This window comes from Rhinoraja longicauda, chromosome 32, assembly GCF_053455715.1.
Source record: "Rhinoraja longicauda isolate Sanriku21f chromosome 32, sRhiLon1.1, whole genome shotgun sequence".
Taxonomy (NCBI): domain Eukaryota; kingdom Metazoa; phylum Chordata; class Chondrichthyes; order Rajiformes; family Arhynchobatidae; genus Rhinoraja; species Rhinoraja longicauda.
Window position 1 is genome coordinate 1,679,735 of NC_135984.1, and position 144,179 is coordinate 1,823,913.

The 144,179-nt window shown below is 44.7% G+C and overlaps 3 protein-coding genes across 8 annotated transcripts; all 3 read right to left on the reverse strand.

The window, feature by feature from the left end:
• Positions 1 to 348: 348 nt before the first annotated feature.
• ube4a (ubiquitination factor E4A (UFD2 homolog, yeast)) lies at positions 349 to 41,714 on the reverse strand. Its single transcript, XM_078426513.1, has 20 exons — positions 41,503 to 41,714; positions 35,739 to 35,900; positions 32,744 to 32,932; positions 31,502 to 31,614; positions 25,662 to 25,814; positions 24,793 to 24,952; positions 22,378 to 22,580; positions 20,577 to 20,768; positions 18,097 to 18,430; positions 16,275 to 16,401; positions 14,058 to 14,365; positions 12,321 to 12,453; positions 9,595 to 9,782; positions 8,976 to 9,076; positions 7,989 to 8,102; positions 6,587 to 6,761; positions 5,248 to 5,428; positions 4,337 to 4,484; positions 3,629 to 3,786; positions 349 to 3,524 (listed from the first exon to the last, which is right to left on the reverse strand). The coding sequence occupies exons 2-20, from the start codon at positions 35,860 to 35,862 to the stop codon at positions 3,392 to 3,394; spliced, it is 3,234 nt and encodes a 1,077-aa protein (XP_078282639.1). The 5' UTR covers positions 35,863 to 35,900; positions 41,503 to 41,714; the 3' UTR covers positions 349 to 3,391.
• A 2,467-nt stretch (positions 41,715 to 44,181) lies between these two features.
• On the reverse strand, positions 44,182 to 81,852 carry LOC144608720 (Na(+)/H(+) exchange regulatory cofactor NHE-RF3-like). Its single transcript, XM_078426751.1, has 13 exons — positions 81,450 to 81,852; positions 79,887 to 80,045; positions 75,799 to 75,826; positions 72,162 to 72,226; positions 69,823 to 70,034; positions 66,627 to 66,819; positions 62,870 to 63,006; positions 59,423 to 59,627; positions 56,846 to 57,042; positions 54,139 to 54,375; positions 52,385 to 52,705; positions 48,919 to 48,958; positions 44,182 to 46,279 (listed from the first exon to the last, which is right to left on the reverse strand). The coding sequence occupies exons 2-12, from the start codon at positions 79,948 to 79,950 to the stop codon at positions 48,923 to 48,925; spliced, it is 1,695 nt and encodes a 564-aa protein (XP_078282877.1). The 5' UTR covers positions 79,951 to 80,045; positions 81,450 to 81,852; the 3' UTR covers positions 44,182 to 46,279; positions 48,919 to 48,922.
• Positions 81,853 to 100,759: 18,907 nt separating this feature from the next.
• Positions 100,760 to 136,758, reverse strand: nlrx1 (NLR family member X1). Of its 6 annotated transcripts, none has more exons than XM_078426788.1 (8): positions 136,712 to 136,758; positions 117,685 to 117,838; positions 116,391 to 116,475; positions 113,852 to 113,943; positions 108,963 to 110,973; positions 108,183 to 108,269; positions 106,215 to 106,466; positions 100,760 to 104,197 (listed from the first exon to the last, which is right to left on the reverse strand). In XM_078426788.1, the coding sequence occupies exons 2-8, from the start codon at positions 117,770 to 117,772 to the stop codon at positions 103,879 to 103,881; spliced, it is 2,934 nt and encodes a 977-aa protein (XP_078282914.1). In that variant the 5' UTR covers positions 117,773 to 117,838; positions 136,712 to 136,758; the 3' UTR covers positions 100,760 to 103,878. The 6 variants fall into 6 exon arrangements, with proteins under 6 accessions (XP_078282914.1, XP_078282913.1, XP_078282915.1 ...); XM_078426787.1 differs by lacking the exon at positions 136,712 to 136,758 and adding an exon at positions 134,366 to 134,442; XM_078426789.1 differs by lacking the exon at positions 136,712 to 136,758 and adding an exon at positions 133,099 to 133,266 and having other exon boundaries at positions 108,963 to 110,970.
• Positions 136,759 to 144,179: the final 7,421 nt, after the last annotated feature.

Sequence of the window (144,179 nt, forward strand, 5' to 3'; positions counted from 1 at the left end):
CATTTGAAATGGAACTTTCATTCTTTACTCATCTAATGGTCAGGTGCAGGCACTGTAGGGTGCCACAGCATACTGGTGGGATGGATTCCCAATTCCCATCCTGCAGAGAGCACAGTGCTGCTCCACACTTGGTCTGTTGGTGAACCATTCCACCCTCCCAGAGGCTCCAGCAGTGAAGCAGATCACTTATTCATAGCTACAATGGCAACAGAGACAAGAACACAACACCAACCCTACTGTCCTTCCACAGGATGAGTCATGCTTGAGGAGGTAGTGACGGGAAGCATAAATAATGCACAAAGTGTGAAAACAATATTGATCTACTTTGGCATTCTGATATTGAATCAAGTTTTTAATGTACAATGGCTTCAATTTATGAATTATTTCGTGACTTACATGTAAATTTAAAGCATTTCTGTGCGTATGCCCTAATTTTTCAAAGGAATTGGTGGGTTTTACTGAAATGACCAACAATAACCTGTTTATCTTATGAATAATTAATATAATGGTCTTCACATCAGCATGAAGATGATTAACAATGGTGATTCTTCAGCCCACAGTCTTCCTGTATCCCAACCTCAGTATCTGCAGTCTATAAGAAATTAGGGTATCAAAATTCCAAAACATAACAAGCAACTACATCTCTGAACTAACGCAGTCACGTCAGGAGTCTTAAACCCAGTCTTTCATTCAACATCCTGTCAACTCCAGAACAGTGAATGAGCTATTGAAAACAAGGATGCAGATGTGGAAAAGTTGTTGAAAAATAGCTCATCCATGTACAATTCAAATCTTAGAGGAAAGGAGCTTGTACACTATGAATAAACTTCCTGTGAAAACATCTCTATGATTGTTTAAATCTCACAAATTCAAATGAACAGATGTCACACTCTTCTCTATTCAAACAATGTTCGCAGGCAATTAGAAATATCCCAAAAGCAAAATACTGCAGACAGGAAACCAGGAACAAAATGGAAAATGCTGAAAGAACTCAGCCAGTCAGAAAGTACCTGTGGAGAGAGAGCCAAAGTTAACATTTCAGGTCAACGACCTTTTATCGGACACCATTGACCCAGCAAGATGCCTCTAGATGTATACAGCACAAATGCAGACATCACGGAAACAAAGGTTCATGCTCAGTTAACTGAAGTAGTGCAAATTTATTGCATTTGCTTTTTAACCAAATGAGGGTAAAACAAGATCAAGTTCTCTTTGACAATAAAGGCTACTTTAATCTTGCAGCAATCAAGAGTTCCTCTACAGATGAAAATAATGAATCAAGTAGTTGTATTTTGTGGTTTTTCCAATCTCCATCTCCACAAATCTCCATAGAAAAACGGAAAACTGTCAAACAATATGAGACGAAGAGAAAGGATAAAAAGCCTGATGGAAAATCTTCACAAATTTTCCTTCAAAGACCCCCAAAAATAGGGAGGTCAGTGTGCCCTACCTTATCAGAACATATGGACTGTGGCAGCCTGAAAGTGGCGTTTTAAGGCAATAATTGGGGCAGTGGGTTTTAAATTTGTGTGCGTAAATTAAGAATCAAGTAATCAAGGCAAGGCCAGTGTTTTGCAGCCTGTAGAATCAACATTCTTCAGCTCTGGCTCATAACTGCACACCACCACCCAAGTACCACTAAATACACAAAAACATTTGGAAAAAAACATTATTTTGTGTTACTCTCATGACAAATCTATAGCACTTTAAAATATAAAGAACACTAAATATATTAAATAACCTTAGCCATTCCTTTAGACCCACTGCTCAAGGTTTAGAATCATGTTGCTGTTTATTTGGGAAAAAAAAATTCAACAACCATAAACCTGACATTGACTGGTAACGTTTCCATAAAGTTGGGCATTCAATCCTCCGATGGCATTCTTTGCATTAACCCAGTATAATCTAGGTGATGTTCACTTATCCCAGTATAAACTTGCAGAACTAACTCCCTTCCTCATTGATGAAATGGGACAGAGTCAACTGACGACTTGGAGATAAGCAGTCAATGATAGCACAATCTTTCAGATCAATGAGCAGGAAGAGAAAGAGATAGCACAGAAATCTGCAAAGAAAAAAATCATCTTGCACATGAACTGCATTTTTGGTTAGAAAACTGTTGAAATTCACTAACAGACACAACAAGCCTTGAGCCTTCTTTATATTGTGGTCTTAGGGTGAGAAAGCATTGTAGAATGGAAACAGTATTATTAAGTGGACAAAGCCAATTCAGGAGCTGGAGGGTTTTTGTACAATACCTCACTTTTCAAAAGGGAATCCAATGGGGTGGGGCAGCTGAATTCCAGAAATTCAGTTATCATTGGGCTCATGTGTCTGGGAGCAGAGTTAGTTTAAACAAAATTATTGATCCTCTGCAAATTATATTAAGTATCTGTTGACTTGCAATTATAATTGATTTGTTTCTGTACACTTAACACATTGTTCCACAGGCGTTATGGGGTTGGGTTCCAGCGAGCAGTACTAACAGTTGCATTGGAACACGCCAATGTTTGGAGGGATTCAACCACACAAATGGACATCATAAAAAGGATTTTTAGATGTTCCTTAATGGAAACCCTGGCATGCAAGGTGCAGTACCAGTCGAGTTTTTTCAAACAATTTAAGCATCATGTCAGAAGTTATCCACGTTCAACTGTAGGTTAATTTTACAGAAAATGTACAATGGCATTAGTCTTGAGGCATGCAGATTATAAAGACCATGTTCACCAATGCTGGTGCATTATATTAGTTGCTTCCCACTTTACACCCCTATAAAGCTTTTCTAGCTGGATAAGTAAGCATCCAGTCAATGTCTTAAAAAATGTGATTCCGATAAATTAAGAGAAATAAAAACACAGGCCTGGGAATGATGTTATGCTGCAGTAACTATCAAACTCCTTTTTCTGCTATTTAAGTGGACTCTCCAACCCATAGAATAAGTTAACAGGCCCATTGAAACAGCTGGAAAAAGAATTTCATAGACGCATAAATAATGCTTGAAGATAAATACTGCACAGCATAATTTCAAGGTCACTAAATACATCAACTCAAACAGCCATTCTGTTAGCCATGAACTCCTCACTCTTTGACTTATGTTTCAGGCCTTCTCCAAGTACTGATTTCCAGTCAGCCAACTCAACAGGAAAACATCGAACACTACTTGCTAATGCTGGCAGTCGGCTGCTTAAGAGCAAAAGTGAAACTGTGCTGGGCCAGACTCTTGCACAGCTACAAGAACATTCCGTTAAATTGATTGGTACTGAACAAGAGTTGTGAAGATGGATTAAGATATGCCATTAAGTCCCTGGATAGTCCTTGTACACAGGCAGCTATAGACAGCAGTAAATGTTCCACAACTGCACACTTCATTTGTTTTATTTGCTTTATCATTCTATGTCTGCTCATTTTGATCCTTCTGTCGTTTTCTTTCCGTTAGCCATTGCTGAATTTTCTCTCTTATTTCCAAGTTTGCTTTGATCTGATCCATTGTGAGCGGGCTACGGTTGAAAGGGTCAGTTTGGTCACTAAAGCAAAAAATAAAAAAGGAAAATCAACAGTTATTGAAAATGAAATCCATTCTTTAAAATACAGTCATCAACTGTGGGCCGTGCAGATGAAAATGCCTTACCTGAGGAGGTGCCTGGCTATGGTTGACCTGTCCACTGTGACCCGGGAGGAGGGCAGTATAACTGGATCCGACATCAGTGTGCTCATTATAGGGTCGAGGAATTCATCTGGCGCATCGACAAATGTCTCCTCTTCTTGCTGCTGCAGGTCTGCAAGAGACTGATGAGCAGATCAAACGTCATTGCTGGTCAAGTTAGTACCACAGCAAACATCCCTCCATTTTATTTTCAATATTGGAGTGGCTGATTGAAGACAATGGAGCCAAGAGTGAAATAACAGAAAATGCTGTAAACATTTAGCAAGTCAGGCAGCATCTGTGGAAAGCTTTAGTTTACTTTAGAGTTACGGCGTGGAAACAGGGCCGAGTCTGCGCCGACCAGCGATCCCCACACACTAACACATTTATTAATGAGTACAATGAAACCACGCGGAATATAGTGTTACTTAGAATCCTACAGAAAACCATGTTCTGTTTCCTGTATCAGTAGTTAACGACGAATGCATGAGAGCCAATAAGTCTAAGACCTGACGTATTGCAGCATGGCATTTTCTATCGCTACTGCAATGTCATTCGAATGACGACGGGGATCCCTAAGGCTCTGCATCCACTAGACATATCATTATCGCCTTCAAGACTTTTAAAAATCTTTGTGATTCACTGTGAATGAAGCTATGTAAATACATGCCAAGTTGATAACAGTGCACCTACCTTTATTTTGTCCGCCAGTTCACTGAATGCCATGATCACGTTGCCGGGCTTATTGATCTTTTTCAATACCCTCACAGTCTGTGCAAATAACATCGGAGAATAGGAGCGCCCATCCTTCGGCACTGTGGCACAGAAAACCTCTTTCACTCTGATGGAGGAAGAGAAGTGGAGAGTCCTCAATTAAACATTAAGGCAACCAAATAAATTTACACCTCAAATATCAAGGGAAAGTTAAAAACGTATTGTAACTGCATGCTTGAGAAATAATGAAAACTAAATCCAGACATGGATTAAGACATGCAAACTAATGAATTTAAAAGCAGGACATCCCATCACACTCAAAATAAAGGTGGTAATTGCAAATCCCATCAGTGCCATGCATACCAGCTCTTGTTGAAGATTCTAATGATGATCATGTGTTTGAATAGTCATTCTGCTTTACTTCTACCTTTACCTCCCACTGGCTGGTTACAAATCACACTTCAGAGGTCAGATACCTGTGCAATTGCAGGTGTTTTTAGTGCTCTTTGTAACACTGGAATTTCTACACAAACTGAAATCCCTGCCCATCTAATTTAAAGTGACTGGAGTAAAGATTGTGTGTGTTAAAATAGTGCACAGAAAATCAAAACCAGCAATTGTCAAATATATGTAGAAATTTAAAGGGGGGAAAAAAGGAAAAGTAATATTATTTTCTATTTTTCTTGATCTTGAATCCTAATGACTAGCAAACTGAGGAGACTCGAGAAGATACTGTAACAGGATGTGCCATGTCTATTTCATGGGATTCCTTGCTATCATGAATCTGTCAGCCTTTTAGTAATCAAGTATCAAATTGGAATATTTGATTCTTGGTACCAGGTTCCAGGTATTCTCTGAGAATTACATTTCATTGAACTGTCACCACTTACCCCAAGTTCAAGTAGATGGTGCAAATGTCAGACACCAGTTGTTGAGGCTTAAAGTCAAATTCACTGAAATCCTTGACTTTGAGGGCACCCATTTTAGGTCCCACTAAGTGTTGAAGGAAGTAATTCAGCATCGAGATGATCCGCTCAGCAAGGATGGGATGCACACACAACGCCTTGATTTCTGCCAGAGAAAAGCATGGTCGGTCACTAAACCAATTTCAACTGAAGGAAGACAGGCACAATATGCTGGAGTAACTCAGCGGGAATGGCAGCATCTCTGGAGAGAAGGAATGGGTGACGTTTCGGGTCGAGACCTTCTCCAGACTGATAAACTGAGACCCTTCTTCAGACAAAATTCCTTCAATTGAATGAGGTTTTAAAAAAAGTTCCTTCATTTTTTGTCTCTTTCCATTCTTGTGGGAGTGGATTTCGAGAGGCACTAATCACCAATCTCAGCATACTGACCAGTTTTGTCCAACTGTCACAGACTGCTTGAGAACACTTCCACAGCCAAGTTCAGTCCCAATCTCATCCAACAAGGGTATCCAAACAGTGGGCAGGAACAGGTGGCTTTTTTTCCACCTGTCTACAGCTAAAGGATACAACAGCCATTTGCAACATCCTGCTGCCATGCCTGAATTCAGTTAATTCAATGCAGGCGGATAATCAAATTTGGGGATAATAATATTAGTAGACACAAAATGCTGAAGTAACTCAGCGGGACAGGCAGCATCTCTGGAGAGAAGGAATGGGTGATGTTTCGGTTCGAGACCCTTCTCCAGAGTCACCCATTCCTTCTTTCCAGAGATGCTGCCTGTCCCGCTGAGTTACTCCAGCATTTTGTGTCTACCTTTGATTTAAACCAGCATCTGCAGTTCTTTCCTACACATAGTATTGGTCGATCTATTTATATAGAATATGGGCATGAAATGAGATAGAGTTACAGCAGATGAAAGGAGTTCAGATACAGATTTTCCATAATCTAATTAAAAGGCAGAATAGGCTGAATGCTTTAAACTATTCTTATGTTCCTGCTGCAATGCTACTTCGAGGAAGACATACTGTTATGCAGTAGTTTAGAAATAGTACAAGTGAATTAACCCCATCTGGAATTCCCTAAAGTCCACAAGCAGCAGCTTTTAGAGCTATCAGACACCAATGCTTCATTGATTCTTCTTTTCATAAGTTCGTAAGTGATAGGAGCAGAATTAGGTCACACATCCCATCAATTCCACTCCACCATTCAATCGTGACTGATCTATCTTTCCCTCTCAGCCGCTCTCCTGCCTTCTCCCCATAACCCCCGACACCCTTTTACTGCACATGACATTTCACTGACCTGAAGTGAGAAAGGCCAAAGTTCCAATTGTTTCATTGGACATGATGTTGTGGAAGCGTGCCAACTGCCCAAACATCTGAAGGTTGCCCTCTTTCTCCCTCCGAGTTTCAGAAGCCAAATTATTCCAGTCCCCTCGGTCCTTCTCAATTTGTTGAATCTTAATCTTGCTCAAATACTATAAAATTGAATAAAAGATCTCAAATTACAATTTACAGATTTAAGTGGTCAAACCTAAAATGCTTAATGAGATAGAAACATCATTATTCCAGGCTTATCCTACCACCTGGTAGCTTTTGCAATTGCATGCAAGTTTCTAGTGAATAGTCAATTCAAAGGAAAAGTCTGCCAGTAATGCAAATATTTATAATCACCCCACTTGGTTATTGGATAAATCTATATTGGGCGGCACGGTAGCGCAGCGGTAGAGTTGCTGCTTTACAGCGAATGCAGCGCCGGAGACTCAGGTTCGATCCTGACTACGGGTGCTGCACTGTAAGGAGTTTGTACGTTCTCCCCGTGACCTGCGTGGGTTTTCTCCGAGATCTTCGGTTTCCTCCCACACTCCAAAGACGTACAGGTATGTAGGTTAATTGGCTGGGTAAATGTAAAAATTGTCCCTAGTGGGTGTAGGATAGTGTTAATGTACGGGGATCGCTGGGCGGCACGGACTTGGAGGGCCGAAAAAAGGCCTGTTTCCGGCTGTATATATATGATATGATATGATATATTATGCAGTATTACAGGAACAAAATGCACCAGATGCAACTCTTTGCTAATGCTCTTAGTTATTTGCAACTCCCCCCCCCCCCCCCCAAAACAAAAAAACAACCACTGCCCACAATGTCCCCGAGATAGGGAGAGGGGAGAATAAAATTAGCAAGGGTTCCCGCTCCTGATCACTGCTGAGGAGATCCTGGTTTGAAACTGCTGAGTGGATGTCTTGCTGAAATAGAGTTAGTCTCAGCAGTAATGTTCTTGTAAGACATTCAAACAAAGAACACCAAAAATGGACTTGAAATGCTGGATTAACTCAACGGGTCAGGCAGCATCTTTGGAGAATATATATAGGTGATATTTCAGATTCAACCCAAAATGTCACCTCCCCATGTTCTCCAGAGATGCAGCCTGACCCGCTGTTACCACAGCACTTTGTATCTTTTTTAGTAAACCAGCATCTGTGGTTCCTTGTTTCTTCAGGATATCAAGCCTGGAAACATCCCAGAAGTAAATCAGATCTTCTGGTACATGACAATGAGTCAGTATTTTCAGGAGTTGTGGGAAAACAAATATAAAACTAAATTAATTAATATATATTTTATAATTGACTTTTTTTTGAAGGAGACAACAGAAGAGTATGTTTAAAAACTAAAATGAAAACAAAAATAACTCTGCCACAAGATACCTGGATAGCTTCATCCAACAAAAAGATTGCATCATTGATGAGCAGATTGAGAAATCGGAGAAAAAGTGGAGGGTTCATTGCCTCCAAGTTGTCAAATGCGTAGTCAGCTAAATTCTGTAAGTCAAGAGAAAACAGCAGAAACACTTCAGTTTCAAAGTACCTGACAGCATGAAATTTCAAGTTTTTGAAAATTGCAAAATAATATATTTTCCTGGTTTGCCAGGTATTAAATTGTAAATTTACTTCAATACAACATTACCATCTAAAGAATCTCTGCTTCATCTGAAGTTGCACCTTATATAGATGGATGCATTTTGGGCACATTTTAGCATTCAAAGTTGGGAACGGCAGATCAGAGCACAGCTCACTCTCCAGGAACATCTACCCTCAGTTCCAGAATGCACCTAAACTGTGTCGCTGAGTTTTAAATCTCCGATACCATGCAGTCTTTCCCAAGGACTCCAAGCCAACAAACACAACTTTAAAGTGAAACTTGACAGGCTGTGTTTGTTGCATCACTGGCATAAAATCACCAAAGTGAAAAATCTTCATATATTTCCACTATTGCCATGTAAAGTTTCCACCCTCACTTCAACAGGAAGCCTCTGACCTGACATTTGCAAACAAAAGTTAGTAATCAGACCCAATGAGTCAAAATGATCATGACCACTTTGCTACCACCTCCCCCCATGCTCATTACTTCACTCTCATTCAACCTTTTTAAGCTTGCTGTATCCTGTTGACTATGGATCTGATTAAGACTGGGGAACTGGCTGGCCTGCAATGAATAACTATAAAATCATTTACTCATATGTTCGGATAATTACATTACCATCATTATATTAAAAGAAAATATTGTAGTTGAGTATAAAAGATACCTCTCTTAAAATACTTTCCATGGACTGGTTACAAAGTATATTTATTTATATAGAGTGAGGACGTGTAGAAAATAATACCTTAAAAATACTTGTTAAAAGTAAGACAAACCTTTATGCTTTCCCTGTAGTTTTCATATCCCCACATGTATTTTAGTATAGGATACATAGGTCGCCTGTAGTTAAATTTTTGTTCAAACTGATGTGGATCACCTGGAGGCAGAAAATGTCAGCAACAGTGGTCAATATAGAAATATATTCATATCAAGAAATTGGTTGTTATTTAGAAATTCCCTGGAATTTATGAATTCTCTGGACCTGCTGCCACACGCAGCGGCAGCCAACAGATAAGACCGGTGAGCACATGTGTACTGCCCTGCTGATATATGGTTTTTATGATGTTATCGGGTTGCATGCAAAACAAAGCATTTCACTGTACATGTGACAATAAAGTATCATAGAATCATTAAATGGTAGTCAGTCCATGGCAATTGCAAATTCCATGCTCTCTGGTGAAAAAAAAGATAAACAGGGACAATATTTTTCCCCTCGATAACTTTCTGGAAAGTAGAGGGAGGTGTGATATTCATACATCAAGATGTAAGTGAAAAAATATTTAGTAGCTAATGAAGTACTTTAAAGTATGTAGTCACGAAAGGTGTATATGACTATCACTATAGTTATATATACTGGTCCTTAAGCATTTACCTGTTACAACATTTCACGCATACCTGTGAATTCAATGTCCACAAACACTTTGATAAGTGCTTCAGCGAGATAGTATGCCTGTCGGAATGAGGCGAAGACCTGCTCTCGGTGAAACATGTTGCTCATCATTGGATTCTGCACCTGCTCCATGTGAGGCATCACAGCCTCAAGCACCTCGGCCAGCTTTGCTCGCAAGTGAGGGTTCTTCATCCTAAGGTATTGAAGGAAGCAGAGGAAAGAAGCTAGCCAGTCAGTCAGCACAAATCCCTCAACACGATTCAATGTTACAATTTTGTAAATGAAAAGAATTAATGATGTAAATGTGATGGGGGGAAGAAATTGGGCAAAATATGCCAGAGTCATCAATAGGTTTAAAGTCTGGTGATTTCAAATGCAATATTTTTTATATGGTATTCTTTCATCACTTAAAGCTGCTGTTATAATTTTCTGCTTCAAAAGTGTGTAACCCTGAGAAGCACTGATGGTTGGTTTTCCTAGTGCAAGAAGACAAAAAGATTTCAAACGCCTAAGCTTATACTTTATTGAATTCTTATGATGAAAATGACCAATACTCCAGATGAAAGAATCTTTGTGAAACTCTGCTCCAATCTTCGCAGCAGAAAATATCTTTTGCTTGCATGCTATATTAACTCAATAGTGGAATTTGTGGAATTCTTTGCCACAGATGGCTGTGGAGGCCGTCAGTGGATATATTTAAGGCAGAGATAGATAGATTCTTGATTAATACATGTGTCCGAGGTTATGGGGAGAAGGCAGGAGAGTGGGGTTAGGAGGGATAGATAGATCAGCCATGATTGAATGGCGGAGTAGACTTGATGGGCCGAATGGCCTAATTCTGCTCCTTTCACTTATGAATAGTGTCGTCGTCCCCACCCCCCCTCCTCCCCCGGACATGGAGCAGGTGTAGAATCAGTTTTCACCCAAACATTTTGTAAAATAAAATAGAACAGCGCCCAAGCCTCAGCTCCGCACAACAAGCTTGGGGAAATAAGTGTTGGATTTTCTACAGTGATCAACAATAAAAAATGTAAAAAGTCAAATCAGCAAATTTTGTTCTAAAAATTTGTGGAGCACAAATAGCTAATTGAAACAACTATGTTCAATGTTTCTTCTCTCACACTGCTTTTATTCAGCCAACCCACAGGTCTGGGAAGAGTGCACATCCATCGGGCACGCCAAGTTGTGGGAAGATGTACATTTCATCATGTAACTGTGGCAGGCAAGGGAACAACCTTATTGGCATGGCATTAACAAGATGAAAACTACAGTTCCCTCTAGTGGAAGGAGACCAATTCTGCAGTTTCATTGCTTTATCTTAATTTGGTACTGGTATATTATCACATGTACTGAGATATAATGTAAAACTTTTTGTGATTTCCAGTTAAATCATAACGTACACAAGTACAACAGATCATAAGTGATAGGAGTAGAATTAGGCCATTCGGCCCATCAAGTCTACTCCGCCATTCAATCATGGCTGATCTATCTCTCCCTCCTAACCCCATTCTCCTGCCTTCTCCCCATAACTTCTGACAGAGAAAAATAAACAGACTGCAGAATACCAGGTACAGAGAACTCAGAATAAAGATTTAAAAGAGTGGAATAATAGTAATCCTCTTCTGGACTACCATGTAAAGAGTCACCACGCACCAGCGTCATGGGCTCCAGGGATTTGCCACTCGCTGGGGAAGCAATGGTACCCATACACTGGAGTTATACAAGGGGGCATCACAGGATATCGTTCAGATCATCATACATGCACCAGCTCTAATAAAGCTAACATATGTCATCTTTGACCAATCATGGTTTCCAACTAGCAGAACAGGCAAGGGAAAACTAGTGGATGTGGGGCATCTGTACAGAGTTTGTACGTTCTCCCTGTGACCTCGTGGGTTTTCTCTGGGAGCTCCGGTATCCTCCCACACTCCAAAGATGTACAGGTTCGTAGATTAATATGGCTTGGATAATTGTAAATTGTCCCTAGTGTGTGTGTGTGTAGGATAGTAGTAGTGTGTGGGGATCGCTGGTTAGCGCGGACCCGGTAGGCTAAAGGGCCCGTTTCCACACTGTATCTCTAAACTAAACTAATTCTTAAGAGCTGTAAGAATTCTAATTCAAAATTATATCTCATACCCCATGCAGGACACTGTCACTGCACTGAGTAGCTCCTTCAGTGACAGACTCCTTCACCCCAAGTGCGTGAAGGAGATATAGGAGGTCCTTCCTTCCCGTTGCTGTGAGACTGCACAACCAGCACTGCTCCCAGCAGACGAGTCAACAATAACAGCTAAGAACACACAGAAAACTGATGACAATTTATGTATCTTTTATTTATAATGAATGATCTCTTGCTCTCTTGCTATCCACTTTGCTGCTGTAACACTGTAAATTTCCCCGGTGTGGGACGAATAATGAAATATATTATATTATTATTATTATTATTTGGACTATTAATGAGAGAAATGTAAACAATGCACTGTTAGACGGGAGTTGTTCCTCTGGAAATGACCAAGTATATATTTTTTGTGATGGAGGAGGAGGAACACAATTGATCATCCATCCATGCTCCAACTTCCCTGAAGGCTGTGCTACTGACACTAGGTGCATCAATGGGAGAGGGTAACACTGACATAAAAATTCCCAATGCAGAATCTACGTCTATCTAAGACCTGTACATTGCTGAAGGTGCAAAGCCTGCTAATAAATTCAAGAAGTTCCCAGCTTTTACCTCTCTACGTTCCCCATGAATACACTGACAAAGTTTAGAGCCTGTTCTAGGCAATCGCCTGCAGTTTCCAGAATGTCATCTGCAAATCTTCGTAAGAAGATGAAGAAATCTCCCAGATTTTCAGCAAAGAATTCTGTGACAAAGAAACGGAAACAGAATAGTGACATCAATAAGAATCAGTGCACATTATTAACTAGAAAGTATTTTACAATCTTGCTTATCAAATTAGGTTGAAATGGAAAAAAGTTTGCAGGCCTTTAGAACATTCCAAAATACTACACAATAATTTCATAGACTCTTTGAATACCATGTTACCCAGAGGATATGATAGCCCTGCTAATTGCAAGGAAAATAAATTCTGCTCAGTCAAAATTATAGTCTTGGACCACTGTAACCTACTAAGAAATATATTGCAGTAAACCACCTGACCATTTCCACCCACAAAGCTCCACAATTTTGTGGAATGGCCTTCTGGAAAATAATCAATATGGTTTGGAAAGAAGGCCTTTGCTGTTTTGGTACCCATTAACTTTAGTTTATCTTAGGAAAGTGTGTGAGATGCTAAGTAAGTCAATATTGAGGCCAACTGCATAATTAGGAATAGGAATACTTTATTGTCACATGTGTCTAGGCAGTGAGATTCTTTGCTTGCATACACAATGTATACAAATATCAGCCACCTACGGCGACAAAGTTACAAAGCATGCCGGCTCCCCTCCCCCAACAGTCCCCATTGTCCTTAGAATGTAGAAACAAGGAAATGCATCTGCAGGTTAATATACAAAAGGACACAGTGCTGGAAAAACTCAGCAGATCAGGCAGCATCTCTGGAGATCATGGACAGGTGATGTTTCAAGTCAAGTTCCTTCTTCAAACTGATGGCTGATGCTTCAGTTGATAAATAAATAGTTATTAGTCTGAAGTAGGTGTCTCAACGTGAAAAGTTACCTATCCATGTTCTCTAGAGATGCTGCCTGACCCCCTGAGTTACTCCAGAACTTTGTGTGCATATTTAGAATCCTGGAAATAGAAAGGAGCAAGGAATTTGACATGGTTGACAGGTCTGTAAATATTGATTTTACTCTGTAAAAGTGAGCTCAGGTTAACAAGACAATGGGAACAAGAGCAACCTATAATCACGTTGAACAATGTAACACATTAAAAGCTAGACCAGTGTTTCACTATCAATAAAAATTAGTCAATCCTTAGCCATGCTCACAAGTATTTGCAGTTAGAAACAGAAGAGACATAGGATGAACACTAATTTTAAGAGGTAAAAAAAGAAAACATAACAAAATGTCAAAAAGGTGGTGAGCAAAGGATATTAAATGCTCACATATTCAAGAGAGCCATGCAGGTCCAAGGTATCATTGGCCAACATAGACAAGTGAGCAATAACTGAAGCTCAATGAGTCATGTACACATTGAAAAGATTTTAAAAATAATAAAATGAACAATTAAACAAAACTACACTGGTGTCCTTTGTTTTGTAGCTCTCAAAGGTGAAGATGCCCTGAAGGCCCAGATAACGGCACAGGCCATTCAACTCCCAAGTCCTGACACAAGAAGATCATGGCCGGTTTTTTATTTCAACTCTATTAACCCAACAATATTTCATATCCTTCGATACTCCATCAAAAAAAAAGCCATGAATATCAACTTAAAAACGTAATTGATTGAGCATCCACAGGGATCATATCCTATGTGCTTAAATCTCTGTTAGGACATGCTATATACCTGGAATATGAGAAAGCATGCAGTATTCCACATCCAGAAGAGGGAATTTCACCTCCATGTATTCTGTTCCTTGATTGCCTAGAGCAAACTGGACCAATATTGTTGTGGTAGAGATCTGCAAGTTCATACAGTTCTGGAGCATCTGTGGCTCTGTGGCTGCTGCTTTGGTTGATAAGTAAATGGTCATCAGGCGTTCGAATTGCTCCCGCAGGTTGTCTGCCGCTGGGTTGGAAGACTGCTGTGCTTCCCTCCAGGCAACCTGTAACCGGTGCAAGCTCTGGTTCATCTTTATCATTTGATCGTGACATCTGTAAAAATAAAGAACCCAGCTGCATCTTTGAGAGGTCCATGCACTATGGGGGACATCCCGCTGAGGCAATGCAAAAGGAAGACATTGAGAGAAATCCTGCATGTAGATCACGATGGTAGGAAAGGCGATTTACAATGCTCAAAATTGAAACAGTAACTATTTTTAATACTCACATTGGTTGGTTTTTCAAGAAATATATTTGAAATTTCATTAAAACATCTTTTTGCAAGACCGCTGAGGGTACACTCGCTCACCACTTTTGGACTTGTCCAAAACTTCACAACTTTTGGTGTCTTTTATTTCAATGGTACTCTACTGTTTTAAACGTCACTTTAACTCCGGACCCTGAAACTGCTCTATTCGGGTATTCCACAACGCTTGAGAAGCTAGACCATAATGCTCGCACAATCTTGGTTTATGGTATGGTAATTGCCAACAGATGTATTTTGAAACTATGGAAATCAGACTCTGCTCCTCAGTTTGAGACTTGGTTAAGAGAATTACTGGGCATCTTACACGTAGAGAGGTTGAGATATGAATTGTCTGGCAACCCTCAAAAGTTCTTCAACATATGGAACCCAGTGCTGCAGCATATTAAGGACAAGTAAAACTAACCCCTCAATGCCGCATGCTTTTCTACCTTCTTTGAATCCAGCAGTGAAAATACTGAAATATTTGACTTGTGAAAATTACCTTGCCTCATGTTTTTGTGCTTTTGTCTTTTTTGTCACATTGTAGTTATGTTTTTTTTAAATTTATTTATTTATTTGTTTGTTTTTATTTGTTTGTTTTCATGATTATGTAGGGAAGGGGAGGGGTTTACTGTTGTTGTTATATGCACTGTAATTAATTAAATTAAATTAAAAAAAAATAAACATAAAAAAATAAAAATAAACTTTATAAAAAAAAAATGGGAATTGCCCCTAACTTTGAACAATTGGTAGGGTGAACAGATGATAGAAATAGGGAAACATTGAGGAAGATTTCTTCACCTCTTTTTTTACTGTCAACTATGTGGTCAAAGAGGGATCATATCACTGCAGATCACCCTTTAAAAAAGTCGATTCCTCTTATCTCCAAAGACACTACTCTTCGGAGATAATCAATGGATTTTCAGGGCATGGTCCTTCTCATTTGGGTCTCAGCATGGAACAGTTGGCTATGATACCCACTTTGCCTTCACCTTCAGTAATTATGCAGGATGCTACAAATACCTAACATGTCAGGCAGCTTTTGTGGAAGGAGAAAGCGAGTTAATGTTTTAAGTTCAAAATTCTTCAAGGGAAACATTGAGGAAGATTTCTTCACCTCCTTTTTGACTGTCAACTACGTGGTCAAAGAGGGATCAGATCACTGCAGATCACCCTTTAAAAAAGTCGCTAGGAAAGAGAGAAAGTAAGCTAGCTTTAAGTTATAGAAAGGATGTGGTGGAAGGGTACAACTAAGGCTTGTTGACCGGAGACGTTAACCTTGTTTCTCTTTCCACATATGCTGCCTGATCCGTTGAGTGATTTTCATTTACCTTTGTCGTTTAATATTCAGATTCATCGCAATATCTTATATTATAACTCTTGGCATGTGATGGTAAGCAGCTTGCCACCATACTCATAAACTTTCAATATCTTTACTGCCCTTATTGGCAGTATGAATGTTCATATCCCCATTTAAAATGACAAAACTCTCAGGCTTTACGGCTAGTGTATCGTTTACTCAATCAGTCAATGATTACCATCCAAGTTTTCCGCTTGGTTTCCCCAGAATAGGATTTAATCCCACCTCAGAGTGGTCAAAGTTCTCTTTCTACGGAGAGACCAGGAAAACTAAATGGCTCAAGATACAAGCCAGTTTTGAGATGCTTTCATCTTAACAATTTATTACATCTGGTTATTCATGCATTTTCTCAGTACCTGTGAAAACCCAAGCGCAAAGCAAACTGAGTCAGGACTAAATTCTCCGTGACTAGGTTATATGTTTCAGCGAATGATAACTCCAATCCCGATGGCATCGAAATTAAGCATGTCTCCTTGTCCAAGCCTAGGGCAAAGAAATAAAGAGCTTTCAGAAGAGAGATTTTCTTGCTTAAGCTTTCATATTTAATGTGATTCACAGAGAGAGAGAACAGACTTCCTGAAATATTTATTCACAAAATGCTGGAGTAACAGCAGGTCAGGCAGCATCTTGGGAGAGAAGGAATGGGTGACGTTTCGGGTCGAGACCCTTCTTCAGTCTGAAGAAGGGTCTCGACCCGAAACGTCGCCCATTCCTTCTCTCCCGAGATGCTGCCTGACCTGCTGAGTTACTCCAGCATTTTGTGAATAAATACCTTCGATTTGTACCAGCATCTGCAGTTATTTTCTTAGACTTCCTGAAATAAGTCATAATAATTTACATATACGTTATTATAGGCTCCAAATTCAAAGAGGTGGTACCCATTTGCAGGTGTTAAAACAGTTTCAAAATTCACAATGATGAAAAAGCCACATGGTAACTGAAGCAGAAATGTACTGCCCACTGCATGGCGAATGCATCAGCAGTGATGACCAGCACTATGTGTACAACATTTGCTGCCCCACTTCACATGCAAACAACAAGCTCCGAGCTCCTTTAATTTAACTGGGTTACCAAGAACAGGGAAGGATACTTATCCGAAGATGTAGCTAGTATTTCCACCACCTTCTCCCCTTAACTGCTGTCACAAGAGACTGCAGATGCTGAAATCTGGAGCAAAAACTGCTGGAACTCAGCAGGTCAGAAAGGAATTGATGACATCTTGATATGAAGCAATAACAATTCCTTTCTCTCGCCTCCCCCACCCCATAAATGTGGCCCACCTGCTGTTCCCCCAGCAATGTATTTATTGTTCCTTAACTGCTGCTTTGACCAGACTTCTGGTGACCATCCACTTTTCTTGCAACCAGCCTCTCCTTCACCCTGATACCCTCCTCAACTCACCACCTCCTCTTCCCTCTCTTGGTTACTTTCACCTCCAGCAAACACTGCCAGCAGGCCATTTCAAACTCGCATATTTCCAAGAGTGGATTGGGCAGAACTATACATCAGGCATCTTAATTGTCTGCTGTAAACAGCAGTTTGCAGCAGACTGATAACATAGCAGTTATTTGGCATGCAAAACCCATCTTACTGAAATCTATGATCATCCCATAGGGTACACCCATCTTAATGAAATCTATGATCATCCCATAGGGTGATTTTGACAATGAACTCCCAGTCTATTGGTTCCATAAACAAGGTTCCAGCAAGGTTCCAAGATGACATTTAGTTCATGCTTACTATGACTAAGTATAATATAGCCTGACTTGTCCTGATTACCTCTCCAACGGAATAGAAATCATGGCCAAGATCAGTAATAATCTGTGACTCCCGTCAATGGCATAATCAAATGCTACATCAAAGAGGCAATTGGTACAGAATTTTAATGAGTTATAGAAATCAAAACCAGCTGTGCATCTGTGCTAGTCTTGATTATGTAAATATGATGCTAAAACTAACTTACAAGTGAAGCAGAATAAAATGGCTTCCCTCAGTGAATTTTATTTAGCTTGACTAGAGTGTCAATCTGAGCCAAGATGACAGATACGTGCTTCATTTAACAACAAAGGAACTGTGGAAATTTAACAAAACAGAGTTGCACAAAGTGAAAGATTAATAACCCAACCAAAATAACTTCTAGCCAATGGGAAAATACACCATCTCCATTTCAATTCATACCTTTCATATGTACATTTCTACTTTTCTGCTCTTCTTCATTCAATTCCTTCATGGAACAATAAGTAGGGTTAAAAGTTAGAAGCTTCGGTGACTTTGGTTTGCAGAAGGGTTGGCACAGTTTCAGCAAAGCCGCACCAAGGTTCAGGAAGAAGGCATCCGATGCAAACATTTGGAAGAAGAGATCTGGCATCTGGTTAGCCCAGATTTTTGTCCGACCAGAATTGGCATTGAGACAGTTTCCGAGCCAGGAAAGGATTCTGTGCTTTGTATCAGGGGAAAGCTGGATTAGGTTCCGCAGAATCGGATGGAGTTTGTCATGAAATTGAACCATGAACTGCAAAATGAAAGTAAGAACATCTGAGAACTCTTCTCTAAACTAAGATGTTGAACAAACATAATGTCTAATGTACGCAGCAGGAAAACCAACAGGCAAATGAGGCAAAGCTGGCTACCAATCCAATCAGAATTAACAACAGATATGTGTGTGCCCTCAATGACAAAGGGATTCAAAATACAATTTAAAGACCAGGGTTTAGAACTATTAGAGCCACATGATCTCAATGAATAAATGCAGAGTCACCAACAACCCCATGTTTAATGGGAGTAATTCTAAAAATAATCTAAAATAGAGAAATATCACATCTCAACAGCTTCCAAAATTTGTCAAATGGATTACTTTTTACATCAGTGAAGAAGGCAGACAATTGGCAATAAATATTTCGATGAAGGGTTTCAGACCTGAAAAATTGGCCATGTCCCTTTCCACAGAAAGATTTTTCCAGCATTTTATTTCAGAATTTCAGCGTTTTTTAAACTTTCAGACTATTTATAATACCCTGTGTGTAATAAAGGCAACATTGTGTCAATGATGTTGGCCAGGACAACTCTTCAAATTGTGCCACAAGGTACACGACCTCTATCCGTGTAGACAATAGACAATTGGTGCAGGAGGAGGCCATTCGGCCCTTCGAGTCAGCACCGCCATTCAATGTGATCATGGCTGATCATTCTCAATCAGTAGCCCGTTCCTGCCTTCTCCCCATACCCCCTGACTCCGCTATCTTTAAGAGCTCTATCTAGCTCTCTCTTGAATGCATTCAGAGAATTGGCCTCCACTGCCTTCTGAGGCAGAGAATTCCACAGATTTACAACTCTCTGACTGAAAAAGTTTTTCCTCATCTCCGCTCTAAATGGCCTATCCCTTATTCTTAAACTGTGGCCCCTGGTTCTGGACTCCCCCAACATTGGGAAAAAGTTTCCTGCCTCTAACGTGTCCAACCCCTTAATAATCTTATATGTTTCAATAAGATCCCCTTTCATCCTTCTAAATTCCAGTGTATACAAGCCTAGCCGCTCCAGTCTTTCAACATATGACAGTCCCGCCATTCCGGGAATTAACTGGCTGTGGTTATGTTTAACCCTGAGTAATGCAGAAATCCATTCACACTGGTTGCAGCCTACTTAGGTGCTTTTGTATGCAGCAGAACCTCAACCCAGAGAAGTCCTGTACAAGTAAACCTACACCCAAAAAGCACCCAGTTGGTACTTACATAATTTGTTGGAAAATATGTTAAGACAATATCCTTTGAAACATTTCAGAGGACCTATAGGACTGGGGATAGGATAGTATCTGTCACACATCTTTAGGAATATCCTGGAGCTAAATGAGGCAAGAATCACCAGGCTGAGGAGCAGCAACTTTCAGACAACTATCAGGTTCTTGAACCAACCTGCACAATTTAAGGATAATTTGCTTTTGTGTGCTTCTGTGCATCCACGTGCCTGTGCATATGACAATAAACTCGACTTGAATAACATTCAAGTTGTCTTGATGTGAATATTATTTTGAACAACCTATGGAACAGGCTGCTGGATGGAATAATGGAGACCAAGGCAGCATCTTGTCCAAAGGACAGTGAGAGATCAGCAACAAATATTTACCTTACAACAATGTGCACATCACATGCATGAATAATATACAACATTAATCAAATTAAATAAACACAGTCATGAGATGCCAATGACTGAACTGATGACCATAAACCATTCTGGAACACAATTACAAAGGGGAAGACTCAATACTCAATCCAATTCTTTTGAGTTACCCAATCTCTAATTTAATCAACATCAATTCATTACAAATGCAAGAGTCTCAAGGTTGAGTTAAATAGAGAAATAAACAAATCCCAGTGGATTTTGACGCCTATTTGATACACGGAAACTTCCACTGGATTGAGGTTAGGGAGGTTGGAAGAAGAAAAGAGAAACAAGGGAGGCAAGATAAACTACAGTTTCTCTACTAATAATCTGAAAATTCTGGGGTTACTTGCAAGATTGATCTACACAAAGTTAAATATACAATCTACTCGTTGAACTCGAGGCAGAGTGTGGCAATCTGAAATAAAAATGGTGGAAAATAACAAATAATTGCATGCACTATACCACAGGCCTTCAAAGAACCCAACTTGCCAAAGACGCACCTGGTGAATATTCGACTCCTGGACTTTTATTTCCTGAGGACTAGACCGTGAAGGATTCAGAAAATACAAGTGACTTTCCACCAGTCCTGGAGTCTTCAGCAAACAAGAAATGTTCAAGATAGTTCCCAGCAGGGTCTGCTGGTACATGTTCCCATTGTTTGGATCCTTTGGTTTAATGTAATCCAAGAAAGCCTAATGACAAATTTAACAAACTAATTACATTGTAATTTATGGATTTAAAAAAATCTGATATTAAATTTAAATATTAAAACAAATTACATCAACTTAAATGTAAATGTATTATAGGTAATCAGCAGCTTCAACATGTAGAACATTTTAAAACATTAAAACATGTAGAGATCAACAGTCCGATCCCCACGATCCATTACAGAATTAAATGGCTTTTAGCAATATCTTCCAAAAGGAGGATAGCAAAATATCAAGAAAAACAAACATTTTTGCTCATGTAAAAGCTTCCCCAGATGGAAAATGCACATTTAAAATCTTGAGAATGGGAGAGAAAGGGTGTGCATACAAGGGTGTGCAAGGTTGAGTGAGGGTAGGAGAGACATCAGTTGTGCTGTAGTGCAGCAGATAGTTTCATATATTAAAAATACAACCATTTGAAGTAAGTGGCAGAGGGTAGCTGGCAGCCATGGAACCAGCCCCCAATCCAAGTCAGCAACTTAAGAGCTGAGCAAGAGAAGACAATAAAGCCAAGCTGACTAGGAAAAAAAACTGCAGATGCTGGTATAAATCAAAGGTAGACACAAAATGCTGGAGTAACTCAGCGGGTCAGGCAGCTTCTCTCCCAAGATGCTGCCTGATCCGCTGAGTTACTCCAGCATTTTGTGTCTAAGCCAAGCTGACTGGTACATTTCTAAGGCAACTTTCGTCATGCAAACTATTCTTGATTAAACATTGAAGAAATAGGCACTAATGATTACCACTAATGACGAGGTAATTTTCAAAGGTCATTTTGCAGATTTTGCAGCTGCAGCACAACAGAACAGAAAAGATGTTTTGTCTTGAGTTAATTTTACCATTCAAACGAATCAGCCTCAAAACAGTGTGGTGGCACAGTCGTGCAACTGGTAAAGCTGCTACCTCACAGTGCCAGAGTCCTGACCTTGGGTGTTGTCCGTGTGGAGTTAGCACATTCTACCTGTGACCCGCATGGGTTTCTTCCCACATCCTTACACATGCGGGCTTGTAGGTTAATTGGTCTCTGTAAATTGCCCCAACTAGGTAATGAGTGAATATGAAAACATGATAACAGTAACGGGTGATCGGTGTGGACTTGGTGGGCTAAAGGGCCCGTTTCCATGCTGAATACACTTTGTAAACAATTACCAATCACATTGTCCAGAAGCACTTTGATAGCTTGAGTATACATAAATCTTAATGTTTTAAGATTTAAAACTTAAATCTTTAGTTTTATTTAAAGATTCACTGAAAACAGGATTGAAACTCACCCTTTCTTCAAACACCTTGCATCACATTTTAATCTGAATTACTGGGTGATATTGTCCCACTATGTAAGATGGGATAGTAGCACAAAATATATTAATTTGCTTTAGTCATGTGTATTCTCATATCACATTGACTGCTGATCTTCACTGCACAACATTACAAATGTTTCAACAATTAAACTGAATGGTATGTGGGAAGGGCATCTAACAGACGATAATACTCATTCATTACATTCTACAACAAGTCAATAGAAACTCTACTACCAGTAACTTCAGTGACCATGTCACACCTAAAGAGGATATAGGATAGAATTTTGAGGATTTCTTACTTGTGCTAGATCAAACTGCCGGGTGAAATAAAGGAGGACATCCAGGTAGCTGTACAGCATTGAGTGGCAGAGATCCAATTCTTTAATACGGTTCAGTATTATGTCCAACACTGGAAATATGACTTCATTGAATGTCCTGACCTCTTCGTCTTCCTTTAACATTATTATTACTTCTTCCATGAACTCAGCAACATCATCAAACTCTGTACAAGTAGAGAAATCACCATGAATTTTATTTAAATATAAGTAGAATGGTTTATGCCAAAAATAGTTTTCCATCAACGATATTTGTTGCAAAACATCAATTATTTAAAAACGGAAAATTCTTGTAAATAGGGAGTGGAAACTGTTTCCTGATTTTGGATGGTGGTCACGACGGATTAAATAACCATCCACATCTCTATACAGTTGATCGACGGAGTCTTTGCGAATGGAAGGCTAAAAGCATGGACACCCAGAGCTACATTTCACCCCACTTCCCTGCACACTTAGCAGGCCCAAGGCAATAGTAACAGTCTATCTTAGTACCTCACCATGCTGATGGCATTGATGTCATTTGAAGATTTCTTAAGGTCTTTATTTACAAGAAAGTTAAATAATCATCTGCATCATTTCAGTCCACAACTAATCTCATTAAAACAATGTTCTTAGACCTCACATCCAATCCAGATACTCAGATTTCAGAACATTGGCACGATTGATCCCCTCAGCCCTCCAGCCCCATTATTTGTTTCTGTCCATAAAGATCCTGGAATAGATACGATAAACTTATCAAATCTCCGGCCCTCTCGATATATCACCCTCAGCTTTAAACATTTTGATAGTAGTATGCTTTTAGTGAAGCAATCCATGCAATAAGCCAATGAATAAAATTTTGTATTGAATTTCCAAAATTAGAAATAGGTACAGTGCATAAAGAATAAATATAGACACATAATATCAATGGGAAACACTGCTCCAAGATTGGACTTGAAATGGTTTGCCCAAACAACGAATGGCATGTTGGAAATGGGAGTGGAAACCCAATGTATCCAGTGCATGTCCTTGTATCACGGTAATTCTCTTTCCACAGATGCTGCCTGACCTACTATGTGTTTCGAACATTTTCTGTTTTTTATTACACATTTCCTGCATCTGTAGTTGGTTTTTTTTATCATGGCAGTGGAGTTGGGTATCCTGAAGGTGTATCCAGCTGCATTCCAAAACCATGGAAATTAGGGCTTGGGTGCCCTCCACAAAGGAGGAATTTACAATGATTCTACAGATGAATTCTGTGGAAATTTATTTGTCTGCAGCTCAGATAAAGGATCAATTTAACCTGCATTCCAGTAGCCCCGTTTCCTTCAGCCAAGATCTGGTTTTGTTCTGACCGACGCAACTTTCTCATTACCTATTCCGGCTCCAATTTTTCAGAAACAATGTCAATCATACATAGCACCCTAGTTTACACTATTACTGTATCTAGAGCAAAAAAATGCTGGAAGAACTCAGCAGGTCAGGCAGCATCTGTGGTAGAAAATGGATGGACAACATTGCAGGTGGGGACACCCTTTCAGACAAGTTTGTGTCCAGCTGACCCCATTACATGTACATGGAGATCACAATCAATTTCCCATTGCATGCTTGTGTGGCTTGTTAGTGCGGTTCAAACCCACTGAGCTATTTTGATTTTAAATCAATTGCGACCAAATTTCTTGGGCAACGATAAATGTCAATTCTGAGTAGTAACTGAACTAGTGACTGTGATTAGAATGCCAACCACTTCAAAAGATATTGAGCTGGCTATGGAGGACTTTGAAATACTTAGGCGGTGCAGTGGCGCTGCAGTACATCTGCTGCCTCTCAGCACCAGAGACCCAGATTCACAGCACCAGAGACCCGGATTCACAGCACCAGAGACCCGGATTCACAGCACCAGAGACCCGGATTCACAGCACCAGAGACCCGGATTCACAGCACCAGAGACCCGGATTCACAGCACCAGAGACCCGGATTCACAGCACCAGAGACCCGGATTCGATGCCAACCTCGGATGCTGTCTGTGGTGTTTGCACATTCTCCTGTGACCGCATGGGTTTTATCCAGGGAGCTCGTTTCCTCCCACATCCCAAAGACGTGCAGATTTGTAGGTTCATTGGCCTCTGTAAATTGCCCCATGTGTGTACAGAGTGGATGAGAAAGTGCGATAACATAGAACTAGTGTGAACAGGTGATCGATGGCTGGTGTGGGTGGTCGGTGGGTCAAAGGGCCTATTTCCAAACTGTATCCCGAAGCTAAACTAAATATCTCAAATTTGTCAGGTGTTGTACAAGTGCAATTTCTTATATCCAAATATATTCTTTCACATTCACCAAAGCACAGTGCAAACTGATTCAGCACCTCACACAAATACTACAGCTGGAATATTTACTTACGTGGTCCACTTACTCCTTCAAGAAGCAATTCAAGTATTTGTTCATAGATATCCTGATCACCATAGATCTCAGGAGTGAGAAGGGCAGTGCGTGCATTGGACACAGTCAGGATCTTACAACGAACTGCGTAAGTCAACAAGTTTTCTGGAACTTTTGTAATCTATCGAGAAAACATATTTTCTTCAAACTATAGAACAGAAAATCTGGTACAATTATGTAGTACTTCAAATAATAAAAATGGTTCCAACACAGATTTTAACTTACAGGTTGAAATTGATAAATTTAATTGCCTCTTTAAATATTTCCATCCATACCATACCTACTTGGGCAAAGGTCTGTGTCAAGTACAAAAGTTGATTTCACATGTGAACTGAAATATTCAGTGTGGCAGAGGCCAAAATGTGATGACTTTGAATGGACATGTTACTGTTATTCATTTTCTTGTCACACGTGAGAAACAGTCATACAGTGTGGAAACAGGCCCTTTGGTCCAACTTGCCCACACCAGCCAACATGTTTCAACTACACTAGTCCCACCTGCCTGCATTAGGTCCATATTCCTCCAGACCTGTCCTATCCATGTACCTGTCTAACTGTTTCTTAAACGTTGGGATAGTATCAGCCTCAACTACCTCCTCTGGCAGCTTGTTCCATACACCCACCGCCCTTTGCATGTACAAATTACCCCTCAAATTCCTATTCAATCTTTTCCCCTTCACCTTAAATCTATTTCCTCTGATCCTCTATTCACCTGCTCTGGGCAAGAAACTGTGCATCTACCAAATCTATTCCTCTCAAATAGTCAACTGAATGACATAAAGGAAAATTACTACACTCCAGAGACAGGAGCAACACTTGCATGTGCATACCTCCCCTTTTACTCTTTGGAAACAAGCAAATAGGTATTTCATGACTTCCTTCTCTCCAGCATCTCGATCAGCGGTTACATTCATAATGTTTGTTGGTGTCATGCAGATCAAACGAGTTCCTGGTTCTGGAATCAGCATTCGATTGAACAAAGCCTGTTAAAATAAATAATAATCTAAAGTTAATGTTAGTCATCTTTGACTTTAGACAAAAGGCACAAGGTCAAAATTCTAAATCGATTTCACTCCCATTATTCCGAATTCCTTATCCATCATAAAAGGCAAAAAATACCGATCCTAGCTTACAACATTACTAATACTTGGCTCGTGCAATGTAGTCTGAAAGGTACAATTTCCAGATAATATCTGTCAGTTCAAGTTACAACTGAATTGCACAAAATATGAATTACAGAATATTTGAGCTTTAATCATAATTCCATCATTGAATTAGTTTAAAATGTAATAGGTACTTATAGGACTGCACCAGAATAAAATGTTTCACTGTATTTGCACCAGAACAAAACTAGTCACTGTATTCTTAACAAAACAGAAAAAGAATTGAGGCTGAAACAGATTTTTTTTCTCAAAAGGACACAAAGTGCTGGAGTAACTCAGGAGGTAACTCTGGAGAACACGGACAGGTGACGTTTTTGGTCTCAATCATGTCGTCCGAGATGGTGCCTGACCTGTGGAGTTACTCCAGCACTTTGTGTCCTTTTATGTATTAACCAGCATCTGCAGTTTTCTGTTTCTAGATGTTTTCCACTTTTCTCGCTCCTAAACTTGCTCATAAAGCATGATGCTTTCTAAATTTCTCAAAAGAATAGTTTTGATCGTATCACAAGGTTCCTTAAGTAGCTCATGGATTAAACAAACATCAACTCGACAACTCCGTAAATTAGAAGAAGAATCCACAATTCATAAAATCAGATCAGAAAACGGAGACTTGCTTAAATTACCCAAGGATATTAACGAGAGATTTTTGCAATTTTATCAGGCATTATACTCATCAAACATAATAGATAGCCCTGTGAATATGCAAAACTTTCTGCAGAAATGTAACCTCTCTGGTTTAAATGATGATGAGAGAAATTTGCTGGGCGCAGAAATAACTACGAATGACATTGAAGAGGTCATTAAGTCCTTGAAAAATGGGAAGACTCCTGGTCCTGATGGCTTAAATAATAAATTTTATAAAAAATTTAGTGACTTGATCTCCCCACGCTTACAAACTGTATATAGTTACGCCTTTAAACAACAGATATTACCACAAACTTTGACTGAATCAACAATAATACTTATCCCTAAAAAAGATAAGGATTCTGAAGATCCTGGTTCGTATAGAGCCATAGCTCTTTTAAATACTGATCAGAAGATATTAGCTAAAGTTTTAGCCCACAGATTAAGTTTAGTTATTGATAAATTAATACACCCTGACCAATCAGGCTTTATATCTAAACGATATTCTTTCTATAACCTAAGACGCTTGTTCAATATAATATACTCAAATAGAATATTAAACGAAAACTTAGCAATCATTTCGCTAGATGCTGAAAAAGCATTTGATCAAGTGGAATGGCCCTATCTTTCCTCCGTGATGGAAAAATTCCAACTCGGTGAAAGCTTTTGCTCATGGGTGAAACTTTTATATAAAACTCCAACAGCTAGAATATTGACAAACCAAATGTTGTCACCAAAATTTCACTTATCCAGAGATTGTAGACAAGGATGTCCATTATCTCCGCTCTTATTTGCCCTCGTTATAGAACCACTCGCCGAGAGTATCAGATCACACCCAGACATTCACGGCTATAACACTAAACATACAATTAACAAAATTTCCTTGTATGCGGATGATGTACTATTGTACATCACAAATCCTGAAATTAGCATTCCGAATTTACTAAATCTCATAACTCAATTTGGCTCATTCTCCGGATATAGAATTAATTGGTACAAAAGCGAAATCATGCCAATTACGGAACAAAATCCGGCTATACTTCAACAATTCCCTTTTAAAATTGCCTATGAAAAGTTCAAATACCTTGGAATCTACGTGACTAGGAAATATACTTCTTTATTTAAATCAAATTTTCCTTCTTTAGTTACTAAATTACATAGAAATATCCAATTTTGGAAAACACTCCCCATTTCACTAGCTGGTCGAATTAATGCTATAAAGATGATCTTCCTCCCACAGCTACTATATTCATTTCAAGCAATCCCGATACACCTTCCAAAAAAAAATTTCAAAAAAATTGATTCAATTATTACTAATTTTATTTGGGATTATAAGACCCATAGAATAAATAAAACACATTTATGCAAGTCTAAAACTAATGGAGGATTCGCTTTACCAAACTTCCTATTTTATTACTGGGCGGTTAATATTAAAAATATAACCTTCTGGCTGGACGACATTGATCGGCAACCAGATTGGTTAAAGTTGGAGAAGGAGGATTGCTTACCATTTGACATTGGTGCGATCTTATTCGCCCCAATAACTTTGAATAAAAAAACATATGGAGGAAATCCGATTATACATAGTGTTATCCGTATTTGGAAACAATTAAAACTCACTTTAAAATTGAGTAATTTATCTTTCTTCCTACCCATTGCAAATAACCCTTCTTTCAAACCGTCTGTCTCAGATAGAGGATTCATTCAATGGAAAAGTTATGGAATTAAAATGGTGGGAGACCTCTATCATAAGGGAACTTTTCTCTCTTTTCAGGAATTACAACAGAAGTATGGATTACATGCTAATAATTTTTTTAGATATTTACAACTCAGAGATTATGTAAAATCACATACGCAAGAATATAGATTTAGAGGCCCAGGAATTCTTGATGAATGCTTGAACCGTTACTACAATACAAATAAATTAATATCTTATATTTATAACACTCTTTTAGATACTGACATTCCGTCATCAGAATCATATAGACGAGCATGGGAGGACGAATTGGCTCAACCCATAACGCAAGACATATGGGACGAAAGTTTACAACACATACATCAATGCTCGTTAAACACTAGATATTCATTAATACAATTTAAAATATTACACAGACTACATTATTCGAAGACAAAATTAAACGATCTTCCCAAGTATCTCTCCTATTTGTGAAAAATGTCAATTTCAAGAAGCCAATTTAACTCACACTTTTGTGACTTGTACAAAAATGCAAAAATTTTGGATCGATATTTTAAAAATAATTTCCAAAATTATCGATAACCAACTGGATTTAGATCCAAAATGAATAATTTTAGGAGTATCAGAACACATTACAAACTTTACGTTAAGTCAGAGACGCTTTCTTGGCTACAGTTTAATAACTGCGAAAAAATTAATACTTAAATTTTGGGAAAAAACAGTAACCCCCACAACTAAAATGTGGATTACGGAAATGACCGAGACCTTGCATTTGGAAAAAATAAGGTTTGCCTTAATTGACAAACCAGATCTATTTTTTTAAATATGGTCTCCATTTATTGAATTTTTAAAAAAGTAAATGGGTTTGTCACAAAACTAAAATTTAAAACTAAAGTTAAAACTTGAGTTTAGGGTTGGATATACAACTATACTCACTAACTCCCGGATCTATCCCCATAATTTTTATGTTTGTAATTCTCTTTTTTCTTTGCTTTCTCTCTATTAGTTTATAGTCTTTTTTTTTTCAGTCTCTTTTCATCTTTATTTTTTCTTTAAAAATTAAAAATTGAAGCTATGTAAGAACTCTATAACCAGTTTGTCGTTTATTATTATTTGTACATATGCTTTAAAAAATTAAAAATTAAAAAAACTAAAAAAAAATTAAAAACTTGTTTTTAAAAAAAAAATCAGTGACTTCATACTTGGGTCATGACTGCAGTGGATTATTCTATTTTTCAACAGCAGTATATAAAATTGATTGTTTGAAATTCTCATTTGACAGTCATTTAATTTAAGCAGAAAATGCACATCAAGCAGTTCTTCCTCAAAGAAAATCAATTTTGAGAGGCTGCATAGCACCCGCAGACTGAGATTTGCTGCCAACCTTCTAATTACATATGCGGAAACATTAATTTACAGATCAGAATCATGGGACACAAAAGCTAACTGCAAAATCCACAGCGGCATTACAGTAAGGTCTAGACCCTGACTAAACAAATTATGAAGGAGTGCAGATATGCTAAATAGAGGGAAGGAGTTGTTTCGATATTGGATAAAAATGACTCCAAGTCGTCATTGTATGCTGCCTTTTCATCGGTATCAGCATGCCACAAGCATAAACCTAACCACCGTACCTCCATTTCCTTCTCATCACTGAAATTATGAGTAAGATGGTATATAGAAAGTAAAATAGTTCTCAATCACATCAGTAGCAGCAAAGTAGCAATGAGCAGTGAGAAGAAAGAAATGTATGGTTTACCATTAGGGAAATAAATGATTACTAACTTTTTCTTACTACATCATGGATTAAATCAAGCCTGGATGAAAATAAACTTTGGCAAATTTACATAGTGGTTGGAGTCTACTTTAGCCTGCAAATTGCAATAGAGTTCAAAACGGTGGAGAAGGCAAAATTTCATAAAGCCTTAAAAGCTTTGTTTAGGAGTCAGGGCCATTTGAAGACAAACTACTCAGAGGAATATAGATATATAAAATAAAAAGAGTTGAATACATTTGGCTGATACAGATAATAGGATGGGAAGGCATACATGTAGAAACAAAGAAGGGTCTTGACCCGAAACGTCACCCATTCCTTCTCTCCAGAGATCCTGCCTGTCCTGCTGAGTTACTTCAGCATTTTGTGTCTACCTTCATGTAGAAACAAAGTTAGCCTTACCTTTCTCAAATATTACCTTTTGGAACAAAAATATACCATAATGTGGCATGTTTTGTTCCAATATGTAAAAGGAAACTTGATAAGTGCCTGAGGGAAGAGGACTTTAATTGCACATAAGGGGTTAATCACTTCAAGCTTTGCTGAGCAGCCTCTAAGGGTTAGAGTAGAATTTCTTCAGCTATTTTCCTGACTGCTCTGGGAGGTTTTACTTCTCCCTGGTCAGGGAGTCTGTAAACAGTCTACAAGGGTGCACCACATCTGAATTTGTCCTGTCTTCCCCTTTATTTCAGCATTTGATTTTCAGGCCAAATTTAATGTCCTGTGCTCAGCTTTGCACTTATTATTGAACAGGTGTTGCATTGTTTAGAAAGCAGTCCAAGAGGTTACAGGATATTCCCAAATTTGAAGGTCAAGTTACGAGGAGAGATGGTCTATCCTGTAAAAACACGGAAAGAATTTCAAATTCTTCTACAGCATTTGTAGTGGCAGGCGTGGTGTAAAACAATGAATCATAATATAAAATGTAGGAACTTTCTCTTTGAAGGCGATTACACTGTTGGTACAATTTCCAGATGTGCTGTTTCTAGAATATAACAAGTTTTAAAAAAACCATGAATACTTATTGCAAAAAGAGATTCTTGTTGCGAATGGAAGGTGAGTGGTGTGACAATAGAGGATGCTGGTATGAGAGTTAAAGAATCAAATGGCAGTGAAGAAAATGTACACCCAATGTACAAAACTGATGGGCAGGAAGAAATCAGCTGGCTCACTGAGCCTACCTCACAACACGGTAAGCCCACCCAAATACTTTTTCCTGACTACCACTATCTTCTTTTTGGACCCACCCCTGCATTTGAGACCAGCTAATTAGATCCTGAAGTTTAAGTGCCATAAATCTGCATCCTTCTAAATTAAATGGCTAGCAATTAGTGTCCAAATACACATGTGTCAACTCTTTTCAAGAAATCACCCAAATAGTGAAAAGGACAAGGTATTGCCAATTATTTATACCTGTTCAAGATTGTTCATGTCAAGCCAGTCCTGCCCATCCAGGTCCACAGCCAAATCCTCCAAAAAAACACAGCGTGGTGGAATTCCATTCCCTCCTTTCAAACTCGGGTCACCTACAAAATATGTTAAAATAACGTTAATCTCAATGTCACATCAGAAGTTGAGTTATTGAACAGGCCTCATGCGGTTGATTACAACAACAACAAAATATTGCATTTAAAGAGGGGAAAAAAATAAAAGAAGAGGGAATAATTGCATACAGAGAATATAAAGAAACTATACATAAACCAATAACAAATAACTTAAGGATGGGATGTGGAATACAAGAAGACACGGCATGGAACATGATTTTAGGGCATGATACAAACAATGAGGGGACAGCAGGATGTGGAATATGAGAAACCATTTAAAAGAAAGAGAATGCGATTTGAAAATATTGAGGGGCTGTGGGAGGAGACGCAGAAATATATTTTTTAATCAATGGTCCCATAACAGACCAAGGTATGATATGTAGGAAAGATATGGCCGAGAGCTTGAATCCAAACTCATGTGTTTCATCTAAGAATGCTACATTTGTCAAATCATCTTGCACAGATTTTTCGATTTGATATTAGGCAATGTCTGGCAAACTGTCTTCTTAGCACGTGAATGACCAAAACAATACTTCTCTGTTTCTCTCCCCACAGATGTTGTTGTTCTGTAAAGTATTTCTTAGTTTCAGATTTTATCTTGGACTATTTATATAGGCTTCCATTCCTATATTGTAGTATAAAGTGATTTTTTCTTGAGAATAGACTAAATATCATAGACAAATTTAGAGATTGTCACTGAACTACACATTAATAGCAATTGCCATTATGCTACTGAAAATCAAGATGAAAAGTAACGATTCCATTTGCTTGGATTCATAAAGAAACATTTAATTCACAAGGTTAAGTGCCAGGACAATAGACCAATATTAGAGCATTTCTGCACATCAATAAATGTATTTACACCCACAGATCTGCAGATTTCTCAGCTTTTGAAATATACCAATTTAATAATTGCAATACCATAGTTTTAAAGTATTCCCAACTCAACAGCAAACTGGCAGCCTTGCACAGATGCAAGCAACAGCAGTGAATACTTTTCTGAGTACTAGGGTTGAAAACTTTGTATCTTACTTACAATATATTTTGTCATACTGCCACTGGCGCATCAAATTTAAATTGTTCAAACAAGATAAACATACTTAATACTCACTGTTGTCAAGGGTAATAAGAAAGATGCGCTGAAGCATGTGGTTGATGTTGAGTTGTTCACATACTTCCCTTTGAGAACGAAATGCACGATTGGTGTCTGTAACCGAGTCATTTTCGATGCTCCCAATACTACTGACGTCAGATTCTTCACTGTCGTAAACTTCTTCTGTAGATTCGGGGTGGCTTGACACTTGCACAATCACAAAAGATTGAAGCTTACTGCCAGATAAATACTCAGGTTTAAAATGACACAAGTTTATTCTTATGCGGAGTTAGCTGACTTCATTAGGTGCAAATTACAGATGAAGATTTCCATATTCAGTAAACTTAGGATCAATGTGTAAGAAAAAATGTGTCTCAAGAAGGGTCTCGACCCAAAACGTCACCCATTCCTTCTCTCCTGAGATGCTGCCTGACCCGCTGAGTTATTCCAGCATTTTGTGTCTACCGTAAACTTAGGATCAATATCAGATGTATCCCCATCCCACACAACTCACTTCCACATATATCCTATAGTTACAAATCTTTGACTTTTAAATTGGCAATCACTACCGTGAAACTTTTTTTCTCACACCCACTATGTCCACACAGCGGCACAGTAGAAGATTTTTTCCTTACAGCACCAGAGATCCGGTTTGATCCTGACTACCGGTGCTGTTTGTACGGATTTTGTATGTTCTCCCTGTGACCACATGGATTTTCTCCAGGTGCTCTGGTTTCCTCCCACATTCCAAACATGCGTAGGTTTGTAGGTTAATTGGCTTCTGTAAATTGTCCCTAGAGAGCAAGATACAACTAGGGTATAGGTAATCGTTGGTCAGCGCGGACCCGGTGGGCTGAAGGATCTGTGTCCACGCTGTTTCTCAAAACTAAACCTTCTATTTAATCTCTGACCTTTGTTCCAATTGTCTGCATATCAATACCTCCCTTCCCCTTGCCTATGTTCACCTATTACCTACCACGCTTTGTCCTGCCTCTCTCCACTCCTTGCTTTCCCCTTCCACCAACTCATCTGCTACAATCAGTATGAAGGGTCCCGACCCAAGTATCACCTACCCATCTTCTTCAAAGATGCTGCCTGACAAGCTGAGTTACTCCAGCACAATATTTCCTTTTTTGTAAACCAGCATCTGCAGTTCCTTGTTTCTACACAGGTAAGCTTGATTAGCAAATTGGTTGTCATAGACAAATTGGGCCAAAGCTCCAGTTTCTTGTGCTGTAAAACCCTGTCACTCTAATCTTCTGCTTGATTTTCACCATTCTAACTTCAATTCAGATAAAAATCAGTAATATGCCCAAACTCCAAACAAAGACTAAAATATTACTGAAAATAATGTTTTTCAATATCCATTGTTTACTGCCTCTGATAAAATTTATTTCTCATAATTTGTCCGATGGAAAATCCAGATTCTTAAAGGTTCAATTATAGCTTTCCAAACTGGTAATCATCGGTCTTTCCTTTTCTTTCTAGAGGCAGATGCAACTTTCTTTTTAAAAACATTATACAATGTTCTCCAACTATCTCGCTGTTCAGCACTGAAGATTGCTTATTAATACTCTTCCAGAAGGACATTACAGAGACCCTCCCCCTCGATCAGTTGTGTGAACATTAGTCATCTTGTCAGGAGTTTTCCAAATCCACACATTCTTACAATTCTACATCAACATGCAAACTTTTCTGGCCAATTAGTAGGCGAGGGAACAAAATGTTTATGAAATTATGTTCCCTCGCCTACTAATTGGCCAGCAAAGTTAAACATTTATAACCACAGCTTCAATCAGTTGAGAAAACCTCAGGTTCCAGGTGAGAAGTGTACAGACACTGATTTATTGTAAATTTTGGGTTACAACACATCAATATAAATCAATGACAGCACATTTTAATTCCGTGAAACACATGATACTTCATGAGGTTGAAGTGTACCACTTTAGAATCTCAATTAGCAATGATGGTACAAATGTTTAGTTTAGTTTATAGTCACATGTACCAAAGTACATTGAAAATCTTTTTATTCACAAAATGCTGGAGTAACTCAGCAGGTCAGGCAGCATCTCGGGAGAGAAGGAATGGGTGACGTTTCGGGTCGAGACCCTTCTTCAGACTGATGTCAGGGGGGCGGGACAAAGGAAGGATATGGGGCGGGACAAAGGAAGGATATAGGTGGAGACAGGAAGATAGAGGGAGATCTGGAAAGGAGGAGGGGAAGGGAGGGACAGAGGAACTAAATCTTTTATTGTGTGCGAACCATTCAGCGGAAGGACAATACATGATTACAATTGAGCCATCAAATATGTGAACAAGCACCTGCCAAATTACAAGATAATTTAAGAAATCAAAAGTTACAATCACTAAAGGTGTTGATAAAGTGGTGATATTGCCTATTTTAAATAAGGAAGCAAAAGATGATGGTTACCCTTTTTGCAACCAAAGGTGGCTTCATGCCTCAAGGCTGCATTTACAAAAAGTTGAGAAATCTCCCATCTGGCCACGTCAGGTCTGACAAATTGTCATGAATCACACCACAACTATGAGTAATTTGACACTGAGATCAGTAAAACTATGAAAGCAGCCAGATTGCTATGTTTGACTCTTGCACTACGTGACTAATTCATCAAGAAATGAGCAACACGTCCTGCTACACTGTTTCCCTGATCCTTGCACTATATATAACACATCAAATTACTGAGAATCAATGCGAGATTTTGATAAACAGATGAACACATGTTGACAAAGACTGAGTTTCACCTGCAACTTGCATTCACATGAAAAAATATCACCATGTGTGAATATACTTGAAAAGGCAGGCAGCTAATTGGACCTACTAGCTTCCTACATTTTCTAAAGCAGATGTTAAATTCATATTTTAACATTTCCCAAGATGAGAAATGAAGGATCACAGAGGTTATTACCCTTCACAGGTTTTGCAAACCTTGCTTTCAAAAATCTGCGTGTAACTGAGAAGCAGACTGTCTCAAAGACGATAAAGTTTGCTTACCTGTTGGGACCTCTGGGGGTTGCTGCTTTTGGACAGAGGCAAATTGTTTGGCATCAGCCACCGAACAGAAGAGTGCTGCAAAGGGGTTGCTAGATATGTTATTGTTATTCTCCTGGTCAGTCATTTCTCTTCAAAGCCCACTCCATCCAGCTCCAAAGCAGGCTGTGAGGAAGACAATGCAAAGTACACACACTGTTTAGCAATGCTGCCATAGAAAATCATTTAGGCATGTCACTATACGTAGAACAAAGTAAAACCCCTCAAAATTGCATTAATGATCTCCCTTGCTGGAAATAGTCAGCTGCTCTGTGCAATAACCCAAAGTTAATCATCCTTAACTTTAAGTTAAGTAAACAAGCTTTCATTAAAGTAATATGTGTAGGAAGGAACTGCAGATACTGGTTTAAATCAAAGGTAGGCACAAAATGCTGAAGAAGGGTCTCAACCCGAAACGTCACCCATTCCTCTCCAGATATGCTGCCTGTCCTGCTGAGTTTCTCCAGCATTTTGTGTCTACCTTTCATTAAAGTAACCTGCTATTGACGAATCTGAACCACTCATGCATGTAGACTGTAGGGAATCACAGAAAAAAAACTGTCAAAGACTTTCCACTAAGATGCAATAGTCAATTTGGTAGAAAGTTGTGCCAGTTTTGAGGTTCTTCTTCTCCCGACCACTGCCTCCTCCCCCACTCCTGAAAAATATGTACAAACAGCATGGTAAAAACATGATCTTTAGCTCCCTGGTAAGAAATATTAGAATGCCATACTGGATCACCTACGTGACCCCTGATTAACACTCTCTTTTCCAAGCCACAGCTCCAAAATCAATGTTAATGCTCTAGATGCTACCCAGCCTGAGATCAGCTGACAAAGCAGAAGCTAGTGCCTGAACCTGACTGGTCAATATATGACTCAGTGCATCAAAAGGTTGCAACAAAGAAAAATATAATTTAGTCAATATAAGAAACAGGAGGATTCCTTAAAAAGAAAATTATTGTCTGTAAAAGACAGGCAAGCTGTATTAGATGTGCACAAAATGCTGGAGTAACTCAGCCTGACAGGCAGCATCGCTGGATAGAGGGAATGGGCGATGTTTCAGGTTGACACCCTTCTAGATGTCCCCCATTGTGTGTAAGAGACATTGAAACCTGAAGAATTTCATACAACACAATTTCTAGAATTCCACATTAAAATCCAAACTTAAATGTCAATTACAAGGATCAATTCCCTTTGTCCTTGGAATAATCAATAAATAAATGAAGCAGATTCTTTCCAAATACTGCTTCTTTAACTAAGTCTGCAACTTAACCTGAATAAATGGTCACCTGAGTGGCTGTACGATTCCAACCAAGCTACAACTGCACAGAACAAGGCTACCAGGAGCAAAAAGGCATTGTTCAGCCACACTTAGGATACTGTGTGCCATTCTGATTCCCACCTTACAGAAAGCATGCTGTAACACTAGAAAGAATGCAGAAGAGATTTGCTCGGATATTCACAAAAAGCTGAAGTAACTCAGTGGGACTGGCAGCAGCTCTGGAGAGAAGGAATGGGTGACGTTTTGGGTCGAGACTCTAGGATATTGTTTGGAGATATTGTTTGTTTGGACGGCACGGTAGCGCAGCGGTAGAGTTGCTGCTTTACAGCGAATGCAGCGCCGGAGACTCAGGTTCGATCCCGACTACGGGTGCTGCACTGTAAGGAGTTTGTACGTTCTCCCCGTGACCTGCGTGGGTTTTCTCCGAGATCTTCGGTTTCCTCCCACACTCCAAAGACGTACAGGTATGTAGGTTAATTGGCTGGGTAAATGTAAAAAAAATTGTCCCTAGTGGGTGTAGGATAGTGTTAATGTACGGGGATCGCTGGGCGGCACGGACTTGGAGGGCCGAAAAGGCCTGTTTCCGGCTGTATATATATGATATGATGATGATGAAATGAGGGATCAGTTACAAGGAGAGATAGAATGGGATTGTCCTTAATGGAGTGTAAGAGGCCGAGGAGTGACCTCTCAGAGGTTTATAAAGTAATGAGGGGCATAGGTATAGTAAAGTTGGAGAAGTCAATGTTCATACCACTGCCTAGGCAGCTTGCAGCCCAGTGGTATGATAGTTCCTCTCTCCCTCTCTTCCCCTCCCCCTTCCCAGATCTCTATCTTCCTGTCTCCACCTATATCCCTCCTTTGTCCCGCCCCCCTGACATCAGTCTGAAGAAGGGTCTCGACCCAAAACGTCGCCCATTCCTTCTCTCCCAAGATGCTGCCTGATCTGCTGAGTTACTTCAGCTTTTTGTGAATATCCGAGCAAATCTCTTCTGCATTCTATCTACTGTTACAGCATGCTTTCTGTAAGGTGGGAATCAGAATGGCACACAGTATCCTAAGTGTGGCTGAACAATGCCTTTTTGCTCCTGGTAGCCTTATCCATTTTGTGAATAAATACCTTCGATTTGTACCAGCTTCTGCAGTTATTTTCTTATAGGTATAGTAAATAATCAGTCCTTTTTCCTCGGGTTGGGGAGGACGGACGACGACGCGGGTTGGGGTGAGGGGAGAAATATTTAAAGATTTAAATATTTGTATTATGAACACAATTTTGATTTTGCAACTAGAGATCCGCAAGAATTCCTTTGGAAATTGACAAGTAGAAAAAAGCTGTCTGCCTTGGGGGAACGAAAACTGTCTACATGGAACCTCCCCACAGTGATGATACCATGATCACGGGCGGCTCATGTCACCAAGGGAGGCCATTGCAAATTGACAAGCAATCACTCTTATTGATATGATTAAACAATGTAACATATAGCCATTATTATTTTTAGCTTGCAGCAACAGAACTCATTTATAACAATTAAAAAACACTTAGTTTTGAAAATCTTGCAGTAATAATCAGTCATTGCGAGTCGAAAACACTCTAGCCCCTAGCCGCCTTTTTTCCACTAATACAATTGTTTTTATAATGCAATGTTTCTTAGGAATGCAACTATCATGCTATGGAGGGAAAAAACCCAATAATCTGTTCTTGAATACCACTATATTGGCTCTGGTGTTGGGCAGTAGTGCATTCTCTATATCTTTGACCCATCAATTTAGAACTAAAACTTCTGGATTTAGATAAATAAGATACCCCTATGGGGAGAAAGATTGGAATGTATATTGGTCATACAGAAACAGGAGTAGCAAAAGACAATAACGCTGAGTTATCGGTTGTCAAACCAAAGGCTGACAACAAAAGAAAAGTCAGCACTCATATGTGAATAATAACATGAATCAAGATCCCATAATCAACCATGGGATATCAAAGACAATCCAATCCTCACACTACGGGCGGCATGGTGGCGCAGCGGTAGAGTTGCTGCCTTACAGCGCCAGAGACTTGGGTTTGATCCTGACCACAGGTGCTGTCGGTAGGGAGTTTGTACGTTCTTCCCGTGACCTGCGTGGGTTTTTCCCCGGGAGCTCTGGGTTACTCCCACAGTCCAAAGACGTACAGGTTTGTAGGTTAATTGGCTTGGTGAAATTGTAAATTATCCCTAGTGTGTGTAGGATAGTGTTAATGTGTGGGGATTGCTGGACGACACTGACTCGGTGAGCCGAAGGGCCTTTGTCCACGCTGTATCTCTAAACGACACACAGTTTTTAAACTGCAGGTCAAAGGGTGGGAAGCAAGATTCGCTCATGAATTCTTCCCTCCTTAACTTGTTAATGTCATATTACCCTCACTGTTTTCAACATTGGATTGTCCAACTCAGAAGATGGGAAGGAACTATGTGGAGCTTTGTGGTGATTGCTTCAACAGCAATGTAGAACAGCAGGTCATTTGACTGTCCCCAAGTTCAAAGAAACAGGAGACTGTAGATGCTGGAATCTGAAGCAAAAACAGAACTCATCAGGTCAAGCAAAAATTGGGGAAGGAAATGAAAAAAGGAACATATCAACAAAACCCTGCATTAGGATTGAGGGGACAGTGGGGAGATGAATGATGGTCAGTGTATAGAAGTTCAGGGGAGCAGCTGGATAGGATCTGACAGGTGATAGGTGGAATCACAAAAGGGGAAATGGGGGGAGGATGGAGCCAGGTGGGTGAGGGAGAAGTGATGAAAAAGGTGAACAAAGGGAGAGCGAAGTCGGGATGACTAGTGGGAGTGGAAAAAGAACATGGGAAGTATGAATGAGTAGCCTCAAATTAGAAAATTCAATATTCATACCACTGGGTTGTAAACTACCCAAGCAAAATATGATGTTTTATTCTTCCAGTTTGCATTAGGGCTCATTGTGGCAGTGAAGGCCAGGGACAGTTGATCAATGTGGAAATGGGAAGAGTAGTTTAAATGATATGGCCATCACAGTTTCCCTCTCCCCCACCACTCCCAAAGTCCTGATGCAGGGTCATGACCCATAACAGTAACACCTCCCTTTTGCCTCCACAGATGCTGCTTGATCCACCCTTCTTCCAACAGTCTATTTTTTAATCTCAAATTCCATTAGTTGACCTGACATGCCTTGCTTTTCATGACCTTCAGAACATGGGGATACACTGTCATTATGTGTACATCTTCAATCCCATTCTAGGTTATAAATAAAAGCAACTGCAGCAAACTATTTTTTCACAAACACTAAGATCAATGTGCAGCAATTCAATTAATGGAGCAACATAAAACTATTGGAAGATTTTGGGGGTGGGAGGGTCAAGCAGCATCTGTAGAGGCAAAGGGATGATCAAGGTTTTGGGTTGAGACCCTGCATCAGGACCAAAAATAGTAACAATGAGCAGATCTGGCAGCGTCTGTGGAAATAGAAACAGAGCAGACATTTCAGGTTGTGAAAGTGAGAAAGGGCAAGTTAGTTTTAAATTATTTTAATGAATTAACAGTAACTCCTTCCACCATCCATTTAACCAACTTCTCACAAATATTATTCCCATATATGTTTTGAATGAACTCGGCTGTCACCCTGATTTACAGTGCTAGACAGGATGAAAATATTCTTCAGGAACTTTTATTACCCAATTTATTTGGAAACCTAAAATTATCCACCATTTCAACAATATATAGAACAGTACCTCAATTTGACTATCCCCAAGTTCGAAGAAACGAGTGACTGCAGATGTTAGACTCTGGAGCAAAAACTAATCAAACTGTGAACTGAGCCCAATAACACAAATGCAGGTTCAAGTTGAATAAAACTGCCTAGTATAGATGTATCAGCACCCAACCTCACAAGAGTTAAGGGAGTTATTTTCTGAAAATATCTAATCCATTACACACCATCCCAAATTATTAGAAACATTAATTAGCAAAAGATCTGTTTGTATACTGTAGATCAAGCTGAATGAATTTTTGAAAAAACTAGGCCTACCATAAGTATCAACTCACATCCAGAAGCATAAAACATGAACTTTCACAAATAGTTGTTTCCTAAACCTAAAATTATTCACACACAGTACCCCTGGCTTAACAAGAGCACCACAGGGCCAACTGTGCACCCAGAAAGATGGCAATGGAAGCAACACAACAACAAAAGAACAAAGATAACTGAGCCACACGTACAGAACATTAATTGAAGCCAAACACCGTGACATCAAAGCCGAGGAAGGCCCAGGGATGTGTGTAAATAAACCCGGTCGCCTGAGTAGGTAGGGGCTGGGATTTTATACACGGGGGAGGGTTACAAAGGCAGGAGTTACTGTGGATGATGTCCACATGTAGTTGTGGAGGCAGCGGTGAAGCTTGCAGCTGGAAACGGCCCGCGCTCGAGCCGCGCTTACCTGCTGTTGCTGACGGCGCGGCCCTGCGCTGCGCTGCGCTCCCACCCTGGGCCCAGGCTCGGCTCGGCTCGGCTCAGCGAGACGGCGGGCTGGCGGGGGGCGGGTGGCGGCGAACCTTCCCTTGCGTACGGAGCGGCGTGCTCAGCTCGGCTCGGCTCGGCCCGGCCCGCCCCTGCGCTTGCGCAAGGATCCGCGAACAGCGTAGACAGTCGCCCGCCGTCCGTCCGTCCGTCCCTCCCTCCCTCCCGCCCTGGCGCCGCTGCTCGCCTCGCCACGCCACGCCACGCTACGCCACGCCACGCCACGCTTCAACTTGCGTCAGGACCTGCCAACGCCACGCTTCAACTTGCGTCAGGACCTGCCAACGCCACGCTTCAACTTGCGTCAGGACCTGCCAACGCAACGACGGCGACGGCGGCGGCGCGGCCTAGTAGTGCTGAGCGTGTGTGTCGTGCCCCGGGCAGCAGCACACATTCATGGAGCTCCTCAAACACATCATGTCACCCCCCCCCTCCAGGTGATGGTAAAGAAACATAGACAATAGGTGCAGGAGTAGGCCATTCGGCCCTTCAAGCCAGCACCCTGCCATTCACTATGATCATGGCTGATCATCCACAATCAGTACCCCGCTCCTGCTTTCTCCTCATACCCCTTGATTCCTTTAGCCCTAAGAGCTAAATCTAACTCTCTCTTGAAAACATCCAGTGAATTGGCCCCCACTGCCTTCCCAGATTCACAACTCTGAGTGAAAAAGTTTGTCCTCATCTCAGTAGACAATAGGCCATCGGCCCTTTGAGCTAGCACAGCCATTCAATGTGATCACGGCTGATCATTCTCAATCAGTACCTCGTTCCTGCATTCTCCCCATACCCCCTGACTCCGCTATCCTTAAGAGCTCCAGCTCTCTCTTGAATGCATTCAGAGAATTGGCCTCCACTGCCTTCTGAGGCAGAGAATTCCACAGATTCACAACTCTCTGACTGAAAAACGTGAACAACCCCTTAATAAGATCCCCTCTCATCCTTCTAAATTCCTGTGTATACAAACCTAGTCGCTCCAGTCTTTCAACATATGACAGTCCCGCCATTCTGGGAATTAACCTAGTAAACCTACGCTGCACGCCCTCAATAGCCAGAATATCCTTCCTCAAATTTGGAGACCAAAACTGCACACAGTACTCCAGGTGCGGTCTCACTAGGGCCCTGTACAACTGCAGAAGGACCTCTTTGCACCTATACTCAACTCCTCTTGTTATGAAGGCCAACATTCCATTGGCTTTCTTCACTGCCTGCTGTACCTGTATGCTTCCTTTCAGTGACGGGTACACTAGGACACCCAAATCTCGTTGTACGTCCCCTTTTCCTAACTTGACACCATTCAGATAATACTCTGCCTTCCTATTCTTACCACCAAAGTGGATAACCTCACACTTATCCACATTAAACTGCATCTGCCATGCATCCACCCACTCACACAACCTATCCAAGTCACCCTGCAACCTCATAGCATCTTCCTCACAGTTCACACTACCATCCAGCTTTGTATCATCTGCAAATTTGCTAATGGTACTTTTAATCCCTTCATCCAAGTCATCTCAGTCCTAAATGTTATGGAGAACATTTTGTCGTAAGTTCGAATAAGGAGCAGTGCGGATGATGAAAAGACTGGCTCAAGAGCTGGGGTTTGAAGGAAAAAAAATTAAAGGCAAAGAGATCGTGGAGGGAATGGAAAGGCGACATTTCCAGAAGGAAAACCCTAATGACCCTCAGGCAATTTGTGGGGCTAAAAGAGATTGCAGGGTTCCCGACAGAGAACCAATGGAAAGATTTGGAAATTTATTGTCATATCCAGAAGTATGGCGAGATACAGGTATAATTAAAATACATAGAGATGTATCATCAATGTTATCTCTTCAAAAATCACGAAATTGACAGGCAGAACAATTGAACCAACATCAGAGCTGTCACCCAAGACAAACCCCCATCATCAAAGCTCCAAAGATGGACACAAAAAACTGTAACTCAGCGGGTCAGACAGCATCTCTGGAGAAAAGGAATAGGTGACATTTCGGGTTGAGTTTAAACCAGCATCTGCAGTTCCTTCCTAACCAAAGCTCTAATTATCTTCAGTTTACTTCACTAGCTAGGGGAAGTCATTTACCTTCCCAAGGCCATACTCCCAAAACAGTATAAATGTTGCATGTGTGATGATATCAACATTTCCTGAGCGATGTTGATGGAGCAACTTTCAGGTTTATTGCTGAGATGTCCATTAAGAGACAAGAGACTACAGAGGCTGGTTGTCCATGAGGTTTGTGACATTCCAAATTCCAAACTTAATTTTGTGGAGTAAAATTGCTTTTGTGTGGTTTATTTTAATATGTGATAATATGGTTTATACCAAAGATAGACACAAAGTGTTGGAGTAACTCAGCGGGTCTGGCAGCATCCCTGGAGAACATGGATAGACGATATTTTGGTTTGGGACCCTTCCTCAGTCTGAAGGTACACTGTCAAGTATGGAGTTAAGCAAGTTGAAGTTGTACAAGACACAGGAGTTGAAGGGTGCAAAGTCATTGAAACAAGGAAAATCAAAGCCATGGAAGTGTTCTCATATTATTTTAATTTTAAGCACGGATACATTTCAACCAATGCGCTGGCAATGAGTTCCATGCTTTCTCTGTACTCTGATGGCCAGCATACTCAAAGCATTGCAAGAAGTGTGCTTTTAAGACAAGTGATAGTAGTTATAATCTTATTCATTTTAATGATGCTTATTTTAAAAAGGGACAGTTTTGTTACATAATTTTGTTTATTGTCGTTGGGGCAGTCCAGTTTTTATATTCGGTTAAAGTATAATTGTATTGATTTTTCCATGGCATAGTGCTGACATCTCTTGCCTCTGAATCCGAATGATGCGAGTTCAGGTTCCAATTAGGAAACTTCTGCACAAATTCACAGTTTTGTCAGTAATGATAGCTATATTATCTGAGGTCACATCGTGTGAATGAGATATTAAACCTAGGGAAACATAATACATACCACAATAATATTTGTATGAAGGATAGATTTGGTTATTGCACTGTTCATCAATACATCCATTGTGCAACAACTTAAGGGCAGCATGATAGAATTGCAGTGATAGAATTGCTGCCTTACAGCGCCTGTGACCCGAGTTCGATCCTGACCTAGGGTCTGAAGAAGGGTCTCGACCCGAAACGTCACCCATTCCCTCTCTCCTAGATGCTGCCTGACCTGCTGAGTTACTCCAGCATTTTGTGATACCTCTGACTTAGGGTACCGTCTGTATGGAGTTTGTACTCTCTCCCTGTGACCATGTGGGTTTTCTCCAGGTGCTCCGGTTTCCTCCTACTCTCCAAAGACGTACAGCTTTGTAGGTTAATTGGCTTTGGTAAAGACTAAATTGTCCCTAGTGTGTAGGATAGAACTAGTGTGCGGGGATCGCTGGTCAGCTGGACTCAGTGGGTCGAAGGACCTGTTTCCGCATTGTATCTCTAAAATAAACTAAGCAAAATCAGTAAAACAAAATTGGTTCTAATATTCAAAGCTCTAAGGGAAGTATAGTGAAAATTATATCTAGTTAGCTGTCTTGGTCATTTGGGGATCAGCTGATCAATCAGATGTCTTAACCCAGATCGATACAAATGCAGACACAAGGGATTGCAGATATTGGAATCTTGAGTAAAACACAAGGTGCTGGAGGGACTCAGTGGTTCAGGCAGCATCTGTGGAGAGAATGGACAGGTGAGTTTCAGGTCAGGAAACTTCCAAGGATGCAGCTTTGGCTAAATGGGCACCTCAGCAAACTAGCATCTGTTTGTAAAAACATTAGTAGACCCTGTGTGAATGAGTCAGTATCACATTTCAACAGAGGAGTTCAGTCCAGACTGATTTTTGAAACTATATACATTTTATTGAAATAATACACCTTTTCTTTAAGGAAAAACCGTTCTTGAGATGATGTCTAAGATCTGCTGTCATTAACTCTTTTGTGATTTTGGAGTGGTCATCTTTAGGGAGGCTTGGCTGTTATGCAGTGCCTCTGGCAATCGCAGCCCAGTATGTTAGGTGCACGTGGAATGTTCTGTCATTGTTATTTTATTGAAGGGTGTAATGGTGAGATAGAAAAAAGTGCAGGTCAGGAAGGCCAGTTAATGATTGTTCTTGTCATTTCAGGACTTTAAAAAAAACTTTATGTGTGGTGTAACATAATAATACATTTTGCTGAAGTACAACGTAAATGCATATGGAGTATCGAGCATTAAAATGTATTGATGCACCATTACATTTCTCCATTTACGTGTTCCGAAAGAAATGTCAATAAAAATAGAAATGCCAGGCCACTACACATCTTCTCACTCTTAAATAGGTCAAGAGCATCTAATTGTCCCACAAATTTAAGATTGGCACTTTTACTTCTTAACATTCAAGTACACAAATAAAGAAACCCTGACATGTTTTCCCAATTTGATTGGATAACCCCTCTTAAAAAAAATTGTTCAAAATTTGAACTATGATAATTAATTGTCCATTTAAAATTGAGCATTAGAAATTTAGGTGAGAAGTGCCTATCGTCACTTGAAAAGCATGATCTACAACTCTCCCCATCTAAGTATTCCTAAGGATTAATAAAGTGCAGTGTTTTCACTTGTTTGTGGCTGTTTCAGAAGTGACAAGGAGACAGCTGTTTGGAATACTTCATCGAATCCCAGAACTTCAGAAAAATAAATCACTCCACCAATCTGGTGCCCTGTTATCTGAAAAATATAGTAATTTTGTTAGCAAAGTGACATGGGGTAAAATTTCAAGTACAGTGCAAAATCATGTTCCTATTATACAATTATGCAACATTCAAAGAGCAGATGCAAGCTATCAACCTGGTCTATTCCAGTGTGAATATTTTATGTTGGCCTCCTCCCATCATAAATATGCTATTTTATGTCTTTCTTACTTCTTTGCTGACCTTGCTTCTCCTTAAAAACATGTTTACCACCCATCCTTCTGGACAGGGGTGGTCTAGTTGTCATCTCGGCCATGAACAGATGTGTCAGACAGGCTACTTAATCTCTATGGACAGCTCCAGAAAGCTATACCAACTCCTTTGCAGAGTGGTTGCATAAGGCCACCTTGGGCCTGGGACAGACATTCTGGTATGCTTTAAACACAAGGGCTTGCATCAGGTTTGAAGGCAATCGACAGGATGGGTCAGAGAATGCAAGGCAGCCTCAGTACATGCAGCTGCCTCAGAGTCTTTCCTGTGCCCCCCCCCCACTGTCTGAGTGCGTCATCAGATCTTGTCTTACCAGCCACACCCGGCTCACCAACAAAGACTGAACAATTGATATAATTGAACTCAATGATCAACTGACAGCAAGTTCAGGTCAAACTTGTCAATATCATCATATCAATTGACAGAAGTAGTTGAACACCATCTGGGAAAAATACCAAACATGGTTCTTCCTCTTTATCACTGCACAGTAGCTTTACTGGCAAAATGCCCATGGTCTTTGATAACACAGTTAAAATTAATTAACTAATTAATTAATTGATTTTTAATTAATTAAATCGTTGAAAACATTAGCGACGCAGTGGTGCTGGTTTCCAACGGGCACGGTGATGGACGCATCACACATCTCCGTCCTCCATGCAGCTGGCCAGCTCCACTTGTGTCTCTACATATGCGTCTTCCATCGACATCTTCAGCATGGTCTTGTTTGGTGGGCCCGGGTTCCGTCTTCCATGGGTGGGTTCCCACAGCACAATCTTGTTTGCTGGTGTTTCTGGATGGCAGTGGCAATGACCAGCGAGCCTCATCCTTCTTCACCTGATCTTCTCGGTCAGAGATGGAAGCTCCCCATGGAGCTGGGCGTTGGTGGTGTGGTCCCTCCAACTGACATTTTGAACTTTTCTGACCATTCGTGTGTAGACACCATCGAGAGACTTGGACAGTGCTCGGGTGAGTCCATGCCTCACACACGTACAATAATATTGTCTCTACAGTTGCATGGAAGAGTTTGACAATATTATTGTCCCTACAGTAACACAGGGTGAGCCTCTTCCAGAGCCTTCAGATAAATAATTGCTATTGAGGTGAAATGACTAACTGGCAAAAGTTAGATACATAGACAATAGGTGCAGGAGTAGGCCATTCGGCCCTTCGAGCCAGCACCACCATTCAGTATGATGATGGCTGATCATCCACAGTCAGTACCCCATTTCTGCATTCTCCCTATACTCCTTGATTCCGCTAGCACTAAGAGCTCTATCTAATTCTCTTTTGAATGCATCCAGTGAATTGGCCTCCACTGCCTTCTGAGGCAGAAAATTCCACAAATTCATAACTCTCTGTGTGAAAAAGATTTTCCTCAGTTCTAAATGGCCTACCCCTTATTCTTAAACTGTGGCCCCTGGTTCTGGATTCCCCCAACATCAGGAACATTTTTCCTGCATCTAGCGTGTCCAATCCCTTAATTTTATATGTTTCTAAAAGATCCCCTCTCATCCTTCTACATTCCAGTGAATACAAGCCCAGTCGCTCCATTCTTTCATCATATGACAGTCCCGCCATCCCGGGAATTAACCTCGTGAACCTACGCTGCACTCCCTCAATAGCAAGAATGTCTTTCATCAAATTAGGAGGCCAAAACTGTACACAGTACTCCAGGTGCAGTCTCACCAGGGCACTGTACAACTGCAGATGGATCTCTTTGCTCCGAAATTCAATTCCTCCCTTTATGAAGGCCAACATGCCATTAGATTTCTTCACTGCCTGTTATACCTGTATGCTTATTTTCAGTGACTGATGTACAAGGACACCCAGGTCTCGTTGTAATTTCCCTTTTCCTAACCTGACACCATTCAGATAATAATCTGCCTTCCCGTTCTTGCCTCCAAAGTGGATAACCTCACATTTATCCACATTATACTGCATCTGCCACGCCTCTCACCCAACCTGTCCAAGTCACTCTGCATCCACATAGCATCCTCTTCATAGCTCACACTGCCACCCAGCTTTGTCTCATCTGCAAATTTGCTAATGTTACTTTTAAGTTGTAAAGTTTAGCAATTTTGCACACCAGAGGGGGTCAGTGATGAGGGTTTGGGTGCGGGCAGGTGATAGATTTGAGAGTGTTGAAAAAAACAAGAGATCCTGGTTTTGCGATGGAAAGTGCTGGTGAAGAATTCCAATTCGATAATGGAAAAGCCTCAGTGGATTTAAAAAACCAATGTGTATTTCTATTTTTTATGCCTGTGTGCATTTCAATTAAGGTTCACAATTCTGACTTATCATGACTCAGGAAAATAAAACCTTTAGCACTCCTTGCTTCATTGAGTCTTCCCTCACAATGTACAAGCTTTGGAAACCCAAACATAGTGTCAGATAGTCATTGCTTACCGGGTTAAGTGTTCTTTTTCAATCTTCCTGACATCCTGAGCTGTGTGTGTTAGGAATACAAAAACAGGAGTAGGTCATTCCAGCATTTGTATGAGATTAGTACAATCAGCTACCTGATGGTTGTCATGGATATAGTGGCTGTAGGGCCTGGTTCAATGTGCAAGGTCTGCAACAAGGTAGATGGGAAGATCCAGAAAGTCATCCCTAGCTTATGAGAGGTCCATTCAAGAGACTGATAACAGTAGGGAAGAAATTGGCTTGAATCTGGTGGTACATGCTTTCAAGCTTTTGTATCTTCTGCCGGACGGGAGAAGATAGAATGGCCAAGGTGTGAGTGGCCCTTGATCACATTGGCTGCTTTCCTGAGGCAACGTGACATGTAGCTGGAGTTTATTGGGGGGTGGGGGGGGGGGGGGGTAGGCTTGTGGCTTGTTTGCGTGATGGGTTGCATCCTCAACTCTGCAATTCCTCTGTATTAACAAAACATAGAAAATAGGTGCAGGCGGAGGCCATTTGGCCCTTTGAGCCAGCACCGTCATTCATTGTGATCATGACTGATCATCCACAATCAGTAACCCGTGCCTGCCTTCTCCCCATATCCCTTGATTCTGCTAGCCCCTAGAGCTCTATCTAACTCTCTTTTAAATTCATCCAGTGAATTGGCCTCTACTGCCTTCTGTGGCAGAGAATTCCACAAATTCACAACTCTCTGCATGAAAACATTTTTTCTCATCACAGTTTCAAATGGCCTCCCCTTTATTCTTAGACTGTGGCCCCTGGTTCTGGACTCCCCCAACATTGGGAACATTTTTCCTGCAGCTAGCTAGTCCAGTCCTTTTATAATTTTATATGTTTCCATAAGACCCCCTCTCATCCTTCTAAATTCCAGTGAATACAGGCCCAGTCTTTCGTCATATGACAGTCCCGCCAGCCCGGGGATTAACCTCGTGAACCTATGCTGCACTGCCTCAATAGTAAGGATGTCCTTCCTCAAATTCGGAGACCAAAACTGCACACAATACTCCACATATGGCCTCACTAGGGCCCTGTACAACTGCAGAAGGACCTCTTTACTCTTATATTCAAATCCTCTCGTTATGAAGGCCAACATGCCATTAGCTTTCTTCACTGCCTGTTATACCTGCATGTTTACTTTCAGTAACTGGTGTACAAGGACACCCAGGTCTCGTTGCACTTCCCTTTTTCCTAATCTGACACCATTAAGATAATAATCTGCCTCCTTGATCTTGCCGCCAAAGTGGATAACGTCACATTTATCTCCATTATATTGCATTTGCCATGCATCTGCCCACTCAACCTGTCCAAGTCAGCCTGCAACCTCCTAGCATCCTCTTCACAGTTCACACTGCCACCCAGCTTTGTATCATCTGCAAATTTGCTGCTGTAACTTTTAATCCCATCATCTAAATCATTAATATATATAGTAAATAGTTGCTGCCCCAGCACCGAGCCTTGCGGCACTCCAGTTGCCACTGCCTACCATTCTGACAGGGACCCGTTTATTCCTACTCTTTGTTTCCTGTCTGATAACTAATTCTCTATCCATGTCAATACCCTACGCCCAATACCATGTGCTCCAATTTTGCACACTAATCGCCTGTGTGGGACCTTAACAACGGCTTTCCGAAAGTCCGGATACACTACATCCACTGGCTCTCCTTCATCCATTTTACTTGTCACATCCTCAAAATATTCCAGAAGATTAGTAAAGCAGGATTTCTCCTTCATAAATCCATGCTGACTTGGACCAATCCTTTTACTGCTATTCAAATGCGGCATTATTACTTCTTTAATAATTGACTCCAGCATCTTCCCCACCACCGATGTCAGGCTAACTGGTCTATAATTCCCCGTTTTTTCTCTTGCTCCTTTCTTGAAAGGTGGGATAACATTAGCTGCCCTCCAATCCACAGGAACTGAACCTGAATCTATAGAACATTGGAAAATGATCACCAATACGTCCATGATTTCCAGAGCCACCTCCTTGAGTACCCTGGGATGCAGACCATCAGGCCCTGGGGATTTATCAGCCTTCAGTCCCATCAGTCTACCCAATACTATTTCTCGGCTAATGCAAATTTCTTTCAGTTCCTCTGTCTCCCTAAATCCTCTGTGTTCTTGTACATATCATATCATATCATATATATACAGCCGGAAACAGGCCTTTTCGGCCCACCAAGTCCGTGCCGCCCAACGATCCCCGTACATTAACACTATCCTACACCCACTAGGGACAATTTTTACATTTACCCAGTCAATTAACCTACATACCTGTACATCTGGGAGATTGTTTGTGTCTTCCTTATTGAAGACAGATCCAAAGTGCCTGCTCAACTCTTCTGCTACTTCCTTGTTCCCCATAATAATTTCACCAGTTTCTGCCTTCAAGGGACCCACATTTATCTTTACTGGTCTTTTTCTCTTAACAAACCTAAAGACGCTTTTACTATCCTTCTTTATATTCTTGGCCAGCTTACCCTCGTACTTCATCTTTTCACCCTGTATTGCCCTTTTTGTTACCTTCTGTTGTCCTTTGAAAGTTACCCAATCCACTAGCTTCCCACTACTCTTTGCTCTGTCATACACCTTTTCTTTTAGTTTTATTCCATCCCTAGTCAGCCACAGTTGCCTCTTACTTCCCTTAAAATCTTTCTTCCTCTTTGGAATAAAATGATCCTGCATCTTCTGGATTATGTCCAGAAATTCCTGCCATTGCTGTTCCAGTCATTCCTGCTAGGATCCTTATCCAGTCGACCTTGGCCAGCTCCTCATGCCTTCATACTCCCCTTTGTTCAACTGCAACACTGACATTTCTGATTTAACCTCCTCCCTCTCAAATTGCAGATTAAAACTTATCATATTAAAGTATTGGACAGAGCATTTGCCGTACGAAGCTGTGGTGCATCTAGATAGGATACTTTCTATGGTGCATTTGTAGAAATTGGTGAGAATTACTGGAAACATGCCAAATTTCCTGAGGATTCTGAGGAAGTATATGTTTTCCATGTACATGAGGAGTGCTTTCCACACGTTTCTTTCTCAATAAGAGGAAACAATTTCTCTCTAACTGAATTCATTTATCATTTTAAATATCTCTGTCCATGGACATGAGCCAAGTTTATAATTTGCTAATTATGTAACCTTCTAAACCCCAGTATGATTTTGGTAAATACGCACTGCACCACTCTTGAGGATTGACCATGACTTTATACAATTAGGCACTTGCCTAATCACCCAGCATTGAGATTAATCTTCCCTTCTGACTAATGATACATCGCTGCATTCTTGGTTTATTGGGCTTTAAACCTAATTGTCGTGTTTCCTTGTGCACATAAAATATATGACGGTACCCATTTGAGAACGAGCTGGAAGGTTCCACCCTAGTGTTCTGATCAAACTATCCACTGAAACAGATTATCTGATGTAAAGGTCTTGCTAGAGTTACCTTGATAACAGGAAGAGTATTGCTTTTTTTTAGGCTTGTTTTCCTGAAGTCAAAGCTGGAGAAATTCCCTTTCTCTGGATTCTTGGTTTTCTTAATTTCATTGGCTTCACTGCCCGACTCTCTGCTAATTGGGATGTTGTTATCCTTGCAGTCCCAATATTCTTTTTTATTCATGACAAGAAGAGTCACTTTGCCTTCATTTTCTTTTATTCTTTGAAGAGCATCGTCATAATCGACTTTCTCTATATTCTTTCCATTGACTTCAATCACTATATCACCAGTCCGGATTCCCGCCTTGTATCCGACTTCTTCAGGTATAACCTAAAAGTATTTTATACAATGAAATATAAAACACTGCTGCAATCTGTCCTCACAAGTCGCCTTTAATATAGTAGACACCAAAATGCTGGAATAACTCAGCGGGATAGGCAGAATCTCTGGAGGGAAGGAATGGGTAACGTTCGTGGCAAGACCCTTCTTCACACTAAGAGTCAGGGCAGAGAGAGACATAGAGCTATGGAAGGGTAAGGTGTGGAAACACATCAAAGGGGACGCTGATCAAGGAAATGCAGAATGGTACATTGCTAGCTATAGGGAAGGTGACGAGTTACTCCAGCATTTTGTGTTCTACCTTTGGTGTAAACCAGCATCTGCAGTTCCTTCCTACACATTTTGTCTTCCTTTAATATAGTTAGATTCAGGCCAAAGCACTGAGGAAGACAAAAAACATGTTTGTCCAGACAGCAGACGAGGTGGAGAGGGCAGTGAGTGGGATAGAGGGAGTGCCTGTTAAACAAATCTTTAACATAATCCCACACAAGGAAATTATAGAACAAGTAGCCCAATAGGCCAATAAATTTAGGACAAGTAGCTCAATAGTAGTCGCACAGTGGTGCAATGGTAGATTTACAGCGCCAGAGATCCGGGTTCGACCCTGACTACGGGTGCGGTCTGTATGGAGTTTGCACGTTATCCCTGTGACTGCCTAGGTTTTTTTCCGAGTGCTCCTGTTTCTTTCCACACTCCAAAGACGTACATGTTCGTAGGTGAGTTGGCTTCAGAAAAAAATTAAATTGTCCCAAATGTGTAGGATAATACTTGTGTACGGGGTGATCGCTGGTCAGCGCGGACACAGTGGGCCGAAGGGCCTGTTTCCACGCTGTTTCTCTAAAGTCTAAACAAAGTTTAGGTCAGAAGTATGTTCTACAGAGCATCCTGGATTCTGACTGAGAAACTGAAGAAAATTCTATAGAAAGCAGAAAATGTCAGGGTGGTGGATGAATGGCCTTTGGTGAGAATTAGGGTACAATACATTACAATTGAAAATTCTACCATGATTTCCTCCATTTCGATTTCAAAATCTTTGAATTTTTAAGGATCAATGCTGTGAGTTCTTTCGCCACAGAGACTGCAGCTGTCCCAGTGACGGCTAATCTCCACTCCCTTAGACAAGTCTGGGATAGTGCCACAAATACAAATCTTGGAGACACCAGCCCAGGGACTGGGATCTGAAGCAGAGTCCCGACCCAAAACATTGCTTATCCATTCCTTCCACAGATGCTGTCTAACCCACAAAGTTACTCCAGCACTTTGTTTTTCTCAAATGCAAGTCTTGCCAACATTTGAGGCAAAAGTATTCCGAACAACTAACAATGATTCCTGCTATTGTACCTTCATTAACTTGAGTTTCCAGGATGATTTTTACCAGTGAAGTTATTGTTTTCAGTCCTCTTACTCAAAAACAGAGAACCAACCTGCTGGATGTAAGCTCCTGGCTCATCAGTGATACTGTAAAGTTGAAAACCATATCCTTTGGAGCCTTTCACCAAGTGGCAAAGTCTGGCTGTGGGAACAGTTTTTCTTTCTCCTGCCACCCGTAATGGAAAATGACTATGTGGCTGAAGTGGTGGATGTTCCTCTGTTTGATCTTCTGTTGTCTGCTTTGGATTAATTTCTTCTTCATCTTCGCAAATCAAAGGAGGCAACCCCAGCTGTGACAGACAGAGGTTTATCATAATTAAAGAGGCTCTTGCCTCATATTATTTTCACTGCCTATCTAATTCTCAGCAAAAATCAAACTGCTAGAAGAACTCAGCAGGTCAGGCGGCATCTGTAGAGGCAGAGGATTGGTTGACATTTTGGGTTGAAACCCTGCATCAGGATTGAGTGTAGAGGGAAGATCGTATATAGAAGTGAAAGGGGATGGGAGGTGATCGGTGGAACCAGATTAGGAGGAGATGATGAGCACTTGGAGACAGGTGGAGGAGAGGGTGGAGGTAGAGAGAGGTTGGAATGTGATAAGTGGAGAACAGGAGGTTGCAGATGCTGGGATCTGCTAAGGAAGAAAGGAAATAAGTGGAACAAGATCAGGGAGGGATGATGGCAGATGGAACCAGTTGGGAGAGGGGATAGGAGACCCAAGAGGTTAAATGCGTGGGCAGAAGGAAGATGAAACCAAATGGGGGCAGTGAGCAAAACTGTAACATGGAGTTGGAATTGGGGGGAGGAAGTAGGGGAAGTGAGAGAACTCGAGTGGATCAGAGGAGAGGGAAAGGAACATGTGTTATCTGAAAAGGAAAATGAAATGTTTATACCATTGGGCTGTAGACTACCTGGGTGGAATAGGTGGTATCGTTCTAGTTTGTGTCAGGCCTTTTCCTGGCACCGGAGAAGGCCGAGGACAGATGGGTTGGTGTGGGAAGGGGAATTGACAGAGGACCTCACAAATGCTTTTAATACTTTCTATTGAATCTCAAACATTTTTTTGAAAGAGGCAGGAAAAGATTGTTTCTCAAATTGCCATAATGCTCACAATCAATTAAATACAGGATAGATTTTATTTAAGGTTCTGCTATGGCTCAGTAGATAATACTCTCACATCTGAGTCAGAAGGTGACTTAAGCATATTGTCTCATTTTACATTCTCATTGGAGTACTGTGTCTGCAGTGTCAAAGGCATCACCTTTCAAATGAGACATGCAAAGGCTTACCAGCCCTCTCAGGAGGATGTAAAAGATACCTTGGTACTATTTTTATAAAATGATTTGGATTTCGTGCCATCAATTGTCCTTCGACCTCTATCACCTACTGCCACATTTGTGTTGCTATTCATACAGCTTGTTACGTATTTTTATTGCCACATTACCTGCAGAACACGTGACAACATGTCAAAGGTTGCAAAGAACGTTCAGGTAAACTGGGGGTAATTGAAAGGATCCACATGTAAACCGTTTTCTTTCATTAGCTGCTTCAAAGAACTTGGAATTTTCTTCAAACGGCTGTGGGAACTTGGTTGTTGAATATATTCAAGGGGATGATGAATAGGAAAATCAAGAGACTGTGATTGGGTAGGAACACGGAAAAAGCAGATAAACTTATACTTAATTGTGATCATGTTCTGGAACCGGGTCCAACCTAACTGAGATTGGCAAGGGATGTTGCAGGGAGAGCAGGAATGGGGGCTGAGGAACTGGGAGGTGGAAAGAGTGGGGCAGGATGAATATAAGATAGGATGTGTAGAAGAGAGGGAGTGATACAGGGAAGAGAAGATGCTGGCAGATGTAGGCACAGTGAAAATGTGTACTGCGCACTTTACTGAACCAACTGCTGTTTGTCTATACACTCTTCTTTCCTTTTAATGATGTGGAGAGCAGAATATTTGACAACACCGAAGTTCAATACACAACATTCTGTCATTCAAGAATTTGAATTTCTTGTCCATCCTTGGATTTGTAATTCATGCAACGTTTCTCCATAGGCTTATTTAGATTCCCCTTGAATTTGTTTATGCAAACTGCCTCATATGCAGCTCCTGGAAATGAATTGTGTATTCTAACAGATCTCTGGATAACGTTATTACCCTATCCTCTTTTTCTGAAGTGGTGATATTCTAAAGGGAAATATTATATTAAATATTGGCTGTGCTAACTCAGTATTGCATCAGTGGGTGGGTTGAAAATTGTATGACAAAACAACGACACCATGATTGGTCTTTACTGTCTGCCAAGTGGAGATGTCAGAAGTGACGATAGGAAGATACAAGAGGCTGAGGAAGGGTCCCGACTTGAAACATCACCTATCCACGTTCTCCAGAGATGCTGCCTGACCCGCTGAGTTACTCCAGCACTCTGTGAAACGTCACCTATCCACGTTCTCCAGAGATGCTGCCTGACCCGCTGAGTTACTCCTGCACTCTGTGAAACGTCTCTTATCCACGTTCTCCAGAGATGCTGCCTGACCAGCTGAGTTACTCCTGCACTCTGTGAAACGTCACCTATCCACGTTCTCCAGAGATGCTGCCTGACCAGCTGAGTTACTCCTGCACTCTGTGCCTGTTTTTAAGTAAAGATATAATGATCTTGTCACGGTTCAGTACATTCTTTTTCAACACCAGATAAAACTAATTATCGCTCTGTCCTTTGTGGATGAAAAAGTTGATATAACAAAATGGGAAAGACTCACAGATGTAAAATACTTGTCTCCTTCAAAGCTGATGACAACAAGGGTAGCCTGATTTCCATCCTGTCTGACCTTCTTCACTACAACATCATGCTCCAGCCCATCAATGTTCTCTCCATTTACACTTAGCAAGCGGTCACCTTCCTGCATCCCACATTTCTCTGCTGAGCTTCCCACATCCACTTCTGACAAATACTGACCTGAAAAAAATGCCAATTGCACATGGTTAATGCAATACGACGATGGCTGGCAGAAGCCTTGCCTGCGTTGTCTTTTGAGGTAATATATAACACACAAAAATTACCCATGGTTTAGACATACAAGAATCAGTAGATAAGAAAATGCCCAAAATTCATCATCTTTTGCCCCCGTGTGATAGAGCAGTAATAGGATTGTTGCAATCAGTCGCCTCGATGAACTACAATTGATATAGATTTGACACAAGGTGGAGAGCTTTAAGAAACAGGGCAGGGGTTCACTTCAATATTAGATGGCTAACATTTAGCTAGGAACTGTTATCAGGCAACTGAACCATCCTATTCACCAACAAGAGAGCAGTCCTGACCTACCATCTACCCCATTAGAGACCCTTGGACTCTTTAATGGGGATTTTACCTTGCACTAAACATTATTCCCTTTATCCTGTATCTGTACACTGTGGATGATTTAATGGTAATCATGTATAGTCTTTACTCTGACCGGATAGCATGCATCAAAAAAAAGCTTTTCACTGTACCTCAGTATATGTGACAATAAACAAAACTAATCTAAGTGTAATCATGGTCACCAAACAAAATGGCCATTGAAAAATGAAGTTGCAGGGAACTTCTTTAGGAACCTGTCATTGTCGTCAAACTCGCTGGGTTCATTATAAAAACCCACAATATAGTTGCTATACTAGCTAAAATGTTGATTGTGATTACAAACTAAAACCAGTTCAACTCTTTTTTTAAACTTCAAGCATTCTGAGGGGTGTTGTTATACCTCTGAGTACATTTCATGCAAGATGTCTTCTTCTTAGTTAGTCATAGACCATAGAACAGTACAACAGACAATGTTTGTGCCACAATGTATGTGCCGAACATGATGCCAAAACAACTCTTATCTACCCGCATGTAACTAATATCCCTCCATTCCCTGCATATCCAAGTGCCTATCCAACAGTCGTATCTGCCTCCACCACCACCCCCAGCAGCGTGTTCCAGATACTTACTGTATAAATAACTTGCCTTGCACAACACCTTTAAACTTTGCCCCTCTCACCTTAAAGCTATGCCCCTTAATATTTGATTTTACCATCCTGCGAAAAAGGTTTTGACTGTCTACCCTATCTATTCCTCTGATCATTTTATTTACTTCTATCGGGTCTCCCTGCAACCTCTGGGGTTCCAGAGAAAACAATCCAAGTGCCCATCCTCTAATCCCCCCTTATCCAGGCTTATCATTCTGGTAAACCTTTATATCCTTTTTAATGCCTCCACATCCTTCCAGTAATGGGGCGACCAGAAATGCACACAATTCTTCTAAAGTGGCCTAACCAAAGTCCTATAGAGCTGCATCATTACTTCCTAACTATCATACTCGTTGCCCTGACCTATGAAAGCAAACATAATCTATGCCTTCTTTACCACTCTACTTGTGTTGCCACTGTCAGGGAGTTATGGATTTGGACCTCTGTACATCAATGCTGTTAAGGGTCATGCCATTAAATTTGTTGCTTACATTTGACCTCCCAAAGTGCAATACCTCCCACTTGCTTGGATTCAACTCCATCTGTCATTTCCCCGCCCGTTCAGCCATGATCATAATGAATGGCGGTGCTGGGCCGAAGGGCCAAATGGCCTTCTCCTGCACCTATTTTCTATGTTTCTGTGGCTGATCTATATCCCGCTATTAACTTGACGGCTTTCCTCACAGTTCGCGACCCTAGCAATTTTGCTGTCATCTGCAAACTTACTAACCAACCTGTCTATATTTACATCCAAGTTATTTATATATAATGATAAACCGAGGTTCCAGCACAGATCCCTGTTGACACAGACCTCCAGCCTGAATCCTTACACCACAATCTTATATCTTGTATCATTAAGCCAGTTCTGAATCCATACGTCCAAATCACTATCAATCCTATGCATCGTAATCTTCTGGTTCAGCCTACCATGGGGGACTTTATCAAATGCATGACTAAAATCCATGTCGACAACATCCATTGCCCTAACCTCATCGATCACCTTCGTCACCTCAAAAAACTCAATTAAGTGTGTACAAAGCCATGCCGATTCCCTAATTAACCCATTCTCTTTCAAATGGGAGTACATCCAATCTGGAAGAATCCGGAATATCTTCCCTATCATTGACATGAGGCTCGCTGCCTCGTTCCCTGGATTCCCTCTACTTTCCTTCTTAAATAAAGGTTCAACATATATCCTCCAGATCTCGCATGTTGATAGAGAAGATGCAACGATCTTCGTCAAGGCATCTGCAATCTCCCCTCTTGTCTATCTTAATATCCTGGGGTGATCCCATCAGGTCTTGAGTGGCCATGCCTTCTCCCTGCTTACCTAGCAATCAGTCACTTACCAAGTGCCCCCGAAACTGTTTTCTCAGTTTTCAGCAGGAATCCATAGCCACAACTCCCTTTCACTAAGTAAAGTTTCCTTGTCTTGAATGGCAAGTGCTTGAAGCAGGCCATGGCTGGAATGATCTTGATGCCTTTATTCCTATAGTAAGCATCTGTCTTCTGATCAGCCACGAGGAACGTTACTGAATCTCCACTCTCTTTAATCTATTAACAAACACAGACATTGATTATCTGGTAGGCCATCTTACTGCAACTTTACAGAAGTTTCATATTGTGACTCAACTGGGGCTACTTTTAACCTAATCTGCTGCCTGCCTTTACAGCCAGCTCCAAGTTCACATTTTATGTAGAGATGGGATGGGAAAGGAGCAATTGATCAGACTTTGTTAGATTTTCAGAACCTGGTATTTAGTGAAGTTAAGTCAAAACATATTTTGTCTACATTTATTTACAGTGAAGAACATTAAGCATTGTTGCACAGGTCACAGCATACAGCTGTGCTCCTGGGCATCATGGTGAGCAACATAAGATGGCCCAATTAATACTGCCCCAGGCAATGTAGAAAGAGATGGTGAAAGTCGCTTTCCCCATTAATTTACAACTGATGTCCAGAGCAGGAGAAGGCTTCAAAGACAAACATCACAAACCCTTTCGACATTGACTTGCATTCCTTGAAGACATTGGGGATGTTGAATCAAACTTGTGGCACCAACTAAATGGAATGATGACCAAATTAAAATAGAGTAGTTTCTGCAGCATTTCACATCAACATCAATTGAAACCCCATCTAGATTTAGATATTACTGAAAAAATATGGATCAAGCCGAATGGACTGAGAAATATGTAACATTAAATAAAATAAATATTTTAGCCAGCCCCTTGTGTAAACATAATATGCACTTAATTAAATGCTCTGGTCATTTGAAAGGATCAGATCAGAAGGCACAGTGTTTGTAAGACTTGCCATAATTTTGCATAACATGGTTGAAACCAAGCTACTACAAGTGGGACAAGCCAACGATACCCAATTAAGCAACCTGACACTTCTCTGGTTTCAAAAAGGCACATTCAGTATTTCTAAAGGCTTTGGATGGGGTAACATCGCTGTAAGACATTGGTCATCACACATAGGTTTATTTCTGTACTTGATATCAGCTACTGAAATCTGTTTGCAAGTGATAATTAGAAACAAAAATATTTTCAATTATCACTTGCAAGTGTAAAAATCTTGTGTTTGACATCCTGTCAGTTTGGGTGCATGGCTTAATTTAGTTACACAGATCTCTGAAAACCTAATCATTGTTAATCTTTGGCAGTGTCCTAAACTCAAGAAATGCACTGCTTTCACGGAATGTATCCACTCCATTTATCTACTCTCTGACTTTATCTTCAATTCCTTTTTTCAGACATGTGTTTAAATTCTGCTTATATTATATTTTTAGTGTCTTTCTTGCTGACATAGCAAAAAACGTTCAGAGGTAAAGGCACAATTAGTATCCGTCTTACTTTGCCAGGTGTAACTTCCATTCGTACCGATATAAACAATGATAAGCAAGGTTGCTTCATTTTCCCAGAAACTCCCAAGCCCACAAGCTTTGGAAGATTAACTTCCTATAACGTTTTCCTTAACCAAGACCCATGATATCTGGAATCAACACCATTCCATTCAAGGGGAGGTTTCTCCAGGACACTTTACACACTCAGCTTCCGACTGCCTGACAAGCTTTGACTGTCAAGGAGTTATGGATCTTGAGAAAAAGGTTATACAGTGTCTTGATTCGTGCACTGACATGAGAGAATCACATATTTTTTATAGATGTGTTATCAAACACATCTTATGAGGAGATGTTGGGCTCCAATCTACGAGATAGGGCACATTGAAGTAATGGAGAGATTTCAAAACAAGGATATAATGTCAAAATCAAGGTGTTGCCCAATTGTGAGCTAATGTAGGTCGGAAAGCAAAGGCTAGTAACAGTCCAAGTTAGGATGTAGACAATAATTTTGAATGTTCTCAAATTTTATGGAAAGTGGAACAAGGGATGCTGACCAAGAGTTTGTTAAAATAGTGAAGCTTCGAGATAATAAAAGCCTGGATTTACTATTCCATTTTGTAATCATGCCAATTTACTATACATTGTCTACCTGCTAATGCAACGCAATTTCTTTATTTGGCGTTTTATTACAGTTGGGAATTGAACTGATGAAATAGTAGGACACACTAATTTTGTTTACACATAATAAGCACCATCTGCCACCAGAATGAGACAGTAATTGGAAGGAGCCAAACCCTGATAAATTGTTATTTGAGTATTTATACTAATCGGTTTTGAAACTTGTCCTACTATTAACACTGGCTCTCAATGAAAAATATGAAGCTTGTGTCTGTTGTTGGCCAGAATCACAAACTTAGCTTTCCATCCTTTTGAAAGTCGGTCACTTAAAAACTATCAGCAAGAATCTTAAAATAAGGGGATAGTTCTTTCAGTGTAGGATTGAACGGCAGATGCTGGTTTAAATCAACGATAGATACAAATTGCTGGAGTAACTCAGTGGGACGGGAAGCATCTCTGAAGAGAAGGAATGGGTGACGTTTCGGGTCGAGGCCCTTCCTCAGGCTGATTGATATCAGGGGAGTGGGCGGTACAGAGATCTTCAATCGCAAGCACTATTTTCCTGCTCTATCCCTATATTCCCTCATTCCTTTAATATCCAGAAATCTACAGATCGCTTTTTAAAAAATCCACGCACAGCCTAGTTCTGCAGAGCCCTCTGATGTCAAGAACTCCAAAGATTAACCATCTTCTGAGAGGAGTTAAATGGCCTCTTCCTGATTTTCAGGCTTTCATTGTCAAGTCCAGACAATAGCAAGGGGAAACATCCTCCCACCTTTCACTCTTCAAATCTGTAGATTATTGTGGACTGGAATACTTAAATCGCTCCTGACTGGTAAATCTTCTCGAAAGCAAGTATATCCTTTTTTAGAGTTGAAGACCAGTTTGTACACAATACTGCCACCAGGGCAAGAAATAATGTCAGTATGACATCTTTACTCTTTTACTCAAATCTTCTTGAAATATAGGCCAGCATACTCTTTCCCATCCTAATTGCCCGTATGTTGGTAGTTATTGACTTGTGTGCAAGGAAACCCAGGTCCTGATGAACATCAATATTTCTGAGTCTCTCACCAGTTAAACAATGCTCAGCATTTCTGCGTTTTTTTAATCTACTATTGGATAACCTCATGGTTTTCCTCATTCTATCTTCAAGTCTGAGTCAAAAATTAGCATAATACCCACAAAGCCAAAGCTAGAATTGATTTAGTAGAATGCTAATTTTATATGTAAGTGGCTTGTTCTCCATCTTTCACAGTGGATGGGTACAGCTAATCACATCATCAATGAAGATGCAGGTGAAATGGAATGGATACCCCTATAGTGCCTTACCTTTTTGGCAACTTGAAAATGTGTGCAGTCCTCAATATTAACTCCATTAACTTCAATGAGCCTGTCATCCATCTGAAGTCCAGCTTTTTCAGCAGCTCCTCCATGTTGGATGCTCAACGTAAATGGACCTTTGACACCTGAATTCATACAACGAGGATAAATGTGTGGGTAGGAACTGCAGATGCTGGTTTACACCGAAGATAGATACAAAATGCTGGAGCAACTTAGCGGGGACCTACTGAGTTACTCTTGCATTTATGGTCTTTCTTTGAGGATAAATTGTAGTTTTACAAACAGACCTTTCATGCCATTTTTAAATAGATAGGAACACAGAAGGTAGACACAAAATACTGGAGTAACTCAGCGGGTCAGGCAGCATCTCAGGAGAAAAGGAATGGGTGACGGTTCGGGTCGAGACCCTTCTTCAGACTGATGTTTTTAAGATGTCTTTAAGATAATTTTATCACGGTGGCACAGCTGCAGAGTTGCTGCCTTACAGCGCTTACAGCGCCGGAGACCCAGGTTCGATCCCGACTACGGGTGCTGTCTGTACGGATTTTGTACGTTCTCCCCATGACCTACGTGGGTTTTCTCCGAGACCTTCGGTTTCCTCCCGCACTCCAAAGACGAACAGGTTTGTAGGTTAATTGGCTTGGTGTATGTGTAAATTGTCCCTAGTTGGTGTAGGATAGTGTTAGTGTGCGGGCATCGCTGGTCGGCGCGGAATCAGTGCGCCAAACGGCCTGTTTCCGCACTGTATCTCTAAACTAAACTAAACTAAACCTTGGACTTGTGTACGTTATATTTGGTTTAATTTTCTTTCCCATTGAAGTCAATAAAAGGGAAATGTGGATGGAGGGTTCAGTGTGATGTGGCATTCTCGGGGCCTGGCTGGGGCCTCGCGGGGCTGAGTCCGGGTCGGGGCCTCGCCTCGCGGGTCAGAGTCCGGGTCGGCGGAGCGGCCAACGGAGCCCGTGGCTGGGGCCCGGGTCGGCACCACGGAGGCATGAAGTGGGGCGATGGCAGCGGTGAGGCCTCGGCGGCAGCAAAACAGCTGCAGCGGTGAAGCCTCGTGGTGGCGGCGATGCCTCGTGGGGTTGACGGTCGATGAGGGCGTGGAGGAGCACCGTGAGGGGGGAAGGGAAGAACAACGGAGGACCCGGCGTGGGGGGACCACCGTGAGGGAGATGGGGCAAGATCAATGGACAATTGTGAAGGGTGGGAGAACAATGGGGACCAGGCGAGGGGGAACCGCTGTGGGGAGGGGGTGGAACAAAAGGAGGAGCCGGCGGGTTTGTAACTTTGTCAGCACCGTAGGCAGCTGCTATTTACATATATTGGGTTTACAACCAAAAAATTTAATTGTGCTTAGTATTCGATAAAGTATTCCATTCCTTCCAAGATAACCTATCTTTTCTCTTGTAAGGGAGGTTGATTATCGTATTGTTATTGTTGCCCAACAACAGGGAGAGTTCCAGAGCATTCCTTCATCCAATGCTAGCCAGAAGACTGGGGAATAACAATCCTGACACTGGAACAATTTCAATGGTTACATTGCATTAAATAGATTCACTGATCTGTGCTGAATTAACTGCCATGACTATTTCATGCACTACACACATACAAAAGGGAAGAGCGTGGGCAGTAAATCCATCTGGGTGGAACCCTCATAAAATTGCATGCGTGTGAACTCTGGACTGTCCTTGCAGAGGCTTAGCAACAGTAATTAATCCCTTGATCAAACGAGAGGTATTGAATTATCTCAAACAGATTGTCAGATAGGGGGCCCATTAGCACCTGCTGCCAGCAAACGTCAGCACCTGGGGGTGGTAGGGACATCCAACACAACAAAATGTGCTTGCACGTTACTTTTTTTGCACAAGATTATCGAGTCACAGAGTCGTACAATTTGGAAACAAGCTCTTCAACCCAAATTGCCCATGCCGACTAACAAGCCCCATTAACACTAGTCCCACCTTCCCTCATCTGGCCCATGTCCCGCTAAACCTATCCTATGCATGTATCTGTCTAAATTTTTCTTAAACATTGCAATAGTATATTTCCAACGCATTTCGTTTAATAAAAGAGAGGAGAAATCGAACTGGGTCTCAGGATATGCAAGTGTATCAGCTGCCAGTTGTATTCACTTCAACACATTTGGCTGTCATGAATTCACTGTGACTCACTGTGATGGATGTTTCTTTTTTTTGTGTTGGTTGGGGTTGTGTAATTTGCTTATTTTACTGCTTTTATTGTTGGACTGTGGGTGACTAAATTTCGTCAAAAAAAACTTGACAAATAAAGATATCCTGAAATCCTGAATCCTGAAATCCTGAATAAGGAAGACAGCCATTGTTTGCATTGGACTCAGCAGCCAATCTGCATAATCAACCAGAGATGCAGCTGTTAAAGACCAGAACATTGTGCATTTATCTCCATTGGAGAGAGACAGAAAGTTAGGCTGATATTTAACTGCAGTACTGTGGGAGCAATGTATCTGGAAAGGGGCTGTTCTTTTCAGGTGTAGCGCTAAATTGAGAGATTGACTTTTTTTCTCTCGGAGGGACAGGGCAGTTCTTCCAGGTCTTCAGTCATGGCCAACATTAAACCCAGTCTTTAGGTCATTGCTGTCTGTGGGAGTTTGTTTCGACTAAATTGCAACATACAGGCAACGTATCACGAGTATTTAATCGGGTACAAAGCACTGTGGTGCAGCCTTATTTAAAAAACCGCCTGAGGCAACTGAAGGAGATAATCGGACAAATGGCCAGAAGGTTAAAGATAGAGAAACAACAAACCACTGGAGGAACTCAGTGGGTCAGACAGGCATCTATGGAAGAAATTGGACAGATGACCTTTCAGGTTGGGACCTTTCTTCAGATAGAGTATCAGCTTCAAGGAGGAGGAGGGATGTGTTAAGAAAGAAATATGATATCTTAAGACTTGATGTGACAACTGCCAATGGTGTGGAGATAACAATCAGGGATATGCAAGAGGGCAGGACTGCAGATGTCACTGGCAGTTGTAAGAGTGTAGATTGCAACAACTGGGAGATATGAAGACACAATGGAACTTGAAAACAAGGACTCAAATTTTACTGGACTGGGAGCCAAGGTAAATCAATGATTGTAGGGATGATGGACAATTGGTGAGGCAGCACATTGGCAGCAGAACTGTTGAAGTGCCTCTTTATGGAAGGTGACACATAGGAGATCATTGTGGCTAAAAATAAAAGAAAATCCATGGAAGATGGTTTCAGGAACACCTGAACCAAGCTGGAGCAGAGATAACTGATTAGCTTAGATACAGTATGGAAATAGCCCCTTCGGCCCACTGAATCCATGCTGATCATCGATCACCCGTTCACACTTGTTCTATGTTATCCCACTTTCTCATCCATTCCCTATGCATTGGGGGCAACTTTGCAGAGGCCAATTAACCTGCAAACCCGCATGTCTATGGGACGTGGGAGGAAACGCGGGTACCCAGTGGAAACCCTTGCTGACACAGGGAGAACATGCAAACTCCACACAGACACCACAGGAGTGTCAGGATGGAACCTAGATTTCTGGCGCTGTGAGGCAGCAGCTCTACCTGCTGCGGCACTGTGGCACTCCTTACAGAGGAGGTCGTGGGAGGAGAAGAGAGGAGTCAGAAAGATGACAATATTTCGGGAGCTGCGGAGCTGATGTGAGATGCCTCGTAGTGAAAAGCTCAGGGGAAGAAGGGCAAGGAAAGATAAATGGGTGATAAATACCTTCAGGAGAGCACAAGTGAATGTCAAGCCCATTTTCTACATAGCAGAGTCGTGGTTTACCATGCGCGGTCCCGTGTTCAGACTGCACCAAATCTGCAAGATTCAGATTCCTCGTTTTTGCATCTTCATAGGAGACTTCATCGACAACTAGAAGAGCGATTTTGTCACCACTCCGCCTTATCTTCTCCACAACCTACCAGGAAGTAGATTAGAAACAAGTCAAGTCAAGTCAAGTCAAATTTATTTGTCACATACACATACACGATGTGCAGTGAAATGAAAGTGGCAATGCCTGCGGGTTGTGCACAAAAAAGAATTACAGTTACAGCATATAAATAAAGTTAATAAGTTACTATTAGTGTCGACAAAAATTTAGTCTCTGGGGTTATAAAAGTTGACAGTCCTGATGGCCTGTGGGAAGAAGCTCCGTCTCATCCTCTCCGTTTTCGCAGCGTGACAGCGGAGGCGTTTGCCTGAACAAATTAGGAATAACATCTGCCTTTCATTAATTATCGTAACAAGGATTTTACTGTGAGGTTTTAAGAGACAAAAATCTTACAACTCTAGAAAGAGGGAATATAATTGAGTCAGGTGAATATATAGGTGCAATGTAGCTGGGCAGTTTATCTCGAGAACAATATACACAGTGCCTCACTCCTCTCTAGCTGTGTAATTGTATAGAGTCTCAGGGCTAGATTACCATTTGGGTCATGAGGAAAATACAGTGAAACCTCCGGGGGAAAATGAAAGGCTTAGTGAATGGGTGAGGACATTCAGATAGAACATATCTTGGAAATACATTGTCATCCATTTTAATAGAAGAAATAGAAAGATCGAATATTTAAATGGTGACTAAGGCGTTGGTGTTCAGAGGAACTGGATGGCATTTTACACTTGAAGTTAACACCAGATACAGCAAGCAGTTACAAAGACCATAAGACATAGGAGCAGGATTAGGCTATTCGGACCATCGAGTCTGGTCTGCCATTCGAGTATGGCTGAGAAATGGTATATTGGCCTCTGTTGCAGGATTTGAGTACAATAGTAGAGATGTTTTGCTCTGATTATATAAAGCCCTGATTATTATCTCCATGGTATCAGGTTAGGTAAGGGGGAAGTGCAGCGAGACCTAGGTGTCCTTGTACACCAGTCACTGAAAGTTGGCATGCAGGTACAGCAGGCAGTGAAGAAAGCTAACGGCATGTTGGCCTTCATAACGAGAGGATTTCAGTATAGGAGTAAAGAGGTTCATCTGCAGTTGTATAGGGCCCTGGTAAGACCACATCTGGAGTATTGTGTACAGTTCTGGTGTCCTAATTTGAGGAAGGACATCCTTGTAATTGAGGCAGTGCAGCGTAGGTTCACGAGATTGATCCCTGGGATGGCGGGACTGTCATCTGAGGAAAGATTGAAAAGACTAGGCTTGTATTCACTGGAGTTTAGAAGGATGAGAGGGGATCTTATAAAGACATATAAAATTATAAAAGGACTGGACAAGCTAAATGCAGGAAAAATGTTCCCAATGTTGGGGGAGTCCAGAACCAGGGGCCACAGTCTTAGAATAAAGGCGAGCCCATTTAAAACTGAGGTGAGAAGGAACTTTTTCACCCAGAGAGTTGTGAATTTGTGGAATTCTCTGCCACAGAGGGCAGTGGAGGCCAAATCACTGGATGGATTTAAGAGAGAGTTAGATAGAGCTATAGGGGCTAGTGGAATCAAGGGATATGGGGAGAAGGCAGGCACGGGTTATTGATTGTGGATGATCAGCCATGATCACAATGAATGGCGGTGCTGGCTCGAAGGGCTGAATGGCCTCCTCCTGTACCTATTTTCTATGTTTCTATCTATGCCATGTACAGGTTTAGGCTCCCTACCAAAGGAAAGATCTACTTGCAATAGAAGGAATGCATCAAAGATTGATTTGGGGATTGGCAACTTTGTTGTATGAAGAGAGATTCAAGAGATTGGGACTAAATTCTCCTAACTTAGAGGAATGAGAGATGATCATGTTGCAAGACCAAACCCCTGAAGGTTTCAAGGCAAATACAGAGTTGTTGTTCCCCCTGGCTGGGTTGACTTGGAGCAGGAGACACAGTCTCAAAATAAGCACAAAAATGTAGGGAAACGTTTCACCCACAGCTACTGAATCTTTGGAATTTTCTATACAGGACAGCTGTGAGCTTCAGTTATTGACTGTATTCAAAAGAAAAATCCATAGGCTTTGGTCTTTAAAGGAATCAAGGGTTATGGGGTAAGTGCAAAAAAGTGGGACTGAGATCAAAAGATCAGCCATTAACTTATTGAATGGTGGAGCAGGCTCCAGAGGAGTATGGCCCATTCATACTTGTATTTCTTATGCACAATCAATTGAGGTAATCCTTTCAATGGCATCTTTGCAAGTCTTATGTGAAAACACCAGAGCAAAATGAAAATCCCACCAAAAAGCAACCAGGAAGAAAATGTATGAGTTACACAACATGCAGAAAAGTGCAAAAAGGTTGTCCACCTGCACTAAGCCAATTTTTTAACTACCAAGGATCAGTTTGTAGTTATGTGAACAAATATCTAGGCCTAAGATAGACACAAAAAGCTGGAGTAATTCAGCGGGACAGGCAGCATCTCTGGGGAGAAGGAATGGGTGACGTTTCGGGTCAAGACCCTTCTTCAGACCCGAAATGCCACCCATTTCTTCTCTCTAGAGATGCTGCCTGTCCCGCTGAGTTACTCCAGCTTTTTATATCTATCTTCGGTTTAAACCTGCATCTGCAGTTCCTTCTTACAAATTTCTAGGCCTCTCCATTTCCCTGTGGAAAAGCAATGATGGGGATGGGGGTAGGGGGGGGGGGGGGGGGGGAGGGGGGGGAAGCTGTGTAGTCACAGACATGGATGCAACGTGTGACCAATGTTGGGTGCATTGGAGTGAGGGGTGGGGGGGTTATTTGAACACATCCAGTTAATACGTTTTCAACTTCTTGGAGTGGGGCTTGAACCCTAACCTTTTCTTCATGTGCCTTATCTAGAAAAGTATTTTAAGAGATGACAATCTTTAAAGATAAGTCTACAGAGTTCCTGGACCAAAAGACATGGTTATCAGAAGACTAGATAAAAATATTCATTGTCTGGGTTTGCTCTTGCAGAGTGATCATCTCAGTTAGGTTATCTAAGCGATGGTGTCACGAGGGTGAAACAGCCTTACCTTGGAATGTCCCAAGTTATCTACGTAGTCCCCATTGATCTCCAGCACCCTGTCACCATCGCAGAGCCCAGCCACCTGAGCGTAGCTTGCAGGCTCCACCTGTCGGATGAGGTGACCTTGCCTCCCCTTCTCGGCCCGCAGGTAGAAGCCAAACACCTGATGGTTCTTCTTAGACAGAACACAGACTCTGGGCTTGATCAAGACTGACAATTCTGGATAGATAACACAACATTAAAAAAGGATATGTTCATTCCAAATATTGAAGAAGCTACTTCAGACTTGTTTTTTGAACAGAACTGATAATGAAATCAAACCAAGACAATGGAGGCTGGAAATATGAAATGGGAACAGACATTGTATTGGCAAAACTCAGGAGAAAATAGACAGCTTATTGTTTTGGGTCAGAATCAAATTTGGTAACAGAGCAATATGGGTTGTAATCCAGAGGCATAGACTATTAATTAAGGTGAAGTGAGTTCAAATGTTGCCATATTCAAGCATTCAAATTGAAAGCAAAAGTTAGATCTAACAAAAATTAAAATCTGGATCTAATGAAACATCAACAAGAGTGAAATAAAAATAATGGCATTGCTGTAGAAACCAAACTTGTCACTTGTTCATTGTAAGACACTTGCTGTCCTTCACCCAGTCTAGGGCCACACGTAATTCCAGTTTCACACTGACATTATTGATCCTTAAATATTTTCCAAACAATACTGATAGTGAAGAAAGAAATCTAATCATTTTCACAATGCAATGAGCGATAACGTTAAAATCCTTAGAAATGTCAACATCCACAAATTAATTAAAAATGTTTAATATTTTTAAAAAAGGTCAGTAGAATGGCTAAAGCAGAGGAGGTTGGTGAAAGACAGAGACCAACTTTGTCACTCTCGACTAACAACCCGCTAATAAACTAAAATACGTTTCAGTGATACTTGTTTGAGGAATAAATATTTGCTGGGGAGAATCCCGGCTTTGATTTTTCTTACAACTGTTTGAGGAGGCTCAAAGTGTTATCTAAGAGGCAGCATTGCAAAGACGCAGAGAACCTCCGCATTGTCAACAGGAACAGAAGGACCTTTAGCCCACATTGTCTTAGTGTTGTGGAAGACGAGCTGAACCTTAGTCAGCGAAGACTATCACTCACCGAGCTACGATTGACACTTGGAAAGTCAAATCCAATTGATTTTTATTAATGTTTTGGAGATGACATTCTGTGGCTCTCTACATTTTTCCATTAAATACTAGACATTAATTTTCTTTACGATATTCCCAGTTTATCTAGGAATTATTTCACAGCCACATTTTATTACAGACAAAGGGACACAAAGTGCTTGAATAACTCAGCGGGTCAGGCAGCATCATTGGAGAACATGGATAGGTGACGTTTTGGGTTGAGACCAGTCTTCAGACTGATTGTTGGCAAGGGAGGGGAGGGGGAAGAATAAGCTGGAAGAGGGGAGAGGTAGGTAATAGGTGGACACAGATGAGGGGGGGTTGATAGGCAGATAGGTGAAACAAAGGTCAGAGATAGAAGTACTAGGTGCGAGACGAGATTGAAGAGTTATGAATTGTGAAGCCAGAGGGAGAAATGTAGGAGGGGAGGGGGTGGGGTAAGCCGAGAAATAGGTGGGAGTCCAGGTGTGGCACAGGGGATGAGAGGAGATTGGGGGGGGGGGGGGGGGGGAGAGAAAGGAAAGGATGGGTGTGGGGAGAAAAGGAGTGGGGGGGGGGGGGGTTAGGGATAGTTAGCGATTTCCTAAAATTGGAGAATTCAATGTTAATACTGTTGGGCTGTAAGCTACCCAAGAGGAATACGAGGCGCTGTTCCTCCATTTTGTATGTGACCTCATTCTGGTAGTGGAGGAGGCCAGGACAGAAAGGTCAGCATGGGAATGGGAAGGGGAGATAAAATGGTTAGCAGCAGGAGATGCAGTGGGCCTTGGCAGATGGCTCATTTGATCCATGCTAGTGTATTCTGTATTAGTTTCCTCCATCTTTTCACATTTAATTCATTTATTCTTGACATTAATCATCATGGATGGTATACAATACATTTACGATTCATCGTGGAAACATCAACTTTGACCTGGACCTTACAGAACAGAAATTCTTTGTTTGTTTTTATATTGAATAACATGATTCTGCTTCAGTGACAGAATTGGTCTTGTCAACTAGACAATGCTTCATTATTTTGACGAGAACTCATTGCCATCTTTTGCTTTGGCTTTGGGGAATATTAATGGGGAAGGTTGATTGGCTTTGGGGAAGGCACTTATCTACTGTACACATCATATCATAAAACTGTTTTCAATCAAATGCGTTGTTTACTTTACCAATGTCATCATTTAGGACCAAGGCGGGATTATCAATCCCTTCTTTAGGATTGAAGGTAAATTTTCTGTTAAAAAAAGCACACGATAAAATTATGATCAGTTTTATTCTTTTGTCATACAATCCTACACATCAGAAGGAGACCATTCTAACCAGTGATCACCCCATACACTAGCACCATCCTACACACTAGGGACAATTTACAATTTACAGAAGCCAATGAACCTCCAAACTTGTATTTATTCACAAAATGCTGGAGTAACTCAGCAGGTCAGGCAGCATCTCAGGAGACAAAACCTACAAACCTGCGCTTCTTTGGAGTGTGGGAGAAAACCGTAACTAACACCCAGAACACCCACCAGGTCACATGGAGAATGTACAAACTCCATACAGACAGCACCGATAGACAGGATCAAACCCGGGTCTCTGATGCTGTAGGGCAGCAACTCTATTGTTGTGCCTCTCCTTTTGGTTCTGCAATTCTTGCATTTTGCCAATACTTAATCATTTCCCTTTTCCAAGTTCCAGTTGAATCCACTTTCACCATCCGTTTGGGCAGCATACTCCAGCTCAAATCAACTCACGATGAAACACAAACATCTCTTCCCCTCTGCCACACTTTTTACCCAATTACCTGAAATTATATTCTCAGATTACTGTCTCTCCTGTTAGAAGTAACAAGTTTCATATTTATCTTTCCAACTTTTTTTTGAATTTCCATTCCACATGACAAATAAGTAAATCACAAGGACATAAGCATCTCTATCCAAGTGGATTCCAGGGACCAACATCTCGGCCTAATTAGAGTGAATGTGGAGAGGATGTGTTTGCAGAATGGCACTAAAAACAGTTGAGGTCATTAAGATCTGGTTGAAAGCTTGCTGAGAATGCTAACATATGATTAGCATTTCACGGCACTGGTCCTGTACTCGCTGGAGTTTAGAACAATGAAGGGGGACCTCATTGAAATGTACCGGATAGTGAAAGACTTGGATAGAGTGGATGTGGATAAGATGTTTCCACTAGTGGTAGAGTCTAGGACCAAAGGTCATAGCCTCAGAATTGAAGGACGTTCCTTTACGAAGGAGATGAGGAGGAATTTCTTTAGTCAGAGGCTGGTGAACCTGTGCAATTCATTGCCACAGAAGGCTGTGGAGGCCGTCAATGGATATTTTTAAGGTGGAGATTGACAGATGCTTGATTACTAAGGGTGTCAGGGGTTATGGGGCGAAGGCAGGAGAATGGGGTTGAAGGAGAAGGAGAGGGAAAGCTAGATCAGCCATGAATCAACGGCGGAGTAGACTTGATGGGCTGAATGGCCTAATTCTGCTCCTAAAAACCTATGAACATGAACATCAGCCAGTCATTTGGGAGATTACTATAAACTCTGAGACATATTTCTGGATTATTATTTGCTTTGGTATTGTTAGCTAAGAACTGTTTCAAGGTCCTGAGCAGTAGAATGAGATGTATAAACCAACGCAACTCCCCATGCTGGAAAGCTGAAATGTTTACAGAGAGTGTTTGGAATATTGAGTGGCAAGGCAGCATCTGTAGGGAGAGAAGCTGAGTCAATGTTTCTGGCTAATGACCTTTCTTCAGAACTGGAAAAGTTAGAAACAAGCACGTTTAAAGTTGCAGAGGGGATTGATGAGACCAGAAGGCAGAGGAGCTGCATTGGGTCATTCAGTCTATTGAGTCTACTCCACCATTCGATCACGGCTGATCTAATTTTCTCTCTCAACCCCATTCTTCTGCCTTCTTCCTGTAACCTTTGGCACCCTTACCAATCATGAAAATATGTTGGAGGGCAAGGCCGTGTAGATAATGTGAATGACTTCAGTCTCGGCAGTTTAGAGGGAAAAGAAAGGGAGGGAGACATTGTAAACGTGACAAGCAGAATGAAGCAAGTGCTGTGAATCTGAAACAAAAGAGGATAGTGGTAATAGCCAGCAAATAAGACCGCGTCTGTGGAGAGAGAAAACAGAATTGAAAAACTGGAGTGGTGGAGGAACTTCTTTAATCAGAGGGGAGTTAATCTGTGGAACTCATTGCCCCAGAGGGCTGTGGAGGCCGTCAGTGGGTGTTTTTAAGGCAGCGAGTGTTAAGTGTTATGGGGAGAAGGCAGGAGAATGAGATTAGGAGGCAGAGATCAGCCATGATTGAATGGCAGAGTGGACTCGTTGGGCTGAATGGCCTAATTCTACTCCTATAACTTGTGATCTTGTGAGTCAGGTTGAAGGGGAACGAAGGACAGGTTGGAGGGAGCTGATGGGCATCAGGAGATGTGGGACTAATCAGAACTAGTTGATCAGGGAATGTGCTAACTACTCTCCCAAGATGGAAGGAGAGTATTTGGACATTGATCTGAACAACCACATAGACTCCAAGTCCCCCTACAACTTGCTGGCACTATTTGAATGAACGGATCACTCCTGGTCCTACATATCTTGAAATTAAAATCAACTTTGTTGATTTTTAACATCTGTCCCATTTCCTAGGGAAGCCTCAATATTGGGTTTAATTGCACACTTTCCATTTTCTTGTGTAATTACACAATCAATTTACGTTCAACTAAGTAAATTGCTGAGTTATTTAATTAACTCAGGTTGAGTGTGACTTCAATTATATGCAGTCTGGGTTAGTCAGCACAGATGAGGTGTATTCAAGGTCCACACAATTATATGCAGTCTGGGTTAGTCAGCACAGACGAGGTGTATTCAAGCTCCACGTGTTGGCACGCAAGGCTGTGGCGGTTTCTTATAAGACGAAGACACCAAGCACAAGTTGATGCACAACACCATTGCACAACATTTCCAACCCCGTCTCCAAACCTCTCAATTCTCTTCTTTTTCAAAAATGCTTTTCATCAAAGTATAAAACAAGTGAATATCTAATTTCTCCTCAGCATGATAGTTTCTGAGATATTTAACCCACTACAACTCCTTCAGTTCCAGAATAACTCCTATTCCAAAGAAGACAGAGTCATACAGCATGAAACAGCATGAAACAGACACCCAACTCATCGGTGTGAAACAGGTGCCATCCTGAGTTAGTCAGGCTTGTCTACCTTTGTCAGAGGTGCACATTTGTCAGAGGTCTATATCCCTCATAACCATACCTATCTATAAATCTATCTCAATGACTTTTAATCTTCCATAAGGTCATCCATCAGTACCCTTCACTCCAGATATCCAGTATTCCTGGACTCTCCAGAGGAATGAGCTGCAAAAGTGTTGACCGTGAAAGACATAAATCTTTGATAAAGCAGTACCACTGAAACAGCACTGTCCTTGATTCTGAACTGCAGATATTCTGCAGATAAACATGCTCTCTGGGAGTGGGCTGGCATTTGGTTCTTTTTAGAAGTTTAATTTGCCCAGTGTCGAGGAAATTAAAATAGTAGCAAGTTTCTACTTGGTAAATTCATGAAAATGTCACTTTGCAGAAAGTAACCAAGCACACTGCACTCTTCTGCGAGCTAAATGCTCTGGGCTGCGTTTCACCCACAGAGTTAGCCTCTCATTCTTCAAGCAGGTTACTGATGCAAAACTATCTAGTAATATAATGCTACCTTAAATATATATACACTCTTAAAATCCAGTGCAATATCTAGCGATCGAGGAGCGGAGTACTTACGGAGACAACGCAGCTGTGTCCTCAATACCTGCAACGAAAAGGAAAAACAACCTAAGAACTGCAAGACATTAAACATAGGAACATGAATCAGCCATTCAGCTCTGAAACCTGCTGCAACATCCCTCTTCTTAACTTTGCTGGCCCTTCCTCAAACCCAGTGATTCCTCTCCCGTGTAGTATAAGAAAATAACTGCAGATGCTGGTACAAATCGAAGGTATTTATTAACAAAAAGCTGGAGTAACTCAGCAGCATCTCAGGAGAGAAGGAATGGGCGACGTTTTGGGTCGAGACCCTTCTTCGTAAAAACCCGTGTAAAATCACAAGAAAGTCCATGTTGGCAAAGGTCCCATGTAAAGGACAATTTCTATTGGAGTAGGTTTGAGGGCCTCGATCTCCTGCTCCTACTCATACATTCTCCAGGTGCACCAATATAAACGAGCACAACCCAGGGGCATTCAATTTGTCATGAGATCCCAACTAGATCATTAATGTTGGTTTAGAGATGACAATCTGCCGTAATTATTCAGGGTTACTTGTGTCTCCAATCCCAGAACAACCCTCTGGTAGTAGCTGAGTAAACCACTGTGGTGTAAGAAGCTGAACGTTTTGCCAGCTTCATGGAATGCAGAGGGTGATAAATGCAAATCACATCGCTGAAGTGAGAAGCCCAGAATAGTCACCATAGTAGGTGGTCTTTAATGCAGAAACACCAGAAAACCAAACAAAACTGGGTAACACTTAGCTAGAAAGATTACATGCTGTTAAGTAGGATACCAAGTCATGCTGTATCAATTTACACCTACAAGTCTCACAATCAATGAGATTAACACATCAGGTTTTTTTTCTGAATTTCAGAGAGGGTCACAGGAACCGAAAAATCAACACATCATGACCACTTAAAAGAATCAAGTTTGAAAAGGAATTGGTCATCATTCATTAAGGAGAAAATTCCAAAGTGATTGATAGTTCTGTAAATAACAAAGAACCTTTTTGGAGCATGAACAGCAGAAGCTGGAGGCAGCGGTAGGCAGCGGTAGGCTCCCACCTTTCCCCACCTTTCCACTGTCCTAGCTTCCCTCTCCCCAGCCTTCCCAACTCCTCTACTTCCTAGTAAATAGAAAAAGTTGGAGTAACTCAGCGGGTCAGGCAGCATATCTGGAGAAAAGGTATAGGTGACATTTCGGGTCAAGACCCTTCTTCAGACTGAGAGTCGGGGAGAGGGAAACTAGAGATATGAAAAGGTACAAGGAACTAATGAATGAAAGGTACGAAAAGAACAAATCGAAGCCAGCACTGATTATCATGTTATTCACAAAATGCTGGAGTAACTCAGCAGGTCAGGCCGCATCTCGGGAGAGAAGGAATGGGTGACGTTTCGGGTCGAGACCCTTCTTCAGACTGATTATCATGTTCTTTGTACCTTTTCATACCTCTAGTTTCCCTCTCCGCAGACAGTCTAAAAAAGGGTCTTGACCCGAAACATCACCTATTCCTTTTCTCCACAGATGCTGCCTGATCCACTGAGTTACTCCAGCATTTTGTGTCTGTCTTCAGTATAAACCAGCATCTGCAGTTCCTTCCTACACATTTTCTCTACTTCCTAGTTCCCCTCTACCCAGCTCCCACTTCCGCAGCACCCTCCTCCTGCTTTCCCCTGGTCTAGCTCCCTTATGCCAAGCAATTTAATACCTCATTCAGTCTCCTCTCATAACCCAACATCACTTAAATTAAAGAAAGACACAAAGTGCTGGAGTAACTCAGCGGGTCAGGCAGCATCTCTGGAGTTACTGTACTCCAGCTTTTTGTGCCTATCTGAGTGCAGAATCAGCTATTAAACCAGTATCTGCAATCCCCTCTTACACATCAGTTACATTCATCTAGCCCGCTGTTCCAAATCACTTCATGGTCAAAATAGTACTTAAAAAAACATTGTTTTAATGATGTTTGACAAAGTTGATTTTGGACATTTATTCTGTGTGGTGAAAAGTTCACTTTCCAAGAAACACAGAATATTGTGTGGGGTTAAGATTCCAGAGGAATGCGAGTGTGTGTGGCAGGTCTATTGTGAGGATGAATGTATGGTGTTAGTGTTATGTTTGGAATGAGATTGTGTGTGGTTGGGGTTCATGGTGGGAGAGGGAATGTGTGAGTTTAGTTATGTTAAGTAGTAAAACATGTGGGGTCAGGGTTGTTGTGTCAGCTTGTGTTTGGACAGTTAATGCATCAAAGAGAGAGAGCTGTTGAGCATGCATGCATCTTCCTGTTTACAGAATTCCTGACATTCCCATAGCCTTGGCAATTGCTGTTCTGTTGACAGTTTGGCTGAAATTCACCTGCAAGTTTGCATTTACATGAATTGTGCTTCTGACCTGCAACAAGGTACAAAAGGTCCTCTGTGCTCATTAAACCGTAAGCCAGATATTCATGCTCTTTTTTTGAACTGGCACCTACCGTACCTGTATCAATAAGGGTGATGTGTTGCAAGTCACATTAACATGTGCACATGTACAAGTGTGTGTGCATATGAATGACTAAAACAGCCTGGAGCCACAGGAAAGGCTTTGATATCACGTGTGGGAAGGAACAGCAGATGCTGGTTTACACCAACGGTAGACACAAAATGCTGGAGTAACTTATGATAATAATTATGAAAACTAATATTATGCCTGATTCTCATCAGCCCAATTAAACAAACTACTCATCTCCGATCACGAGGTTATGCGGGAGATGCTGAAATCCAACCTGATGTGACGTATATGTGAGCAAATCTTAAATGCCCAATGAAATGGTCTAACAAGCCAGCCGCTCAATTGGATCAAATTGAAAGCCACACCAAAAATGAAAAGTAAGAACAAAATCAAAGGGAGACCACCAACATCTCTTGGTGGTGCAGATTCACCACCAGGTATTGATTAAGTTCACCTCAGTCCTGGAAACCCCACCTTCTCCTCACTGAAATCAATTTCAGTACAGGTGTTAGAGGTCATCTAACTGGTCTTTAAAATTAGGAAGGGATTCAAAAGGGTGGACCTTTGAGAAGCTGAATCCTAAAACCATATGTTATGAGAATACAGGACATGAAAACAAAATCTAACAAGGAATTCATAAGGCACTTCTTTATTTAAATAGTGATTAATGGTGGGACTGTTTTTTATAAGGAGAGCTGAGGTGAATAGGATAGAGCATGAAAATAGACTTGTGGGCAAGATGATATTACTGTTCAGTGATTGTTACACGAGTCATTACATCATCCTAGTACATACCCAGGAGGCAGAGCTCACTAGAAACCTAGAAGGAGATCTCTCATCATGTCAGGGCAATCCAGCGCTGAAATTCCTGGCCATTCAATGTGATCATGGCTGATCATTCTCTATCAGTACCCCGTTCCTGCCTTCTCCCCATACCCCCTGACTCTGCTATCCTTAAGAGCTCTATCCAGCTCTCTCTTGAATGCATTCAGAGAATTGGCCTCCACTGCCTTCTGAGGCAGAGAATTCCACCTGTAAATATCTACTCATGTAGCTCACATCCACTCCAGTGGCAGAGTATCTTGCTCTCTGCAAATGTCTCTCTTACACCGATGAACCTCACTGATTTTCACCGAATTGTCATCGAGCAGCAAGTACTGCAATGTAAGGTAATTGACCTGAAACATTAACCCTGTTCCCTGCTCCAGAGATGCTCTCTGACACGTTGAGCATTTCCAGCATTTTATCTCATTTCGGACTAGTGTTTTTGGTTTTGTTTATAACCTTTCCCACTAGAGCTTTTGGAAAGATTTCAAAACCTTAAAAAAATATCTGTCTAAATCTCTGCCTCTTTGAAAATTACAAGTGTGTCTCACCTCTCTCCACAATAATCTCACTGGTGCAACAAATCTGTTCCAGAACTTCAGCTTACCCTTTCACTGAAAACTCATCCATCCTCCAAGCCCAGCCAGCCAAGCATGCACCCCTGATTTAATTCCTTCATTAAGCTGCTAATACCTTAAGTCTGTCTCTCTCACTATCTTTCTTTCTTCTTTAAATACATTGGTTACAACCTTTGGTCACCAGTTCTAATATCTTTTTGCATTGTAAGATGTCACCTTTAGTTTGGCAGGTACTCCTGTTCAATAATTCTGGGTGTTTTACTGTGCGAGAGGGCAGCATGGTGGGGCAGCAGTTAGCACTGCTGATTCACTCCTTTGGGTTTCAGCTTCATTGCTGATCTCAGTTGCTGTCTGTGTGGAGTTTGCATGTTCTCCCTGTAACCATATCCCAAAGGCATGCAGATAGATTAATATAAGAAAATAACTGCAGATGCTGGTACAAATCGATTTATTCACAAAATGCTGGAGTAACTCAGCAGGTCAGGCATGCAGATAGATTAATTGGCTACTGTAAATTACTCTTTCAGAGTTGCCTAATGACAAAAATAATTGGAAGGATGCCGAAAGATATTCATGAGAGAGAATGATTTACAAGGTACAGAGAGATTATGACTGGGAGATTGGGACTGATGGAAGTGGCATGGACTTTAAAAAAAAAACGTTTTGGGGTCAAGGCACAGGGTCGTAGAACAACTGGCAAAGTGTCATGTTCAGTTCCCGGCCTGATCCCATCATTCTTCCATGCAGGCGCTGGGGATATGTGCGGGGCTGAGCGCTTCAGGAGGTCCAGAGAAACAGACGATACGGAGGTTGTGGTGGGGTGGGCAGCGAGAACGGGCAAAGTAGACCAAAAGGACACAGAGTGCTGGAGTAACTCAGCGGGTCAGGCAGCATCTGTGGGAACATGGATAGGTGACGTTTTGGGTCGGGACCCTTCCACGGTCTAGACCTTTGTCCCACCGTGTGGACCAGCATCTACAGTTCCTGGCCTCCACATGCAGGGAGAGGATCTACTCTGTTACTGAACGGCTGAAGGACTGAACGGCCACCTATATTCTATCTGCATGCCTGTGTTGGCCCCGGGCACAGGACGCTGGTCACTGGCGAGAGAACAAAGATTCAGTCACTGGGGAAGCGCGGGACCACGATATCTACCCACCCCTTTCAACTAATTCACAAAAAAGTACCAACAAACAGTGTAAAGCACAAACTTCTGGAGGACGTCAGTGGGCAGGCTGCTGAGGGAGAGGACGGGAGACGGGACTGGACCTTCCACAGATGCTGCCTGACCCGCTGTGTGCCTCCAGCACTTTGTACTTTGCTCGAGATTCCAACACCTGCACTTCCTGGTGTCAACAAACAATTTAAATTCGTTTCATTTTCCAGACCCATTCAACCAACCAACCATTTAACAGACACAAAATGCTGGAGTAACTCAGCGGGACAGGCAGCATCTCTGGCGAGGAGTGGGTGATGTTTCGGGTCGAGACCCTTCTTCAGACCCCCGGGCCGACCGAGGACTTGGTTGTGTATGAAGTGCACGGAGTACACTTACCCTGGCACGGCACACCATGTTACACCAGTGTGTGTGTGTGTTCACCAACGCTGGAGAACTTGGTCTCCACTGGTGTTGACCCTCGCCTGTGGACCAGACCAGCCCCCTGTGAAGCCCCCTGTACCCGCGGCCGCTCCCTCTACACAACGATTCCTGTCCCGGCATCTCCTCTGCTCAGGACTGGAGTGTTCGTCAGTCACCCCCACCCCCCGGGCCCTGCTCACCACACAATACAAACAGCGCCTCAGTCTGAAGAAGGGTCTCGACCCGAAGCGTCACCTATCCATGTTCTCCACAGATGCTGCCTGACCCGCTGAGTTACTCCAGCACTCTGTGTCTGTCATCGGTTTAAACCAGTATCTGCAGTTCCTTCCTGCACTGGAGTTTTGAACCATCGGCTACAGCTACAGCAGACAACACTAAACTGCTGGGGTTCTGGGGAGGACCGGCCTAAAGCGCCCAGCATCACATCCACGTCCACATCCACATCCACGGCCGCGGTTCACAGTAAACATTTACCAGCATTTCCATAAATGCATCAAAACACAACACAAGGCCGGTCCAATCCAACCGGCGGCGCAGAACGGAGCCGCCACTTGGCAGATGTAATAAATACCCAGATTGGAAATCTGAAACAAAAGCTACAGCAAAGCTGGAAATATTCAGCGTCCAGGCGCAAGATGCACCGGCCCACCGGCCCACCCCCTCTCTCTCCCCATCCCCGCACCGCCCTCTCTCTCCCCTGACCCCCTCTCTCTCTCTCTCTCTCTCTCCCTCCCAACCTCTCCACCCCCGGGCTCTCTCCCCGGCCCCCTCCCTCTCCATTCCCGCCCCGCCCTCTCCATCCCCTGACCCCCTCTCTCCATCTCCTGACCCTCCCTCTCTCCCTCTCTCCCTCCCTCTCTCCCTCCCTCTCTCTCCCCCCCGCGCCGCGCACGTTCCGTGTGAACAGTTTGCAAATGGAGAGGAAAGAACATTAGTGGCCGCACTGGCAATGCGCGGAGATGGACATTTGGTAATAATTAACACAGAGGGCTAGTCTGCCGTCCGCGCTGCAGTAACACGCCGACCCCACCTCTCCTCTCCCCTCCCTCCCCTCCCTCCCCTCCCTCCCCTCCCTCCCCTCCCTCCCCTCCCTCCCCTCCCTCCTCTCCCTCCTCTCCCCTCCCCACCCCTCTCCCCTCCCCACCCCACCCCCTCTCCCCTCCCCACCCCACCACCCCTCCCCGCCCCGCCGCCGGCACCAGGAGGGCAAGACGGCGCCCTGATGCGGTGGACAAGACCCCCTGCCCTCCCCTGTACGCACCGTTCTTCTCCTTCATGCCGGGAGGTGCAGGCGGAGACGCCGCCGGTTGGGGAAGGCGAGGGTGCAGCCGCGGGCTGGGACACAGGACCTGTGAGCAGATCAACACAGCGGAGTTTAACGCCCGGCTGCAGAGAGTGTTTAATGTTTAAACGGCAGCAGAAGACACCGCGCCCGTCCACACTACTGCTAAACCATGCAACACAACAGCACCGTGTGCCCGACCCTCCCCTCCCTTCCTCACTCACTCCCCGCCCTCCACACTCCCTCACTCCCTCCTGCCTTCTCTCAACGCCACCGCTCTCCGCCCGACTGCACAGAGTCAGATAGACACAAAAAGCCGGAGTAACTCAGCGGGTCGGGCAGCATCTCTGGAGAGAAGACATGGGTGACGTTGCGGGTCGAGACCCTTCTTCAGACTTCAGTGATCATTTCATCACAGGTTTTAAACTCTCCCCCTCTCCACAGATGCTGCCCGACCCGCTGAGTTACTCCAACTTTTTGTGTCCACCTGCGCTTTAAACCTGCACCTGTAGTTTCCTTCCTGCACGGAGTCAGGGTTTAATCCATCACCTCAGTAACGTGAAGGCGGCTCCCTCCTCCCTCTCTCACCTCTCTCTGCCCTCTGGTTCAGTCCAATGCCAGCTCCCTGCCGTGGCGAGATCACTCACCGACTAACCCAGGGTGCAGGTGCCTGTAGCTTGTCCCACCTGTCTCTCTGGAGGTGTGGAGCAGAAGCCAAGGCTGACCCTCCCACAGCTCCATGGTGGGCGGTGCTGCCGCCATTTCAGATCCCATCCACTCATCAGTCTGAAGGGTCTTGTGCCGAAAAGTCACCATTCCTTCTCTCCAGAGATGCTGCCTGACCCGCTGAGTTACTCCAGCATCTTGTGTCCGCCCTCATCACTGTTAGCTCCAGATGAAAGTTTCCAGAGCAGTAGACAGTAGACTTCTCCTCCACTGCCCACACCATCTGTTGACAGCCCTGCTCTTCCGCAGCTGTAGTCAGAGAGAAAGAGATAGCATGGACACAGGCCCTTCAGCCCACTGAGTCTCTGCTGACCATCATGCAAGCATCCAATGGTACTCCTTTATCTAAAATAAGAGAGTATAAGAAAATAACTGCAGATGCTGGTACAAATCGAAGGTATTTATTCACAAAATGCTGGAGTAACTCAGCGGGTCAGGCAGCATCTCAGGAGAGAAGGAATGGGCGACGTTTCGGGTCGAGACCCTTCGAGAAGGGTCCTTTATCTAAAAGATCTCAACATTCCCCTCAACCCCCCCCCCCCCCCCTCCCTCCCTCCCTCTCCCTCCCTCCCTTCACCATTGCCCACCATCCTCCCACACCCCGGGAGACACTTACAGTGGCCAATTCACCTCTACGCCTTTGGGATGTGGGAGGAACCGACAGCTCCAATGGAAACCCGCAGTCATAGGGCGGGCGTGCAAACACCACGCAGACAGAATTCCGCCAAGGTGGGGATTGAACCCGGGTCTCTGGCACGGTGAGGCAGCGGCTCTACCTGCTGCACCACTGCACCGCTTGGCCGTTCCTGCATGTACTGTATTTGGCAGGGCTAGCCGGCAGATTCAGTGAGTGCGTGTCTGACAAATCATGTCATCACAGGTCTTAAACTTTACAAACATCAACTGAACTATGAACGATGAACTGTCTCGGCTCTTGGCTGCCCTGAGGGCTTTGGGCTTTCTTGCACTAATATTGTTTTTAAAAAAAACTTTGATTGGTTTATTGCGTTATCTATCAGTGCTGTGTTTACAATCCTGTTATGCTGCTGCAATTGCACCTTCATTGTTCAGTTTCTGGTACAGGTGACAATGACACACACTTGACTATTATAAAAGGACTGGACAAGCTCCACAAGATGCAGGAAAGGACTGGACAAGCTAGATGCAGGAAAAATGTTCCCAATGTTGGGGGAGTCCAGAACCAGGGGACACAGTCTTAGAATAAAGGGGAGGCCATTTAAAACTGAGGTGGGAGCTTTTTCACCCAGAGAGTTGTGAATTTGTGGAATTCTCTGCCACAGAGGGCAGTGGAGGCCAAATCACTGGATGAATTTAAGAGAGAGTTAGATAGAGCTCTGGGGGCTAGTGGAATCAAGGGATATGGGGAGAAGTTGGGCACAGGTTATCGATTGTGGATGATCAGCCATGATCACAGTGAATGGTGGTGCTGGCTCAAAGGGCCGAATGGCCTCCTCCTGCACCTATTTTCTATGTTTTCTCTGTTTCTATGACTCTCAACATTGCTCCTGGAACATTGCTGTGTGCGTATTCACCCACGCTGAACCTCCAACACCCCATTAGCTTTAAAACATGTTGGATATCTGGAGGTTGTGCAAGGCACTATACAAATGCAAGAGGACTTTTGCTTTAGTGTATCAGCTTTCAGCACAAGATTGCTGCTGCCTTTACAACCTCCTGTATCTTGGGTTCTGGGATTTATGGTGCAAGCAAGAGATGGTAAAGGTGACATTCACAAAACAACAACAAAGGGAAGTTATTGAGTGCTCACAAGCACACAAAATATTGAACTATTGATCACCTCCACTTATTTATTCATGATCAGTATAACAAATGTAAAATGATGGTTTCTCAACCAGGTAAGGGGTGAGGTGTGAAGGGCAGAGGGATGAACGTCCTTGGGCTGTGCCTCGTGACACCTTTGATCACTGTTCATTCAGCACTGATGTTGTAATCTTGTAAGATAATTACCAATTGCATTGTGTTTACGGCACAGAAACTGGCAGGTTGCCTCCACAGGTCCGTGCCAGAGCCCTGCCTCCATGAGCCTTAATGCATTGCTCCATTTAATGCCTTCAATTACTTCCCTTCTCATCTACGTACATATCCATCTTCCCCTAAGATAGAAGCTCCCAATTCCAGCCCCTCGTTGACCACGTTGGCCGATTGAGATTCTGGATTTATTGATGATTATATTTTTTATACATTATTTTCCAATTCTTATTTTTACCAAGAGAGGGAGTGATGGATGTGTCATTCTTGCACTGGATCATTGATGGGATTTTTTTAGATTCTTGGGTCATTTATGGAGACCAGACCAAGCTCTCACATTCACACCCGGTCAGTGATAGCATCAGACAGGGCAGTCAGGCAGTAGGTGGTCAGATGGATCCAGCAGGGCTGAATCCCATGGCCAATTGCCCCCTGATGCCAGGCAAGTAGAGGTAAGGGGACGGCATTGCAGTTGATGAGGATTTGACTGGAGACTCTGAATGGCCTCCTCCTGCACCTATTGTCTATTGTCTATTGACTCTCGGTTTCCTTGTGGGATGTTGGGGGAGATCACGGTGGGAGGAAGTATCTGCTGATTGCTCTGGTTGTCCAAGGGAACCACTTCATGTCAGGGAATGGCATGCGCTGCCAATGCTCCATGCACCAATGCCCACGAGAGGGTTGCAACCCATTGCCAAATGCAGTGCGAGAAGGTGAAACTACTCATCTGCTCTGAAAGATCCCATCGGTCCCATCGATGTGAATGTTTGTATTCACTGTTTGGGATCCTGTCAACACTAGAGAGTGGTCATGGAGTCCCCAGCACATTTACTACTCCAGGATACTGCAGCCAGGAGGCAAAGCTCAGGAGGTCATTGATCTGTGCTCTGTACTAGACTATTGTGCTTCTCATGATAAATATTGAACAATGCAAGAGCTGAGATGCATCTCGTCATCAGAGAAGACTCTACTGCTCCGCTTGGCACCAGAGGATTGATGTATGTGAAGACCAATGGTGATATTACGAGGGTGGAGCCTTGGAGACCAAAGGTCATGTGATAAACGCTTCTGGAATACTTCTAACAAAACCAGTAAACCCATGGCAAGATGCAAGAGTACTGGCTGAAAATCTAAAACCTGCGGAAGGTTTTTAAAAGAGTGAATTTAAAAGAGAGTTAGATACAGCTCTAGGGGCTAGTGGAATCAAGGGATATGGGGAGAAGGCAGGCACGGGTTACTGATTGTGGATGATCAGCCGTGCTGGCTCGAAGGGCCAAATGGCCTCCTCCTGCACCTATTGTCTATGTTTCTATGTAGAAATTTGAAGGAAAAGCAGTAAAATCCCATCATCATCTATGACAGGTAATGTTTCAGGTGCCAGACTCTTTGTCAGAACCTGAGATGTCAACTGTTTCTCTCTCCACAGATGCTGTCTGACTTGCCGAGTATTTTGCAGCATTTTCTGTTTTATTTCAGTCCATCCTTGCCGTCTTGAATGTGCCAACATCAAGATCACGTAGTAAAAAGATAGGGTTAGTTGCAATAGAGTCATAGACTTGCGCACACCGACCAACATGTCCCAGCTACACTAGTCTCACCTGCCCACGCCCACGTTTGGTCCATATCCCGCTAAATCTGTCCTATCCATGTACCTGCCTGTTTCTTAAATGTTGGGATAGTCCCTGCCTCAACTACCTCCTCTGGCAGCTTGTTCCACCCACCCACCACCCTTTGTGTGAAAAAGTTACCCCTCAGATTACTATTAAATCTTTTCCCCTTCACCTTGAACTTGTGTCAGTTTCAATCAATTGAATCTATATGTAAGCAGCATTTTCTTTGGAATGTACGTGGATGGGGTTGAGATTGTATCACGTGGAGAAGCTCATGTAAACAACCCATACATTACCATTCCGTCAATTTTAATGAGTGGGAAGGTCTCGGTGGATGACTTTGCGGATGGCCTTTAGTGGATGAGCACCAGGGTCAGACCAGTCTAACCTCTATATTTATTCATTTCCTTCCTTCCCCCTCCCCTTCCCTGTGTCCCACCTGCACTCATATTTCCCCTTCCACCTATACTTCTTCCTCTGACATCACGATTTGCACATTGTTTATCTTGTCTCACACTTGTCTTTTTATCTCTAGCTCTTGTCTAACCATCCACATATACCTCCACCATCCCCCTCCCCCTCCCTGTATCCACCTATCATTCTCTCCCGAGATGCTGCCTGACCTGCTGAGTTACTCCAGCATTTTGTGAATGAATGCACCTATCATTCACCAGGCTTGGCCTGGCCCATCTCTCTTCCAGCTTTCTCCCACCACCATCAGTCTGAAGAAGGGTCCAGATCTGAAGGGTCACCCATCCAGGTTGTGCAGAGATGCTGCCTGACCCACTTATTCACTCCAGCACTTTGTGTCTTTTGATGAAATTCCTTTTTTACTGCTCAGCAGTAGAAACTGTTAATTTTTAACTTTGTGCTTTGGATATTAAAATATTTCCAAGAGAGTTTGTAGGTGTAACCCATCAACATCGATCATAAGCATATTTCACACAGTAACACAGTTGAATAACTGTGCGGCATTTGGACGAAGGGCAGTAAAAATGACTGCATAATGATGAACTATTTTCAACTATGATGCACTCACACCCCAGAATGTTGCATGTTCAAATCCGACTCTAGTAACTAAGCTTTAGAGCAGAGTTGATGGAGTGTCTCACAGCCTGAGAGTAAGAGGAATTTACAGCAGACATCGCCTTTGTGTTCACAATGGTCAAAGGTTTATTTATTATCTTGTGTAGCAAGGTGCAGTGAAATACCTTGTCTTTTTGCATACAACTGAGCAAGACTATCACCATATATATATAAGCAGCATCCCCTGGTTAGCACAGATTGTACAGAACAGCCCACCGAGTCCACGTACACGAGGTGCCATTTTACACCATTTCACAGTCCGAACCGCAGCTGGCCACAAAGGCCGGTTGCAACCATCTCCTCCACTCCTATCGCTCCGTGAACCGCCGTCCCTCTCCGGCTGTTCACTGCACCTCGGTACACGTGACAATAAACTAAACTTAACGGCCCTTGTTCCCCGGGAGGGAGGGAGGGAGGGAGGGCGGTGGAGCTTCCCACAGGCAGCCGACCTTGAGGACGTGGAAGGCAATGTGTGCCTCTCAGTCTGAAGAAGGGTCACGACCCAAAACGTCACTTATTCCTTTTCTCCAGAGATGCTGCCTGACCAGCCTTTTGCATCTGTCTTCGGTTCTTAAACAATGTTAGTTGCATACTTATCATTATATCATTACACTATATATTAAAAGAAAGTGCAAATAAACTCAATAGAATGTGTAATATCACTTTTCCAAACCAATTACCACTTCCTTGCTAAATTCAGCATCTCCTACAATACGTCTCAATTATATGTTTGAAATCAGACTTACAAAGCTGAAGAAGTGCCTTTGCTACCCACAGTTTAACGTCAGTGAGACCAGGGCCCCTGGAAGGAGAGGGGAAGGCAAGAATTTGCATGTTTTAGTTCCTTTCTCAAGATCAGAATATTTGTTAAGTAATTAAATAAATTTGATGTGCAGTCACTGTTGCAATGCAGTAGTGGAGGCAGATAAACTACATGCAGTCAGAACCAGGGAATGGAATAACCTGGTAAGGTAGACACAAAATGCTGGAGTAACTCAGCGGATCAGGCAGCATCTCGGGAGAGAAGGAATGGGCAACATTTTGGGTCGAGACCCTTCTTCAGACTGAATGGAATAACGTGCACAACTAGACGATCTGCTTTTGTGATCTGGTTTGAGTGATTGTCCCTGTAGCAGACACTAGATCAAGTATAGATCCTAATCTCTTTATTCCCAGGTCTTCCCTTCCCTCTCTCTCTCTCTGTCCCTCTCCCATCATCATTCCTCTGTTTCATGGCTCCCCAGAGCTTATCCTCTCTGCTATCCCAACAATCTCACACTCACTAACCTTCCTACACTTTGGCCACAATCTCAAGCATGACCTCCTCATCGATAATAGCTACCATTGCAGATACTATCATTTAAAAATCATTTAGACAGGTGCATGGGCAGGATAGGTGCAGAGGGATATGGGCCAAACACAGGCAGATGATACATCTTGGTCGGTGTGGGCAAGTTGGGCCGAAGGATCGGTCTCCACACTGTATGGCTATGACTATAAATCTGCTTGCTCACATAATGACCTCAAAAGGGGTCCACTGAGTTATTTATAACTACATTACTATTGGGAGCAAATCGTGCCAATCCCCCTCCATCCACTCTGTCCACTCTGTGCTGGCACTGTGCACTTTGACACTGGGACATTTATTGTTATTTTTCTGCACATTTTTCCAAAATGCCCATTTACAGACGGTCGAGTCTCTTGCCATAGAAGAGTTCATTCAGAGTTAACATGGACTTGATGGAAAGTCAGCTCATGAGTTCTGACATCTTTTGCCAAGTTTTGCTTTCTGCGTCAGAGGGTGGTGAATCTGTGGTCCTCATTGCCACAGAGGGCTGTGGAGGCTGTCAATGGATATTTTAAAGGCAGAGATAGATAGATTCTTCATTAGTCCGGGTGTCGTGGGTTATGGGGAGAAGGCAGGAGAATGGGGTTGAGAGGGAAATGTAGATCAGCCATGATTGAATAGACTTGATGGGCCGAATGGCCTAATTCTGCAGCTATCACTTATGAACTTGCAGTCAAAGCCCTGTCTGCTCTCTGTGGTGTACTCAGACCACTCCCATTCACTACCACCTGACACCCAATGGCCTTGGTGAAGCAAGGACTTGACTTCAACATCCGGGTAAATCCCCTGTAATTTCCTTTGTCAACCTCTCTGCCTCTTTCCTTCCTCCTTTAAAATCAGCTCTTTGACAAACTTCCTACCACCCAGCTCGACAGATTTCCATACCTCAGTATCGCGTGCTACTTACAAAAAAATGTCTCCTAGTGAAGCAATTTGGGGCATCTTGTTGTGTTAAACTGACTACAGAAATTTGTTTTGTTATAGACTATCATCCAATGTGGCTGGCACCGTGGCACAGCGGTAGAGTTGCTGCCTTACAATGCCAGAGACCCAGGTTCAATCCTGACCACGAGTACTATGTATACAGAGTATGTACATTCTCTCTGTGACCACGTGGGCTTCTCCAGGTGATCCAGTTTCCTCCTGCATTCCAAAGATGTGCAGGTTTGCAGGTTGACCTCTGTAAATTGTCCCTAGTGTGTGGGACAGGACTAGTGTACAGGGAGTGGACAGTGCGGATTCAGGGGGCTGAAGGGCCTGTTTCTGCGCTGTATTTCTAAACTAAAAAACGAAATGAAAATATGGAGAAATTTGTATCTGATCTCCAAAGCCACAAGGAGTAGCATTTTGAAGTGCTTTCCACAGCTAGCCTTGTTGAAATTGAGAAGAGCATGTAGGCGGTGTGAACTATTAAACGTACATTAAAGGGCCGCTGGTGATTGCTCTTCCATCTGCTCTTGTGGTGTTACTTGTTTCTTTCCTGTGCATTGGCTGAGCCGTCAACCTGCTCTGATGCTCATCAACCTGCGGGCTTTGTGAAACCACTTTGACCCATTAGTTGCTATGCTTTCCCTGACAACTCATAAAAAGAGACCAGTGATTCTGATCGATTAAAATCTCTTCATGTTTGTGTAAAGCAGTACAGAGCGCACTGTTTGATAAATGTCCGGCCCTGCAGGCTGATTTGGATCCACTGACTAACCCTGAAAAACCAATGCATGTCCAACCAAAGGGTACTGACTGCCAGAGGTGCTCCATCACAAGGACATCTGACCACAAAACTGTCCCCTCAATGTTCAGATGCTAAACAATCCTCCTTTGTTAGCAAAAAGTAGTGTAAGAAAATAACTGCAGATGCTGGTACAAATCGAAGGTATTTATTCACAAAATGCTGGAGTAATTCAGCAGGTCAGGCATTTACATCGGCTCGGCGATCGCTTCGCTTAACACCTGCGCTCAGTCTGCATTAACCAATCTGATCTCCCGGTGGCTGAGCACTTCAACTCCCCCTCCCATTCCCAGTCTGACCTTTCTGTCATGGGCCTCCTCCAGTGCCATAGTGAGGCCCACCGGAAATTGGAGGAACAGCACCTCATATTTCGCCTGGGCAGCTTGCAGCCCAGCGGTATGAACATTGACTTCTCCAACTTTAGATAGTTCTTCTGTCCCTCTCTTCTCCTCCCCCTTCCCAGATCTCCCACTGTCTTCCTGTCTCCACCTATATCCTTCCTTTGTCCCGCCCCCCTGACATCAGTCTGAAGAAGGGTCTCAACCTAAAACGTCATCCATTCCTTCTCTCCTGAGATGCTGCCTGACCTGCTAAGTTACTCCAGCATTTTGTGAATAAATACCTTCCTTTGTTAGCAAAACCACTGGACTTTGACACAAGCTTTGCCTGAAGAATCCAGATGAATAATTTGCAAATCATATTCAGCCCAGTATTCAACAAATCACAGTTACTGTGTCAGCTTTGCCTTTTTGTGTTTTGTGATGTCTTGAGAGGTCGGGAGCTTTTCTCTTGAAGGTTGGGAGGTGTGGGTGCCGGAAATGAAGACAGAAACGTTCTTGTTTTCAAACTTAAATTCCATATATTTAATCTTTTCCAAAAACAGGTAAACTTAATTGTTTGCAGACAGGTACACAAAACCAAAACAGGTAGTTAAATCAAAACTGTAGCTTGCTGCCTTCTTACAAACTATAACTCAAACACTGCTTCTCTCCCTCTCCCTCTCCCTCTCCCTCTCCCTCTCCCTCTCCCTCTCCCTCTCCCTCTCCCTCTCCCTCTCCCTCTCCCTCTCCCTCTCCCTCTCCCTCTCCCTCTCCCTCTCCCTCTCCCTCTCCCTCTCCCTCTCCCTCTCCCTCTCCCTCTCCCTCTCCCTCTCCCTCTCCCTCTCCCTCTCTGCTCCAGTCGTTGTCTCTCTTTTTAAATACACTGATTCCCTTCCCTTTTAGCTCTCTCACTGAGGCAATCAGCTCATCTGGTTCAGCTGGGCAGCAATCAGTGTCAGCAGCAATCAGTGTCAGCAGCAATCAGTGTCAGCAGCAATCAGTGTCAGCAGGGCAAGCAGCCCTGCTGACTATGGGTTTTGTAGTCTTTTGCTGGCAGCCATGATGGTTTGTAGTCCTTGTTGCATCCACCGGGAGGAAATGTATCTCCCCTCTATGACTCTACCTCTCATGATATCACAGTTTCTATCCAAAGATATGAACAGGACACTGGGTTTCTGCAATTTTGGCAAATACAAAACAGTGATAGGCTATCTGAAGAAGGGATCTGACCTGAAATGTCACCACGTCTTTCTCTCCAGAGATGCTGCCTGACTAGCTGAGTTGCTCCAGCTTTTTGTGTCTATCATCGGTGTAAACCAGCATCTACAGTTCTTTCCTAAAAAACATTGATGGGTGGGTTTATGCCATTTTACATTTAAACTCTTTTGTAATGCTTTTATTCAATAATATCCAAACTTTACCCAAATTAATGTTATTCTTCTTGCAATTTTCTTTATCCTTCTCCTTCGGCCAGCAGATATAGTTTAACATCGACAGCTCCACCTCTCCATCTCCACCGATTGGATTGTGAGCATCCACCCAGTGTGGGCTGTTGAGGGGTCACAGCAACTCCAGTAAAAACGTGAGGCAATGTGTATTGCCCAGTGAGCAATGCAGAGATGAGATCCCCCCCCCATGCCCCCCCCCCATCCCATGCCCCCCCAATCCCATGCCCCCCCAATCCCATGCCCCCCCAATCCCATGCCCCCCCATCCCATGCCCCCCATCCCATGCCCCCCCCATCCCATGCCCCCCCATCCCATGCCCCCCCATCCCATGCCCCCCATCCCATGCCCCCCCATCCCATGCCCCCCCCATCCCATGCCCCCCCCATCCCATGCCCCCCCCATCCCATGCCCCCCCAATCCCATGCCCCCCCCATCCCATGCCCCCCCATCCCATGCCCCCCCATCCCATGCCCCCCCCCAATCCCATGCCCCCCCCACTCCCACAATCATTCCAAACCACTTATCTCATCTGGAGAGATTAATGTTGCCTCTAGGCTTTCATGCACATCCTGTCAGACCAGCTGTAGTTATCTCTGCCTAAATTTACAACACAAAATCCCCCTCGTTTTTGCATATTTCGATTGCCAGATTTAGCTCAGGATTAGCAAACCTTTGGGTTTCATACTGTACCATTAGGACGTCAAGCGTAAGATATATCCGACTTACAGAGGAATATAAGATAGTTGAACAACTAATAAGTCATATTAGTTGAACCAGTAATATAGATTGATTAAGGCAGAGGAGATAAGACACGTTGAGTTTCAGAAAGTATTTAATGAATTGCACTTCAATTGGGAAAGTGGAAGGAGAGGTGTTAAAGGATGGTAAAATAGGCTGACAGGTGGGAGGTAAAATAGGCTGACAGGTGGGAGGTAAAATAGGCTGACAGGTGGGAGGTAAAGATTTAGAGACAAGGAAGTGCAGATGCTGGTTTAACTCAGCGGGTCAGACAGCATCACTGGAGAAAGTTCAGTCTGAAGAAGGGTCTCGACCCGAAACGTTGCCCATTCCTTCTCTCCTGAGATGCTGCCTGACCTGCTGAGTTACTCCAGCATTTTGTGAATAATCACTGGAGAACATGGTTAGGTGACATTTCAGACCAGGATCCTTCTTCAGATGGACCATCACAAAACGTCACCTATCCATGTTCTCCACAGATGCTGCCTGACCCGTTGAGTTACTCCAGCACTCTGTGTCTCTTTTTGGAGAAGGTTTCTTGGAGATAAGTGTTCAGTGGTGACCTCTAGTGGCATGTTGAAAGTTTGGGCGATTTACCAGGAAATAACTGCAAGGATTATAAGAAAATAACTGCAGATGCTGGTACAAATCGATTTATTCACAAAATGCTGGAGTAACTCAGCAGGTCAGGCAGCATCTCGGGAGAGAAGGAATGGGTGGTAGGAGGGCAGGAGAAATCACAGAGGGGGAGCAGCGAGAGAGCATGTTGCTTCCTTCCTTCCTTCCTTCCTTCTCTCCCGAGATGCTGCCTGACCTGCTGAGTTACTCCAGCATTTTGTGAATAAATAACTGCAAGGATTTCAGTTGCACAAGGAGAATGGGGGAATGGAAATTGTTCAACAGGAAGCCGAGAACGTCAAAGACAAACTGAACAGACACTCAAACTGCTTTCTCCAGCAAGTAGGTTGGCAGCTGGAGAGCTATACAATACAATACAATACAATATATCTTTATTGTCATTGTACCCAGGGGTACAACGAGATTGGGAATGCGCCTCCCATACGATGCAATAATTTAAGTAATTTAGACAGCAGCAACCCAACGAAACAAAACAGTTGTAACAGTTTTGGACAGGGTAAAGTGCAAGTTGATCTATGCGTTGTGGCCATCCGGCTCAGCAGGACCGGTTCATAGCAGCTATGGCCCTGGGGATGAAGCTGTTCCTGAGTCTGGAGGTGCGGGCGTAGAAGGCCTTGTATCGTCTGCCCGATGGAAGGAGTTCGAACAGACTGTTGCAGGGGTGTGAAGAGTCTTTGTGGATGCTGGTGACTTTTCTGAGGCATCGTGTGTTGTAGATGCCCTCCAAGTCTGGTAGCTGTGTTCCGATGGCCCTCTGAGCTCTATGGACTACCCGCTGTAGAGCTTTCCTTTCTGCCTCCGTGCAGCTGAGGTACCACACAGGGATGCCATGCGTTAGGATGCTCTCTATGGTGCAGCGGTAGAAGGTCGTCAGCAGCTGTTGGGGTAGACCAGACTTTTTCAGTGTTCTTAAGTAGAACAATCTTTGTTGTGCCTTCTTGACCAGCGCAGCAGTGTTATTGGACCATGTTAGGTCCTCCGAAATGTGAGTGCCCAGAAACTTGAAGCTGGACACTCTCTCCACACTGTCCCCGTTGATAGAGATCGGGGCATATTCCCCGTTATGTGACCTACGGAAGTTGATGATCAGCTCCTTGGTCTTGGTGGTATTTAGGGACAGGTTGTTATCTGAGCACCAGTCCGCCAGGTTCTGCACCTCCGCTCTATAGTTTGTTTCATCCCCATTGGTGATCAGCCCGATCACCGTTGTGTCATCTGCAAACTTGACAATGGTGTTGGTGTCGAATGCAGGAACACAGTCGTGTGTGAAGAGGGAGTAGAGCATGGTGCTCAGAACACAGCCCTGTGGTGTGCCGGTACTCAGGGTGATAGTGGAGGACAGGTGCGGGCCCATTCTCACTGCTTTTTACTGTACCTCACTACATGTGACAATATACTAAACTGTAAATTAATATTAGTTTATAATACAACCAGAGGTTAATATTTTCGACACATGATGTGAAAGAGAGATGCAATCGTATATAAAAGTAACTTTTGAAGACAGCTTGTTCTGCACCTTGACACGGCAAATCAGCAGGTTGAAGAGGGGAAAAGCTGGAGTGAGAATCTAAAGCTGTAAGTGAAGTTGTCATGGGCAGGATGGGCAGGATGGGCAGGATGGGCAGGATGGGCAGGATGGGCTGGATGGGCTGGATGGGCAGGATGGGCTGGATGGGCTGGATGGGCAGGATGGGCAGGATGGGCTGGATGGGCAGGATGGGCAGGATGGGCAGGATGGGCAGGATGGGCTGGATGGGCAGGATGGGCAGGATGGGCAGGATGGGCTGGATGGGCAGGATGGGCAGGATGGCTTATTCCTGTGAAGTTGCTCCATGTCTAGGTTTAAGTTTATCATAATCACATGCACTGAGCTGCAGTCTAAAGCTTTGTTTTGCATGCTATCCAAACAGATCAGCTATGCATTCGAAAGAGAGTTAGATATAGTTAGGGCTAGCGGGATCAAGGGGTGTGGGGAGAGGGCAGGAACGGGGTACTGATTGTGGATGATCAGCCATGATCACATTAAATGCTGGCTCGAAGGACTGAATGGCCTACTCCTGCACCAATTGTCGATATATCTTTGTATCTACCATACAGAGATACAATCAGTTCAAACGCAAGTACAATGAATAGAGTGAAGATACAGAGTGCAGAATATAGTTCTCAGCATCGTAGCGCATCAATTCCTGAGACAAAGTGCAATATCCCTCGTGGGGTAGAGATCATAAGTTCATGTGATAGGAGCAGAATTAGGCCATTTGGCCCATCAAGTCAACTCCATCATTTGGATGGGTCATGGCTGATCTATCTCTCCCTCCTAATCCCATTCTCCTCCCCATAACCCTGTCCTTTATCGGCACTGTGTTCACATTTACACGACTAATATATTATTCAGTAACCTTTACGCCGCCAGAGGGGATTGTGATCTCTGAGATACGAGGACCCAATGCTGTGTTCAAATTCCCAGTGGATCGCAGTGACCGGAGATTACATGGAATGTTGTGTTGGTAACCTTGGATCTCAATGTTTTGCTCAATAGAAAGGCTCCAAGAAATGTCACAAGTAAAGAACTATTGTAATGAAAAATCATTGGCATTTAATCGCCTTGATGCAGTTGGGCAGCTATGAAGAATGTTGGCAATTGTAACAGCAGCAATCAGTACATTGCGTCACTAGTTACAAATATTAAATCCTGGAGACCTGATTCAAGCTAAATGGGTAAGTAGTAAAAAAAATCTACATTGGCTAGAAGATTGGCAAGAGCCTTCTCCCTATTGTAACAGTGTGTGTAGCACTAAAGCCATTTTATTTATCCGACATTCCCCCCCCCCCCCATCCTTCCACTCACCTACACGCCAGGGGCAATTGACAGTGGCCAAACCTCAACAACCTGTGGTATGTGGGAGGAGACTGGAGCACCTGGAGGAAACCCACATGGTCACATGCAACAGAGGTCAGGATTGAACCTGGGTTATTGGAGCAGTAAAACAGCAGCACTCCTCGCTGCAGCACTATGCTGTGAGGGTTGGCAGCTGTGAATGCCCAGTCAATAGACAATAGGTGCAGGAGGAGGCCATTCGGCCCTTCGAGCCAGCACCACCATTCAATGTGATCATGGCTGATCATTCTTAATCAGTACCCCGTTCCTGCCTTCTCCCCATACCCCCTGACTCCGCTATCCTTTCTCCAACCTTTCTCCAATCTCCAATCTACCCTTTCTGTCCAAAGTTTTGGAACGTGCTGTAGCTTCCCAACTCAAATACCACCTCTCTACCAATAACCTGTGTGAAACTTTCCAATCCGGATTCCGCTCCAACCACTGTACTGAAACTGCGCTCCTCAAAATCACAAACGACCTTCTCCTCTCCTCCGACGCTGGCAACCTCAACATCCTCATCCTACTTGACCTCAGCGCCGCCTTTGACACCATAAATCACTCCATTCTCCTCACCCAACTTGAAACCTCCTTTAACATCACCGGGACAGCCCTATCCTGGTTCAAATCTTACCTCTCTGACAGACACCAGTTCATCTCCATTAACAACTGTAAATCCCCCACCGCTCCCCTCCCCCAAGGTGTCCCCCAAGGCTCAGTCCTTGGCCCCCTCCTCTTCACCTGTTCCCCCTTGGTCAATTAATCCGCCGTCATGGTCTCAACTTCCACTGCTTCGCCGATGATATCCAGCTCCTCATCTCCACCAAGTCAATCTCCCCCACCACACACTCTACACTGACAAACTGCATCACTGAAATAAAATCTTGGCTTCAATCAAATTTCCTCAAACTCAATTGCAACAAATCTGAAATCATCATCATTGGTCCAAAAACGCTCACCAAATCCACCCAAAACTTCATCCTCAACATTGATGGTCTCCCAGTATCCACCTCACCTCACATCCGGAATCTTGGAATCATCTTTGATCAAACCCTCTCCTTCGACAAACACATCAAACACATCACAAAGACAGCCTTCTTCCACCTCAAAAACATTGCCCGTCTCCGTCCATCCCTCTCCTCCACAGCTGCAGAAACCCTCATCCACGCCTTCATCACCTCCCGTCTGGACTACTGCAACAGCCTCCTCTATGGCACACCCTCAAAAATCATCAGTAAACTTCAATACATTCAAAACTCCGCTGCCCGTCTACTCACCCACACCCCGATCCGTGACCATATCACCCCCGTCCTTTACAAACTCCACTGGCTCCCCATCCCCCAGAGAATCCAGTACAAAATCCTCCTCATAACCTACAAAGCCCTCCATAACCTGGCCCCATCCTACCTGACCGACCTCCTCCACAGGCACACTCCCACCTGCACCCTCCGCTCTGCTGCTGCCAATCTCCTATCCCCCCACATCCGGACCAAACTCAGATCCTGGGGGGACAGGGCTTTCTCCATCGCTGCTCCCACCCTATGGAACTCACTACCCCAAACCGTTAGAGACTCCTCCACACTCACCACATTCAAAACATCACTGAAGTCTCACCTGTTCAGTACTGCCTTCAACCACTGAAGGTCACCTCACCTTCTGTCTCCTTTCTCTGTTCGTTTACTTATTTACTTATTTATCTATTTATTCATTTCCCTATGTTCTCTAAATCCCTGTAAAGCGTCTTTGAGTATATGAAAAGCGCTATATAAATGTAATGCATTATTATTATTATTATCCTTAAGAGCTCTATCTAGCTCTCTCTTGAATGCATTCAGAGAATTGGCCTCCACTGCCTTCTGAGGCAGAGTGCCCAGGGGAGATGAACAGAACCAGCCAGCGCCCTGAACCAGTACACCTTGCCACGTGTCATTGTAGCTGTCTTTCATGAATTCATCGTAATTTATTGTGATGAAAATTTGTGTTGTTAATTTGGTCTGAATTTTAAAGACTCCTTAAATAGTTTGGATTAAAATGGCACTTGATCTGTGTGAATTTAGGTTAAGAAATCATTCCAATTCCTATTCCCACACATGCACTGTGTTGCTTCGGATGCAAGAAAAATCTGGGAGTGCCAGCATTTATCTTTCATGTCCAACTGCTGACGAGAACATTACTCTGATCTCCCTTCCTGTTGTGAGGAGCTTGCACTGTGCTGTCAAAGGAAAATTCTTATCAGTGACAATGCAAGAACATCCAATTCGTTTCCACATCAGGATAGTGAGTAGCTTGGAGCCGGCAGAACGCTCTCGATTCTGCTGCCATTGTCTATCCAGCAGTTAAGACTTTGGGACACACTATCACTGCCGCACAAACCAATCTCAGCCATGCCCAAGTCTGAAGAAGGGTCTTGACCCCAAATGTCACTTATGTTCTCCAGGAAAGCTGCCCGACCCGCTGAGTTACTCCAGCACCTTGTGTCTTTTTTCCCGAGCCGTGTCATGTTGTGATTTAATACACAAGCTCCTGTCTGGGTGCAGCACGGAGAGGAAGGGAAGAAATGTGTAGGATGGACCATTTAGGACTGAGATGAGGAAAAACCATTTCACCCAGAATTGTGAGTCTGTGGAATTCTCCTGTGGTTGGAGTTCCCAAATCGATCTCCAGCCAGAGACCGCCAGCTCCACGATGTTAGGCCGCAGCGCAGATGGAGGTACCATACGGGGAAAAAGTCGCATCAACGTCGAGGTAAGAGATTGAAAAGTTTCCCCCAAACCACCCCCCCACCCACCCACATAAAACAAACTAAAGAACACAAAAACACACATTTAACACAAAGAAGGGACGGACAGACAGTCTGAGGCAGCCATTGCTGGCGCTACCCGGTGGAAACTTGATCTTTCTTTTAAACTAGCTGATCTTTGCAGTCAAAATATGAGGATTAAAAAAATTATATCAAGCACTGACTTAGTCTCAGAAAGGTCTGTGTTATCAGTACCACCAGTGACAGTCTCAGAAAGGTCTGTGTTATCAGTACCACCAGTGACAGTCTCAGAAAGGTCTGTGTTATCAGTACCACCAGTGACAGTCTCAGAAAGGTCTGTGTTATCAGTACCACCAGTGACCTTGCAGGATGCCCCATGCAGTTCTTCTATTGGGGCCCAAGCTTTTTCCTTTCTCGCCCGAGATGGAAACCATGGTGGTTTGCCAGGAACCGAGACAGAGAGGTGGGGCAGCCCAAACCCGAGGGCCAGATACCTTTAGCCATCATGAGCAAAGACCACCTCTGGAACAGTTTTGTGACATGGCTAAAAAAACTGGTTCCAGGTGGAGAGGTCAAAAGGCACTGGAGGTCCTGAAAGAGTTACAGGTATTTCAGGAGGAGAGGTGCCCACCTGGGCATGATTTCAGCAGACATGGCTCACCCGCCGTGGAACCCGCCCAGAGAGGGAAGCCCAGCGAGTTGCAGTCGTACCAAAATCACGCTCAATCCTCAGTGTTTCCAATAGATACAAAAAATGCAACAATCAACAAAATGCCCCCATGCTTCTCAACAATGGGGGCAACACAACACATGGTGCTGGGCTGGCGAGGAGTGATGTTTAGACACATCCCAAGATTGTGAAAGATATTACAAGTATACAAATAATTTATACATTACAAACGGCTTTATTGGAATGAAGGAGATAACTTTATTTTCAAGTTGCAAAAATTGGACTGGGGTGAAATTCCTTGCATTAGAACAGGTAAAACATTCTGTAATGAAGTCCTGTGCCAGCTTGGTGTGTGTGAAGGGGAGAAGGACTGAGATGTGATATTTCCCAAAGCCTGTAACCGTTGCCACCTGCAATAGGAACAGTTTCCTTCCACAATCATCCACACTATCCCAACATGGATACGTTCAGCTGTTTCCTCACTGACAACAAATCCAAATCCGGAGAATTTGTTTCACTGGAATTGCAGGAACATATCCACAATACCAAACTTTTCTCCATTAATTCATTGGTGAGATGTGGGCTTTACTGACGACAGCACTGCATTTATTCAAGCCCATTTCTCAATGCCCTTGAACTATGCCTTACTTGGCCATTACATAGGACAGTTAATAATCTCTAACATTGGTGATCGGGAGTCACAGAAAGACCAGACCAGGTAATGTACCAGATCTTCTTCCCAAGGACATTACATAACTCCGGGATTATAAAACCCCTTGTCTGCAGGAAAATTTGTTCCATAGTTACACATTACAACATAAAATCGACCAAGGCTTTGGATTGTACAAGTGTACAGATGTTGAGGGAAGGAGTAATGGCCAGATAGATGTGGGGTGAAACAGCACACTTACTTTCAAAATTCAGTTGCATGCAAGGTTTTGGCTTCTAGCACTAGGGGGCATCATTGCCCACGTCAGTGTTCTCTCCATTATTGCTGTCTCACCTGCCGTGGGCAGGAGGTTTAAAGTGCTGTGCTTTGTTGTTACTGTCACACCAAGGACTGTAAGAAAATCATAGTGCAAATCCCAGTGCTTCAAACTGCTCGGTCAATGTGACTATTGTCAAGATACCATTTCACATATTGCAGTTGTGTGCTAAATGAACTGTAGCTGCAATATTGAATTGGTAAGATCATCTATTCTTCAAAAACCTGATGGAAAGCAAAGATTCATCTCTTGTATCGTGCCTCATCTAGCCAACAAACAAATAGCCACACAGTTCAGGAGGCTGCAGAAACCAGCTCTGTCTGAGCAATCACGTTCTTATAGGGATGTTCTAATCTATTTAGGCTGCCATAGAGAAAGTGCTACAGGGGTCAACGGGTTGGGCAGCATCTGTGGAGAACATGGATGGGTGGCGTTTTGGGTTGGGACCTTCTTCAGACATTGTTTTGTAAATCCGCATCTGTAATTCCTTGCTTCTCTATTTAGATATCTGCTGGGTTTGGACAGAAATATGATCCTCCCCTGCACTGCCTGGTTATGAAGAGGAGGGGGGAGAAAGAGGGAATGTGCCCTCACTTGGGGAATGAATAGGGATCATCCATTGCCAAGGGGCATGCAACTGGCACGATGCTCAAACTTTAAGAATGAGGAAACAACCCTAAAATAAACTATGTAGGAGAGAACTACAGATGCCGGTTTAAATCGAAGATAGACACAAAATGCTGGAGTAACAGTGGATCAGGCAGCATCTCTGGAGAGAAGGAACGGATGACATTTCGGGTTGAGACCCTTCTTCAGACTGGTCTCAACCAGAGATGCTGTCTGTCCCGCTGAGTTACTCCAGCATTTTTGACTATCTTCCCAAACTAAACTACCTGGACATAGAATCTCAAGAGGAATATGCCCTGTAAGGAATTGTGACACTAATCCATGTTTACCTCCTTGATCTTGTGATTTTGTTTCAAACGTGTCCTGTGAATTACGAGGAAAGAATCAATTAAAGAAGGAAGAGTGCGGAGATGTCTCCTGAGCAGTAACTCGGTGGGATGGAGTCGGCCCCAGTGAAGGGCACAGCTGGGGGAACGACCAGGGCAGAGACTCTTGTGCTGGGCTCCTGGGCGCTCAGCGATCCCCGCATATTAACACTATCCTACACACACTAGGGACAATTTTTACATACACCAAGCCAATTAACCTACAAACCTGTATGTCTTTGGAGTTGGAGGAAACCGAAGATCTCGGAGAAAACCCAAGCAGGTCACGGGGAGAACGTACAAACTCTGTACAGACAGCACCCGTAGTCGGGATGGAACCCGGGTCTCTGGCGCTGCAAGCGTTGTAAGGCAGCAACTCTACCGCTGTGCCACCATGCCCGCTCTCGGAGAACGTGTTCATGGATGTGTTATTACCAGTCATCCAGCCTTACTATTGGTTTCACTGTCAATTATCACCCTCACATTCTCCAATATGGTATTTTAAACACCACACACAAATATATGAATGTCCAATGATTTTATCCCCAAGACTCCCTCAGCAACTTCCCAGAAGTTCAATTAAATTCCTGAAAATTGAAGAATAGTCTCGGAGAGTTGACTACCTTTTAACAGAGGGCGAGCAGGAGGGATGGAAAATATCTTTTAGCATTTCAACTAGTTTTAGAAACTGCTCTATGGTAGAAACTACCATATATTTCCTTTCCTAACTTTGATAAAACATTAGAAAAATGTGGAGGGGTTTAGTGGGTCAGACAGCAGAATTCCATCAGCAGTTGGTTTTTGGCTCAAGATTCCTACACCTGCAGTCCCTTGCATCTCTAAATTCTGCATCCAGGTGTGCTGTTGAAAATGTAACCTGCCCCTGTAACCTAATCCCTTCATGGTGAGATGGCTCCCTTGTCAAATGCTCCTATTCACACTAGGGATCAGAGTATGGAGACATGTCCTCTCATAAGTCCACCCTGCCTCCAATTCCACCCCCTCCCCTGTGTACCCTAACATGTACACACAGGACTTTGCAGCATCATTGAGGACTCACCAGGATTCTAATCAACTACAACCCTCAGGTAAGTACTTAGTTGAAGGTTGAAGAAGGGTCTCGACCCAAAACGTTGCCCATTCCTTCTCTCCTGAAATGCTGCCAGACCGGTTGAGTTACTCCAGCATTTTGTGAATAAATACCTTCGATTTGTACCAGCATCTGCAGTTATTTTCTTATACAACCCTCAGGTAAGCACTTTCCTCTCTCAGTCCACCTTTGCCCAATGAGGGATGGCAGATGGATAGGATGGCATGCAGCTTATTCATCACAATATAATAGTCTCTCTATAAGACTACAGAGGTGAGCGTGCTGCCCAGACCCAAGCTTATTTCCTTTGCTGCTGTGCTTGTTTCACCAGGTACTCAAACTGCTTTTGAGCCTGCAGGATTCTCAGCCTTTTCCAGGGGTTGGCGGTCCGCTGCCAACTGTAGTGGAGGTCGTTCTGCAGGAGCTTCAGGTAATCAGCGGCACTCTGCTTGTCCTGGTTCATGGCGTTCAACGCTGTGTTCTTCAGGATCAGTGTCCAGTGCATTGAGTCATTCGACGCTTCTGTGATAGAAACCAGCACATTCACTCCTTCCCCGGCCTGATTGAGCTCCTGCAACTTCTGCTTTCCATCGTCACTGATCTCATTCAAGTAAAGGCTAAGGAAACATAATGGGCCGAGGTTATTCATAGAAACATAGACAATAGGTGCAGGATAAGACCATTCAGCCCTTCGAGCCATTCAATATGATCATGGCTGATCATCCAAAATCAGTACCCCGTTCCTACTTTCTCCCCATATCCCTTGATTCCGTTAGCCCTCAGAGCTATAACTAACTCGCTCCTGAATACATCAAGAGTTAATTAAGTTCCATTAATGATGGCACTTATTCAGGACAATAAGTGGTATTGACTTGTTGACTTGCCATAACTATAACACAACAAAACCTAAGACATTTCACAAGAAGAAAACAGACTGAGATAAGTGAGTGCATCAAAAGCTATGGACAATGGAGCAAGTGGTCCAGGAATCGAGGAGTGTGGGACAAACTTGTAGGGTCAGGAAGATGTGGCTACTGATGGTGGGACAAGTGTTGTGATCCTAGAATTGGAAGGTGAAAAGATTGCAGAGGTTTTGCAGGATTTTATAGCTGTTTGAATTATTCATGGCTAATTTTGCAGCATCAATGGTGATGGCCAGAAAACCAACCTCTTAGCCACCACATATACCACTGGACAATGTAACTGCAAAGGCAGCACAGCCATTTCTGAGTGGATGAACAACATTGTTTACTGAGGGCACAGAATTACACAATCACTGCTGCCATTGCATTGATGATGGAACTCGGATAGGACAGGTTTAGAGGGATATGGGGTAAACACAGGCAAGTGGGACTAGTGTAGATGGGCATGTTGGTTTATGCGGGAAAGTTGGGCCGAAGGGCCTGTTTCCATACTGTATGACTAGGACTCTATGATTAAAAAAACATTGACTAGAAATTATTGCCTGCTCTTGGTTGCCCTTGAGAAGGTGATTATGGATTGCCTTCTTGGATTCCCAATCCTCCTGCTGTGTGTGAATCATCACCATGGACACATGAAACTTAGACAGTAAGGCACAGGAACGTTTAAAGTGGAAGCGCATAGAAACAACTATTTTATACAGAGGATGTTGAATCTCTGGAATTTGGCACCTCAGAATGTTGTGGAGGCTGGATGAATGGATGCACAAGGTGGAGGAAGATACACTTTTTAAAGAAATAAAATGAGGGAATTGCATGCAATGGGGGACAAGGCATGGAGGTGGTGTTGAGGCTGGTATTGATGAGCTGTCATCATGGTGAATGGCAAGGTAGACTCCAGGGACCCAGCGGTCCGCCACCATTCTTATTTCCCCGTGTGGCATGGAGGTTTACTGGCATGACGCCGGTAAGGAGGACTATGAATCTGTGGAGACACTAAGGGAATGTTGTTTCTGCTGCTTAGATTAGACCACATAAAGGTAAGAGGAGGTTTTAGAAGAGATGTTCAAAAATACAAAGCGGTTTTGGTAATGTAAGGGCAGGCTTCAATAGCAAAAGGATTGGCCTCCAGAGGACAGATTAGTGAAGTTTAGCCAAAACCATAAATCAAAGGAGACAAGGAGAATGAAAGAATGACGTATCGACCCGGTAAGATCTGGAGTATGTAGGAAGGAACTACAGATGCTGGTTGAAATCGAAGGTAGACACAAAAAGCTGGAGTAACTCAGCGGAACAGGCAGCATCTCTGGAGAGAAGGAATGAATGGGTGATATTTCGGGTTGAGACCCTTCTTCAGACTGGCCCAGTCTGAAGAAGGGTCGACCTGAAACATCACCCATTCCTTCTCTCCAGAGATGCTGCCTGTCCCGCTGAGTTACTCCAGCTTTTTCTGTCTATGATCTGAAGTAGGCGGTTTGAAAGGGCGGTGAAAACTAATTCAGCAGGGACATCAAAGGGAAAGAAAATTACAGGGATTTGGAAAGGAATTTAAATTATTTTTACATTTCAAAAGAGATGAGTGTGACCAAGTTAGTAGCTCTGAAGGAGAAGACAGAGGCATAGTGGGCCAAATGCCCTCCATCTCAGCTGTATTATTCCTGGTTTGTACAAAGATAAAGGGTGAATCGAATCTGAAAACGTTGCCACTACTCACTGGACCTTTTCCAGCGTTGGATGTTCTTTAACCATCTCCACAAGGATCGCTGCACCAGCATCAGTAATGTGGTTACTGGCGAGGTTGATCTCCTGTAGACTGGTGTTATCCCTGAGATATGGGGCAAGGATTCCCAGACCATCATCTCCAAGTGATGCATGAAGGAGGGACAGGTGAGAAATGCTGCGGTTCTGCGTGATGGAGGGTCCAATGCAGCTAATTGCAGCCTCTGACAACAAATTGCGACTAAGCCTGAAGGTTAGACAAGGATCACAAATTACACCCCAGAATAAATCTGAATATTTGAGTTTCTCAATGAGGACAGGTAATTCTCTTTACAGTTACAGACAATGGTCAGCCAACTATTTAACAGTCCAGTGACCAATCATATCCGGCACGGGATTCTTTGTAACTTTGTCCGTGCCCTTTATGTGGTGACTCTTTGCATACCTTGGGTGTGCAAGCAAAGAATTTCACTATGGCTTGTCACATGTGACAATAAAGTATCATCATCATCATCATCATCATCATCATCCATCATATACGAGAGCACGTCTTCTAGATGACAAGTCTCTGATTCACTGTTCCGGAGTGTCTGAGTTCTACTGCAATTCCCACCACTTCCCAATCCATCCATGGTCAAAGTTGAAGGTCAACACCAGAGCAACAGTGAGATCAAGTCTTGATCCTAAAATTCCCAACGGTTGTCAGTAAATGTACCGGAGTATGAGTGAGCTTCACTTGTTTAGTTTAGTTTAGGTTAGAGGTATAGCATGGAAACAGGCCCTCTGGCCCACCGAGTCCGTGCCGACCAGCGACGCCTGTGTACCAACACTACTCCACACACTAGGGACAACTTACTATCTTTACTGAAGCCAATTAACCCACAAACCTTCACATCTTTGGAGTGTGGAAAGAAACTGGAGCACCCGGAGAAAACCCAGGGAGAACATACAAACTCCGTACAGACAGTACCGTGGTCAGGATGGTACCCAGGTCTCTGGCACTGTGAGGCAGCAGCACTACGTGTGTATCATGTGGTATTCAAAAATTAAAGGCAGAGGGAAAGGAAAAGGTCACTAACTACCTCTCCTCAACCCCACGCTCCTAATCTGTCCCCATTTCCATCCTTCCCCCCACTGGCCTTCACATCCATCGCCTGTGTGGGAGGGAGCTCTGAGCCCAGACTGGTCTAATCATCCGTCTCCATACACATCTTAGACTCCATACACCAGATGTCATGGTCTTACTCGAGAACGGGGGATGATAAACAACAACAACATTTCCCCTCTCCACTACCCACTCCTTTGCTTCACCTCAGTGTGAAAAGTCCAAATAAAACGTTTGGCAAATTTTAAGAATAATTGAAAAGAATAATTGTTCGCTCAAAAAGATTCTCAGGAGAAAAAAAAGATTCCACTCACTCTCGATCCTGGGCACATATTGACCACATGATCGATAACCCATTAATAATGCCCATTAAATCAGCATCACAAGGAAACAGTCTCATTTTATCTTCATGTAAACCTCAAGGTATTTCTTTTTTTTAAAGAAAAACTCCTGGAAAATCAAACCTACAATATTAGTCCATTTACATCATTGTCCTTCCCAGAGTGAGGATTTCATTTGTAAAAAAACAGAATTACAATCAATCCCTCTCTGCCCTTGGAGAAGGAACTTTCAGAACTCGTGTGCCAGTAAGGGCAAGCACAGCAGGAGATGCCCACTGCCGGGTGTGGGGGCTCAAAGGGCAACGTTGGAGGTTAGCGACACCAGCTGCCCTTGGAGCTGAGCGAGGCTGAGTAACCCGCATTGTAGACGGACCTGGCTACAGCCACGGTGCATTTGGGTAGATGACCTATGTTGCTCCGTACAAAGTGCAGAAAAACAACTCAGCCTTTTAAACCAAAATCTTAGATCACGGAAGACAAAGGAGTAAGATTTATCATGAACCAAGATCTGTCTTACCATAGCTTTTCAATTGCACAATTTGGATCCAGTAGCAGATTGCCAATCTCTCTCCAGGCACCAAGTCCTAAATTGTTGAACTGCAAGCTGCAATAAAAAGTAGATTCATTTTAATTTAGAAAATAAATGACAATGTTCAAAGAATCAAAAATGACCAAAACAATCTTTTGTGCAGGGTGGTGAATCTGTGGAATTCATCGCCACACAAGGCTGTGGAGGCCACGTCAAATGATATTTTTAGTGGAGATTGATACGTTGTTGATTAGTGCGGGTGTCAGGGGTTATGGGGAGAAGGCAGGAGAATGGGGTTAAGGGGGAAAGATAGATCAGCCAGGATTGAATGGCGGAGAAGTCTTCAAGGGCTGAATGGCCTAATTCTGCTCCTAGAACTTATGAAAAACCAAAAAGGTTGTCAACAGTTTGGAGAGGGAAAGAGGGGGAGAGTTTGTGGTCCATGAGAAGTATCCTGAAGATGGAACATCAGGCTCCACAGGTTCTACCCACCCTTGTGCCAAACCCATTGCTAATGAGAATGGAGCCGAGTCAGTGTTGGCAGATGATTTGGTCAAGAGGCCCATATTGAGACATCTCAGCACGACTGTTAACATGCAGCTCTGCATTAAAGAGAACTGATAATGATGACAGTATTGTGGTCTAATAGAATCTTTCAAGAAAAAGAGTTGGCTTTTCAGGGAGTTGACGTTTCACCAGCTCTGTATGCATGTAGCTTTCACAAGGCTGAAAACAACAGCATTTCGATTGCAGAATTAGAAGACTTACTTTAACCCCTTGCATCTCAGCAGAATGGGCTGGAGGATTTTTATGTGGTCGCCAGTTAGGTTGCACGAACTGAAGTTCATCATCTCGATTGGATGGCTTGATGTACTCATGACTGACGTAATCACAAAGCTCTTCAATAAAGTCATCTTAACTTGAGACAGGTTTAAGCTCTTTAAGGTTCTGCTGATCTCTCCAGTGAAAGCATCGTTCTGGAGCTCGTACAGGAAGAGCAGAAGATCCATGAGCTCTGATGGAGCCAACGTCTTACTGACTGTGTTGCTGAGATGCTTCTTCAAGTTGTTGGCTATTTCACGCACAGTCACGTTCTTTATTGTACAGTCAAGCTGATTCAGAAGAGAGCGGTTCTCCTGGGCCAGTAACCCAGCCATGAACGTTGGAAAGAGTTCAAAGCTCTGAGTGTCTTTTCTTTCCCCGATCACCTCGCCACCACCTTCCCTCTCTCTGCCAAGGATGCGAGCATTAATCTGCTCCAGAACATCCTTGTTGAACTCATCCTCTTGCCTGAACATCTCCGAGACCATGGTGCTGGCAATGGCCTTCTTGCTCTTCCCACTGATTTTTCTGAAGATCCGGGGGAAGATATTTATGAGCCTCACGAATGCTAGAATTCTGAATGGCAGCAGTTTGGAGACAACGGATAAGACAGCAGTCACGTCCTCACTGGCCTTCCCAATGGTATCGGATAAGGTACTTCCAACTTGCTCCAGGATAGTCTTCTTCTCACCCAAGACAACATACAGGGCAGCCAAGTACTCCTGCATTGCAGGGATGGTGAACTTGAGAAGAGGGTCGCTGCTTTGCTGAGCAATAGGAGACATGAAAAAGCCCAGCATGTCAATCTGAAAATCAGTTACCTGGTTCAACTCGTCCTCTGTCATGGCATCCAATCCAAAGGACCTTTCCAGGTCCTCTTCACTGAAGAGCACCTTCTTTTCTTCTATCCCCTCGTACGCTAGCTTGCCAGCCGTCCTGGCAATATATCGCACAATTGAGACGTTTTGCCGACTGCCGAAATTCAAATACGCAGCACCAAAATGTAACCGTAGGAAGTTGGTATAAAGACCAGTCAGCGTCTGGTTGGGCATGTTTGCAGTGGGGAAGTGGAGGAGGTGCAGAGTGGCACAGATGAGCCAGCAGTAGGAGGGTAAAAAGCAGCCTGCTGTCAGCTGCTTTTGTCTCTGCAGATTCTTATACAGCATCTTCATCAAGTCCTCGTAGGTTTGATTGTCGTCAGACACTTGGAGGCGGTTCCTGAAGTACAGGTACTGCTGCTCAACATCACTGAAGCCACAGCTCCGGGTGTAACGGTCCACATACTCGGCAGGGATAGAGTCCAAGGCTGAGGGCCGCATGGTCACCAGGATGCTGGCGTCTGGGAGCATGTACTTGCGGAGCAAGTTGACCAGCAAGTTGCCGGGTGGCAGCGGCTCGTTTGGGTCATTGCACAGTCGGTTCTTCAAGAGCCGGAAGTCAAGTTTCAGCTGCTCCAGCCCATTGAAAATGAAGAGGATGTTCCCAACTTTTCCTGACCCAATTTGAGCCACTATCGTTTTCAGCTGGGTATACTTTTGACAGATTAACCTATTGAGAGAAATGGACTGACTCTGAGATGACAAATCTTCACAGGAGAAGGGGAGGATTAGGTCAAACTGATTGAACCGCCCATCACACCAGTCCAGGACTAGTCTCTGAACCACTAGGTCTTTGCCCATTCCCACGATCCCAAACAAAACCACATTCTTCACAGGAGGCTCAATGGACCCAGTGGTAAACACTTCATCTAGCTTTATGATCTTGGATTCTTCAGGGTCAATGTGGCTGTACATTCCGAATGTTGTCATGAGATCCCGGTTCTCTTCAGGAGAGCTCTCAGCAATCACTGGCTCCCCATGCCAGTTTCCCACTGAAAATAATCCAAACTGCTTCTCCTCAATGGACATGTTACCAAACCAAGCCTTGAGCCTCTTCCTGTGCTCTTCAATTGGATCTGCTGAACAGAGAGAAAATGGCTTCGTTAAAATCTCAACATCGAACAGTGCCCACACCAAACACAGAAGCACAAGGATAGGGATAAAGCACTTGGATAGGCACATAGATACACAGGGAATGGAGGCATATGGATCATGTGCAGGCACAGGAGATGAGTTTGATTTGTTATCATGCTTGACAGGGCTATTGTGGGTAACAGAACCTGTTCCTGTATAGATAGACACAAAATGCTGGGATGCTGCCTGTCCTGATGTTACTCCAGCTTTTTGTGTCTATCTTCGGTGTAAACCAGCATCTGCAGTTCCTTCCTACACAAACCTGTTGATGTGCTACTCCACCCTCAAATTCCCTTTTACAATCCAATAGCATTTTGCAGCCAGTGAGATATTTGTCATTGCTACTGTTTTGTTGCAAGAGATACAATGTGTACCTAGGAAGTACCTATCCATAGCTTCATGAACAGATCACTTATTTTGCTGACCTTGGTTGAAGGTTACATTTATGTCGGTAATCCAAGCAAACCTTTTGTTCTTTGTTAAAATACAGGCAGCTATTCAGGGTGAGGACATTTGCCCGTATAAAATTCACTGATCACTACCTAAATATTTGAGATACCGATTAAAATTTACTTTCATTAAATGTATGTGCATAGTAAATAACTATACCGTACAACATTAATTCTTTTAACACGTTTCTTGGTGCCTGGAGTTACGGAAAATCACGGTACGGAATGTTTTCCAGAAATACAACAGCCAACATCAGCATCACTCAGGTCTACAAGATCTTTTACCAACAAATGAGGCCTTGGGAAACTATTTGTGGGAAACTATTTGTGGCCAACATAGCCAGAGCCCCGGGTTCGATCCCGACTACGGGTGCTGTCTGTACGCGTGGGTTTTCTCCGGGTGCTCTGGTTTCCTCCCACACTCCAAAGATGTGTGGGTTTGTAGGCTAAATGGCTTCTGTAAAAATGTAAATTGTCCCTAGTGCGTAGGATAGTGCTAGTGCTTGGGGATCGCTGGTTGGCACGGACTCGGTGGGCCAAAGGGCCTTTTCCCGTGCTGCATCACTAAGGTCTAAAGAAGGCACCTCTGATAGTGTTGCACACTCTCAGCTCTGAGTTCCAACACTCAGCTTGGATAGTTTCCTCAACTCCCTCGCCTGGGATTTCAACCCTCCACTTCCAGTCTCAGGCAGATCAGAAGTCCCAACTAGGAAGAACAAAAGCAGTCTGCCTTGCAGTGTCTGGTTCTGGGGTTCTGGGGTCTAGTGTGAAGCTGCCAGACAAAGCAAGGAAGCAACACGCTTGTTCTGAACAGCGATTCAAGAATGGAAACTATAAATAAAAGAGCAGCAGGGACATTTACATCCCAGACTTCAAGGAGAGCCAAATGAATATTTCAAACATTAGAGGTCACTGGCTCAGCAGTGAACGTATAATCGAGGAGTAATTAAATGGAGGAAGGACATAAAACTACCCACAGATGCACCCAGGAAATCATTGAATGCATTTTGGAACAAAAAAAAATTACTCTTCTGATTGGAATCTATCAAACCCTGCCTCATACCTCCGTTCAATGTCTCAGCTCCTTGTATTATTGTAACTCCTCATCCATGGCAAAATCCCAGAATCAGAATCCCCGCAAATCCTAGATATTTGCAGCACAGGAAGGACGTCATTGGGTCCAATGTGCCCACATGAGCTAAAAAAGGCCAGTTACCCTACTCCTACTTTGCAACTCTCTGTACCCTCGGCTTGCATATCATTATGGGCCCCCACTAGGGTTGCCAACTTCCTCACTCCCAAATTCGGGATAAGGTGACGTCACTGCCCGACCCGGGCGGCCGCCATTGGTGGAGCGGGAGCACGTGGCCGCTGGCTGGGTGAGGTCACGTGGGGCGTGGGGCGCGGGGCGGTGACGTCGCCCTTTGTCCCTTATTTGGGAGTGAGGAAGTTGGCAACCCTACTAATACGGGACAAGGGCAGTCCCGTACGGGGCAAATTAATTTAGCCCAAAATACGGGATGTGCCGGCTAATACGGGACAGTTGGCAACCCTGACCCCCACCACTCTTTGGATCTAAAACCTTTCAATTTCTCTCTTAATCCTTCTACCATTTAACCTAAATCTATGTCTCGTGGTTAATGGTCCCCGTGAACAGGTACAGGACCTTTCTGTTCATTCCTTCTTGGCCTGGTACACGTTACGTGTGTACATTGTACACATCAATTAAGCTCACATGCTCTGCCTGCAATGGATCCCCAAAGTTGCACATGACCCCTTAACCTGCAGTAACTGCGCAAACACTCATCCCTTCCCCTGCAACCCCTCCATAGTGTCGAGATACAGTGTGGAAACAGGCCCTTTGAGTCCACATTGGTCAATCACCTGCTCACACTGGTTCTACCTTATCCACTTCTGCATTCAACACACTGGGGGCAAATTTGTGCACTTGGAGAAAACCCATGTGGTCACAGGGAGAATGTGCAAACTCCTCACAGACAGCATCTGTAGTCAGGATTGAACCCAGGCAACAGATCCTCTGCTGCACCACTGTGTTGCTCCTCTGTGTGTTCCCCAAACTCTGGCCCCTCATGCCCTCCCCTTCCCCTACACGAGCAGCGAGACACAGCCTGGCAGCGACCCAGGGCCCCGAGCCCAGGGGCAGGGCCCCGAGCCCAGGGGCAGGGGCCCGAGCCCAGGGGCAGGGCCCTGAGCCCAGCGGCAGGGGCCCGAGCCCAGGGGCAGGGCCCTGAGCCCAGCAGCAGGGGCCCGAGCCCAGGAGCAGGGGCCCGAGCCCAGGGGCACCGAGCCCAGGAGCAGGGGTCCTGAGGCAGCATCACTCCTTGTAAGGAACAGCAACGGTCTCAGGTCCTACCTCGAACAGGACTGGTACTGAGCGCCTTGCAGTGCGGGAGACAACACCGGAGATGCTGCTGCGAGCCTGGCCGCCCAGAACAGGAGAGACTTCTAAGAGAGAAAGAAAAGTTGAGTATAGGAGCAAAGAGGTCCTTCTGCAGTTGTACAGGGCCCTAGTGAGACCGCACCTGGAGTACTGTGTGCAGTTTTGGTCTCCAAATTTGAGGATGGATATTCTTGCTATTGAGGGCGTGCAGCGTAGGTTCACTAGGTTAATTCCCGGAGTGGTGGGGCTGTCATATGTTGAAAGACTGGAGCGACCAGGTTTGTATACACAGGAATTTAGAAGGATGAGAGGGGATCTTATCAAAACATATAAGATTATTAAGGGGTTGGACACGTTAGAGGCAAGAAACATGTTCCCAATGTTGGGGGAGTCCAGAACCAGGGGCCACAGTTTAAGAATAAGGGGTAAGCCATTTAGAACAGAGATGAGGAAAAACATTTTCAGTCAGAGTTGTAAATCTGTGGAATTCTCTGCCTCAGAAGGCAGTGGAGGCCAAGTCTCTGAATGCTTTCAAGAGAGAGCTAGATAGAGCTCTTAAGGATAGCGGAGTCAGGGGGAATGGGGAGAAGGCAGGAACGGGGTACTGATTGAGAATGATCAGCCATGATCACATTGATTGGTGGTGCTGGCTCGAAGGGCCGAATGGCCTCCTCCTGCACCTATTGTCTATTGTCTAAAACTTTTTATTGACGAATGTCACCATGGACAAATAGCTCTTTCATATCAACAGTCTGGTTAAAAGTGAAGTAGTCTGGAGATGTTCTGAAACACATAATGTTCAGTTTAGCTTATTGTCACGTGTACAGAGGTACAGTGAAAAGCTTTTGTTGCATGTTAACCAGTCAGCAGAAAGACAATACATGATTACAATCGAGCCATTTACAATGTATAGATACATGATAAGGGAATAACGTTTAGTGCAAAGTAAAGCCAGCAAAGTTCGATCAAGGGACATCAGTGAGGTAGATGATAGATCAGCACAGTAATACAATGCAATGTCGCAGACAGTATGCCCACATGCCCGTCCACCATTCATCATGGCTGCAGTCACATTGCAATGGAGTTCTTCATTACTTCTTGGGCTCAAGGATGGTTTGTTCCCAAGATGGTTGAGGTGACTGAGAAGCCTGACGTTGTGACCCACAGTTGGATGTAGGGGCAACCATCACCATGGACCGGTGGGTGTTTTGAGAGATGTTGTGCTTCCTCCGTCACTCACGCGTGTTTCTCCGTGTTCCTGTCTCCCGTGATCTGCCGTTCCCAGTGCCGGCCCCACCGGCTGGTTGTCCACTTTGGGCCAGTGGAGATGCTGCATCTCTACATGTTGGCTTTGGCAACATACTTGAATTTCATCCTCTGATCACCTGGTAATCCCATCACGTCAGAGCCCAGAAGACAACGTCTGCTTCAAAAGGCTGGAGTTGGGTTTCTGACCAAGCGCGGTCTGCCCAGTGAAACCGGCCGAGTATAATTAGACCATCAATACTGGAATGTTAGCCTTACTTATCTACGCAAGATGTTCTGGAGACAGAACTAAGGTTATCTCCCCAAATAGAAACATAGAAAATAGGTGGAGGAGGCCATTCGGCCCATCGAGCCAGCACCACCATTCATTGTGATCATGGCTGATCATCCACAATCAGTAACCTGAGCCTGCCTTCTCCCCATATCCTTTGATTCCACTAGCCCCCAGAGCTCTATCTCACTCTCTCTTAAATTCATCCAGTGATTTGGCTTCCACTGCCCTCTGTGGCAGAGAATTCCACAAAGCCACAACTCTCTGGGTGGAAAGTTCCTTCTCACCTTAGTTTTAAATGGCCTCCCCTTTATTCTAAGACTGTGGCCCCTGGTTCTGGCCTCCCCCAACATTGGGACCATTTTTCCTGCATCTAGCTTGTCCAGTCCTTTTATAATTTTATATGTTTCTATAAGATACTTTTGAGATAACTGCTTTTGTGATAATTCAGAAGTGGATGGACCAGGGATCAGTGGTTCCTGGTAGACCAGGAGCATTGTGGCAAGTTTGAGGTCTAGATCTTCAGTCTTTTTCCCAGTCAGGCAATAAGTGTGCTGGTACAACAAAGGCAATGGCAAATCTTAACATGGAGATGGTCTTTCATTGAGAAGCGGCTCCCTAGATATGGAAAGTGCTCCACATTTTCCAAGGTCTCACCATGAACCTTTACTCACAGAGAGATGGTGCTAATAGTGGCAGCTAGTCAGTAGATGATCTCCAGATTCTGGACGTTGTGTACAAGGCCAGTCCTTGTGCTTCAGGCCGATGAGTCGACACTGACGTAAACATCATTAACACACAACAGTCTGCCCACTGAGATTGGGGTAAATGGCAGGGGAGTGGAGGCAGCCTCTGCTGAATGTGTTTCATTGGTCTTAGAGTCAGAGAGTCATGCAGTGTGGAGGAAGACGAGTGATGCCAACTACACAACATGAAACTCCTCTACGCAAGATGCCAAAACAAACGTGAACTCACATGGGCCTGGCGGTCATGATGACAACCTGCTTCAGGGGTGGCGGTCGCCCAGGTGGACACCTGCCCGAGGTTGTACTGCATGCACCTGGTGAGAAGCACAACCAATTCATAGCAGAAACCAAAGGGTTAAAGAAAGCAAAAGCAGCAGGTGAATTCGGAAAACACGTAATACATTTTTAAACTAATTCCTCTGGGACCAGGAGGCTCCCCCTGAGCTCCAAGACCTTCCAGCCGGTGCTAATGAATAGAGAATCCTGCTGCCCTTTGACTAATCTGAAGGGAAATGTCATCTGTCCATCCCCTCCACAGATGCTGCCTGACCCGCTCAGTTCCACCAGCACTCGATGGAGCCTTGGAGTTACGCTCAAGGAAATAGTTCACAATGAAGAAACATCTCTGGCTGCACGCACCTGGTGAGATTGTTGACATGTAGGTGTGAGGCAGCGGATGAAAGAGCAGATTCAATCAGATTGGCAGGTGGTGGCAGATTCAACTGTGACATAAAAATATATAGAAACCGATAAGAGGAGATAGTACAGGGCTTTGTGGAGGACAGGCAAGTAGTCCCTACGTGAGCTGGATCAGGGGCAAGTGGGGCAAATGGTGTCCGACTATGCTGCTACTGTTCTTTCCATAATTCTACGGGTCATAGCGCTGGAGAAGGCTGCAAAGTAACAGAGAATCCTAAGGAGGACAAGAAACATGTTTTAATCCACGCATTGGCCGTAAAAGATAGTGGACGGCAATGTTGATGATATGAAACACAGCCAACAAAGGCACAAGACAAATGAGGGGGGTACAAAATGCTGGAGTAACTCAGCGGGTCAAGCAGCATCTCTGGAGAGAAGGAATGGGTGACGTTTCAGGTCGAGACCCTTCTTCAGACTGATGTTAGGGAAGGGGGTGGGACCGCCCTGAAACGTCACCCATTCCTGCTCTCCAGAGATGCTGCCTGACCTGCTGAGTTACTCCAGCATTTTGGGTCTACCTTCGATTTAAACCAGCATCTTAGTTTTTTTCCCCTACACCAATGAGGGGGAGATTTGTACTTCTTGGAATCAATGTACGGTGCTCAGCAATTGTCTACTTGAGAGATTGACCACAAGTGAAAGATGCTGTTGGGAGCAGGGGTGAAGAGGTCGAGCAACATGAAACCAAGCAGCACCCAAACAGAATGGATTGCCAACGTAGGACTAGACCACGTTTGGGTGCTTCAGTTTACTGATGGAGACATCGACACAGTGGTTGTTTGGTTGGTTTGAAGTTACACAACAATGTAGTAACTCACACCTACCTGTAAAAGGACTCATGATTGTGCTTGCTGAACAGTGTTTCGTTAAAGTCCATTTTACTCCAGTGGGGAGATGCTTCAAATGCTGCATTGTGACACTGCAAATCACTCCCTCGCAGAACCCGGCACTGAGAATCTATCGACAAGACAAACAACTCTGCAAAAAGAACAAGACAGGTTTACAATTGGCATCACAACAGGTATTCAATAATTCAGAACAGAGCAGCTCAGATTCCATAAGACAAAAGTGGAATTAGGTAATTTGGCCCATCGCCCTTCGATCATGACTGAGCTATCTTTCCCTCTCAACCCCATTCTCCTGCCTTCTCACCATAATCTATCAATCGCCACTTTAAAAATATCCATTGACTTGGCCTCCACAGCCATCTGTGGCAATGGATTCCACAGATTCACAATCCTCTGACTAGAGAAATTCCTCCTCATCTCCATTCTAAAGGTACGTCCTTTTATTCTCCCACGGCTGGAGACATCCTCCCCACATCCACTCTATCTAAGCCTTTTATTATTCGGTAGGTTTCAGTGAGATCCCCCCCTCATCCTTCTAAACTTCAGTAAGTACAGGCCCAGTGCCATCAAACGCTCCCCATACATTAACCCACCCGTTCCTGGGATCGTTCTTGTAAACCTCCTCTGGACCCTCTCCAACACAGCACATCCTTCCTCAGATACAGGGCCCAGAATTGCTCACAATACTCCACATGCAGCCTGTCCAGCTTGCTTTTATCTTCTAGTCCTCTTGCAATAATTGCTAACTTTGCATTTGCCTTCCTTTTTACCGACTCAAGGTGCAAATGAACTTTTTGAGATTCCTGCACCAGCACTCCCATGTCCCTTTGTGCCTCTAATTTTCGAATCCTCTCCCTATTTTGAAAATAGTCTCTGCCTTTATTCCTTCTACCAAAGTACACATTTATGCCATTTCCCACTTTGGCCATTCTCTCAACTTGTCCAAGTTGTTCTACAGACTCACTGCTTTCTCAACACTACTTACCCCTCCACTTATCTTCGTATCATTCGCAAACTCGGCCACAAAGCCATCAATTCCACCATCCAGATCATTAATATACAATGTGAAGAGTAATGGCCCCTGCACCAACCCTGGCAGAACTCCGCTAGTCACTGGCAGCCAACCAGAAAAGACCCCCTTTATTCACAATCTTTGTCTTCTGCCAATCAGCCAATCTTCTGAAGAAGGGTCTCGACCCGAAACGTCACCCATTCCTTCTCTCCAGAGATGCTGCCTGTCCCGCTGAGTTACTCCAGTATCTTGTGTCTACCTTCTATCCATGCTCCTCGTATCTTGCCTCTAATACACAAGCTCCTAACTTGTTCAGCAGCCTCACGTGCCTTCTGAAAATCCAAGTAAACACCAATCACTTTCTCTCCTTTGTCGATCTTACTTGTTACTTCTTCTTTGGAACAACTGTAGTTGTGATATCCCTGTGAAACTCTGTCCTAGTGTTGGAAAGGGCACAAGGTGCAAGCAGCATTCAAAGATAACGCACAGTGTTGGAGTAACTCAGCGGGTCAGGCAGCGTCTCAGGATAACGCACAGTGTTGGAGTAACTCAGCGGGTCAGGCAGCGTCTCAGGATAACGCACAGTGTTGGAGTAACTCAGCGGGTCAGGCAGCGTCTCAGGGTAACGCACAGTGTTGGAGTAACTCAGCGGGTCAGGCAGCGTCTCAGGATAACGCACAGTGTTGGAGTAACTCAGCGGGTCAGGCAGCGTCTCAGGATAACGCACAGTGTTGGAGTAACTCAGCGGGTCAGGCAGCGTCTCAGGATAACGCACAGTGTTGGAGTAACTCAGCGGGTCAGGCAGCGTCTCAGGATAACGCACAGTGTTGGAGTAACTCAGCGGGTCAGGCAGCGTCTCAGGATAACGCACAGTGTTGGAGTAACTCAGCGGGTCAGGCAGCGTCTCAGGATAACGCACAGTGTTGGAGTAACTCAGCGGGTCAGGCAGCGTCTCAGGATAACATGGATAGGTAATGTTTTGGGATGGGCCACTTCTTCAGACTGGTCGTGGGGGGGGGGGTGGGGGCAGGACAAAGCTTGGCAGGTAATAGGTTAATACAGGTGAGGAGGGTTTTTGGACAAAGGGCGGAGAGGAAATGACAGAAGGAGTGAGACAAAAGGATTCAAGAGTTGCAAAGCTAGAGGGTGGAAGGAGAGGAGAGAAATTGATGAGAGTCCAGGTGGGGCACAGGCTATCCGAGCGGAACACGAGGTGCTGTTTCTCCAGTTTGCGTGTGGCCTCACTCTAGCAGTGGAGGAGGCCCAGGACAGAAAGGTCAGTGTAATGGGAGGAGGAGCTAAAATGGTCAGCAACCAGGAGATCCAGTAGGCCTGGATCCCAGCACAAGTATTTGGTGAGATGGTCACCGAGTCTACACTTGGTCTTGTCGATGTACAGGAGGTCACAGTGGGAACAACGGATGCAGTAGATGAGGTTGGAGGAGGTGCACGTGAACCTCTGTCTCTTTCTCACCTGGAGGGACTGCTGGAGTCCCTGGATGGAGGAACTAAAGGGACAGGTGTCCCATCTCCTGCAGTTGCAGGGGACAGTACCTGGGGAGGGAGTGGTTTGGGTGGGAAGGGATGGGTGACACAAGGGGAGGTGTAGGAAGTGGTTTCTGTGGAAGACAGAAAGGTTTGGGGAAAATTCTCTGTCTTCTTGTGACTGGTGGTGGGATCACGGTAGAGGTGATGTGAATCTCGGCGGATGATGTGTTGGTTACAGAGGCTGGTGGGGGGGGGGGGGAGGAGGGGAAATGAGGGGAATTCTACCCTTGTTTTGTCTGGGGGAGGGAAGGAGTGATTGGAGCGCTATGGGACACAGAGAAGCTGTAGGTGAGGGAATCATCCATGGCAGTCGAGGGGAAAACAACGTTTATTAATGAATAAGTACATCTTGGATGTCCTGGAATTGAGAGCCTCATCTCGGGAACAGATATGGACACATTGAGAGCAGGGGATAGCATCTTGTGAGAAGCTTGGTGGAACAAAGTGTAGTTCAGATAACTGGGAGTCGATAGATTAGTGGACGTCAGTCAATTGTCTGTCCCCTGTGATGGAGACGGAGACACCAGGAAGGGGAGAGAGGCGCCCCGACCCAAAATGTCATCTTTCCACATCTTCCTGAGATGCTACCTGACCCGATGTGTTACTCTAGCATCTTGTGTCTTTTGTAAGCCAGCATCTGCAGTTGATAGCTTCAGCATACAAAGATGCCTCTCTCTCTCACACATTTTCCCCAAGAAGTCATAAACCACAATTGCTGCTAGAAAGCTGCTGTTATAATGCATCGTACAGTCCAAGATAAATATTTAACCATGGAGGAGATTTAATTAATGGCTTGAGATTAGAGGTCAGAGGAACACATGTGGGTTTGTGGCTGATATTACTGGCACCAGTACTTACATGGATGGGACAAGTTTGGAGGGATATGGACCAAGTGTAGGCAGGCGGGACTGGTGGAGCTGGGACATGTTGGCCGGTGTGGGCAAGTTGGGCCAAAGAGCTTGTTTCCACACTGTATCAGTCTATGATACTATGACTAGGAAATAAAGTGGTGTTCTCGGCCAATCGATACAATGCTGGTTAGAGGAACACATGGCTTTGTGGCTGAGCTAACTGGCCCCAGTACTTCACACATTGATGCACATAAAGGTAGCACTCATCCATCACATTTTCATTGAGAAACAGTATTTGTGTTTCACGTGGGCTTTTGTTCAGTCTCAGCTGGATTGAGGAGCACTGGAATGGACTATTCTGAGAAACGACTGCAGACACCAATGATTTTCTAGGGAATTATATTGCATCATTTGCTATTTTGCGTTTTAGTCCATTTTTAGAGATAGAGCATGGAAATAGGCCCTTCAGCCCAGCAAGTCCACACCAGCCATTGATCATCAGTTCACACTAGTTCCGTTATCCCACTTTCGCATCCACTCCACAATTCACGGAGGACGACTGACAAACAGACCCACACGTCTTTAGGACGCGGGAGCAAACTGGAGGAGCCAGAGGAAATGCACGCAGTCACAACCAGAACATGCAAACTCCACACACACAGCACCCAACGTCAGAACTGAACCTGGGTGTTTGGCAATGTGAGGCAGCTGGCTCTACCAGCTGCCTACCGTGTCAGCCTTCATTGTGCTAACTGTAGAGGCTGAACCAGTTTAAAGTTCAGATCTAGAACAAGAAATAAAGGTATTCTAATTCTGACAGCGCACTCCAAATATAATGTGTACCTCAGGACCTAATGTCTCCACAATCCTTGACCAGAGATGTCAAGAATTACCAAAGAGATGTGGATGTTTACATGCAAGGTTCTCTAAGTTGTTAAGCTATTATATATTTGAGAGCAGGAAGCAATGTGTTTCAGATAAAGCTTGTGCATTGTCACTCTCCTTAGTGGGACTATTCTATTTAACACTGGATGTTTGAACAGAACATTTAGCATTGTCTTTCTTAGACTGTAGAGTCTGGAGTACATATTCATGTGAATTATTTGATGTTCTTTTAGGGGTATTGCATTACCAGTGATTGAACATTGAAGTTGGAATATTAAGTTCCTTCAGGAGTAACAGTTAATACATTTTAGCAGTAATCGTGCCTTTTTTCTAAACCTTCAAAATGCTTCACAGCTGAAAAGTTTTATAATACTTTTTGGCATATATTTGCAACTAATGAATGGGAGAACTGGCTGGTGAACTGGCTGCTTTTGCCCACGTTAGTTGAAGGTTACCAAAGATATGGAGAACTTCCTGCTGCGAGAAGGAAACACAGGATATGCTGGATGTGAGACCGTGGAACAAAGATTTTCTAAAGAGTTTTCAGACCAAGTCAAAAGGTGACATTGATTTTAGTTCTTGCATTAGTAACAGAGGGACTTGGGCAAACAATATGCGTGAGGTAATGAAAGCTAGTTGTGCAAGACCCATGTTTGGGTCAGAGTGACGAGGGATTGCCTTGGACTTTGAGCCCAGGCCGCGTTATCTGATCATCATGCAGTTGGTATCTGAGTCCAAGGTCAACTGGGCACCAGTAATCCCTGCCCTCCTTTGATACCCGAGATTGGACTACCTGTACCAGGCACTTCAAAGAAATCCCCCGTGGCCTCTGCTAAATCTTTCAAATCCACCGGCAGATTAAGCACAAATGCACCAATGTCTCCTTTTAGATGAGGTACAACGAGGAAACAGGCCCTTCGGCTCACTGAGTCTGTGCTGACCAACAATCACCCCTTTATCTATCCAATCTATCCAACTAGGGACAACTTACAGAAGCCAATTAATCTACAAACCTGCATCCTGGAGTGTGGGAGGAAACCAGAGCTAACGGAGAAAACCCTCGTGGTCACGAGGAGAGCGTACAAACCCCATACAGACAGCACCCATTGTCAGGATCAAACCGGGGTCTCTGGTGCTGTGCCGTGCCACCCTGGTCCCAGGCAAAGTCCCCAACATTGAAGATCTGATTACACTCAGTCACTCAGTCACGCCCAAAGGTGTACTGGGCCCTTTTCAATCCATCAGCTATATCACTGTCATCGGCAGCATAGTGGCACAGCGGTAGAGTCGTTGCCTTACAGCACTTGCAGCGCAGGGACCCGGGTTCAATCCCGACTGTGGGTGTTGTCTGTACGGAGTTTGTACATTCTCCCTGTGACCGCGTGGGTTTTCCTTGGGATATCCAGTTTCCTCCCACACTCCGAAGACGTGCAGGTTTGTTGGTTAATTGGCTTGGGTTTGTATTCTTGGTATAAGTGTAAATTGTTCCTAGTGTGTGTAGGCTTGTGTTAATGTGCGGGCATCGTTGGTCAGTGCAACTCGGTGGGCCGAAGGGCCTGTTTTCGACGCTGTATCTCTGAACTAAACTAAAGCACCGTACTCAAGACCCTAGAAGCAGCACTTTCAACGGCTCCAGGACTTTCTGCAGCGACTTCCACCTCCCTCGTTTCCTTATTGTTCCTTTTGCGTTAGATCATTGTGCCTTTCGTCATTAAATCTGAGATGAAACAGATATCGCTAGGAATACTCAGCATGTCAGACAGCGTCTATAGTGAGTGAATGCTTCAACCTGACCACCTTTTACTGGAACGGAACATGTTAGCAAAGTTACGGGTTTTTAAGCAGATGCAAAGTTGAGGAATGGGGAAGAGAGAAAGGAAGGAAAGGTCTTTACTGAACTGGAAGGTCAGATTAAATTATAACAGGGTTGGATGTTGGTGCAAGCAGAACTAGGGTGGTGCAGAGCATTCAAGAGTCTTAAGGAACTGAAAGTAACAATGCAGAATCACCAACAGTATCAGTGTCCGGTCTAAGTTCCTGCAGCCCACACTCCACTGTTACTTCCTTTTCAGGATTCACAGGCACACCCAGATTACCTGCCATCCTCGGCTACAACAATTACTTTCTCTCTTTTCTCCTACTTTGTCTCTCCATGTCCAATCTCTTCCCAACTGTATCCACCACCCATCCCATCCATGGACACGTGACGTAGTAACTCAACAGGTCATGCAGCATCTCCGGAGAACATGGATAGGCAATGTTTCAGGTTGAGTTAAAGTTATGGCCCACCTACTTCTCCAGAGATGCTGCTTGACCTGCCGAGTTACTGTAGTACATTCTGTCCTTTTGTGTAAACCGGTATCGGCAGTTTCTTGTTTCTAATCCCATTCCATCCTCTCTGCCGTCTCCAACAAGATCCTTCATACTCTACCACTCGCCCTGACCAAATCCAAAGACCTCAGCTTCTTCTGAGGGCAGAAACGCAAGCAATCTCCAGAGAGAACCATTCCATTCCTTCTGGCTGAATTTCCAGGAATGAAAGAATCAACTCTACCCCACGGTTAAGCTGATGTATCAGTGGGACCTGTGCTCCAAAAGCCCTCCCTGACCTCACTCTACACTGTCCAACCACTGAGCCCATCGTGGCCTCTCCACATGCTCAACCTTTGCAACTCCTGACCCCAACTTATTCTCCACCTCCAAAAGACTTTCTAACTACCTACCTCATGAAACAATCTCTGGTTTATACGTCTTATAAAGTGAAATCATTATTTTTTAATGTAGATGATTGTAATACAAACTGAATATGCTGGAAACACTCTGGTCAGACAGCATCTGTGGAAAGAAACACTCTGGTCAGACAGCATCGGTGGAAAGAAACACTCTGGTCAGACAGCATCTGTGGAAAGAAACACTCCGGTCAGACAGCATCGGTGGAAAGAAAGACAAAGTTAACTGCAGGTTGTAGACTCTTCTTCAAAACAGGGAAGAAGAAAATGGACACAAAATGCTGGAGTAACTCAGTGGGACAGGCAGCATCTCTGGAGAGAAAGAATGGGTGACATTTCGGGTCGAGACCCTTCGTCAGACCCGAAACGACACCCATTCCTTCTGTTCTATGCTGCCTGTCCCACTGAGTCACTCTAGCATTTTGTGTCTATCTTCGATTTAAACCTGTGTCTGCAGTTTATTCCAACACAAGAAGAAGAAAATGTTGGTGTAAAGTTGCAGGGAGCGTGTATAAGACAAAAAGAATACCACATATGGCGAGGTATTGTTTGCCATGGGTTCGAGCTATAAATGAGGTTTAGCAGTCCTTCGATCAATGAAGGTGGTTTGGGAAAGGGAAGAGAGTCTTTTACTCACAAAGGCTCTGAAACAAGAATGCAGAGAATGGGTGTGTTCCTCATGAATGTAGAGTTACACACCTTGCCCTGAAGGGGTTGAACCAACCGAACCACTATCACAGATGGATGACTTCAGCTTCCAGTGACTCACAAAAGTGAATCATATGAAGCTGAGAATTGGACATCATGTCCAGAGGCTGCACGGATGTGATTATCCTCAAACTTACATTGGGCATCATGTGAACAATATAGAAGTTCAGAGATGGGTCCGAGGGGGCGAGGAATATAAAGTTTCAGGTAAACTCAGGAACGGACCTGTGGACTGCCAGGGAGGAGAAGCGGTGAGAACAGGGTTCCAGGAAACAGATGAAACACAGCTCAGACCTCAGTTAGCTGTGGTGGAACGGTGATCATGGTTCAGGAAGAAAGACATCTCATCACTGCAGCAGAAACAGTGGAAGCAGAGATGGAGGGACGAGAGAATGGAAGGGAGTCCGTGCAGGAGACCAGGTGGGATGTAGCGTGGGCAGGAAAGCTGTGGGGGACTTGTGGAATTGTTGTGGATCTTTGTAGCTGGTCTTTTCCCCTGCAATTGAGATGGAAATCTCAGAGAGAACAAAATATTGAGGGAGGTTCCCCGAGTAGGACTGAAACAAAGAGAGGTTAGGACCAAAGGTGGGACTTCATGTGGCTGGATCTGTGCATGAAGCAGAGACGTCTGCTGAAGAGTGGACATTTGGGAACAGTGGGAGGAACAAAAAATCCAAAAGAATTTAACATTGAAACATGGAAAATAGGTGCAGGAGGATCCTCGGCCATTTGGCCCTTCGAGTCAACACCACCATTCATTGTGATCATGGCTGATCATCCACAATCAGTAACCCGTGTCTGCCTTCTCCCCATATCCCTTGATTCCACAAGTCCCCGGAGCTCTATCTAACTCTCTTTTAAATTCATCCAGTGAATTGGCCTCTACTACCTTCTGTGGCCGAGAATTCCACAGATTCACAACTCTCTGGGTGAAAAAGTTTCTTCTCACCTCAGTTTAAAATTTATTCTTAGACTGTGGCCCCTGGTTCTGGACCCCCCCCCCCCCCCCAACATTGGGAACATTTTTCTTGCATCTAGCTTGTCCAGTCCTTTTATAATTTTATACGTTTCTATAAGATCCCCTCTCATCCTTCTAAACGCCAGTGAATACAAGCCCAGCCTTTCCAATCTTTCCTCATATAACAGTCCCGCCATTCCGTGGATTAATCTCGTGAACCTACGCTGCACTGCCTCAATAGCAAAGATGTCCTTCCTCAAATTAGGAGACCAAAACTGCACACAGTACTCCAGGTGCGGTCTCACCAGGGCCCTATACAACTGCAGAAGGACCTCTTTACTCCTATACTCAACTCCTCCTGTTATGAACGCTAACATTCCATTAGCTTTCTTCACTGCCTGCTGTACCTGCACACTTACTTTCAGTGACCAGTGTACAAGGATAGGTCTCAACGCACTTCTCCTTTACCTAACCATTGAGATAATAATCTGCCTCCTTGTTTTTGCCGCCAAAGTAGATAATCTCACATTTGTCTACATTATACTGCATCTGCCACGCATCTGCCCACTCACTCAACCTGTCCAAGTCACCCTGCAACCTCCTAACATCCTCTTCACAGTTTACACTGCCACCCAGCTTTGTGTCATCTGCAAACTTGTTTGGGTTACTTCCAATTCCGTCATCCAAATCATTAATATATATTGTAAATAGTTGCAGGCCCAGCACCGAGCCTTGTGGCACCCCACTCGCCACTGCCTGCCATTCTGAAAAGGACCCGTTTACTCCTACTCTTTGCTTCCAGTCTGCCAACCAATTCTCTCTCCTCTATTTAGTTTAGTGCTACAGCATGGAAACAGACCAGGAGGAGGGGATGTTCAACCAGATCTGGGTGTCCTAGTGCATCAGTCACTGAAAGGAAGCATGCAGGTACAGCAGGCAGCGAAGAAAGCCAATGGAATGTTGGCCTTCATAACAAGAGGAGTTGAGTATAGGAGCAAGGAGGTCCTTCTACAGTTGTACCAGGCCCTGGTGAGACCGCACCTGGATTACTGTGTGCAGTTTTGGTCTCCAAATTTGAGGAAGGATATTCTTGCTATTGAGGGCGTGCAGTGTAGGTTCACTAGGTTAATTCCCGGAATGGCGGGACTGTCGTATGTTGAAAGGCTGGAGCAATTAGGCTTGTATACACTGGAATTTAGAAGGATGAGGGGGGATCTTATTGAAACATATAAAATAATTAGGGGATTGGACACATTAGAGGCAGGAAACATGTTACCAATGTTGGGGGAGTCCAGAACAAGGGGCCACAGTTTAAGAATAAGGGGTAGTATGGCGAGTCCGAAACTTGTTGGTTGTAGAAGAAGTTTATTGCAGCCGCAATATTCGAATACAGAGTTAAACAACAAGGTAAAGGACAACCATCAAAAACTTACTGTCTTCTTCGAAGACTTCGCCGAACTACTAAAACGGGCGCCAAACGCGCACATGACATCGCAGGCCAATCAGCGATGTCGCTCCCTGGACCAATCCCCATGGTCGCGTTCCCACGTGACCTTGCTGGCCAATCCGAGGGTTCGACGACCTGGACCATTCTCTATGGTCGCCACATGACCCCCCCCAGTACCCGAGGTGCGGAACCTAGCAGGGAGCCGGACTTCGCGACCACAACGAGTACGGAGAGGGACAGCCTGAACCACAGGAGCCGGGGGTTCCGGACTTGGCGGAACAGCCGGAACGGGAGGTCCTGGAGGAACTACCGGAACGGGGGGTCCTGGAGGAGCTGCCGGAACGGGGGGTCCTGGAGGGACTGTCGGAACGGGGGGTCCTGGACTGAGCAGAACTAACGGAGGTCGGCCTCTCCTAGGGGTTTGACCGACCAGGACTGGTTGATCCAGATCCAAATGGGCAGGTTTAAGCCGGGACACCGAGACGAGCTCACTCTTGCCGCCCATGTCTAAGGTGAAGGTAGCCGTTCCCTTACGCAAAACCCGGAACGGCCCTTGATAGACCCTCTGCAATGGGGCGCGATGGGAATCTTTTCGCAGAAAAACGAACTCACAGTCCTTCAGGGAAGGCGGTTCATGTACCATGGGACACCCATGACGTGAAGTCGGAACTGGAGCCAGGGAGCCCACCCGTTCCCGGAGAGACGCTAACACTGATGGGACTGTAGGCAGCTGGTCTGAAGGGTCCGGAAACAGATCTCCGGGTACTTGAAGTGTCGAGCCATATACTAGATCTGCGGACGACGCACCGAGATCTAGCTTGGGAGCAGTCCGGATGCCCAACAGAACCCAAGGGAGCTGGTCTACCCAGTCCGGGCCTTCAAGCCTTGCACTGAGGGACGCCTTAAGTTGGTGGTGGAACCTTTCTACGAGTCCATTTGCCTGGGGGTGATATGCAGTCGTGGGTTGCAACTTGGACCCGTACAGTTCTGCAAGCGCGGCCCAGAGGGACGAAGTGAACTGTGGCCCTCTGTCAGTGGTAATAACTGCCGGGACCCCGAAACGAGCTACCCAATGAAGGGCCAAAGTCCTAGCACAAGACGCTGACGAAATATCAAACAATGGGAAAGCCTCTGGCCACCGGGTGAACCGATCCACCACCGTGAGGAGGTGGGTGTAGCCCCGGGAGGAAGGCAAGGGCCCGACCAAATCCACGTGGATGTGGAAAAAACGAACAGCCGGGACCTCGAAATCCTGTACGGGGGGCTGGACGTGGCACTGGACTTTAGCGGTCTGACAGGGCACGCAGGAACGTGCCCACCCCGCTACCTGTTTCCGTAGGCCATGCCAGACAAACCTCGCTGCTACCAAGGCAGAGGTGGAGCGGATGGACGGGTGCGCCAGCCCATGAATGGCATCGAAAACCCGGCGCTGAAGGGAGGGCGGTACTACCGGCCTGGGACGGGGAAGAGAAACATCGCACCAGACTTTTGTGCCCGCCGACCCACAAGCTACCTGGGCCAACTTCAACCCCGAAGTGGTGGACCGGTAAGCCGAAACGGTATCCGCCAGAAGCTGTGCCTCCGCAAGCTCCTGGGGATCCACCTCGCAGTCCACCGCCGAAATAGGGGAAAAAGCAGGTCTAGACAGGGCGTCAGCAACGGCATTAAGCTTACCCGCGACATGACGGACATCGGTGGTAAATTCGGAGATAGCAGTCAGGTGCCGCTGCTGGCGGGGCCGACCATGGGTCAGACAATTTCAAAAAAGCAAATGTTAATGGTTTGTGGTCCGTAAAGGCCACAAATGGGCGGCCCTCGAGGAAGTACCTGAAATGACGAACAGCTTAATAGAGAGCCAGAAGCTCTCGGTCAAATGCGCTATACTTCAGTTCGGCCGAATTTAGTTGCCGGCTGAAAAACGCTAAAGGCTGCCAACGGCCACCGACCTGCTGCTCCAGAACCCCGCCCACCGCCACGTCAGAGGCGTCAACCGTCAGGGCCGTGGGGGCGGAGGGGCTCGGATGGACCAACATGGTGGCGTCTGCCAAGGCTGCCTTAGCTGCTGTAAAAGCCGACTCTGCGGTCGGGGACCATATCAACTCTACCGGATTCCCTGCAAGGCATTGGAAAAGTGGGCGCATGACTCGCGCAGCTGCCGGAACGAACCTATGGTAGAAATTAACCATGCCTACGAACTCCTGTAGCCCTTTTACTGTGGTGGGCCTGGGAAATGCCCGGATAGCCTCCACCTTCTCGGGCAAAGGGGAGGCGCCGGCAGGGGTAATTCTGTGCCCTAGGAAATCAAGAGCAGGAAGGCCGAATTGACATTTGGAGGGTTGGATAATGAGCCCGTGGTCTTGGAGCCGCTGGAACACGGTCCGCAAATGGGCCTGGTGTTCCTGCACTGAGGGGCTGGCGACCAGGATGTCGTCTAAATAAATAAACAAAAAGGGTAAACCCCGGCCCACGCGGTCCATCAGTCGTTGGAAAGCCTGTGCCGCATTCTTTAAACCGAAAGGCATATGCAACCATTCAAACAACCCGAACGGAGTAATTGTTGCAGTTTTCTGTATGTCCTCCGGTCGCACCGGAATCTGATGGTATCCTCGCACCAAATCGATTTTGGAAAACACCACCGCTCCTTCCAGCCCAGATGAAAAATCCTGTAGGTGCGGTATGGGGTAGCGATCAGCCGTGGTGACAGCATTGAGACGCCGATAATTGCCACATGGTCTCCACCCCCCAGATGCCTTGGAGACCATATGTAACGGCGAGGCCCACGGGCTGTCAGACTGACGGACAATTCCCATTTCTTCCATTTTCCTGAACTCCGCCCGTGCCACCACCAGTTTGTCTGGCGGTAGTCTCCTGGCCCGAGCGAAAACGGGAGGGCCTTCGGTGCGGATGTGATGGACCACGCCGTGCTTGGCCGAAGGCGTGTCAAAACGTTGGATGAGCAGCTCTGCAAACTCTGCCAGAATCGCAGCATACGAGTCGGGGGCCGCGACGACGGCCTGGACAGTAGGGCTGGGCGAGGAGGCGATTGTCGGAGCGACGTGCTCATCTTCGGCGGAGGGTCGGAGGTCGTTACCGCGGACATCAGGAACCAGTGAAAAAGCCCAGAGAAAATCTGCGCCCAGGATCGCTTGTTTGACGTCGGCTATGATGAATGGCCATTCGTACGTGCGGAGGCCTAACACAAGGGACATCTTCCGTGTACCGAAAGTGCGAATTGGGCTGCCATTAACCGCGATGAGGGTGGGACCTGTCTTACCCGATCTGGTTTCGAGGTCGGTCGGCGGCACTATGCTGACGATGGCTCCCGTGTCCACCAAAAATTCTGTGTCCGTGAATCGATCATGGACATAGAGGCGCCGGTTCTGGCCAATCGTAACTGCCCCTATGTACGATCGGCCGAGGCATTTCCCGCGAAGGTACAAGGCAAACGGCAGTTGCGGGATTCGTTACCCCATCGTAGGTGATAATAGCACCAGCCGCGCTTGTGCGGATCTTTTTGGCGGGCTTTCGGAGAATTGGCGGGAGATGTGGCGCCATCTTGCCGTCACTGTGGCGTGGTCACTGATGTCGAGACCTTGTTGATCGAACCACTTGCCTTGTTTTTTGCCGCTATGAGCGCGTCCGCTTTCGCTGCATATGCTTCGGGGTCCTTAAAAGAACAATCCGTGAGCAGCAGTCGGACATCCTCGGGAAGTTTCTCGCGGAATGCCTGTTCGAACATAGGGCAGTCCGTATGCTCACCGGCTAGCATCATCATTTTGGCCATGAGGACGGAAGGCAGTTGATCTCCAAGATCCGGTAGGTGCAGAAGTTTTGCCGCACCACCATGCCTATTAAACCCGAAGATTCGCAGTAATACTTTCTTCATGGCCTCGTACTTGTTTTCCGCAGGTGGATCCACGATGAACCGCATCACGCGCTTGGTTGTGTCCGGCGATAGGGCGCTGACGAGGTAGTAGTACATCGTGGATTCGTCCGACACCTTCTTTATATGAAATTGAGCTTCGGTGTGGATAAACCAAGCTTGCGGTGCATGCGTCCAAAACAACGGTAGATGAACGCCTGCCGCGCTTGACTCCGGTGTGCCCGGCGCGGTCATCGTCAACGAGGCGTCGGGTTCCTGTTTATTCGGTGATCGTCCAGATCACGTCGGGGTCACCAATATGGCGAGTCCGAAACTTGTTGGTTGTAGAAGAAGTTTATTGCAGCCGCAATATTCGAATACAGAGTTAAACAACAAGATAAAGGACAACCATCAAAAACTTACTGTCTTCTTCGAAGACTTCGCCGAACTACTAAAACGGGCGCCAAACGCGCACATGACATCGCTGGCCAATCAGCGATGTCGCTCCCTGGACCAATCGCCATGGTCGCGTTCCCACGTGACCTCGCTGGCCAATCCGAGGGTTCGACGACCTGGACCATTCTCTATGGTCGCCACAGTAGGCCATTTAGAACGGAGATGAGGAAGAACTTTTTCAGTCAGAGAGTGGTGAAGGTGTGGAATTCTCTGCCTCAGAAGGCAGTGGAGGCCAGTTCGTTGGATGCTTTCAAGAGAGAGCGGAGTGAGGGGGTATGGGGAGAAGGCAGGAACGGGGTACTGATTGAGAGTGATCAGCCATGATCACATTGAATGGCGGTGCTGGCTCGAAGGGCTGAATGGCCTAATCCTGCACCCATTGTCTATTGACCCTGAGACCCACCATGTCCACGCTGACCACCGGTCACCCATTCACATCATCTCTATGGTATCCCACCTTCGCATCCACTTCTTACACACTGGGGCCAATGTACAGAGGCTCAAATAACCTACAGAACAGGGATGAGGGAGGAATCCCGGAGCAATTGGGGGAAACTCCACACAGACAGCACCCGAGGTCAGGATCGAACCCGGGCCAGTGGTGGTGCGAAGCAGCAGCTCCACCCGCTGCACAACCGTGCCGGGATGGTTCAAACACAGCAGGGGGGCGGACTGGGCGGGAGAAATGCTGTCAGGAAAGTGGAGGGGCAGCTGAATGAAAAATATCTGTGTGAAACTTTCTGTGCTGTTCTGTTGCAATAAGAACGCAGTGTGTTATTCGGGCCACACTTCACGGGGATCAACATTGGGACCGAGCAAAAACAGAAATAGCACCAAAGAAAACCTAATTCCTTTCATTTCCCACTTTCCCCAGCGGGCCCCAGCCGTGAACAGCAGTAGGCCACCCCGCCCCACGACACTCTGAGAGACTGACCTTCAATGGCACAGACACCCGTGCTGGCAAACACCAGCATTCAAGGGAGCGGACGGACGGACGGACGGCCAGACTGCCTCTTGCACTGCGGGCGGGCGGGCTGATCGAAGCATTGAAGGGCAAACTGTCCACTCAGTTCCCCAGGAACCACCGTGAGGGAATGGAAACGCCGACCACGGCAGGAACAAGAGCAGTTCTATTTTGGCTGCAGCCAGTTAGTTGCCAGTGACTGGATTGGTCGCAGTGTGAGCTCTGGAATCTGCAGCAAGTACCGCAACGTCTGGTGTATAAGCTGCAATTCATATATGCTTCTCAATTATAAAATGGTACATTCATGTATAATTTCTTTCTTGGCTGATGTCACCTTAGCTCGAATCAGTAAGATAGCATCTCATTCAACACTCAGGGAATTACTAATATAAGGACGTGCAGTAAAGTCCATCAAATTAGTAGAGATGCCATCTTCAGTCTACTGTAGAACACGAAAGCGATTAGTGCGGGTGTCAGGGGTTATGGGGAGAAGGCAGGGGAATGGGGTTGAGAGGGAAAGATTGATCAGCCATGATTGAATGGCGGAGTGGACTTGATGGGCCGAATGGCCTTATTCTGCTCCTAGAACTTATGAATTTCAAATTGTCCCTTCCAACAATTTAGATAAGGCCATTGTCTTATTGTCCTAAGGTAAATGTCTTACAACAATTTTCAAAAACCTGGGGAGTTTTCTTAATCTCATGTTCAACCTTCATGTCTTGGTCATTCCGCATTAACGTGTTGTTTGTGGGACCTTGCGATATCAGAGCAGCAGTGAATTTGCCAACCCTGGGTCAGATGCGTGAGGGTCTGCATTTTAGGTCAGAAACATGAGAAAAGTTTCTTGGTTGACACTGCGTTAGAGTGTTGGGGGAGTCCGGCACTGAAGGAGATGCAGACATACTGAAAGAGAAGTGGGAGCAGGACAAAGGTCTAAAGAAGGGTCTCGACCCAAAACGTCACCCATTCCTTCCCTCCTGAGATGCTGCCTGACCTGCTGAGTTACTCCAGCATTTTGTGAATAAATACCTTCGGTTTGTACCAGCATCTGCAGTTATTTTCTTACACATAAAGTTGCAAGCCCTCTCTCATTTCCCAGTCACAACAACCTGGCTCCGAGACGGACCCCGTGATCGGCGAGTCTCACATTTGCAACCGGAGTATTTGAATACAACGTCCCGAATAAGCTGCAACTTGCAGACGTTAACGGAATGAACAGTTTGTTAGTTGTTCTCACCGGCGGAGCGGGTCATGGGCGCTGTCTGTCTGTCTGTGCCGCTGTGTGCGGGTTACCCGGGGCGGACAGCAAAGGGGTTCATTGGGGCGGGTTGGGTTGGGCTGGGGAGAGGCTGGACAGGGTTGTGTTGCGGGGCGGGTCCACTCTCCTGGCCGGGCCGGCAGTCACCCTCCGCCCGCTCGCTGTAGTCCCGCTCCCCGCTCACCGTGAGTTGGCATCGGTGGCCAAGGGTTAACTTGCTCCGCTCACTCTGGAAGTCGGCGTGTGTCGGAAGGAATTGCAGAAAGATCTGAAGGGTCTCGACCCGAAACGTCACCACTTCCTTCTCTCCACAGATGCTGCCCGACCGGCTGAGTTACTCCGGCTTCACTCTGAAAGTCTCCGGGAGAGTTTGCGCCAACGTTCTGGCTTGGAAACTCCCTCTGTCTAGAAACCCCCCTCCCCACACACACCCCCAGAGTTTGCGCCAACGTTCTGGCTTGGAAACTCCCTCTGTCTAGAAACCCCCCTCCCCACACACACCCCCACACACTCCCCCCACACACACACCCCACACACACGCCCCCACACACACACGCCACACCCCACACACACGCCACACCCCACACACACGCCACACCCCACACACACGCCACACCCCACACACACCCCACACCCCACACACACGCCACACCCCACACACACGCCACACCCCACACACACCCCCCACACACACACCCCCCACACACACACCCCACACACACGCCACACCCCCCACACACACCCCACACCCCACACACACACCCCCACACACACCCCACACCCCACACACACACCCCACACACACCCCACACCCCACACACACACCCCACACACACGCCACACCCCCCACACACACCCCACACCCCACACACACACCCCCACACACACCCCACACCCCACACACACACCCCACACACACACCCCCACACACTCCCCCCACACATACGCCACACCCCACACACACACCCCCCACACACACCCCACACCCCACACACACACCCCCACACACACCCCACACACACACACCCCCACACACTCCCCCCACACACACGCCACACCCCACACACACACCCCCCACACACGCCACACCCCACACACACACCCCCACACACTCCCCCCACACACACGCCACACCCCACACACACCCCCCACACACACCCCACACACTCCCCCCACACACACGCCACACCCCACACACACACACCCCCCACACACACCCCACACCCCACACACACACCCCCACACACACCCCACACCCCACACACACACCCCCCACACACACCCCACACACACACCCCCACACACACGCCACACCCCACACCCCACACCCCACACCCCACACACACCCCACACCCCACACACACACCCCCCACACACACCCCACACCCCACACACACACACCCCACACACACACCCACCCCACACACACCCCACACCCCACACACACACACCCCACACACACACCCACCCCACACCCCCCCCCCCACACACACACCCCACACACACACACCCCACACCCCCACACACACCCCACACACACACCCCCACACACACACCCCCCACACCCCCACACACACCCCACACCCCCACACACACACCCCCACACACACCCCACACCCCACACACACACCCCACACACACACCCACCCCACACACACCCCCCACACACACACACCCCACACACACACCCACACCCCACACACACACACCCCACACACACACCCCCCCACACACACCCCCCACACACACACACACCCCACACACACACCCCCCTCACACACACACCCCATACACACCCCACACACACACACCCCCCCCACACACACACCCCCACCCCACATACACACCCCCCCCCACACACACACACCCCCCACACACCCACCCCACAGACATCCCACACCCCACACACACCCACCCCACACACACACACCCCACACACACACACACACCCCACACACCCACCCCCACCCCACACACACTCCCCCCCCCCACACACACACACCCCACCCCACACACACACACCCCCACACACACACACCCCCCCCCCCCCCCACACAGGCGCTGGTCTGGGCCACTCGCTGGCCGTGCCCAGTAGTGGGTGGGTGTGAGGAGCGGTGCCTGTGAACTCAGGAGGGCTGTGCAATGAATCAGCATTCGCCCATCCCTGTAACTAATCCCCTCTCAACAACGGCCCCGACTCGCCGCGACACTGATGTGGCCGCTGTTGTCGGGCAACGGAACCATCCCCCGCAGCCAGAGACTGTCCTGGTCAACTGTCCACCTCACTGGAGACCCTCCCACTATCTGGGACATTACTGTCTTCACCTTGTACTGAACGTTGTTGCCTCATCATGAGCCGGGTGGCGCCAGCAAGTGGCTGCCCTTCCTTTGGTTTTGTTGTAAGTAGGAGTTTAGTTTAGAGACACAGCTCGGAAACAGGCCCTTCAGCCCACCGAGTGTGCACTGACCAGCGACCCCCCCCCCCCGCCGTACAACCCCCCCCACACCACACCACCCCCCCGCCGCACACCCCCCGCACACCACCCCACCCCCACACCACCCCCCCACACACCACCCCCCCCCACACCACCCCCCCCACACACCAGCCCCCCACCCCCCCCACACCACCACCCCCCCGCCGTACAACCCCCCCACACCACCCCCCCCACACCACCTCCCCCACACACACCAGCCCCCCCACACCACCCCCCCCCACACACCAGCCCCCCCAATGTACCTCCTGTACCGAACTGCCCCGACCCCAAACGTTGTCTGTCTATTCTCCTTCACAGATGCTACCTGACCCGTCGAGTTCCTCCAGCACTTTGTTGTAAACCAGCATCTGCGGTTCTTTGTTTCTCCAGTTTCACCAGTGCTTGGCTTTAGCTTTTAGATGAACACACTGCCAAATCTCTGGAAAATTAACCACTCAGATGTTTGTGATGTACCCGGTGTATGAAACGCGGCTGCAATGACTACATGATCCAACCTGTCGTAAACTGAGAAGCCACTGTAATATATCTGCAAAGAGCTGGAGTAACTCAACGCCTCAGGCAGCAACTCTGGAGGAGAAAGTCTGAAGAAGGGTCCCGCCTACCCTTGTTCTCCAGAAACACTGCCTGAACTGCCGAGTTACATAGAAACATAGAAAATAGGTGCAGGAGTAGGCCATTCGGCCCTTCGAGCCTGCGCCGCCATTCAATATGATCACGGCTGATCATCCAACTCAGTATCCCGTACCTGCACGTTGTGCCCATTTTTGGTATAGAGTCATAGAGTCCTACAGCACAGAAAGCCCTTCGGCCCATCGTGTCCATGCCGCCCATTACCAAACACAGTCTAATTTTAATCCCATTTTCCCGCATTTGGACCGTAGCCCTGAATGTTGTAGCATTTTAAGTGCCCATCCAAATGCCTCTTAAACGTTGTGAGTGTTCCCGCCTCCACCACCACCCCAGGCAGTGAGTTCCAGACTCCAACCACCCTCTGGGTGAAAAAGTTCTTTCTCACATCCCCCCGAAACCTCCCTCCCCTTACCCTGTATCTATGTCCCCTCGTTGTTGAACCTTCCACCAGTGGAAGAAGTTCCCCGCCATCTACCTTATCTATGCCCCTCATGATCTTGTACACCTCGATCATGTCCCCTCTCAGCCTTCTCTGCTCCAGGGAAAACAACCCCAGTCTGCTCAGTCTCTCTTCATAGCCGAGGCCCTTCATCCCTGGCAGCATCCTGGTGAATCTCCTCTGCACCCTCTCCAAAGCTATCACATCCTTTCTATAATGTACACAATACTCCAGCTGTGGCCTCACCAGTGTTCTGTACAATTCTATCATTACCCCCCTACTTTTATATTCGATGCTAATGAAGGCCAGTAACCCATATGCCTTTTTGACCACCCTGTCCACCTGTCCTGCTGCCTTCAAGGACTTGTGTACCTGCACTCCAAGGTCCCTCTGTACCCCTGTCTTCCCTAGGGTCCTTCCATTCATGGTGTACTCCCTCTCCAAGTTATTCCTGCCAAAGTGCATCACCTCGCACTTTTCAGGATTAAATTCCATCTGCCACTGCTCCGCCCATCTGACCATCTCATCTATATCTTCCTGCAGCTTGTATGGGAGATAATACGATATTATTTTATACATTAGACATTGTTGTTTAAGGTTTGTAACTACTTAGGCATTAGGCGCCTCTGTAACTAATTAAGGCGCTCTAGACATTCCTTACCCTTGACACATGTCTGTAACTGCTGCTCAGGAGGAGGAGAAACATTTATGGATGAACCAGGATAGAAGACAAGGGTGGCAGAATGGGAAGAGATACAGACATTCATCAATGAGTGGTGGGGTGATTACTTGAAAGTTTAATGGTGGCAGGGTGAAAGGTGACATGTGAAGAGATACAGACATCCATCAGTGAGTGGGGTGATTACTTGAAAGTTTAATAGTGGCAGAGTGGAAGGCAACATGTGAAGAAATACAGACATTCATCAATGAGTGGGGTTTAATGGTGGCAGGGTAAACAGGGTGACTGCAAAGAGATGAATGACTGTAAAGAGGAGTATGAGGGCGAGATAAGGAAAAGAAGATAAGGCTGAAAGAATCCTATAAAAATAGACTGCTCGATGTATTAAGTGGGCAGTCAGATGGTTGGGGGGGGGGGTGTGGGGGGGGGGTGGGTGTGGGGGGCGGGGGGGGGGGGGGGGGTGGGGGCGGGGGGGGGGGGGGGGGGGTGGGGGGCGGGGGGGGGGGGGGGGCGGGGGGGGGGGGGGGGCGGGGGCGGGGGGGGGGGGGTGGGGGGCGGGGGGGGGGTGTGTGGGGGGCGGGGGGGGCGGGGGAAACCTTTCTTTTATTAGGTCTCTTCCCCGGGGCGCAGCTCGCCCGCGGGGCCTTCCATCGCCGGTGCGGCCTCGGCCGCTGGACTTAACATCGCCCGGTGCGGCTCGGCCGCGGGACGTTTCGGTGCCCGGGGCGGCTCGGCCGCGGGGCCTTCCATCCTCTTGCGGGGGCTGTGCGTGTCGGTTGCCTCGGTAGGGGTCGAGCTGCCTGTCCGTGGGTGCGGGGGGGGGGGGGGGGGGGGGAAGAGAGGGGATGTTTTGTTGCCTCCATCACAGTGAGGGGGTGTTTGGAGTTACTGTGATGGATGTTTGTGTTGGGGTCGGGTGTCCTGTTTTTTTTTTTTCTTTTTGCTGTGTTTTGTGACTGCTGAAATTCCGTTCGGTGTTGTGCCGAGTGACAATGAAGTGTTGTTATGTTATGTTATGTTGCTTATCTGGCTGTATGTTTTGCATCTGTATTGCACTATGCTCCCGGAGGCACCATGTCCGTCCCATTCGTTGCATGATCTGTAAGGAGTGGAATGACAAATAAACGAACTATTTATTACTCCTCTTGCTATTACTCCCCACGGGCGCGGCCTGCTGTGCTTAGTGTTTGTCGTACACACAGGTTTGGATCCACAGCTTCTCTCCATTGACCGAGTCAAGGGCTTCCATGAGGTGAGAGACGGACGTGTGTGATGGCTGATGGACCTTCTCTTGGAGTGTGCATGTGGTGAAGGTCATAAACCTGGTGAATGGAATCCACACGCGGATTCAGCAGCAGCAGCAGCTGTTGTTTCGCTGGAAGAGGCGAGGTCCTTTGGTGATGACCACACTCCACAATGTGGAGACCGCTCTCTTGTTGCCTCGTGTGGACAATCCTTACCTTCAAGATGCTCGTGATTGTGACATCTGTAAGTGTCGTGGAAACTGGTGTTGTATTGAAATGGATCACATGCCACACTGAATCAGAAAGGTCACAACGGGGACAATGAAGGCCAGATGTTAGGGGGAGAGAACAACAATGGCAGAATAAACGAGCAATGATCTCTTCAGTGGTGTCGAATGTGCATTTGTTATAATCGGATTGAGGCAAAGATGTGGCGTGAAGGTCCTTCACCTGTCCTCATGTTCCCAGATATCTCAATGACTCTACAAGCTGACTTTCCTGAGACAACTCTTCATGGACAGGTAGACACCAAATGCTGGAGTAACTCAGCGGGACAGGCAGCGTCTCTGGAGAGAAGGAATGGGTGACGTTTCAGGTCGAGACCCTTCTTCACGGACAATTCCCAACCTAGAGATGCTGCAACAACCACCGTCTCCAGATTGCTCGAAGGTTCTTCATATGTTTGATGAAAATGAACAGGAGACTCAGCAGCTAATTAATTGTAAGCATAAGGCATGATGATCTGGAAACATCACCTTGCCTCCAGGGGAACACAGCAGCTTCACTGGCAGTGATGGCTGAGTCCAGCAGATGGTGGGTGGAAGGAGCGCAGGAGATGGGAGGTCCAGCAGCTCATTGATGCTTTGGGGTCTTTGAACCGACCTGCACAACCCTAAACCTACCTTGGCAACACTACTCTGAGGACCACTTTTGCACTACCATGGACGTGTTTTCTAACTGTGTTTTGCACCAGTGTCTTGTTTCTTTGCAGTCTTTTTCTCTTCATTGTCTTGTGGAGGCGGCACGGTAGCGCAGCGGTAGAGTTGCTGCTTTACAGCGAATGCAGCGCCGGAGACTCAGGTTCGATCCTGACTACGGGTGCTGCACTGTAAGGAGTTTGTACGTTCTCCCCGTGACCTGCGTGGGTTTTCTCCGAGATCTTCGGTTTCCTCCCACACTCCAAAGACGTACAGGTTTGTAGGTTAATTGGCTGGGTAAATGTAAAAATTGTCCCTAGTGGGTGTAGGATAGTGTTAATGTACGGGGATCGCTGGGCGGCACGGACTTGGAGGGCCGAAAAGGCCTGTTTCCGGCTGTATATATATGATATGATGATGTTATATGTGATTTATGTGTAGTTTATGTGTAATTTATGTGTGATTTATATGTGATTTATGTTTTTATGTGCTGTCTTAGTCTATGTGTTTGTTATGCTGTTGAAATAACATTTTGTGAGTTCCTGCACATCATGGTCCTTGGTCAGATGATGCTAAAGTCAACTTGATTTGACAAATGGCTCCTGCAGCCCCAGGGAGAGGAACATTTAAAAGCCTCGGGACAGCATGGTGGTGCAGCAGTAGAGTTGCTGCCTCACAGCGCCCGAGACCAGGGTTTGATCCTGACTACAGGCGCTGTCTGTACGGAGTTTGTACGTTCTCCCCGTGACCGCGTGGGTTTACTTCCGGGTGCTCTGGTTTGCTCCCACATTCCAAAGATGTGCAGATTTGTACATTAATTGGCTTCTGTAAAATTGGAGAACATTTTGAAGAAAATCCGTATTGTGTGGGAAAGAACTAGAGTACGGGTTGGTTGTTGGTTGGTGTGGACTCAATGATTCAGTGATACTTTATTGTCACATGTACGGGCGCACGGTGGCACAGCGGTAGAGTTGCTGCCTTACAGCGCCAGAGACCCAGGTTCGATCCTGACTTGTGGGTGCTGTCTGTACGGAGTTTGTACGTTCTCTCTGTGACCGCGTGATTAGATTGGATAGCATGCGAAACAAAGCTATTCACTGTCATTTCACTGACAATAATAAATCTAAACCTGTACTCGTTTAGGGTGTGGATAAAATGGAGAAATTAACAGAAAATTCAACATGCAACAAAATCTGATTTTACAGTAACCACTAACAGCTTTGATGAAAGAAAGTTATTGGATTTGATTTTATGATGTAAATATACAGTACGTTACATGAATGAATGGCAATGAATATTCACTAGTTGCTTTGCATAATTCACATATATATAAAAATATGACATTTTTGTCATCGAGTCTCATAAGGATCATTATTTAACCAGACAGTAACAGTTTGTAATCATACAACAATATGGTGCAATGATATATAAAGGGGTCCGTGTAAATGGGTTTTTAACCTGATCTTCAGTATTCACTTTTACTGACTAGTCAGAGTTAGGACCAGGTGTCAGCCTGAAGAAAGCTGGCACAGTCCCTTGGGTAACTCTATCTTTTAATTAAAAAAATAAATTCTGCTGAGAAGAGGGTTTGAAAGTTGTATAACCTTTTAAAACTGTTCCTTTCAATTCAAACCTGAAAACATTGTCAAGAGAGGGTTACATTTACCTTGACCAAAACGCAGAGCGCTGGAGTAACTCAGTGGGTCAGGCAGCATCTGTGGAGGCAATAGATCGGTGACCTTTCAGATCTCCATCAGACTTTATCCATTCCCTCCACAGATGCTGCCTGACTTGCTGAGTTACTTTGTGGTTTGCTCAAGATTCCAGCATCTGTAGTTCACTGTGTCTCCTGGTAACATTTAGCTTCCTTATTTAGTGTGTCAGCTTCAGTCCCTGTCATTCTTTAACACTGGACCATGGGAGAGGTGGGAACTAGGGTTGCCAACTTCCTCACTCCCAAATACGGGACAAAGGGTGACGTCACCGCCCCGCGCCCCACGTGACCTCACCCGGCCCGGGCGGCCGCCATTGGTGGAGCGGGAGCACATGGCCGCTGGCTGGGTGAGGTCACGTGGGGCGCGGGGCGGTGACGTCACCCTTTGTCCCTTATTTGAGAGCAAGGAAGTTGGCTACCCTACTGATATGGGACAAGGGCGGTCCCGTACGGGACAAACTAATTTAGCCTAAAATACTGGATGTCCCGGCTAATACGGGACAGTTGGCGACCCTAGTGGGAACAGACCTTGCGACGATGTAGCAGTGGACTTCATTACTGGTCTGTTATCAGACAAAGCCAGGCACAATCCTGGTGGATGCACTGTAGGTCCAGAGTTCTTTAGTCAGAGGATGGTGAATCTGTGGAACTCATTGCCACAGATGGTTATGGAGGCCAAGTCAATGGATATTTTTAAGGTGGAGATTAACAGATTTTTGATTAGACACAAAATGCTGGAGTAATTGAGTAGGACAGGCAGCATCTCTGGAGAGAAGGAATGGGGGACATTTCGGGTCGAGACCCTTCTTCAGAGTTACTCCAGCATTTTGTGTCTATCTTCGGTTTAAACCAGCATCAGCAGTTCCTTCCCACAGACATTTGATTAGTACGGGTGTCGGGGGTTATGGGGCGAAGGCAGGAGAATGGGGTTGAGAGAGAAAGGTAGATCAGCCATGATTGAATGGCGGAGTAGAATTGATGGGCCGAATGGCCTTATTTGGCTCCTAGAACTTGTGAAATGAATCACATACCATTGGGTGTGGTACTGGTCACCATACAACAGGGGGGCCGAGACACGATATATGCAGAGATGCCATGTTAACGGGCTCTGGGGTAGAATACCAGAGGACACAAGCCTGTGGTGTAACACAGGGCTACAACACCGAGGTCTGGTCAGTATAAACCCTCCAGAGCAGCGGACAGGAGTAGTTTAATGAAGAAATAAACAGCGAATCAACAAAGTCAGTACTCCCAGTGTTACGGCCAGAACCACAAACTCTTCACACGACCGCTGGCCACTGGTCAGAGTGAAAGGCATTATCCTGCAGTAACCCTGGCAGCCAGCTGTTTAACGCAAGGGCCGGGCTCTTTGTCATTGAATGTATGATCATCCCGTCCCCCTTGCTAACCCATTAAGCAAAGTACGGAGACAGTTCCAACGCTCATTTCCAAACCGATCACGTGTTAAGATGGTACATAATGAAAGAGGCTATTTGGCCCATTGTGTTGATGTTGTTCCTGTCCCGATGCCAGCTGCTCCCCCTGCTGACCACCGATGGTGCTGCAGACTGTGTTGATGTTGTGTTCAATTATATTCACTTGCCTGTCGTTATCGTTTGTGTTACTGACTAAGTTCCCTCCCTGAGCCCTGATGTTTGTCTCTGTCTTGGGTTCC

What these genes read in the sequence shown, in the direction of transcription:
- ube4a (XM_078426513.1), bottom strand. Translation starts at nt 35,862, where the DNA reads ATGACTGACCAGGAGAATAACAATAACATATCTAGCAACCCCTTTGCA. An exon ending in TTGCGCTTGGGTTTTCACAG is followed by an intron (nt 14,366 to 16,274) that starts GTACTGAGAAAA and finishes TTATTTTTACAG; the next exon opens with ATGTCACGATCAAATGATAA. An exon ending in TTTGGCCTTTCTCACTTCAG is followed by an intron (nt 5,429 to 6,586) that starts GTCAGTGAAATG and finishes TTTCTCTGGCAG; the next exon opens with AAATCAAGGCGTTGTGTGTG.
- LOC144608720 (XM_078426751.1), bottom strand. Translation starts at nt 79,950, where the DNA reads ATGCTGCCCTCTCGCACAGTAAAACACCCAGAATTATTGAACAGGAGT. An exon ending in TCACTTGTGCTCTCCTGAAG is followed by an intron (nt 63,007 to 66,626) that starts GTATTTATCACC and finishes GTATGAATTCAG; the next exon opens with GTGTCAAAGGTCCATTTACG. An exon ending in ATACTCTTCCTGTTATCAAG is followed by an intron (nt 48,959 to 52,384) that starts GTAACTCTAGCA and finishes TAACACACACAG; the next exon opens with CTCAGGATGTCAGGAAGATT.
- nlrx1 (XM_078426788.1), bottom strand. Translation starts at nt 117,772, where the DNA reads ATGCAGCATTTGAAGCATCTCCCCACTGGAGTAAAATGGACTTTAACG. An exon ending in CAGTACCAGTCCTGTTCGAG is followed by an intron (nt 110,974 to 113,851) that starts GTAGGACCTGAG and finishes CTCTCTGTTCAG; the next exon opens with CAGATCCAATTGAAGAGCAC. An exon ending in CTGAGATGCAAGGGGTTAAA is followed by an intron (nt 108,270 to 108,962) that starts GTAAGTCTTCTA and finishes TTTTTATTGCAG; the next exon opens with CTTGCAGTTCAACAATTTAG.